The sequence below is a fragment of the Thermobia domestica genome, chromosome 10 (genome assembly GCF_964235325.1).
Source record: "Thermobia domestica chromosome 10, izTheDome1.hap1.1, whole genome shotgun sequence".
Classification (NCBI taxonomy): Eukaryota; Metazoa; Arthropoda; class Insecta; order Zygentoma; family Lepismatidae; genus Thermobia; species Thermobia domestica.
The window spans coordinates 270151872-270296050 of record NC_137463.1 but is presented as its reverse complement, the minus strand read 5'-3'; the positions used below and the strand labels follow the sequence as shown (position 1 = coordinate 270296050).

General features: G+C 37.8%; 1 protein-coding gene across 1 annotated transcript; it reads right to left on the bottom strand.

Annotated features, from left to right (window-relative positions):
• Positions 1 to 24101: 24101 nt before the first annotated feature.
• Positions 24102 to 119552, bottom strand: LOC145663229 (UPAR/Ly6 domain-containing protein bou-like). Its single transcript, XM_081729597.1, has 4 exons — positions 119299 to 119552; positions 55278 to 55430; positions 43950 to 44099; positions 24102 to 27492 (listed from the first exon to the last, which is right to left on the bottom strand). Exons 1-4 carry the CDS (start codon positions 119354 to 119356, stop codon positions 27275 to 27277), a joined length of 579 nt encoding a protein of 192 aa, XP_081585723.1. The 5' UTR covers positions 119357 to 119552; the 3' UTR covers positions 24102 to 27274.
• Between the last annotated feature and the right edge of the window lie 24627 nt (positions 119553 to 144179).

Genomic DNA, 144179 nt, shown 5'->3' with positions numbered 1-144179 from the left:
TCCTTCTGGTACTAGAGAACAAAATAGCAATTGTCTCTCCGCTTTTGCTTAATAATCGTCAGATTAAGAAGAAAGATCAGCACTCTCCCCATCTGACCTCTTTTGGACACATCAGGAAATAAATCTTCAATCATCCTGGTTGGTAACGCTCTCAAAGGAGCAAGCATAAAAAGAAAGTAAAGCTCGTCTCCTTCTGGTACTAGAGAACAAAATAGCAATTGTCTCTCCGCTTTTGGTTAATAATCGTCAGATTAAGAAGAAAGATGAGCACTCTCCCCATCTGACCTCTTTTGGACACATCAGGAAATAAATCTTCAATCATCCTGGTTGGTAACGCTTTCAAAGGAGCAAGCATAAAAAGAAAGTAAAGCTCGTCTCCTTCTGGTACTAGAGAACAAAATAGCAATTCTCTCTCCGCTTTTGGTTAATAATCGTCAGATTAAGAAGAAAGATGAGCACTCTCCCCATCTGACCTCTTTTGGACACATCAGGAAATAAATCTTCAATCATCCTGGTTGGTGACGCTTTCAAAGGAGCAAGCATAAAAAGAAAGTAAAGCTCGTCTCCTTCTGGTACTAGAGAACAAAATAGCAATTGTCTCTCCGCTTTTGGTTAATAATCGTCAGATTAAGAAGAAAGATGAGCACTCTCCCCATCTGACCTCTTTTGGACACATCAGGAAATAAATCTTCAATCATCCTGGTTGGTGACGCTTTCAAAGGAGCAAGCATAAAAAGAAAGTAAAGCTCGTCTCCTTCTGGTACTAGAGAACAAAATAGCAATTGTCTCTCCGCTTTTGGTTAATAATCGTCAGATTAAGAAGAAAGATGAGCACTCTCCCCATCTGACCTCTTTTGGACACATCAGGAAATAAATCTTCAATCATCCTGGTTGGTGACGCTTTCAAAGGAGCAAGCATAAAAAGAAAGTAAAGCTCGTCTCCTTCTGGTACTAGAGAACAAAATAGCAATTGTCTCTCCGCTTTTGGTTAATAATCGTCAAATTAAGAAGAAAGATGAGCACTCTCCCCATCTGACCTCTTTTGGACACATCAGGAAATAAATCTTCAATCATCCTGGTTGGTGACGCTTTCAAAGGAGCAAGCATAAAAAGAAAGTAAAGCTCGTCTCCTTCTGGTACTAGAGAACAAAATAGCAATTGTCTCTCCGCTTTTGGTTAATAATCGTCAGATTAAGAAGAAAGATGAGCACTCTCCCCATCTGACCTCTTTTGGACACATCAGGAAATAAATCTTCAATCATCCTGGTTGGTGACGCTTTCAAAGGAGCAAGCATAAAAAGAAAGTAAAGCTCGTCTCCTTGTGGTACTAGAGAACAATATAGCAATTGTCTCTCCGCTTTTGGTTAATAATCGTCAAATTAAGAAGAAAGATGAGCACTCTCCCCATCTGACCTCTTTTGGACACATCAGGAAATAAATCTTCAATCATCCTGGTTGGTGACGCTTTCAAAGGAGCAAGCATAAAAAGAAAGTAAAGCTCGTCTCCATCTGGTACTAGAGAACAAAATAGCAATTGTCTCTCCGCTTTTGGTTAATAATCGTCAGATTAAGAAGAAAGATGAGCACTCTCCCCATCTGACCTCTTTTGGACACATCAGGAAATAAATCTTCAATCATCCTGGTTGGTGACGCTTTCAAAGGAGCAAGCATAAAAAGAAAGTAAAGCTCGTCTCCTTCTGGTACTAGAGAACAAAATAGCAATTGTCTCTCCGCTTTTGGTTAATAATCGTCAGATTAAGAAGAAAGATGAGCACTCTCCCCATCTGACCTCTTTTGGACACATCAGGAAATAAATCTTCAATCATCCTGGTTGGTAACGCTTTCAAAGGAGCAAGCATAAAAAGAAAGTAAAGCTCGTCTCCTTCTGGTACTAGAGAACAAAATAGCAATTGTCTCTCCGCTTTTGGTTAATAATCGTCAGATTAAGAAGAAAGATGAGCACTCTCCCCATCTGACCTCTTTTGGACACATCAGGAAATAAATCTTCAATCATCCTGGTTGGTAACGCTTTCAAAGGAGCAAGCATAAAAAGAAAGTAAAGCTCGTCTCCTTCTGGTACTAGAGAACAAAATAGCAATTGTCTCTCCGCTTTTGGTTAATAATCGTCAGATTAAGAAGAAAGATGAGCACTCTCCCCATCTGACCTCTTTTGGACACATCAGGAAATAAATCTTCAATCATCCTGGTTGGTAACGCTTTCAAAGGAGCAAGCATAAAAAGAAAGTAAAGCTCGTCTCCTTCTGGTACTAGAGAACAAAATAGCAATTGTCTCTCCGCTTTTGGTTAATAATCGTCAGATTAAGAAGAAAGATGAGCACTCTCCCCATCTGACCTCTTTTGGACACATCAGGAAATAAATCTTCAATCATCCTGGTTGGTGACGCTTTCAAAGGAGCAAGCATAAAAAGAAAGTAAAGCTCGTCTCCTTCTGGTACTAGAGAACAAAATAGCAATTGTCTCTCCGCTTTTGGTTAATAATCGTCAGATTAAGAAGAAAGATGAGCACTCTCCCCATCTGACCTCTTTTGGACACATCAGGAAATAAATCTTCAATCATCCTGGTTGGTAACGCTTTCAAAGGAGCAAGCATAAAAAGAAAGTAAAGCTCGTCTCCTTCTGGTACTAGAGAACAAAATAGCAATTGTCTCTCCGCTTTTGGTTAATAATCGTCAGATTAAGAAGAAAGATGAGCACTCTCCCCATCTGACCTCTTTTGGACACATCAGGAAATAAATCTTCAATCATCCTGGTTGGTGACGCTTTCAAAGGAGCAAGCATAAAAAGAAAGTAAAGCTCGTCTCCATCTGGTACTAGAGAACAAAATAGCAATTGTCTCTCCGCTTTTGGTTAATAATCGTCAGATTAAGAAGAAAGATGAGCACTCTCCCCATCTGACCTCTTTTGGACACATCAGGAAATAAATCTTCAATCATCCTGGTTGGTGACGCTTTCAAAGGAGCAAGCATAAAAAGAAAGTAAAGCTCGTCTCCTTCTGGTACTAGAGAACAAAATAGCAATTGTCTCTCCGCTTTTGGTTAATAATCGTCAGATTAAGAAGAAAGATGAGCACTCTCCCCATCTGACCTCTTTTGGACACATCAGGAAATAAATCTTCAATCATCCTGGTTGGTAACGCTTTCAAAGGAGCAAGCATAAAAAGAAAGTAAAGCTCGTCTCCTTCTGGTACTAGAGAACAAAATAGCAATTGTCTCTCCGCTTTTGGTTAATAATCGTCAGATTAAGAAGAAAGATGAGCACTCTCCCCATCTGACCTCTTTTGGACACATCAGGAAATAAATCTTCAATCATCCTGGTTGGTAACGCTTTCAAAGGAGCAAGCATAAAAAGAAAGTAAAGCTCGTCTCCTTCTGGTACTAGAGAACAAAATAGCAATTGTCTCTCCGCTTTTGGTTAATAATCGTCAGATTAAGAAGAAAGATGAGCACTCTCCCCATCTGACCTCTTTTGGACACATCAGGAAATAAATCTTCAATCATCCTGGTTGGTAACGCTTTCAAAGGAGCAAGCATAAAAAGAAAGTAAAGCTCGTCTCCTTCTGGTACTAGAGAACAAAATAGCAATTGTCTCTCCGCTTTTGGTTAATAATCGTCAGATTAAGAAGAAAGATGAGCACTCTCCCCATCTGACCTCTTTTGGACACATCAGGAAATAAATCTTCAATCATCCTGGTTGGTGACGCTTTCAAAGGAGCAAGCATAAAAAGAAAGTAAAGCTCGTCTCCTTCTGGTACTAGAGAACAAAATAGCAATTGTCTCTCCGCTTTTGGTTAATAATCGTCAGATTAAGAAGAAAGATGAGCACTCTCCCCATCTGACCTCTTTTGGACACATCAGGAAATAAATCTTCAATCATCCTGGTTGGTAACGCTTTCAAAGGAGCAAGCATAAAAAGAAAGTAAAGCTCGTCTCCTTCTGGTACTAGAGAACAAAATAGCAATTGTCTCTCCGCTTTTGGTTAATAATCGTCAGATTAAGAAGAAAGATGAGCACTCTCCCCATCTGACCTCTTTTGGACACATCAGGAAATAAATCTTCAATCATCCTGGTTGGTGACGCTTTCAAAGGGGCAAGCATAAAAAGAAAGTAAAGCTCGTCTCCTTCTGGTACTAGAGAACAAAATAGCAATTGTCTCTCCGCTTTTGGTTAATAATCGTCAGATTAAGAAGAAAGATGAGCACTCTCCCCATCTGACCTCTTTTGGACACATCAGGAAATAAATCTTCAATCATCCTGGTTGGTGACGCTTTCAAAGGAGCAAGCATAAAAAGAAAGTAAAGCTCGTCTCCTTCTGGTACTAGAGAACAAAATAGCAATTGTCTCTCCGCTTTTGGTTAATAATCGTCAGATTAAGAAGAAAGATGAGCACTCTCCCCATCTGACCTCTTTTGGACACATCAGGAAGTAAATCTTCAATCATCCTGGTTGGTGACGCTTTCAAAGGAGCAAGCATAAAAAGAAAGTAAAGCTCGTCTCCTTCTGGTACTAGAGAACAAAATAGCAATTGTCTCTCCGCTTTTGGTTAATAATCGTCAGATTAAGAAGAAAGATGAGCACTCTCCCCATCTGACCTCTTTTGGACACATCAGGAAATAAATCTTCAATCATCCTGGTTGGTGACGCTTTCAAAGGAGCAAGCATAAAAAGAAAGTAAAGCTCGTCTCCTTCTGGTACTAGAGAACAAAATAGCAATTGTCTCTCCGCTTTTGGTTAATAATCGTCAGATTAAGAAGAAAGATGAGCACTCTCCCCATCTGACCTCTTTTGGACACATCAGGAAATAAATCTTCAATCATTCTGGTTGGTAACGCTTTCAAAGGAGCAAGCATAAAAAGAAAGTAAAGCTCGTCTCCTTCTGGTACTAGAGAACAAAATAGCAATTGTCTCTCCGCTTTTGGTTAATAATCGTCAGATTAAGAAGAAAGATGAGCACTCTCCCCATCTGACCTCTTTTGGACACATCAGGAAATAAATCTTCAATCATCCTGGTTGGTAACGCTTTCAAAGGAGCAAGCATAAAAAGAAAGTAAAGCTCGTCTCCTTCTGGTACTAGAGAACAAAATAGCAATTGTCTCTCCGCTTTTGGTTAATAATCGTCAGATTAAGAAGAAAGATGAGCACTCTCCCCATCTGACCTCTTTTGGACACATCAGGAAATAAATCTTCAATCATCCTGGTTGGTAACGCTTTCAAAGGAGCAAGCATAAAAAGAAAGTAAAGCTCGTCTCCTTCTGGTACTAGAGAACAAAATAGCAATTGTCTCTCCGCTTTTGGTTAATAATCGTCAGATTAAGAAGAAAGATGAGCACTCTCCCCATCTGACCTCTTTTGGACACATCAGGAAATAAATCTTCAATCATCCTGGTTGGTAACGCTTTCAAAGGAGCAAGCATAAAAAGAAAGTAAAGCTCGTCTCCTTCTGGTACTAGAGAACAAAATAGCAATTGTCTCTCCGCTTTTGGTTAATAATCGTCAGATTAAGAAGAAAGATGAGCACTCTCCCCATCTGACCTCTTTTGGACACATCAGGAAATAAATCTTCAATCATCCTGGTTGGTGACGCTTTCAAAGGAGCAAGCATAAAAAGAAAGTAAAGCTCGTCTCCTTCTGGTACTAGAGAACAAAATAGCAATTGTCTCTCCGCTTTTGGTTAATAATCGTCAGATTAAGAAGAAAGATGAGCACTCTCCCCATCTGACCTCTTTTGGACACATCAGGAAATAAATCTTCAATCATCCTGGTTGGTGACGCTTTCAAAGGAGCAAGCATAAAAAGAAAGTAAAGCTCGTCTCCTTCTGGTACTAGAGAACAAAATGGCAATTGTCTCTCCGCTTTTGGTTAATAATCGTCAGATTAAGAAGAAAGATGAGCACTCTCCCCATCTGACCTCTTTTGGACACATCAGGAAATAAATCTTCAATCATCCTGGTTGGTGACGCTTTCAAAGGAGCAAGCATAAAAAGAAAGTAAAGCTCGTCTCCTTCTGGTACTAGAGAACAAAATAGCAATTGTCTCTCCGCTTTTGGTTAATAATCGTCAAATTAAGAAGAAAGATGAGCACTCTCCCCATTTGACCTCTTTTGGACACATCAGGAAATAAATCTTCAATCATCCTGGTTGCTAACGCTTTCAAAGGAGCAAGCATAAAAAGAAAATAAAGCTCGTCTCCTTCTGGTACTAGAGAACAAAATAGCAATCGTCTCTCCGCTTTTGGTTAATAATCGTCAGATTAAGAAGAAAGATGAGCACTCTCCCCATCTGACCTCTTTTGGACACATCAGGAAATAAATCTTCAATCATCCTGGTTGGTGACGCTTTCAAAGGAGCAAGCATAAAAAGAAAGTAAAGCTCGTCTCCTTCTGGTACTAGAGAACAAAATAGCAATTGTCTCTCCGCTTTTGGTTAATAATCGTCAAATTAAGAAGAAAGATGAGCACTCTCCCCATTTGACCTCTTTTGGACACATCAGGAAATAAATCTTCAATCATCCTGGTTGGTGACGCTTTCAAAGGAGCAAGCATAAAAAGAAAGTAAAGCTCGTCTCCTTCTGGTACTAGAGAACAAAATAGCAATTGTCTCTCCGCTTTTGGTTAATAATCGTCAAATTAAGAAGAAAGATGAGCACTCTCCCCATCTGACCTCTTTTGGACACATCAGGAAATAAATCTTCAATCATCCTGGTTGGTGACGCTTTCAAAGGAGCAAGCATAAAAAGAAAGTAAAGCTCGTCTCCTTCTGGTACTAGAGAACAAAATAGCAATTGTCTCTCCGCTTTTGGTTAATAATCGTCAAATTAAGAAGAAAGATGAGCACTCTCCCCATTTGACCTCTTTTGGACACATCAGGAAATAAATCTTCAATCATCCTGGTTGGTGACGCTTTCAAAGGAGCAAGCATAAAAAGAAAGTAAAGCTCGTCTCCTTCTGGTACTAGAGAACAAAATAGCAATTGTCTCTCCGCTTTTGGTTAATAATCGTCAGATTAAGAAGAAAGGTGAGCACTCTCCCCATCTGACCTCTTTTGGACACATCAGGAAATAAATCTTCAATCATCCTGGTTGGTGACGCTTTCAAAGGAGCAAGCATAAAAAGAAAGTAAAGCTCGTCTCCTTCTGGTACTAGAGAACAAAATAGCAATTGTCTCTCCGCTTTTGGTTAATAATCGTCAGATTAAGAAGAAAGATGAGCACTCTCCCCATCTGACCTCTTTTGGACACATCAGGAAATAAATCTTCAATCATCCTGGTTGGTAACGCTTTCAAAGGAGCAAGCATAAAAAGAAAGTAAAGCTCGTCTCCTTCTGGTACTAGAGAACAAAATAGCAATTGTCTCTCCGCTTTTGGTTAATAATCGTCAGATTAAGAAGAAAGATGAGCACTCTCCCCATCTGACCTCTTTTGGACACATCAGGAAATAAATCTTCAATCATCCTGGTTGGTGACGCTTTCAAAGGAGCAAGCATAAAAAGAAAGTAAAGCTCGTCTCCTTCTGGTACTAGAGAACAAAATAGCAATTGTCTCTCCGCTTTTGGTTAATAATCGTCAGATTAAGAAGAAAGATGAGCACTCTCCCCATCTGACCTCTTTTGGACACATCAGGAAATAAATCTTCAATCATCCTGGTTGGTAACGCTTTCAAAGGAGCAAGCATAAAAAGAAAGTAAAGCTCGTCTCCTTCTGGTACTAGAGAACAAAATAGCAATTGTCTCTCCGCTTTTGGTTAATAATCGTAAGATAAAGAAGAAAGATGAGCACTCTCCCCATCTGACCTCTTTTGGACACATCAGGAAATAAATCTTCAATCATCCTGGTTGCTAACGCTTTCAAAGGAGCAAGCATAAAAAGAAAGTAAAGCTCGTCTCCTTCTGGTACTAGAGAACAAAATAGCAATTGTCTCTCCGCTTTTGGTTAATAATCGTCAGATTAAGAAGAAAGATGAGCACTCTCCCCATCTGACCTCTTTTGGACACATCAGGAAATAAATCTTCAATCATCCTGGTTGGTGACGCTTTCAAAGGAGCAAGCATAAAAAGAAAGTAAAGCTCGTCTCCTTCTGGTACTAGAGAACAAAATAGCAATTGTCTTTCCGCTTTTGGTTAATAATCGTCAAATTAAGAAGAAAGATGAGCACTCTCCCCATTTGACCTCTTTTGGACACATCAGGAAATAAATCTTCAATCATCCTGGTTGGTGACGCTTTCAAAGGAGCAAGCATAAAAAGAAAGTAAAGCTCGTCTCCTTCTGGTACTAGAGAACAAAATAGCAATTGTCTCTCCGCTTTTGGTTAATAATCGTCAGATTAAGAAGAAAGATGAGCACTCTCCCCATCTGACCTCTTTTGGACACATCAGGAAATAAATCTTCAATCATCCTGGTTGGTAACGCTTTCAAAGGAGCAAGCATAAAAAGAAAGTAAAGCTCGTCTCCTTCTGGTACTAGAGAACAAAATAGCAATTGTCTCTCCGCTTTTGGTTAATAATCGTCAGATTAAGAAGAAAGATCAGCACTCTCCCCATCTGACCTCTTTTGGACACATCAGGAAATAAATCTTCAATCATCCTGGTTGGTAACGCTTTCAAAGGAGCAAGCATAAAAAGAAAGTAAAGCTCGTCTCCTTCTGGTACTAGAGAACAAAATAGCAATTGTCTCTTCGCTTTTGGTTAATAATCGTCAGATTAAGAAGAAAGATGAGCACTCTCCCCATCTGACCTCTTTTGGACACATCAGGAAATAAATCTTCAATCATCCTGGTTGGTAACGCTTTCAAAGGAGCAAGCATAAAAAGAAAGTAAAGCTCGTCTCCTTCTGGTACTAGAGAACAAAATAGCAATTCTCTCTCCGCTTTTGGTTAATAATCGTCAGATTAAGAAGAAAGATGAGCACTCTCCCCATCTGACCTCTTTTGGACACATCAGGAAATAAATCTTCAATCATCCTGGTTGGTGACGCTTTCAAAGGAGCAAGCATAAAAAGAAAGTAAAGCTCGTCTCCTTCTGGTACTAGAGAACAAAATAGCAATTGTCTCTCCGCTTTTGGTTAATAATCGTCAGATTAAGAAGAAAGATGAGCACTCTCCCCATCTGACCTCTTTTGGACACATCAGGAAATAAATCTTCAATCATCCTGGTTGGTGACGCTTTCAAAGGAGCAAGCATAAAAAGAAAGTAAAGCTCGTCTCCATCTGGTACTAGAGAACAAAATAGCAATTGTCTCTCCGCTTTTGGTTAATAATCGTCAGATTAAGAAGAAAGATGAGCACTCTCCCCATCTGACCTCTTTTGGACACATCAGGAAATAAATCTTCAATCATCCTGGTTGGTGACGCTTTCAAAGGAGCAAGCATAAAAAGAAAGTAAAGCTCGTCTCCTTCTGGTACTAGAGAACAAAATAGCAATTGTCTCTCCGCTTTTGGTTAATAATCGTCAGATTAAGAAGAAAGATGAGCACTCTCCCCATCTGACCTCTTTTGGACACATCAGGAAATAAATCTTCAATCATCCTGGTTGGTAACGCTTTCAAAGGAGCAAGCATAAAAAGAAAGTAAAGCTCGTCTCCTTCTGGTACTAGAGAACAAAATAGCAATTGTCTCTCCGCTTTTGGTTAATAATCGTCAGATTAAGAAGAAAGATGAGCACTCTCCCCATCTGACCTCTTTTGGACACATCAGGAAATAAATCTTCAATCATCCTGGTTGGTAACGCTTTCAAAGGAGCAAGCATAAAAAGAAAGTAAAGCTCGTCTCCTTCTGGTACTAGAGAACAAAATAGCAATTGTCTCTCCGCTTTTGGTTAATAATCGTCAGATTAAGAAGAAAGATGAGCACTCTCCCCATCTGACCTCTTTTGGACACATCAGGAAATAAATCTTCAATCATCCTGGTTGGTAACGCTTTCAAAGGAGCAAGCATAAAAAGAAAGTAAAGCTCGTCTCCTTCTGGTACTAGAGAACAAAATAGCAATTGTCTCTCCGCTTTTGGTTAATAATCGTCAGATTAAGAAGAAAGATGAGCACTCTCCCCATCTGACCTCTTTTGGACACATCAGGAAATAAATCTTCAATCATCCTGGTTGGTGACGCTTTCAAAGGAGCAAGCATAAAAAGAAAGTAAAGCTCGTCTCCTTCTGGTACTAGAGAACAAAATAGCAATTGTCTCTCCGCTTTTGGTTAATAATCGTCAGATTAAGAAGAAAGATGAGCACTCTCCCCATCTGACCTCTTTTGGACACATCAGGAAATAAATCTTCAATCATCCTGGTTGGTAACGCTTTCAAAGGAGCAAGCATAAAAAGAAAGTAAAGCTCGTCTCCTTCTGGTACTAGAGAACAAAATAGCAATTGTCTCTCCGCTTTTGGTTAATAATCGTCAGATTAAGAAGAAAGATGAGCACTCTCCCCATCTGACCTCTTTTGGACACATCAGGAAATAAATCTTCAATCATCCTGGTTGGTAACGCTTTCAAAGGAGCAAGCATAAAAAGAAAGTAAAGCTCGTCTCCTTCTGGTACTAGAGAACAAAATAGCAATTGTCTCTCCGCTTTTGGTTAATAATCGTCAGATTAAGAAGAAAGATGAGCACTCTCCCCATCTGACCTCTTTTGGACACATCAGGAAATAAATCTTCAATCATCCTGGTTGGTGACGCTTTCAAAGGAGCAAGCATAAAAAGAAAGTAAAGCTCGTCTCCTTCTGGTACTAGAGAACAAAATAGCAATTGTCTCTCCGCTTTTGGTTAATAATCGTCAGATTAAGAAGAAAGATGAGCACTCTCCCCATCTGACCTCTTTTGGACACATCAGGAAATAAATCTTCAATCATCCTGGTTGGTGACGCTTTCAAAGGAGCAAGCATAAAAAGAAAGTAAAGCTCGTCTCCTTCTGGTACTAGAGAACAAAATAGCAATTGTCTCTCCGCTTTTGGTTAATAATCGTCAGATTAAGAAGAAAGATGAGCACTCTCCCCATCTGACCTCTTTTGGACACATCAGGAAATAAATCTTCAATCATCCTGGTTGGTAACGCTTTCAAAGGAGCAAGCATAAAAAGAAAGTAAAGCTCGTCTCCTTCTGGTACTAGAGAACAAAATAGCAATTGTCTCTCCGCTTTTGGTTAATAATCGTAAGATAAAGAAGAAAGATGAGCACTCTCCCCATCTGACCTCTTTTGGACACATCAGGAAATAAATCTTCAATCATCCTGGTTGCTAACGCTTTCAAAGGAGCAAGCATAAAAAGAAAGTAAAGCTCGTCTCCTTCTGGTACTAGAGAACAAAATAGCAATTGTCTCTCCGCTTTTGGTTAATAATCGTCAGATTAAGAAGAAAGATGAGCACTCTCCCCATCTGACCTCTTTTGGACACATCAGGAAATAAATCTTCAATCATCCTGGTTGGTGACGCTTTCAAAGGAGCAAGCATAAAAAGAAAGTAAAGCTCGTCTCCTTCTGGTACTAGAGAACAAAATAGCAATTGTCTCTCCGCTTTTGGTTAATAATCGTCAAATTAAGAAGAAAGATGAGCACTCTCCCCATTTGACCTCTTTTGGACACATCAGGAAATAAATCTTCAATCATCCTGGTTGGTGACGCTTTCAAAGGAGCAAGCATAAAAAGAAAGTAAAGCTCGTCTCCTTCTGGTACTAGAGAACAAAATAGCAATTGTCTCTCCGCTTTTGGTTAATAATCGTCAGATTAAGAAGAAAGATGAGCACTCTCCCCATCTGACCTCTTTTGGACACATCAGGAAATAAATCTTCAATCATCCTGGTTGGTAACGCTTTCAAAGGAGCAAGCATAAAAAGAAAGTAAAGCTCGTCTCCTTCTGGTACTAGAGAACAAAATAGCAATTGTCTCTCCGCTTTTGGTTAATAATCGTCAGATTAAGAAGAAAGATCAGCACTCTCCCCATCTGACCTCTTTTGGACACATCAGGAAATAAATCTTCAATCATCCTGGTTGGTAACGCTTTCAAAGGAGCAAGCATAAAAAGAAAGTAAAGCTCGTCTCCTTCTGGTACTAGAGAACAAAATAGCAATTGTCTCTCCGCTTTTGGTTAATAATCGTCAGATTAAGAAGAAAGATGAGCACTCTCCCCATCTGACCTCTTTTGGACACATCAGGAAATAAATCTTCAATCATCCTGGTTGGTAACGCTTTCAAAGGAGCAAGCATAAAAAGAAAGTAAAGCTCGTCTCCTTCTGGTACTAGAGAACAAAATAGCAATTCTCTCTCCGCTTTTGGTTAATAATCGTCAGATTAAGAAGAAAGATGAGCACTCTCCCCATCTGACCTCTTTTGGACACATCAGGAAATAAATCTTCAATCATCCTGGTTGGTGACGCTTTCAAAGGAGCAAGCATAAAAAGAAAGTAAAGCTCGTCTCCTTCTGGTACTAGAGAACAAAATAGCAATTGTCTCTCCGCTTTTGGTTAATAATCGTCAGATTAAGAAGAAAGATGAGCACTCTCCCCATCTGACCTCTTTTGGACACATCAGGAAATAAATCTTCAATCATCCTGGTTGGTGACGCTTTCAAAGGAGCAAGCATAAAAAGAAAGTAAAGCTCGTCTCCTTCTGGTACTAGAGAACAAAATAGCAATTGTCTCTCCGCTTTTGGTTAATAATCGTCAGATTAAGAAGAAAGATGAGCACTCTCCCCATCTGACCTCTTTTGGACACATCAGGAAATAAATCTTCAATCATCCTGGTTGGTGACGCTTTCAAAGGAGCAAGCATAAAAAGAAAATAAAGCTCGTCTCCTTCTGGTACTAGAGAACAAAATAGCAATTGTCTCTCCGCTTTTGGTTAATAATCGTCAAATTAAGAAGAAAGATGAGCACTCTCCCCATCTGACCTCTTTTGGACACATCAGGAAATAAATCTTCAATCATCCTGGTTGGTGACGCTTTCAAAGGAGCAAGCATAAAAAGAAAGTAAAGCTCGTCTCCTTCTGGTACTAGAGAACAAAATAGCAATTGTCTCTCCGCTTTTGGTTAATAATCGTCAGATTAAGAAGAAAGATGAGCACTCTCCCCATCTGACCTCTTTTGGACACATCAGGAAATAAATCTTCAATCATCCTGGTTGGTGACGCTTTCAAAGGAGCAAGCATAAAAAGAAAGTAAAGCTCGTCTCCTTGTGGTACTAGAGAACAATATAGCAATTGTCTCTCCGCTTTTGGTTAATAATCGTCAAATTAAGAAGAAAGATGAGCACTCTCCCCATCTGACCTCTTTTGGACACATCAGGAAATAAATCTTCAATCATCCTGGTTGGTGACGCTTTCAAAGGAGCAAGCATAAAAAGAAAGTAAAGCTCGTCTCCATCTGGTACTAGAGAACAAAATAGCAATTGTCTCTCCGCTTTTGGTTAATAATCGTCAGATTAAGAAGAAAGATGAGCACTCTCCCCATCTGACCTCTTTTGGACACATCAGGAAATAAATCTTCAATCATCCTGGTTGGTGACGCTTTCAAAGGAGCAAGCATAAAAAGAAAGTAAAGCTCGTCTCCTTCTGGTACTAGAGAACAAAATAGCAATTGTCTCTCCGCTTTTGGTTAATAATCGTCAGATTAAGAAGAAAGATGAGCACTCTCCCCATCTGACCTCTTTTGGACACATCAGGAAATAAATCTTCAATCATCCTGGTTGGTAACGCTTTCAAAGGAGCAAGCATAAAAAGAAAGTAAAGCTCGTCTCCTTCTGGTACTAGAGAACAAAATAGCAATTGTCTCTCCGCTTTTGGTTAATAATCGTCAGATTAAGAAGAAAGATGAACACTCTCCCCATCTGACCTCTTTTGGACACATCAGGAAATAAATCTTCAATCATCCTGGTTGGTAACGCTTTCAAAGGAGCAAGCATAAAAAGAAAGTAAAGCTCGTCTCCTTCTGGTACTAGAGAACAAAATAGCAATTGTCTCTCCGCTTTTGGTTAATAATCGTCAGATTAAGAAGAAAGATGAGCACTCTCCCCATCTGACCTCTTTTGGACACATCAGGAAATAAATCTTCAATCATCCTGGTTGGTAACGCTTTCAAAGGAGCAAGCATAAAAAGAAAGTAAAGCTCGTCTCCTTCTGGTACTAGAGAACAAAATAGCAATTGTCTCTCCGCTTTTGGTTAATAATCGTCAGATTAAGAAGAAAGATGAGCACTCTCCCCATCTGACCTCTTTTGGACACATCAGGAAATAAATCTTCAATCATCCTGGTTGGTGACGCTTTCAAAGGAGCAAGCATAAAAAGAAAGTAAAGCTCGTCTCCTTCTGGTACTAGAGAACAAAATAGCAATTGTCTCTCCGCTTTTGGTTAATAATCGTCAGATTAAGAAGAAAGATGAGCACTCTCCCCATCTGACCTCTTTTGGACACATCAGGAAATAAATCTTCAATCATCCTGGTTGGTAACGCTTTCAAAGGAGCAAGCATAAAAAGAAAGTAAAGCTCGTCTCCTTCTGGTACTAGAGAACAAAATAGCAATTGTCTCTCCGCTTTTGGTTAATAATCGTCAGATTAAGAAGAAAGATGAGCACTCTCCCCATCTGACCTCTTTTGGACACATCAGGAAATAAATCTTCAATCATCCTGGTTGGTAACGCTTTCAAAGGAGCAAGCATAAAAAGAAAGTAAAGCTCGTCTCCTTCTGGTACTAGAGAACAAAATAGCAATTGTCTCTCCGCTTTTGCTTAATAATCGTCAGATTAAGAAGAAAGATCAGCACTCTCCCCATCTGACCTCTTTTGGACACATCAGGAAATAAATCTTCAATCATCCTGGTTGGTAACGCTTTCAAAGGAGCAAGCATAAAAAGAAAGTAAAGCTCGTCTCCTTCTGGTACTAGAGAACAAAATAGCAATTGTCTCTCCGCTTTTGGTTAATAATCGTCAGATTAAGAAGAAAGATGAGCACTCTCCCCATCTGACCTCTTTTGGACACATCAGGAAATAAATCTTCAATCATCCTGGTTGGTGACGCTTTCAAAGGAGCAAGCATAAAAAGAAAGTAAAGCTCGTCTCCTTCTGGTACTAGAGAACAAAATAGCAATTGTCTCTCCGCTTTTGGTTAATAATCGTCAGATTAAGAAGAAAGATGAGCACTCTCCCCATCTGACCTCTTTTGGACACATCAGGAAATAAATCTTCAATCATCCTGGTTGGTGACGCTTTCAAAGGAGCAAGCATAAAAAGAAAGTAAAGCTCGTCTCCTTCTGGTACTAGAGAACAAAATAGCAATTGTCTCTCCGCTTTTGGTTAATAATCGTCAGATTAAGAAGAAAGATGAGCACTCTCCCCATCTGACCTCTTTTGGACACATCAGGAAATAAATCTTCAATCATCCTGGTTGGTGACGCTTTCAAAGGAGCGAGCATAAAACGAAAGTAATCAATACTTTTTACGAGTTTCTTTGTGAAAAATTCATAAGCACACACAAAGCCACCACGTCTCATCAAAAAGTAGTTTTCTTTTGCGCTCTTCAATAATAGTAATAATATGCAACATTTACTAACACAAAGTAGACACAGATCCCAGCTCGCGCTGTGTGGACTTTGTGGTAGACAAACACCGTGCTCGTGGGTTTTCTTGGGGTTCTCTCGTTTCCTCCCACTTTCTTCATTCCACCATTTCATTCATTTCTCATCTTCACCGTCTCCTTTGGCCTAAGAGGCATAACCGTGGGGTGTAAAACTTAAACATTATCACAAAGTAGATACAATAACGACTTTTGTACAACATGTTAGGTACTGGAAGGGTATCCAACATTACAACCTGTCAACGTTTGGGTTTAGTTTATCGCTGATCTCTCTATATTAATAACTAATAGCTTGTAATTATGGATCCCATATTTAAGGTATTTGTTCTGTCAGTTTATTAGCCTAACAAATACCTTAAATATGGAATCCATAATTACAAGCTATTAGTTATTGCTACAAAAGGAGTACAATGAAAATTTCAATTTAAAGACGGACAAAAAATATCAATCTAAATTTATATCTACATCATTTTTGTATATCCTGTGAATAGTTTGAGACATCGAATTGTTATGAATGGCACTATGATCTTTTTGTCTACTGAAGATGATATATGTAATTCAGTGTCATATTTATCTAAAGACTTTTTCGAAATACAGTCATTTAAAATAATAATAATAATAATAATTTCGATTACTTGCAACATTATTTCTACTTGTTCCAAATACTCGTACATTATGTAATGACCGTAGTATTAGAAAGGTTTTAAAGGTTCTTTGGCTGTGCATTACCTGGCCCGTGTCACTTTTGTTTTTACTGTTGTAGCACCCTCCAAAATTTGGTGGATTTTCGATGTATTAGTATATGATATTGTTTTCTCCTCAGTTTGCGATACTCCATGATAAGAGTGGTATTGTAAGTTTTTGTTTTACATGTAGATTTGATATATGTAATAACTTGACGTAGTGCCATTTGAAAAAATACAACTATATTCCGTTGACAGCACTCTTAATGCTACGAGGGTATCACATAACATATCGAATAACGTCCTCCTGCCGATGTTTGTATGGTACAATATTTCAGCACTTGTTGTCCATTACAGGTACGTAGCCAAGGGGGGAGGTCCGGACCCACCTTCGAAACCAGAAATGAAAACTTTAAGAAAGGATGAAATAAAAAGAAACGAGAAAAACAAGAATCAGTGTTAAAAATAAAAAGCTACAGCAAGCTTTTGGTTCCTCTTTCTTATGAGGAGATTTGTATTACTTGCAATATATGGTAGCGAATGAGCGGGATATCCTGGACAGGGCCGGATTTAGCATTTTGGCGCCCCTAGGCCCAATATTTTTTTCTGCCCCCTAGGCTGGTTAAAGTTACTTTCCTAAAAACCTTTATTAAAAAATTACAGCCAGTTCTCCCGTGTTTGAGATCAATGTTGTAACGAAGTTGATGCATAATGTTGAAAAATAGTTTAACTTTACCAACAATTATTTGTTCCAATGAACTTCAAAATCAGAATGCTTTATTAGCCTGATTTTATTTAATCAATTCAAAAAATATGTTAAGTTATGGCTATTTATTTTTATTTCTAGATATTTTTTTATTTTTTCTCTCGGCCGTGCGCCCATAGGCCCGGGCCTATTGGGAAATCCGGCCCTGATCCTGGAAAAGTCAGCGAATTTGAAATTCCTAGAAAAGTTACGGAATTTTCAGAATTTTTGCTACTAATCAGGGAAATTTCAAGCTTTCGAAAGCATAGTACCGTTTTGTAACAGTGTGGATACTTTTTATTATAATCTTTCGTCATAGATTCTCTGCAGTATGAAACATGTTATTTCAGAAACAGTTTTCTATTGCTCCTTTAACCTGTCATTTGGAACAGACAGTAGTTGACGGAATAATGAAAACAAAAAAGTTATGTGGAAAGAAAGTCCTGTTAACATTTGATTCAACAGAGAATGCAGATATTCTAAAATATTTCGCAAGACATTAAATATGTGCTTTTTATAGTAGTAGATATGTACTTTTTATAATAGTGGATAAGGTCATAATGAAAGGAAAATTGTTATATTTCGATGAACAAAGGAAGGGACGTAAATATTGTAAAACCTTTCTCAATACTTTATTTTATTCTTTTGATCCAGATTTCTTCATATAGTTTCTCATTGAAATACTTACTAACATATCCTCATTTTATTGTCCTAACAAACAAATATATGTTGCCCAGTAAAATGGTTTAGATTGATCGAGCCTCTCGTGTGATAACTACCGTATTTCATATCACGCCCCTCCCTCCCTATATGTTGTCAGTGAAATAGTTCAGAACGATCGAGCCCCTGACGTGATGACCATAGTATTTCATGTCACGGACTCCCCCCAATGGCTACGCGCTTACATTAGTTTAAAATTTATCAAAATAAACAGTTTTAACCTACCAGTAGTTTTGGAGTAATTCCCATTTTTTAATTTTTTAAATTTTTTTTTTAGTTGCCTACTTACAAGCAAGAACAGCAAATTGTGGAGAAAGCTACTCTACTCTTTCTACTAAATTGATAGGTTTCTAATAGCTGGTGAATGAAGTACTGCTATAAAAGAATAACATGTTCAAAATCACCTGAAAGTCAGACATGAATTGGTCATAAATCGCAAATCATTGTATTATTTCGTGGAAATACCTTCTCCTTTCTCAAAAATATTTAAATCTGCCATACTTAACCAAATTGTTGCTTTTCTTTCCAAGCACAACATTATTTCTACGTCGTAGCATGGATTTCAAAATAACAAATGAACAGCTACAGCAATATATAATTATATTGAACAGGTACGGGAAGCATTGGATAATGGGAAGAAGTGTCTAGGTATTTTCCTAGATTTGTCAAAGGCTTTTGATTTAGTAGCCCATAATATGCTAATTGAGAAAAGAAAAGCCTATGGCTTACGCGGAGTAGTAAATGACTGGTTAAAATCTCATCTGGAAAACCGGACTCAATCGGTCGAAATAATATACAAGGATAAAGAAACGTCATCCCCATGTCATTTCTTGTCACATTCCAACAGAGTTTTAAGCGGTGTTCCACAGGGCTCGGTTTTGGAACCTGTCCTTTTTCTGCTATACGTTAATGATCTTCCTAAGTACATTCACTCAGCGGAGTCAACCTTATATGCAGATGAAAATTATGATACACTGCAACAGGAAATAAATAACATAAACAATCAATTACAAAAATGGTTTCCTTTGCACGGCTTAAAAGTAAATACAGAAAAATCGGTGGATCTGAACTTTCACCATTTACGAAACAAACATACTCATGACATAAATGTATCAATCATGAATTCAGACTTAGAGTATGTAACTTCAACAAAATTCTTAGGTCTTCATATAAGTAACACCCTTACTTGGGATACCCACATAATGTCGTTAGCACAAAAACTTAATAATGTTTTCTATGCCTTGAAAGCTATTAAAAACATTTTGGATGTAAATAGCTGTAGAAGCATTTATTTTGGTATCTTTCAATCTTTGTTAATGTACGGCATTATCTGCTGGGGAAATGATTCAAGTATCTTTCAATCTTTGTTAATGTACGGCATCATCTTCTGGGGAAATGATTCAAGTATCTTTCAATCTTTGTTAATGTACGGCATCATCTTCTGGGGAAATGATTCAAGTATCTTTCAATCTTTGTTAATGTACGGCATCATCTTCTGGGGAAATGATTCAAGTATCTTTCAATCTTTGTTAATGTACGGCATCATCTTCTGGGCAAATGATTCAAGTATCTTTCAATCTTTGTTAATGTACGGCATCATCTTCTGGGGAAATGATTCAAGTATCTTTCAATCTTTGTTAATGTACGGCATCATCTTCTGGGGAAATGATTCAAGAAGTAAATTAATCTTCCGTATTCAAAGAAAAGTTATCAGGGTAGCCAATGCGAGAGTAAACAAACCATGTAAAAAAAATCTGTTTATAACACTACAAGTATTACCACTGCCATGTCTTTATGTGTTACAGTTATTAATTTTCACACGCCAAAATCTTAATAAATACATTCTTTGCCAATAAAGGAAACGTCAATAATACTAAATATAGGGAAAATCTCCACATTCAAAATCACCATACAGCATTATTTCAAAACGCTCCCATATACTTAAGTCCAACATTATATAACAACCCCCCTAAAGATATTCGTAACATTGAATCAATGAATGTATTTAAATCAGTTACAAAGAAGTATCTATTGGACAATTGTTTTCATTCAGTGCATGAATATCTATCTGCTAAATACAGCTTGTAGATTGTAGAGTGTAGTTTTGTTTCATATAACACCATAGCGTTATTGCTTTTTAGTATGCAATAACTATTTCTTTGTATCTATTTATTGACGTGTCTGATTCATACGTTTGTCTTCCTTCGAGCTTCATGTATGACTTATGGATGAAATTATTTTTTTTTTTTTTAAAAAAAACTTTATATCAAAGTGATTTTTATATACCGTAAAAGTTCAGACACTTGGCGTATAAATTGCTAATTACTACTTCATTTCATAAGCTATCCACAAAGGTTCAAATGTTGTCACGTTTCAAAAGAAAGAAAAATAATTTGTATTTAACAATTGATGTAGCGTTAATTTGAATTTCATTCGTAAATTTACTTGAACAAGAGAGTGTTCAGTATACAGAAACAAATGAAAATATTCAAATTTAATGAAGCAAATAATAATAATAATAATAATAATAATAATAATAATAATAATAATAATAATAATAATAATAATAATAATAATAAAAAGACTTACAAATTACAAATCTGAATTGCCCCCTTGGTTGCTTATGAAAGTACACAGTCGACACTTCAGCCACTGTCAGTCGCGAGAGAGCGTGCTTTGTGTCCTCTCTCTTAACTCTTCAATGGATGCTACCGGTTTCTTCATGTGATCCGAAACATAGAAATTATATGGCGTTAAACCGGATAATACGTATTTTTATAATCTGTTTGCACGGGTTATTTATAAACAGCGATTAACTTTAGATTATTGATCTGGAAAGATTCAATCTGCTTTCATTATTTTACTCTCTATGCCTGTTACTCTATTCACAAACATTAAAAGAAGCATGGAACTTTCTTCGCATGACAGCTGTGACCGACTAGTCAACAATATTGATTTATGATTTTTACTTTCTTTTAGGCAACATCCTCTAATGCTACTTTATAATCTGTAATAAAGCTATATTAGGCATACTGCATCCATCTTTTAACTCTACTCTCTCAACCAAATTATCATTTCGGCCGATTTTCGACGCTAACGGCTATGCAGTATACCTAGATGGATGCTTTAAATACACAGGAGTACAGCTGGACGGGCTGGGGGCCGCGGTGGCTCATGGTAGAACGTTCACTTCTGGTACATGGGATCCTTGGTTCGATCCCAGCTCGCACTTTGTGGTGGACAAACACCGTGTGGTTGGGTTTTCTCGGGGTTCTCCCATTTCCTCCCACTTTCTTCATACCACAATTTCATTCCATTTCTCATCGTCACTGTCTCCTTTAGCCTAGCCATCATAACCGTGGGACGTAAAACTTAAAGATTTCATTTCATTTTTTTCTGGACGGGTTGTCATACCCGATGGATAGAATCTGTTAATCCGCACGTGAAACTGGGAGGTACAGACATCACAAGCTAGGCCCAGACTGTGCGCATGTTCTTAGGACCTGACAGCAGGAGCAGAAGATGAGACTCCGGTACTTGTACCGAGGCCTTGGGTAGATACGGTTAGCTTACCCGTCCAAATATGGCCAAGATAACTTCCTGCAGAACCTGAATTTCTATTTATAGTCCAGTCAATAAAGGATAAAAAATGGATTTTGTCGGGACTAATTAGTAACAAGCTGAAACTTTGCCAGTTATTACATCATAAGGGGAGTATTTTCTGAAAAGTCCCCTACCCTCCCCCTCTTGCTTTTACCCCGCGACCCTAAACATGCAAATTTGCACACCTACATTGAAATGTCAATAACTCGATTATGCCAACTCGTATCGATATGATTTTTTGAAGTTAGCTTCCTCACATTACGTTCTTTAAATTATGTCATGTGTTTCTAGCTAAAGAAAGTCGTATATGGCGCTATTGAAAAAAAAATCTTAAAAAAGTAGATTTTTCAATATAATGTTCAACATTGTTATTATTACTAAAAACATGATGAGTCTGCAACAAAATGTTTCAAATAAAACTTTTAGCTTGTTTTATTAGCTTTAAAATGATATACGTATTAATAGGTTTATAGGAATAGGAACGATGTCCAGAGTTTTTACCAAATGACTGCAGGTGCAGAAAAGTCATCCTGCCGAGCCGGCTAGGTGCACGTCGTACCCCATCTTTGACACTGTATACCTTCATGCATCAGTTTCAGTGGGAGATTTATGAAGTTTGTATGTGCTAAGTGATTTTGTGCATTGGAAGTGAGAAGTACTTAATTAGTATCTAGTAGGTTCTTTTTCTGTAAGGTTTTTGGTTTATTATTTGAAATGTAGCCATATATTAGTATGCCTTTGTATTCTGATTTGTTATCTTTAACTAGAATGTAACATTCTGATTTTTGTTTACATGCTCATAATTAATTTAGGTTTTTATCTTTAAAAAAACTCTACGGACAAATTTATATATGAAATTCGGCACTGACAAGCAGGATTGAGAAATATTTTTCCCTTGTAACTATTCTAGATATTGCAATAAAACTTGGAGCACACATTACGTATGGATCATAGTATTTTGCAAGGTAGATTATATTCAGGTACCTGTAGCCAGGGTTGCTCCAAAGGGCACCAAATTTCAAAAAAGGGATTTTTGGAGGGAAAATTCTCTATTTTACCCCGAATTTCCCTTCCCGCGTACATGATCCAAACATGCGCATGATATCATTTGAAAGCATGTTTTATTTTGAAGAGAATGACGTATAACCTATGATACTTTGACGAATAGTACAGAAGTAGTAGCTATTTAACTGAAAGTCTACATTTTCCTCAAAAAATGCAAGTGTAAAAGGGTTAAGGCGGCTAGAGAGGAAAGCAAGAGGGACTGTTCAGAAAATACCCCTTATATTGTGGTCCAACGTTCCTGAAAAATTGAGCTTGTTATTAATTAGTCCCGACACAAAACCTTTATTGACTGGAATATTATTACTAACCTGTAACCTGTCTCTCTTTCTCAAGGTCTTTCTAATTCATTTCGTGACAAGAAAATCTGCTTGAAAATCCCAAAAGAATACGTTGTCCGATTTTACAAAGGGAGCATTCCGATTTGGTGAATTCAATTGCTGAAAATGATTGCTAGCACTGGATTCAGGACCAAAGGAAACAGAGAAAAAGAGGGTGTTTAGTGGCAGACCGTATACAGGGTGGGAGATAAATAAGTGAAAATGTGAAGATAGAACGTAGAAAATGTCTAGAAATGCCATGTTAATTTTGAAACGAGTAGATGGATTGAGGTCAAATGTTGGGTATGAGGAATGCACGTAGAGGTCCACTGAATAGGCGTAATATGAATCATGGGGGACAACTGAAAAGCAAGAAGAATATACGGGAAAGCGGTTAAGTGACATATGGCTCTTGACGCACACCATCTATTGAAATCAATAGTGGCCAATAGAGTTTGAGACATCTGTAACAGGAGGCGTTCCACGCTATGACAATGTATCAATACTGTCGTAAATATGACGCGAATGAGGAACTAGAGACCCTATAGTACGTTGCATGAGCACGTTGTATGCACGAGGGGTAGGAAAAGATAAAATCGAATCCTGGAACATCAACAACGTTTGTAACGTGTAACGGAATGAGGAGTAATTTCATTGGATGAATGCTAGCATGGTACCTTGCACAAAGACACATGCCATATTCGAAGTTCTGACATATTAATGACCTTCTCCAACAAAATGTGCCGGTATGTCAAAACCAGATACATACAATTGGCAGTTAAAACACTGTTCACATTACGCCTATTCAGTGGAGCTCTAAATGCATTCCTCATGTCCAACATTTGACCTCAATTCATCTACTCCTTTCAAACTTAACATGGCATTTCTAGACATTTTTTTTTATGTTCTATCTTCGCACTTTGCCCTAATTTATCTTCCACCCTGTATACGGTCTGCCAATTAACACCCTCTTTTTCTCTGTTTCTTTTGGTGCTGAATCCAGTGCTAGCAACCATTTTCAGCAATTGAATTGACCAAATCGGAATGCTCCCTTGTTAGTACATGCTCTTAAAAAGCAAATCTCCGAAGTTCTAACTTACGAACACAAAAATGTTCCTGGGAAACATTTAGTATTCGGAGGGGCACATTTTCACGCAGTACTATTCTATTTATTATTATAGAGGTATTATTTTGGTCTCCTCTCAGAGCGCCAGAGGGAAGGGGAGAGGCAATGTCTGGAAGAAACACTGCAATGACGATGTTGAAAAAAAAAAAAAAAACAGGATCCTAAGGAATTTACAAGACTCATGTGAATTAGAACTTGGTTAACAATTATCATGAAACGATGTTTCATATATTACCCATTAACTTCTAGTAATTTCCTATAAATATCAAATGAAAATGACTGAAAATTGATTCTCAAATTTCATTTATTTCTATGAAATGCATATTTATATTAATGGCACCAATACATTTTTATTTCCCTTACAAATGCCAACTATTCTAACAGTTACTAGGCCTTCGTTACATTAAAATAGTTATTTAAATTTTTCTGTAGTAATAACAGTAACACATTACAAAAGATATTGAGCTTCTGGAACTGCATATTTCTTCATTTTGCTGCTGAACTTACAAAACTTTAATTTCTATATTTAAAAAATAAATAAATGTTACTAAAATATTTACTTATTTGTAGCAATGGAACTTTTGACGATTTATATGCAATGATTTTAATTAGAAAAATACCAATTGTACTCTTTCGCAAATAACTACACGCGCCTGTTGATGTTACTCAAATTTCTAGTTTGTAAATTACATTTTTTTTTTTTTCCCACATGCTTAGCTAAAATGATCGAAGAGTTAAACGAAACAGAGGACATTAAGGTTCGGTCTTCCACAACAGGTGTCTTCATTTTTTTTTAATAGACATTTTGAATACATTCGATACGAAACACAAATATTATCAGCAAAAATGAACAGTTGGTGTGCTGCTGTATTAATAGCAATGAACCTTGTAAACTGTGTTGTGATTTAATGAGATCTTAACCTTCAGCTTTATCTACATCGATTCGATTTTAACATTCAACCAGTTATCCAAATAATTGTCCATTGCTCGAATAATAAATTATTACACACGCCGCTGAAAGCACAAACTTCGTCTACACCACTTGTTCAACTAAATATATTGCATACTGTGGCAATATCCACTCCCCCTTACAACATCAATACGATTGAAGTTAACACTTCAATTCATTAGAACAAAAATCTGGCATACATGATGGTGTCTCAGTGGCAGAGTGCTTACCTCTGGTGCAAGGAGTAGCTGGTTCCAATCGAGGTCTCGCCAAATAGACTCTATGGTAAGTAAACACCGTGTGCGCAGGTTTTGTCGGCGTTTTGTCGTTTCCTCCATTCCACGATTTCATTCCTGACCATAAACACTATTTCCTTTTGCCTCGGAGCATCTGCCAGGGTATTTCCAGAAGTCTCCGGCCCGACTCCGAAATATCGGAAATAAGCCAATCATGGCATACAGTGTGTCATCAATGGAATACGTAATGTATTCGTTGGAGTAATTCCTCTACGTTGAGCTTGCATACTGCACGCCAATGCTCCAGTTGACACGACTGTTATTGTCAAGGCTACAAGGTGGGTGATGAATCTCCTCCAAAGTAAAGTCTTTCAATGCAGCCTTGCCAACAATAGTCGTATGGACTCGTTCAAATGACTGCCTCCAACGACAGTTGAAACTCATATATTCTTCCTGCCATACTGTAGGGACTACGGTGGATCAGTGGTAGTGTCCACCTCTGATGCGTTGGGTTCCTGGTTCTATCACAGCACGCACCAAGTGGGTTTTGTGATAGACAAACACCGTGTACGAGTTTTCTTGCGGTTGTCCCATTGCCTCCCACTTTCTTCATTCCACCATTTTATTCATTTCTCATTATGTTTTTTTTATCCGTGCGACGTAAAACTGAAAGATTTCATTTTTTTCTGCCATACTGTATGTCATGAACGGCTTATTACCAGCGGGGCCATATTTTGGTGTCGAACCGCAAACGTTTGGAAATACCCTCGTAATGTACGATGTTAAAGTAAAAAGAGGAAGAAAGATATTTGCGATGTTATCCGAAGTTTGTTCTTTCGTTGACATGAGTTTCTTCTTCGATTCTTATAATGCACTCAACTATCAAGTTCAAACTCCCTTCTACTGAATTTATCGTTCCTCAAAGATGTTTATGCAACAAGAAAGTTTTCATGTAACAACCTCGTGATGCAAGAATGAATCAATAAATACCTTTAAAAAGTCATTGGGAAGACTAAGAAGAAAGTGAAAAAAAAAAACAATAAAACTACGACTATTTACCAACGGAATAAACCCGTCTACATTTACAGCTATTTGTATTATACCTATATACACAATCAATCATCTGGTACGTTGGGTCCTTAATATACATTAAGAAAATACGAAAATATTATTACAAAAACAAAGTAACAACATACAGTTTACAAAATACATCACCCCTCAATATGGAATTACTTATTATTGTAAAATCTACATAAATCACATTTTAAGCTAAACCTAGGGTACCTGGGATAAATAATCTTTGAAAGGTAAAAAACCTCTAAATGTAGATCTCGTAACAATTTGTGACACAAACAATGTAATATTACTGCTGAACATCATCCTACATTGAATTTTTATTTTCTCCAGTTTATTTGTACGCAGTTTAAATGCTATTCATTGCACAATTTAACAAATTTAAACAGGACGCTCGCTGTATCAAGTGCTTTTATTTATAAATATTTTACGGCAACTTCAGTGGTTCTGAAAATTGATTCTTATGTGTTTTTGACACACCATTGCACCATTGATATCCCATCTGATGCCTTAAAAGTTACACGCACGAAAATTATTACATTACGCTATACTTACATATAAGATTGTAATATTATCCAATTTTTTGTATGTATAATTGTGTATGTGATAGACGTAGTGTTACTCTGATTTGTACTTTTATTAAAAATAGGAGTCCATCTGTGACACATTACATTCACAGCTAGAACTAGATTCTTACTAATCTACTGGAGTTTATGTGAGCAAAAAATGTTTAAATATTATATATACACATTATAATCTGTGATGCTACGAGACATTAACAGGATAGGTCATAATAGATATTACTAATTTCACAAGAATAATTTATAAAAATGTTATTTTTAATGAAACCTATTATTTTCCTTCGTTCACAAATTCCAAGCATAAACAAATATTTAAAATTGTTTGCAGTCAGGAATTTGAAAAATTTGCTCACTGTCAATTTCAATAAATGTGTAGACAAAAACCCCTTACAAAACATTTACCATGAATGTTCATAACTATTACGAAGCGAATGTGATTGGGCAACGGACGTTGAGGATAGCTTCATGGTTGGAGCAGAATTCTACTGCGGAATGTGACCATCAAACATACAATAAAACGCTTCAAAGGAATGTTGTCCAACATTCTTCACTCTTCTCATTCACACACCTAACGAACACAAATAACACTATTCTACTGAGAACCGACAACAAATGAGATTCAACGTTGGTTGAGTCGGTGGTAAGCAAAGACAATGATGACTGGCACAACAAAGGAGATCAGTGGTAGAGGCGTCGCAGCGGCCGCCGGGTTGCAGCCGTCCGAGGAACAAGTGTAAACACACGAGCGGTACTCGAGCATATCACCCGGCTGCTGGATGTAATTGCAGTAAGTGCCCAGGTCCCTCGATGAACAAAAGCGCTTCGTTCCAAGCCCACCTGCAAAAGATATTAACGAATTACTTCATGTGTTAATTAACAGTTAAGTACTAACAGATGCTCATTGCATTGGCAATTTTCTTACAGCAACTACTTAATGATCTTCCTAATATATATTAAAGGAAAGAAAAAATCAAAAGAGATCGGCACTCAATAAAACTACCCAAAACTGCACCACTACAATCTTGAAATTTTAAAATTATATTTAAATAATTAAGGTACGGCAGGGCTAGCTCTACCGTTTGTGGCACATGTGTATTTGCATAGGCCGGCAAGTCAGTAAACGGGGGGGGGGGTCGCGGAAAAATTCTGGCATAATCATAATAACTTTATTGCATCCGTTCATCGTCATACAGCGAAATTGGACATGTCAGTTATACATATATGGCATACGTACATACATACGTACTATTATTACATATGGGCTTCTATAGATTCACTAATTTACTTATTATACATTTAATTTTACGTATACGAATTACTTTGCACATACTCTTCAACAGAGTAAAAGCATTGTTCTATCAAGTACATTCATGTCCAAAATGATTGTCGCATATCTATAACTGTCTTCTTCTAAGATTATAATTTGACAATGATATTGCAGGGTACTTTTAATACTGATACTATGTGTGTAATCGGGAAATGTATATTTGCGGTAAATTTCATAGGAAAAGAATTATAAATACGAAAATTAGAATGAGTAAAACAAAATATTGCTAAATGGACAACAAAGTTTTATTTTCGTTTTGTTGTTCTTATTTACTGCTCTTTTGACATGAAATTTGCCACATACATGTCTTTGCCAATTATACACATACTAACATTATAACAAATACCGGGCGAATTCTTTATCAAATTACATTCCTACAACAACATATTTATAGACATGCGACAATAATTTTGGACATGAGTGTACCTTTTAAGTTTAATTCTAAAGCTGTTTACAGAGACCTGATTTTTTTTAAAAACATGATAGAAATAGATTGTATAATAGAGTACCTTTGTGAGTAACTGATTTATTATATTATATTATATTATATTATATTGTATATATTATATTTGTTCTATGTGTATGCAAGTGAATGTCTTCTTGATTTCTTGTGTTGTATCCGTGAATGTCGTTGTTAACAATAAACTGAGTACTATGTTTTTCAAATTTATTAATATTTCGAACAAATACATTGAGGGAAGAGTCATTATTTCAAGTTCCTTAAAAACATTTCTGCAAGGAGAGTTCCATTCTACTCCTGCTAGTATCCGTACCACTTCCTTCTGTAGTCTAAAGAAGACAAGATGACAAAATTGAAATAAACTATACAAAATTGAAACTATTAAGAAAAATAATTTAAAATGAATATTTCTGCTTGGAACCTAAATTTGTGATTATGTTAGTTAATTTTAGTAATCTAACCCCACTGTTTGCGTATTACATTCGTAAGTCATGTTTACGAGACATTTTTTTAGTGGTTGCATCGCATGAACAACGCGCCGCGACAAATCAGGTCGGTTGTGAACTTCGTAGCTGCTTTTGCAATTCCATTTTTGATGTGACTTTTATACTTCAGTCAGGTTTAAAATAACATATTATTGGCGAAGGTGGTAATTCAAACTTAACTTCTAACAAACATATAGAGACTTTATCCGTTCTCACCGACGCTACAATTCTTCCTAATAGTTTAATATTATAATTATTATTATTCTATGAATTGTAATTTTTAATTAACACTACAAAAAGTATGATAGGATAACGTACTTAAAATCGTGGCTAAGATATATACATTTTTCTTGGGAAGAGGGATACCAAATGATACTATTTCACAGGGTGCGAAATTCTCTAGAGCCAGTCCTAAGGTAAAGAAAATAGTCTTTTTACATTTAGTAATGATAATGAACCCAACTGTAAGGATACGAAAATATATTTCTATTTCCACTGGAGTACCTGAACTTATATATTCCATGCTTTATTATGCTTTAGATCACAAAGGCTAACCTACATCTGACGTTTGGCTACAATGAGAGATTTGTTACACTTTTGAAGGTGTCACAGAACAGAAACGGTTTCATCAAGTTTTCTGTGATTCTGTTCTTCTCAAAGTTAGCCCTGATCATCTACAACCAGAAACAGCAATATTAATAGCTCTTAAAGATGGAGGATTGGAATTTCCTGATTTATTCACTTGGGATAGTTTCAGTGAAAAAGAACAATAGATGAAGACTCACGCTTGATGATTTAAGACTTCAAATGAACATGATAAAACACCTCCGAAAAAAAACGTGCAATTTACTGAAAATCATTTCAAGGGAGATTTGTTTTTAATGCTGGTAATATTTAACTGAATGGCAAAATGGCATTCAATGAAGGCTGTGCAAAGTGAAGGTAATTGGAAACTGGAACAGGAAACAAAGTAGATTTGTGGAGAAATGATCAAGTTGATTGAAATAATAAAAAGAAATTTTATAAAAACATACATCAAAATTGCTTCCAGATAATGCTTAGGACAAATTATATTATTTGCAGTACAAAGGTCACTAGATATATAAGTCCCTAAATCATCATCTAAATACCACCCAAAAAAAAAGTTGCCAATCGAAAAAAATGACTTTTTGATGCTATTTTGGAAGTCAAATTCCTAGATTTAGCGGCTTTTTACCCAAATCGGCAACGTTGTGTGAGTATAAAATTACAGAATCAAAAGTAAAATAATTTACTTTTTTTTTAATTTCGGAATAGAGTTCGCAGATTAAAATAAACTTGTGCTATTTCAACATAGCGAAAAGTGGCACTAGATGTATATAAGTATTCTCGAGGGGCTTTAACATGAAGTGTGTGAACCTTTAAAATGGCAGGATTTGTATCCCCCCTCCCCGGGACTGCTTTCATCTTAAGGAATGTGCTGTTGAAAGCTATCGTTTGCTACTGGAGGCGTATGGAGAGCTATTTGAAACAAATTGCAAAAACTGGTTTACACGATTCTAATGTAAGTGACAAAGAGCGTCCTGGTCAGCCGAAATAGTTTGAAGATGGAGAACTAGAGGCATTACTGGAGGAAGGTTCACCTCAGACGCTTAAAGAGTTGTCTGAAATACTAAATATCGATTCATCAACTATTTGCAAATGTTTAAAAGCAATGGGATTGACCTAGAAACTAGGAAACTGAGTACCACATGAATTAGCAGCAAAAGACGTTGCGAAACGTTTAACCATTTGTGAATTGCTGCTTCAAAAACGAAAACGGAAGTCGTTTTTGCATCAAAATACGACTGGCGATGAAAAGTGGGTTTATCACAACAATCCTAAGCGCAGAAAAATGATAAATGCGTCTCCATGAACATCAACGCCACAACATGATATTCACGGAAAGATTATAGTGTGCATTTCGGTGTAGTCTATTATGAGCTGCTGGAACCGGTTCAAACGGCTAATATTGAGCGCTACCAAACACATTATTGAATTGCAGTCACGCACTCAAAAGAAAAACAATCGTGAATGCGAAAAGAGATGACAAAAATTTTCTTCTACACGATATGCTAGACAACACATTACACAGCTACTGAAGGAAATCTTGTGGGCACTTTGATGTTGTCTTGCCTTATACGCCCGTCCTATTCACCAGATGTCGCTCCTTTAGATTAAAATTGGTTTCGGTCAATGCAGCATGGCTTTCTGAACAACAATCAAAACTTTTGACTTTTGAGTTTTTGTTGTAAAAAAAATAAAGTGAGAATTAATTCAAGAATGTCATTCATGAAAGGACAAAAAGGAGTTGAATTTGGCAATATATTTAAACTCGTATTAATCATTAAACACGGATAGAAGAGGAGAAAGGGATCAAAATGTGATTAAAGGAGAAAAACTCTCTCCCTCCTGGTAGTTCTCACCCTGAACTATAGCAACAAGCGACGACTGAAGTCTTTTCTCCCTGAAATCCCTCTTTCAAGAACGATCGATGCCCTTTCGCCTGACTTAATATTATAAACAACATTAAGATTAAACCATCCTCACGGTTTTCCAGCCAGCCAGTTTTTTCCTTCTTTTTTCTTCAGAAGAAAGACGGTGGAAGCACTGAATGCTCCATTGACCTTCAGAAGAATGTAAATACAGCGAAAGCTGAGTCCAGGACAAAAGCCAGAAAATGCAAATGAACCAGTTTCTGGAGGCTTCCTTCCACCTTATAGAATTCTTTACACTTTTTGTAAACAGCACAGCAAAACTTCGCTGACAAAGGCGCATATGACACTTATTTTCTAAAATAACTTTCATCCTCCCCTCCTGAAGTGGACGATCCCTTGTAGTTTACGCTTTCTCTAAGGTCAGCGTAGCCGTAGACTCAAATATCAAAGACACTTTGTTATGGGATAATGAATGAGATTTGCATTTCCTACATTAGTCTGTATATTTGGTTAGTACGCGTTTTCCACTTTATGCAAAGGCAACCATTAAGGGGCTAACGCCCTTTATTTGAGAGCTCTGTAATACACCTCATTTCATGAACAAAAGAATTACGAATGATCAATAGTCAAAAAGCTACACAGAACTTACTGTATCGTGGAGTTGACATTTAAATACAGTGAAACCTGTCTTTAGCGGAATCGAGCGGGACTTGCAAAAATTTCCGTTAAAGTCAGGTTTCCGCTTAGTGGAGGTAGGCTTTTCCTTTCTTTTTCTTTCTTTCTTTCTTTCTTTTTCTTTTCTTTTTTTTTTGTAAAAAAATACATGCTTATAAAGGGGCATACTGAGAAAATATACGTATATTGTTCGATTACAGTACTTCCTTCTTCTACGAATAAATACACAAAAAATTAAAATGAATACAAAATATACTATGCACACGTTTTCTTCATTTTTCTAATAGCCAAGCAGGGTCTTCTGTGTACATTGCTGCTTGGCTGCTTGACTTTCCGCATACACTTTAGCCTGAGAAATTATACTAAGTGAATCAGAGTCATTTCCGTAAGGCAATTTTTTGCAGTTCCTTTAAACTTCTGAGAGCATCTTGATATGTATTTATTCTACACTCTTCTTCGAACTCGGTATCGTATTCCTTTTCTTCCTCTATCTCGTTTTCTTCTTTCCGACATTCCGTATGATTCTTGATTAAGTTGCGGGGATTAAGGACAATTTGTGGGAGTGAATATGAGAAGTGGTTGGGGAAGGTCAACACTGTCCAGAAATATTTAACAAAAGAACGAACATTTTATCGCAGACAGTGTAATGTATATGTCTCACAGAACGTTTAACGCTGTAGTCCGGAACTCAGAATTTTCCGTTAAATGTTTATTTTTCTTTCCGTTGTCCGCGTTACACAGTTTCCGCTTAATGAAGGGACTTTTACACATTTTGTTCTCCAAAATTCATGGGACCGTGAAATATTTCCGTTTAAGGCAGTTTTCCGTTTAATAAAGGGTCCGTTGAAGACAGGTTTTACAGTACATTTGTTATACAGGGTACGTTCAGTAATACTGAATCAGTATCTTCAGGGACTACTTTGAAATAAAGTACTTAACGATAAAAATATAACGTGGTATATATAACCGCGTTAATTTTGTACATACACTCCATACGCGCAATACAGGGGCTTTTGAAACACCGTATAAAAGTGATCCATTGGAATGGTGTTCAGCACCACCGTCACATTTGCGTTGCTTTAAGCATTGTCAGTGTTGAGAGAATGAAGCAACATGCTGCAAGCAAATTGAGTTTTAAATACAGTAAAAACGGAGATACAATCGCCATGCTGACACGAAGTCCTACTGCAAGTACCACATAAATGGTAACACGTCTGGGTATTCCACGTACTCGTATGTGACGGACAGTACATAAGCATAGTATGAAATATAATGGCGTACAGATATTTAGTTTTCAAGTTATTGGCCATAGGAGTTGGATTTGAACTCCGTGAAATCAAGAAATTTCACTGAAACACGATTAATGCAAGTTAATACGATTTTGCTAAATTTGGAATGGTGACAGACTTCCATAAGCTTACTACGCAATGAAATATTAAGTTATGCAGATCTTTGGTACTGGAGCTATCTTCCATCAAAGTTGAAGTGTGGCTTACTGGGAGTCCAAACCCCAAGTTTGATAGCCAATGACTCAAGAACCAAATGCCTTACGCACATTGTTATTTCAGAAGCATATTAAGCTTCTTAAAGGTTCATCAACATTTCAAATGTAGCCAAGTGGAGACTTTTAGCTCCAGAGTTATTGGTCAGGCTAGAACTTAAAAAACTTGTTACGGGAAGTAATTACAGCTTATATTTATAATTAAGATCTGCTCAAAATCATTCAATAACGATTCTTTTACCACTATAGCCAAGGAGCGGACCCCTCCCCTTTCGGAACCAGAAATGTAAAAAATTAAGGAAGGATGAAACAATAAGAAACGAGAAAAAGAAGAATCAGCGTTAAAAATATAAAGCTACAGCAAGCGTTTGGTTACTTTTTCTTATGAGGAGCTTTGTGGGGAGAAACTGTGGGGGAGGGGGGTCAAGTTGAAAATTGATATTATTGTAACGGAGCGTTCCAAATTCCATCTAGCTCCATGCTAATCCTATGGACAACAAATGATAATCGAGAAACCGGTTCGATCAGATGGACTCTAAGAAGAACTTAAGAAACTCGGAATATTATATCTTTTTCAATACTTTTTTATATTCTTTTACTCGAGATTCTTTATTCTTTTATTGGAGAGATAGTTTATTATTGAAATACTTACTAGCATATTCTCATTTTATTGTCCTAACAAACCAATATACGTGTTGCCACTAAAATAGTTTAGATTGATCGAGCCCCTGGTGTGTAACCAGAGTATTTCATGTTATCCCCCCTAGCATTACGAAATCCTGGCTAAATGAACCAATATATGTTTACAGTAAAATAGTTCAGAATGATCGAGCACTGGCGTGATAACCGCAATATTTCGTCACGGACCCCCCTATTACGAAATCCTGGCTACGTGCCTGCTATAGGGAAACTTACTCGTTTCAATAGACTGGCATCCCGAAAAGAAATTCCTTAATATAAAGGATAAAACTATGAGGTTGTTTAAGAAGTATTCATCCTTTGGAGGTCAATATTGAAAATTCATTTGTTGATTTGGAAATAGCATTATGAAGCCATATATGCACCATTTTGTTCGATGTCCTTCCACCGTTTTCCCCAGCAACTCCATAATCCCGTCGCCAGTGAATTTCTGTGGTTTCTGGTGAAAAGGCCTGTTTCTTTACAGGCCTGTTTCGAAACCAACTTAACACATGCAGGAAAAACTGCAGTGAAAGGAAAGAATTACAGTCTAACAGTGTCAGATCCGGCAGATATACAGTAGATGCACTGAAACATCCCAAACAAGTTCTGTCAATTTTTTGACGGATCGTTAAAAACGTTTGGAGTCCGGTGTTGTCAGTGCGGTATATGACTCCCTTTCTGCTGATCAGTTTCGATTATTTCTTTTGAATTGCTAGAAGCACTCTCGCTATTTGTCGACACTACCAGTTGTTGGCTTTGCCACATATTGTGGAGTTTCGCCTCGCTTTCATCACGATTTTTTTCGCACATTGTTGTAACTTATGCACTTTTCGCATTTGTGATCAACCGCTTGAGAAATGGCTCTAATTCGTTACGTTTCAGTAGAGATTCGCAGACATAACTTCAATCGAGTAAATGTTTTTGAATAAGATTGCTTGCTAATAAACAACAACAATTTCGTTATGGGCCTGCGCAGCAATTGTGCCTTAATCGACATACAATTGTAAAATGTAGCGCAGTTTTGCGAAAGGTTCACATATCTTCACGGCAGGCTAGTATCCACGAGGGGCTAGGGGACCGGGCTCTCCCCCTAAATTTTCACTGCCTTCCCTAAGATTTTCATGGTAGACTTGCAAATGAACTATAATATGATTGGGTCGGGCCCCCTAACTTCCATCACCCCCCCCCCCCCCTACATTTTTAGACTGGCTACGGGCCTGCATCACGGCACACTTTTTGCACATTTACTACCTTCACTGTCAGGTATCAAATTACGTTAGGGACAATAGTGCCACCAGGTGAGATTTGGGACAATAACGCCACCTCGTGCGTAAAAGGCTCAATGCCTTTTAGACTACCTGACACGGCGTCAAAGAACAGACAAAACTATTACGAAAAATCATACTTGAACTTGAAATGGTGTTGATGAAGCATTCGCTGCTATGGCGAACTTCCAATCGAGTTAAGAAACAAGGTTCTCTCTGAACATGATCAACCAATGATAATTACCCAGACAAACACCTAAAACCACCAATCATAAGTGGATATTTCTGAAAGCCGTTTAAGCAACTTATTACAGAAATTAATCAATCATTATTCTCTTAAAGCACAGCTCTGAAGCTGTTGAACATCAAACGACCAGGAAATTATAAACATGACAATGATCCACGTATTTTGATCAATATCCAGAAGGAGAGAGAGAGAGAGAGATCTAATAATGTAATGTAGTCTCCATTTGCATTTGAATGAAGCGAACTATATTAAATGCATGTGCTACTAAATGAATTACTGGGGAAGCCGAGAAGTAATCATTTCTAAATAGCAAGGAAGTGACCGGGTCTATACACTCATTCTGCCTCGTTTCTAATTTCATTGGGAATATGGTCGGTTTGGGCCTTATGTTAACACCCGCCTCCTTTCTATTTCTACTGAGAATAAACATGGTTCGTTTAAAAAAAAAAAAGCTGTATGCCAATATCTTACATGGCCTCCAAACACTTTTTCTACCTTCTTTCCATTATTATCGAATTAAAGCCGCAAAAGTTGGGCACAATGGTTGTTTTAAAAGAATAGTATGTAATATGGTTCACATGAAAAAGGAGAAATCTCATTAGTATTCAACTCCTTCTGCCTAAATAGACAGCAGAAGTCTCTATATTAACATAAAATTGTTTTAACAGACTCTTATAGTGCTACAAACTCTTGCTCGCAAACTCCATGCAGAAGCCCCTTTATTCCTAAAGCTGTGGCCATTCCAGATCATTGAGAAACATATTTAAGAAGATTTTTGCTTATGTTACTGATTTCTGAAGCAACGTTCATTCGTTCACCCATCTTAAAATTTTCTAATAATTCCAGATAACAACTGAAACTAGACTGGTAGGCATATTCACTTTTCCCATTTTCACTGTCAATAACCGAAGAAAACATTCATATGCTTATAGTGATAAAACTACTGGTGCGTTGGGAGTCGTAACACATTATGTATTCACAAAATGAATGAATAAAGAAATAAGAGCAAACCTCTGTTCGTCTATCTTCTATGCTATTTCATTGAAAAAGAGACAAGTGAAACCACGACTAAGAAAATATTAATTTTCAATGAAAAGCAGCATAAATTTCCTCAGAAACACAACAGCTATAGTAAAACATACATCAATAACCATTTAGATCTAATATCTATCTCAAAAAATATACGTGTAAAGACAGGAGTTAACCCTGCCATAATAATTAAATGAACTTTCATAGCATTTGGTAGATGCATTCGAATTGTTCTTCTGAAAACAACAACAAGCATACGAAGACCACTCTGCAAAACTTACATCTCGTGCAATCATAATTATCAACGCAAGCGGCTGTGACACTTTGACACACGAAAACATAGTGCATTTGACGTGAGAACTCTTGCTTAGGGTTTACATTGTCTATTCTGGCGTAATTTTGAACTTCAATCACTTTTAAGATTCAAATGGACTGAGAGGCAGCAGGCAGCTACATATTTAACTCTTTTCGGACTGTCGGAACTTTTATGTCCCATTTTCTTTCCTCGTACATTATTTCTCCTGAATGCGTTATAATGTGGAAGCCTACCCGCCTGACGGGACTCCTGAGTAGTGCTCTCAAACGGGTCGGGTAAGTTCGGATCCGGTTACGAGTCGGGTCAATCAATTCAGGTCAACGGTCGGACCCGTTGATAGCAATAAAGGTGCCCTAGAAATAATATGTATTAGTATGGCTTTGAGATTGGTCAATATTGTCCCCATAATTTGTCATTTACGAAACAGGCTTAAGGGCGCAGCTAATGGCCCCGCTGACCTTGCCATGTGGGAGGGCCCACAGGCTCCGGGGCTGGAAGTATTCGTAACATAGGGACCCCTTGAAATTGTCGGCTCCAGGGCCTCAAAAGCCTTAATCCGCCCAGTGATTTATCTACACCCCTAACACCCCCAGCATCCCCTAAACTTTTTGAACACCGCCGAAAATAAATTCCTTACAGCCCCTAAATAGGGGGTGTGCAATACTGGAAAGATTCATTCCCGTTCTGCCTAAAGCCCTCCAGGACTTTGTAGAAAATATTTTAAATGATCTATCTTTAAGCAGAACAGGAATTCTCGTTCTGCCAAATCTTTGGAGACAGGAAATTCTATGCGAGGAGGACATTTTTAGGGAAATGCTGCACCGTAAAGCTTGACTCCTAGCGTGTTTTTATGCAGATTGGACCCCATGTATAAAATGGCAGTAGTAACGAGGGCGGGAACTAAATCCAAGCGGCCAAAATGCAAGGAAAATTCTGATGAGGACAAAATCACAGGAGTATATATTGGATGTACCAATGCATACGTTACATGATATTGTTTTCCTTCAATTGTCATATATTCTAAAATGTTATCTGTATTTTTTCAACCGAAATAACTTTGTCTTTCTTTTAAAATGCTGAAAACTCGTAACATGCGTAAAATGTTATAATAAAAGGGCAGATTAGCTTTAATTACTTTCACACACACACCCATATGAAAAGTTCTGGGTATTCCTATTTATTATATCTTTAATACATTTGAAATACGTTTAGTATGTTACAGTAAGACCATTCATTTTAATTACGAAAAGTAACTGTAATGCTATTTGATTCAGTTAGTAATGCTAATGAATTTAGTCTATTATTATTATTATTATTATTATTATTATTATTATTATTATTATTATTATTACTGCGGTAGTGATTTGATTTTCTCAGCACTAAATTATTCGCTGATTTTATATAACGCTGCAAATATCTTCTAGATAAATTAATCAAGAAAAAATAAAAGGTAATTCCCTACAGAATATGATATTTCAGTGCAATTAGTTCCTTATGATTCTATCAGACATCAACGCTGTTTTTAAATAGAAAAATCGGAATATTAACGCGATACAATTTTTGTTTATACTTTATTACACAGCAAAAATTATTTTAAAAAATTCTAAATACATTCCTTACTACAAAATCATGTTGTCTTCAGACTTCAAATTTTATTTTGACTTTGGAAGTTGATTGCCTGAATTTTAACCTTGAATATTTGGATGTGGAGTAAATAGAGAAGGTTAGCTGGGTAGAGAGGAAAACGAATTAGGAAATGCTGGGAAAATGCAAGAGACGAGAGCAATATTAGACGATATAAGGAAGCGAAAAAATGGATGGGTCACAAGTTTCGATCTTGCGAAGGGATTATATTCTGAGAGATGTAATAAAGGGGAGCGAGAGTGTGTAAGAAGGTTGCAATTGATAGATTGTAATAAGGAGGGTGGTACATTATGTTGGGTTGCGAAGAAGATATTAGCGGGAAATCTCAAAAAAGGAAGCTTCTTGCCTCGCTCACGGAAACTGGCCTCTCATTAATGGCAGAACATTGAGGAAGAGGATGAGGATAATACTACAAATAAAAAAGCCGAAACAACGGTTTATGCATACGAATTGGCCAGCGTTTTTTTTTTTTCCCTGGTGGCACCTTTGTAAGATTCTAGTTCTCTCAAACGGGTTAGGTTGTCAGGTCAAGTCACTCGGGTCAGCTCGGATCGGGTCTCTGGGATGGGGTCACGGGCCGGGTTGGGTCAGTCTTCAATCGACCCGTTGAGAGCACTACTCCTGAGTCTCCTTTCTCCTCAGCATTGTTGAGCAACAATACAAGCAAAATGTATTCTTATATAGTCTAATGTACCCTCAATTTACTGCCATACTAAAATTACTACCGTATTTACTACCATAATAAAATTATAGTAAGAAAAATTGATCTGTCGGAAGAGGGTTAAATACTGAATACGGGATTGCGAGCAGTTGAGCAAAGAAACCATTTGATTATTGTAATTTTAATCAAACTCCTCTCAAGTTGTGTGCTGAAGATTGTATTTCGTTGTCTGACACTCAATACCATTGCATCATATTGTCTTACCTGCATTTCTTAATTCATATTCCTGAATAACCATTAAAAATTAGCGACATTCCGTAAGCTGGTCTTAAAAATTCCCGATTAATATCAAAATTAATGTAACAAGGAGTTACAAATGGTATTACTTTACTGTCTGATAAACATAAACATCTTCTTTTTATTTTACTTTTCTTCGAATTATTAGTCAGTGACGTAATTTTTAGAGCAATTATAACTAATTATATAACTTCACGATATTTTAAATGTAATTTATTTAAATAAAATGTAACGTTATTGGTACTCAAATATATAAGTTCCTGTTTGCAAAATCATTCCATATATTAAAAAAATATAAATATAATAATTTAAATATAATAAATTAAAAGTTCATTCTGAATATCAACGCCACCATTTCCTAACTCGGTGGGTTTTCTGGAGTCTTCACAAAACAGGAGAAAAATAGCAGTAAACTACTTCTGCATGATTTCTTTGACTAATAAAAATTGCACCAAACGACTCTTTTTTTTCTCCATAAAAGCATTCAATTCTAATGAACAAAATAATCTTTGAAGTTGTTCCTTATCCAAAGTGTATTTTCGTTATATTATTATTCCACTAACACTATATGTGATAACACAATCTGAGATTTAACTAATTCATTTATTTAATATCCACATCTAAACACATGTAAATTAGATTAGTAATTCAGATATTACATCGTCTGATTGGGTACTTTCGTTTCCGCCATGATTGTTGGCTCAAAACATTGCGATCCTATTGGGCGGAGTGGGCAAAGTAGGGGTAGCAAAACTGTGACGTATGGCTTCAAGATTTTGTTGTAAGGGCAGATCCTCTATTTTATAAGATCCTTGATCTTTATATAGAATATATTTCTTCATCTTCTAACTAAAGCTCACAGATGAAAAGAACCCTAAAACAGGGAAAGCGGGGAAAGGTCAACGACACGGTAAAGTCCATTTTCGGTTTTTGAGGTGTGGTCTATACTTAAATGTCGTCTGCTACTCCGGGTAGTTATCTGTGTGCTATTCCGTGGTGAAATTCGAAACCCCCGTGCTAAAAGTGGGCGAGCCCATACATACGTCACACTACTTCTGCTAGGGTTCTTCTCGTCATCTGTGAGCTGTACATAAATTACGTGGCGCTTATATACGGGCATTTGTAGCCAACGGGCACTACTTATTGTTCTAAGTGATAAGTGGAGAACCCGTGTCTCTTTCAAGTAATTATTTTGTCTCAATAAAACCTCCTGCATTTTAAAAGCTAATAAAACAAAAAGTATTACAGATAAAAAAAAAAGTTGTATACTAAAAGGTATAAAATCGTATTGAAAACGATTTGTAATTATTTTGTTCTGATTTGAAATGAAATAGACGATACAATACAATTTGAAGACGACGTCTGAAGGCTATCATCACCCGACGTGAAAGGCTATTTTCGTGTTGCTTCTTCACTTGAATTACTCTTTTGAGGTCAAGAGTGTGCGGCCCATGTGAGTAAACCTTAGATTACAGCTAACCCAAAGAAAAAAAAATCATTTCGGGGAAATCTGGTGAATGAGGCGACCAAGCAACATCCGCACGTACCCGGGATACGTTTTCCAGGAAACAGCTCTCTTAGAACTGCCATAGATAACCCCAGCGATGTGCGCTGTAGTATCATTTTGTTGGATATATCAAGATTATTCAGTCCTAAGTTATAAAGCTGAATCCTTAAGAAGTTGTAAAGCAGCCAACGTAACGATGGAGCATCACTGTAACTATCACACGCTCCTCTTCAAAATAAATCAATAATATAGATCAATAATGCAACTTCTCTAAATTGCAGGAAAAACAGTTACTTTATCAGAGTGCAGTTATCTTTCGAGTTGGATTCGTGGCTTATGATCGGATCAATAGCGGAAATTTTGTTTGTTTACACAATACTTCAGCAGAAATGTGCTTCACCACTACACAAAAGAACAGCATCTTCTGAGCCAAAGGCTGAAAGTGCAGGTCTTCTTGTAAAATTCCTTCTTAAACTCTCCCTGAAAAGCCCAGCATTGATTGCATATTGAACATTGAGGCGGTATGCTTTCCTGCAGAACGTTCTGGAAACTGCAAAACAGACCGCCAGATTACTTTCGTCAACGCTGAACCCCGCTATTCGGAAGTTTCGACCCACTACAAGACAGTCTTCCGATCAGAAACAATCTCAAACTTTAAGTGAAAATCTCTTTGTACTGTAATTACAGAACTGATACTCTTGAAAAACACTTCGACTGCGTGCACGCGACGAGCTCGTGACCAAGCTATAATGATAACTGAAAATGACAAAAGGGCTATTGTCACTGTTGGCAAGTCGTGGGACTTTTTTTTTTTTTTTTAAGGTTAGGGCTTGAAAATTTTTTTTCCTTCCTGCTTTCCTCAATCTTCAGCTTCCTTCCTTAAAACCTCCCAATATTTTATTGTATTTTTCAAATTATCGATCAACTGTGTTTTTCTCCCTATTCCTTGGTTTCCTTCCATCTTTCTCTCTATGGGAGTACGAAGAAGACAATTTTTTCGCAAAATGTGTCCAATCCAGTTGGCCTTCCTACGAAGAATGTTGTCTAAAAGTGGCCTCTTCTCTCCTATCTGTTTGAAAATATTGGTATTATTAGTATTGAGTATTATTGACAATACTAATAATTAGTATTGTCAATTGTTGTGTCATTTCAACAATAGAACGGAGAAATTAAAAGTGTTTTCAAACCATTTTATATTTTTGAATAAACAAGTTCATATCTGCAATGCTATTCGTTTTATTAGGCTTTAAAATGTAAGACGTTTTATTGGGTGACGCTGTATGTGACAAGTGTGAAAGCCCAGCAATTGTATGCATGCAGTGACTTTAAATAAAGCTAACACTAAAGTGACACAAATGAGTGCATTTCAACCAAAAGTAGTCAGTAAGAGCTGCAGTGTATTTGAAGAATATTTGTGAATAATTTCCTTGGAAAGTCAAATCCAGTCTCTTTAACGTTCTAACGAAGCGTATTATTATTATTATTATTAAAATCGGTGATAATATTCCTAACCTCGAGCATTGTCATGAAGTACACCATTAACGTTGTTTCGTACCCGCGCCATTTTTGTTTTTAAATCCAATAATTTATTTGGATAAGCATTTTTGTCCTTTCTTCGAAATAAACTGGAATTTTAGTGAACTTGATTTTACTAATTTCTTCCTCAAATGTATTTAAAGGTCCCTTCGCTTTGTGAAAATTAAATACTGGAATCACGAGTTACGAAATTAATCCATTTTATAACGCTGTTCATAAAGTTTGTAAATTACTTTTTTCAATTAGATAAATGTAAATTCAATTAATCTGTGGTAGCCATAAAAATATGGTACTCCATGTATTTAATTAATTTATTTACGTTTTCATTTTTTTTTTTTTTTTTTTTTTTTACCACGATCACCTTAAGTTTGTATTGAGCAAATGAAATTTTCTTTTTCTATCGGCAATATGTTTAATGCTATTGGGCAAAGGAAGAGTGAAAAATCGAATGAAAATTTTTAGGGGTGCTAGAGCGCTGGAGTACCCACGTAGTTGGCGCATATGCTCCAACGAACGACGTACCTATACAGTTCAAACTGATAACTTATTTTTCAGCTAGATGGCACCAGGCCGGTAGCCAGCGCAAAAATGTAGGGGGGATGGGCGATCCAACCTTATTGTAGTTCATCACCATATAATTCTTCATTTGCAAGCCTAGCGTGAACATTTTAAGGGCCAACAAAAATTTAGGATGGCGGACCCCCTAGATACGGGCCTGGATAGCACCATATGCCACGAAAGACTTCTTACCAGGAGCGCAATATTCGTGTCAGACCGGAAGTTTTTGGAACTACCCTCGTAAATAGACTTGATGATCGAATCAGTAAAATCGCAAAAAAAAAAAAAAAAAAAAAAAAAAAAAAAAAAAAAAAAGAATTGTCCAATAAATGAATGCGCTAAGAAACATGCCATACCTAGTCAACAGCCTTAAATTTTGTTTAATTTTTCAACAGTTTTATGCTTTTATAGTTCGTACAACGAAGATGACATATTTTATGATTTTTTCCCCTTTATTTATCCTGAAAATGAATGAATCATGAATAAGTACGTAACAGACTAAGCCAACCAGCATTCCTTTCGCTACATCACTAAACAGCCATGCAAATGCATCTCAACAAACACCAACTGAAAGAAGCAGCCTCTAGTCTAAGGATAAAAAGCGAACTGAAAGAAACTAAGATCTATTAGCAGTGGAGTGAAGGGCTACCTCCATATAACTTAGTTGTTTTGATACAAAACTGAGCTTCGAACACATGATCACAGTCTTCAGGCCAGATGAGATCTGTTGAGCCATCCATTTCCTCTCCGCAAGCGACGTTATCTAGCGACGAGCACTGGAAACATTTTATACATGAGGCTGGAATGGAATTAACATGAAAAGAAAACAATCATTTTAAGGAAACTCACTTCTCACAAAACACACTCACTTGTCGCTACACTCTATTTCTGTCTAATTCAAAACTCAAGAGAAAGCATACAAAATTACTTATGTTTCTCTCACCCTCTATATACAGGGTGTATGAAAAGTGTGGGCCAATAGGCCAACTCCGTTATGGATAAAGATACGAAAAAATCAAAAAGAAAAAACAGAATCGTTGGAAACACGGTATTTTCAATCTATAATGGTATTTTTTTGTTTAAATTACATCAGCCGTTTGGGTTTCACCCTCGTAAGACGCCGTACTTTAATAAATAGAATGTATGTGTAATCCGAGTTTCAAACGGAAATAAGTCACATCCAGCCACTAAATTTTATAGACAGATAGAACTTGACCGGATCTAATACCGTACAAAGTATTTTTTTTTTTTTTTTTGACTTTCAACTCAAAGGAGATGGGGAGGGGGGTTAAGCTTTTAAAGTACGTATATGTAAAGAGAACTATTTCTATATTGCCTGTGAGACAGGCAGTCCACACGCAAGACTTTGCTCATCGTTATAATTTTACGCATTTCTTTCCTTTCAGAGATTTTACACATACATTATTCTTCCCGTGCAGAGAATGGATACTTGTACTAGTGATAAATTGTATATTAAACAGGTTTCAAATTAGGCTACCATTAAGGAGATCAACCTGTTCTTATCCACCTGACGCCCACGATCATCAGTCCAGATAGAGCCCCATACGGAATAGTATATTCATTGAAATTTCCAAGAGTCTAGTTAATTGTAAAGGTGAATCAAATCGGCCATCAGAAAGGCTTCAGTTCCAGGAATATATAATGAATACATGGTGACCGGGAGGGGAAGAAAGATCGCACCACAACTGCTTGTAATCGGGAGTTTGTGTTAATAGAGCGAAAGTCACACAGAGTGAAGAATTGAAATTCTAACGTTCTGATATGAGTTGTCAGGTGATATGGCTAATTGTAATGTATGGAAGAATTAGCTCTACAGTGAAAGAAATGACGGTAGATCAGTAACAGAGTGCTGTTTTCTATGAGGAAGGTCCCAGGTTGAATCCAGCATAATGTGATGGATGGCACTGTATCAATGGTACCTTTCATTTCAACATCACTTTGCCAACTATTCGATTTTATTTTGTTTGTAAATTCTGAGATGGATTGCGATATTTTAAACATTCTGTCTTCTCGTTTCGGAGAACAAGAGACAAAGTACATTTTCAATACGAGACGACACTAAAAGTATGGCAATTCTCGAAACTGCTCCTAGGCAACACATACAATGTAATAGAAGGAAATAAGTTCACTTCAAAATAAATAGGGTTTAAAAGATGTTTTAATAAAATATATTATAATGGTACTGCATTTCTTATATAACTTAACATCATTTGAATATATTTAGGTAATATCGTATTCTGAATAAATATTTACAGGCAATTACTTCTTGCATTAGAAAGAATTAATGAAGGCTCCTCGTATATCATTATATATTCTAATAGTTAAGGCTTAAAAGATTTTTTTTGAAAAATGAAATTAAATTTTTGAGTCTTGCCATTATGTCCTTTTAGGCAAAGAGGAGACGATGATGAGTAAAACAAGTGAATAATGATGGCAGAATTGGTGGAATGAGAATGTGGGAGTATCCGAGAAAACCCACGGACACGATGTTGTCCACCACAAACTTACATGGACGTGGATGGAACCAGGGACCCCAAAGATAAACGCTCTAGCACTGAACCACCGTACTCCCCCCTCCCTTAAAATATCTTTGTATACCGTGCTGATTGGTTAGAAAATACCTGATTACAAAAGAAAAATGTCTCAGTCTGTATATCATGCTAATTCCTACGCTAATAGATGTCGCTACTTGCGCTGGCTGCCAATTCATGTCGCTGCAACAGATCTACAGGAAATCTGTGGATTTGAACCTCTTGTGACGATCTATTTGCTACTTAAAAATGTATTGCTTCTATTTAATTATTTCATAATTGATAATCATGATAACTGATGATCTTCACATGGATGTGTCCTCTTATTTATATTATTATTATTATTATTATTATTATTATTATTATTATTATTATTATTATTATTATTATTATTATTATTATTTTACAACATGCGCCATGAGATGAGCATCCAAGGGGAGTTCGAGGTCTTAACCGCCCCTTTAAGCAACTTATTATGAAAAATGAATATTTACTATAGTAAGATGTCTATATTGAAGAAGCAGGCATGTCTTGAAAGAATATGACACTCAGTGCTTGAACCTTCCCCTCTCGACGAAATTCTGCATTCACCACTCACGGTTGTAACAGTGTTTACATTTAAACATTAATATTTGTATAACCGCATTCTTGGTTTTCTGACCAAACTTAAAAAGAAAAAAACATCATGAAGAAATAGAATAAGTTTACATAAAGGATCTAGGTGTTGATTAATCTAAATTCGAGAGTCATGTCGTACAAAGATTGTTATAACGAAGACTGTTTGAAAAAAAAAAAAAAAAAAAAAAACACTATCCTTGCATTTCAGCCTTAAAAAGAAAGCGTTATTTGTTTATTTTGTCTTAACATTGATGACTCTAAGGGCGAGGGAGCATTTTGTATTCAGATAACACAGTGACTGAAGGCTTCTCTCTAACGCAATTTGTTTCGTGTTGAAAGCTGGAATTGAAAAGTTAATACTCCGTAGATTATAGGCCTAACAGCTGATACTACATATTTGTAATTAAGCAAAGCTTCTTACAAGTCATAGAAGAAGACAAAAGACAGTACACAGACTACATTCTGTTAGGTACCTTACATATAGAATTCAAAAATATAAATAAACCATCTCTTAGAGCAGAATAAAAGTCCTCTGTCCCCTGTCCACTACAAACTTCTAGTAAGATAAAAGCATATGTGAATATGGAAAATATTTGTCTTTAGATTTGTGGAGAATGAAATGATTTAGTTTCATCTTAGCACTGTATTCCACGAACAGATCAGTATTCTGTATCCTAGCAATTATACCAACCCACTAATCTCAAATGTACAGCGAGTAGTATATCAGGCAAGGATAATATCCATTATTACTCACAGAGGAATACATGAGGAACCAATTTTCAAATATGCATATCTTGGGATCGACTGGATGAAACGAACTCTGACCCTGTACACGCTGTGTAAAATCGATGGTAATCGAAGTAGTCGTCTTGAGATTTTGTCTCCCCTAGATGAACAGATGTAGAGACTGAGTGATATGTAATTAAGAATTTTTAGCGTTAAAAAAGTTTGTCCTCGAAAATAATATGGATAAAAATTTCCTCTGAAACGTCATTTTCTTCAGTTCGATAGCATTGATCGAGGCCAGTAGTCACAACATTCAGATAAGGGTCGAGCTTTTTTCTAGGGGTCGGGGGTGTAGTTGAGTTCACCTTAGATTCATAGTTTCTAAGTACATGCTGTTATTACGAAATACGATTTTGCTTAATGAACAACGAAGAAACAAAAAGATTTGGAATTTATTGTAAGAGTTTAGTGTGACTTCAAAAATCTGCATCTCCATACTAATTAATTTGAAAATTAATTATAAAACGAATATTAACTCTATCAAGTGAATAAACTATAAAAGGTACATGCCTGTCTGCAGAAGATAAAACCATTTGGAACTTTGATGAGAAGAAAAAGCGAAATATGGAAGCAAACTGATTAGAATAACAACATCCTGCTTTCGACAAAACCTTGCATTTTTGAAAACAAGAAATGACTAAATCCATCCCTCCTTAAACGATGCAACGAATCCATATCAAATCAATGATAGACATCTCCATAATAATATAGTCTTCACTCGGAGGAATACTAAACTTTTAATTCCGCTCTAAAGAGGCCACGGTTGTGCAGTGGCGTTCTTGGTTCCATTCTCGGCCAACTTAGTTTATGGTGGACAACATCCTGCTCGTGGGTTTTCTCGGGGTTCTCCAATTTTCTCATTTCACAAATTCTTCCATTATCATTCATTTGCTTTAATAATCGTCCTCTTTAGCCTAACGGGCGTAAACGTGGGCGTTAAACTCAAAGATTTCATTTAATTTCAAATTCGGGGGGGGGGAGACTGAATGGCCAGTTTCTTTCCGCTGGAGTTAATAAACCGAATGTAGAATTAGTGGAAAAACAGCTTACGGCGGATGTGGATACTGGAATTAACGAATACTGTGTTACTTTGGTAATTAGTGAGTAAGGAGAAGATCCAAATATTGATAATTGAAACCTAAATACCCAATAAAAGAACCCTCTGGGTTTACAAGTATCCTGGTATTTAGCTCCTAAAGTAAATACCTACGTGTTTTACACCACTAGTAATACGTAATGAACAAAAGAAAATGAATGAGAAAATGAACTCTGCTAAAGACAGTAACAAGGATCACGCGAATAAATGAATAATACGGACAGACATAGTTAAACTCACCGCTGCCCGTGAAGATGTTAACAGATTGAATCCATTAATAAACCGCCAAATTACGTTCAGGAGTTGTCGTGTGATGTAACGGACGGACGTACTAACATTATATATATAATATATGCAGTATACATAAAATGAAGGTGACTATGTTTATGATTTAATAACTCTTGAACCACCCAACCGATCTCAATCAAATTTTCAACATAGATGAGGTTCGGGTCTTGAATGTTTTTTTATCATTTCACTTTGACGGCGCAACTTAGGGGAGGAAGGAGATATTTAAAAATCATCTAAAATGATCGATATTAGTGGGGTCGCTGAGATGTAACAAATCCGACACTGTTTAAACCCAAATTCAGCCCCATTAGTACTCCTAAGGGGGGATGGGGACATGAAAAAATAATTGAAAATGACCGATATGAGTGTCGAATTCATACTTTTCGGAGTCGCTGAGATGTAACACTTGTTTAAATCCAAAACGTATCCTTCCCGTGCGAGGAACGGGTATTATGCTATTAATGTTATAAGACCCACTTGCGTCATCATAATAACAAATGCAATTAGTTATCAGGTTAAGTTGGATTTCTATTTCATGAATTTGGAGGAAGAACTATTTTTCTTCGGTGTTAAAAATACTTAAAAAACTTCTGACGTCTTAAGTTTGTTTACCAGTTGGTTACGAAAAGGAAAATATGTAAATATGTGCGCATACCTAAACGTAAATGTTTTTGAAAGGAACAAAATGCCCTCGAAGTTTATGTGAGGAATTTACATAACATCTCACGGTTTATTACACTCTCCGTTTCCACTCTTTCAGTTCGAAGCAAAACGTCTTAAATTAAACAATTTCTCTTTAATGTAAATTTTCTCTTCTGAGAAAGTTATGGTTGCACAAAACATTGAAGGAAATTAATTTTCTAAATTGTTATAATATTTCCTTTTTATTGTGCGATAGATCTTCATCACAGAATGTCAGCAATTGTGGGAGCAACAATTAAAGGAGTTAGATTACACGCTCAGCTACAATCTTCTCTTTTACTTCCATCCCAAAGCATTCAATGTCAGTGTCCTCACCTCGTAGTGATGCATATTTTCATCTCTATTTTTATGTATATGGAGCAATAGAGATTGTTTGAACATTTCCTGTCGCCGGACTTTTGAGATTCCCAAAGTATATTCTGCTAACATAAGAATCGGAAGTATTAACGACCATGCGGCCGCGGTGACTCAGTCGTACAGCGTTCGCTTCTGGTACATGGGGTCCTTCGTTCGATCTCAGCTCGCACAAGTGAACCTCGTGGTAGACAAACAGTCTGCGTGAGTTTTCTCGGGGTTCTCGTTTCCTCCCCATTGTTCATTTCTCATCATCATCGTCTTATTTAGCCTAACCGGCATAACTGTGGGACGTAAAACTTAGATTTCATTTCATTTCATCTATTAGAATGACCATGTCCGTCTCGAGTTTCGAGCCGAGTCACTGTTTTGAGGTCGAGTTTGACAAATGGCTCGCTCGTTCAGCTCATTTTAACTCGCTTTGAAATCATGGCCTGTTTAGACTGGAAAGCAAAAGCCATGAGAAACGTAAGCAGTAGTGTGAAATACTTTTAGTGTTGCTAACGACAGGGGACACCACTTGCATCTCGTCTCGTCTTGATGACAAGACGACAGTAGATTTTTATAACGAGACCGCCTCAAGTATCGTGAACACCAATATAATATAGTTCTTACCATCAAGACTGAGACCTACACAGTTCATTTTTTGAGCCGAAGCAGAAGCCCAATTCAACTTGGGTAGTGATGCCAACCGGCTCAGCTCGATTCAACTGAGCGAACAGCTCGAGCCGGCTCGGGTAAGATGAGCCACCGACTCAGCTCAGGTGAGCCATTGGTTCGAGCCAGTTCCGTTGAAACGAGTCCATCGGCTCGATTCGACTCGGCTTAACTGAGCCAATGGCTCGAACCAGCTCGAGCCTTTGACGACCCTAAACCCGAGTCAAGTAGTTTTGAACATATTTGTCCGGCGACCTATAACTTTTAACAACTTTTGGCTCAAGCCCAAATGCTTGCTCCTCCAGTACTCAAACCCAGAACCTCGTGAACAATGAACGCTGTATTTGCCTCCTGAAGATTTCTTGACGACCGAGATCGGCAGTCAACTAGATTTTACTATTTAGACTGTTGGATTCCTGTAGTTCGGGAGTGTCACAATGTATATCAAAAAGCGTCACTTGTGTATTAAGTTTTGCAAGGAAGTTAGATAAAGGCATGCAATTCACAATACGACTTTTCCGCCTTGTCAGTATGAACCTCAGTCTGAATGGCAGACGCGTTGATTTCTTTCAACGAATATGCTAATACAATCCACTACAATTGGTTTACAGAAATCGTCTCTTACACACTTACAAAAAGATAATTGTCTAAAACTGTGAAACCATGAAGTTCAGTGTCAGCTCCACTGATTTATGGTGAATAAACACCATGTGTCGGGGTTTTCTTGGGGTTCTCCAGTTTCTTGCCGATTCTCTCAGCCTCGGTGAATAATCGTAGGTCGTTAAGCTAAAAATAAATAAATAAATCTTACTGTGAATAACTTCGTCCTGAAAAGTCCTTTTTATTCCTGTTTCATTTCGCCGATCTAGGCTCAATTCTGCCTAGTGCCTACCAGGAATTTACAAAACGAGGTATATGATGAAAGTTCACTCAACCATATACAATAGTTTGATCAAGCATTTTTAGTAAGATGCATCTATTCGTTTTCTATTACTTCTGCTTGTTAGAAACATGAAACGAACGCTCGAAAGAGAGAGTTTTGCTGGCATGGTCCATAACCCTCTATCGCCAAATTCAGGTCAAGCATACCTCAACCCTCATTATTTAACACAAATTGCCCACGCGGACCCCTCGATTATTCTAGATTTTTTCCAGATTCAATCGCTTACTAAGACAAAAGTGTAGCATCTAGATACGTCATTTTCACCCATAAGTCCCTGTTCAACGATTCTTTGATTTATGCAAATTGGAATTGTGAGCTGGTATTTTGCTCTGCATATTATACAAATAAAGATGAAGATAAGGTGAAACTCAGTTGTTGGTGTGGGTATATCCAACATATTACCTGGTTGTGGCATTAAGTTACACCGTAAACTTGCGTACGGAAAGAGTGAACATGGGACCGGCACAGAGCGTCATAACGGCGTGTATTCTGTACGAATTCAAACTGGGGTCAAACGCCGCTACAGCTCGAAGACGCATCACGTGCCGGAAAACCAACACATGTACAAAATGAAGATCTTCAGGCAGCAATTAAAAAAAATGAAATGAAATTTTTGAGTTTTACGTCCCACGCTTATGCCGGTTAGGCTAAAGGAGACGGTGATGATGAGTGATGAATGAAATGGTGGAATGAAGAAAGTGGGAGGAAACGGGAGAACCCCGAGAAAACCCACGCACACGGTGTTTGTCCACCACAAAGTTCACTTGGCGGGGGCTGGGATCGAACCCGGGACCCCAAGCACCAAAGGTGAACGCTCTACCACTGAGCCACCGCGGCCCCTAAGGCAGCAATTGAGGCGAACAATGACCAGACATGTGAGAAACTGGAACTACAATTCAGTGTGAGTGGAGAAACCATTCGGCAGCACCTCCTTCAACTTAATATAGGTCCCACGTGATCTTACTCCGGGCCAGAAGCAACGCAAGCAAACACTTGTGTTTCTTTGCTGCCTCGTCTGAGGAAAGAGTCGCTTCTGGACAGGGTGTTGAAATGTGATGAGACTTGGGTCCTGTACGAAGCTCCACGGCGCCGTCATCATTGGTTAGCACCTCATAAACCGGTTCCCAAACAGCCGAAACCAGCACTTTACCAGAAGCAGGTAATTCTGTGTGTTTGGTGGACTCCTCGCGACATCGTGCATCGGGAATTGCTTCCAGGTGGTCATAGCATCAATGCAACTGTGTACTATCCGCAGTTGAGTCGTGTTCAAGAATAACTCAAAACTCTGGATCCAACGCTTCTGAGTCGCAAAGAGGCCCTCCTGTTACACAACAACGCAAAGCCCCACGTGGCTAGGATGACCCAGGACACCATTCTACATCTTGGATGGGAAACACTATAGCATCCGCCGTACTCCCCGGACATTGCACCGTCCGATTATTACCTGTTCCGTTCCTTGGACAATCATCTTAGAGGAGGACGGCAGTTCAAATTCCTAGTAGAGATGGAAAATGCACTTGATACCTTCTTCGCTTCACAGCTCACCAAGTTCTACCGCGATGGAATCCAAATGGAAACACCTACAAAAATGCAACTTAACCACTTAATATGGTGTTGGACCACTCTCGTTCTTCTAACACATCTGATGCGACGTGGAATGGAGTCATAGAGGTTGTGAATGATGTGAAGTGGAATATACACTATTCCGCGTGCAGTCCATCACTCTGTTCGGTGAGAGATGAAGGCGCAAATATGTCTCTCCAAAAATGGGCCACAGATGTTCAATTATGATGAGGTTTGGGAATTGGAAGGGTAGGATCAGGGGATTCAAGTCCATCACGATGTTCCTCAAACCATGCAGCAGCTCCAGCTGTATTAACGGCCACATTGTCATCGTGGAATATTGTGGAAACAACATATAGGATGCACATGGTTCCCTAAAATGGCGACCCAATAAAGGGCAGTGGGGCGATCAGGACGAAAATCAGGAAATTGAAACTCCAGCATCAGAAAGCCGATGCCATATTTTACGGCTGGATGGAGATAGTGCTAATCGTATTCTTCATCAAGTGCCCGCCATACAAACACTCCCGTAGTTTGGAATAAGCTAAACCGTGACTCATCCGACCATATCGCAAGCTTCCAGTCATCAAGGGCATAAGTTGTATGTTCACGACACCAGTGGTATCGTGCTATAGCGTGACGCTTCCTTATCAGCGGTTTCGTCCGTCCAACCCATGCTGTATGTCCATGTCATGTAATTCCCGGAGGCGGTTTTCGAATTCCTTCGTTACTTGCGCCGCAGTAGCAACTGTTCTGACCAAATATTTGCTTTAATGTGCGGCGGAACCTATCACTGACGGTTTCCTTCAGATCACTGTTCCTACTCCCCGATGTTGTTTCACCGTGTTTTGTAGGCCATCATAACAGTTGCCATTTTCGTCACGCTCACTTCACACAACAGAGCGCCAACAACTTCCTTTCTTTGGAAAATAGGGACGTCGCTCGTGTTACACTATCAGGTTCTGCTCAGTTCAATGTACACTGCTCCTCATGTATTACTGAGTTTGCCTTAACATAGCACCAGCAACAGCCCGGCGTGCTATGGCTCTCTGCCCGTGGCCAACCCAAGGTGTTTCCATTAAATGAATAAGTATCTGCCAACTGTATCTGTGTTACTACGAAAATGGGGATTGTATGGTCAAAATACTCGTCCATCATTGCTTAATCAATTTCAGCAGGTTTCAGTCGGACATATCCAGCCATCTGTAAGTGTTTAAGACTAAAGTACAGCCAGACTCCTCAGCACGTTTCTGAAAAACCACGGTCATCAAGGAATTTCAAACTGAATTCATCTTTTGTACACTTCGAGGCAAACATGCTGATCGTTGTGTCACTTGTTGCATACACTGCTTCTAACCCAGTTATGAAAATCCAAATGAATAACAAATGGAACTTCATGAGAACTTTCAAATACCTTATTCCCAATATATTTTTACTTAACGTCTTTTTTTTTCTTTCTTTCTTGTTTTTGTTTTGGTGAACTCTTTGATCTATTAAGCATGCACCAAGGATTCAAACGCCCAATACCGTTAAGTTCAATAAGCGAAACAGTAACTATCAGATACGATTTATGTGTATATCGTTCTGCGATGATTTTCTTAAAATTTATCTTATTTTGATTAAACCTGCTGCTTTCTTTGGGATCTCCCAATCAGGTCAATTTACCACTAAAACTCGTCAAGGATAATTCTCCCCCCCCCCCTCAATATTAACGGTAACTTTCTTTAAACAAGATTAGTTATTCTCTCCAAGCTTTCGACTTGTATGGAAATTACCGGAAACTAGATATCTCTTAACATCAAGTAAAAGGCAACGCAAATAGTCCCAACTACCAGCCTCACTGTCAACTATCAGAAGCGTAACAGACTGGGATTATTTATAAGGGTACAATCTTCACGAAACGAGGCGAGTTTTCAGAAGGCTTTGGTGTCGATCAAGGATACCCCCCCCCCTCATTTAAGAAAACCTTTCGTTTATTCTATTGTGTTCCTCACCAACTAATTTCTCATCACCTTTGAGCTATCGGTTAGAATCTTTCGCTAGGCTATACTTCTCTTGGTTTTTCATCTCTGTCCGCGGAGCGAGATCCTCAGTAGGGAATAACCTGTGTAGGGGAAGGAGATTCTGAATGCCATTGCTTTAACAACAAGAAAATAAAGCAAACTTGTCTAAATTTTAAGTCAGACAGATGTGTATGGACTCCTGATGGAAGACACAAGTAGATGCATCTGTATTCACTGGACGAGGGATTCCACAAGGTATGAGAACGTCTCCTTACCAACACGTGATTGGATAATATTATGTACAGTAATGTAGGGCTAGACAATCGTTAATAGATGAACTGAGAATTGTCGCGTGAGTGCAGCGAGAAGTGAGTGTTTCGTGGAAGTGGAAAAGTGGAGGAGATTCACCTACCTTCAAATCGTCCCGTGTGTTTCACACAAAATTGTGCGCCCTCCACGTGGTCACATGGCTGAGGTGTAATATCCGAGCCCGCCAGAAACTCTGTACACGAGAAAGGATCTTCACTCCCTGTGCTCACGCATTGATAGCATGAGATCCCTGATACTACAAAAACAAACAAAACAGGATAAAACAATAACTAAAAAGTAACTTAGGAAAATAATAAAATATAAAAACACAAGAAAAGAAAAAAAAAGGACTTTAAAATAAAACACAAAGTAAATTGTTAACTAAATTGAGGTTCAGAGAAAAGAAAAGGATGCGTGCTATCTCCCTGGAAACAGTTTATCGTCATTAAAGGATTCTACTTGGCAACAAATCAATTACAACTTCGAAGGAGGCTGCTTGGTCAAGAGTTTTGCCATTGTTGTTTGTCGGTGAAATTCAATGAAATCCGGGAAAAATTGTTTCCGAAAATTTCTTAATAATCGATTGCTTTCCAGAATAGGCTAAGGCTACACTAATCTAATACAAGAGAATTATCATTCTGGGCCTTTATAACTGAAATATATTAAAAACAGAAGTATTTGACTGTGAATTGAACGACCAACTGTAAATACCTTTTAAAATATGTTAGCTCCATTAGCATGTTCCTTGCTTTATCACGAGTTCATGATCCGGTGAAGTCCGTTCATCACATATGTAACTAAATAACTAATCAACCAATGACGGGCCTTGATTTGGTTAAATGACTAACGTTCTTTCTTCTCAACAAAAAGCTTGACGACTCAATCCTCACTGACCCACATTGGTTCTCATTCTGTCTTTACCGAGGTGCGGCAAGTTTTGATTATCACATCTAGTACAAATTAGTTATAATACCAATCAACCAACCACAATTTATATATCCCCTCGTGCTGGTTCTTACACCTTCTATAGGAGGCACAGTGGGTCAGTGGTAGAGCGTTTACCTCTGGTGCGTGGGCTCCTTGGTTCTACTACCAGCTAAGGAAGTCTGTAGTAGACATCGTGTCCGTGAGCCACATAGACGAAGGGAGTTGTCGTTTTCATTAACGATGATCATATCATCTGTAAACAATACTGCATTTGAATCGTTATGAACGAAATTTGAAAATTCTCAATCCAGTGACACCCGGAAAAAGACAATTTTAGCTGAATGATTGGAATTTAACTTCCGTTCTCAGCACCGTAGTTATAAGCCAGGATTACATGAGTTAGGATTCGAAGCTTGTACTCGCTTCAAGGATCGAGCCTGGGGCTACTTGAACAGAAAGCACTTTCAAGATTTGGGATCTTTTAGAAAATGGCATTACTTTCAGTCTGAAGTGTGATTGTTAGATCCTCAAGAATCAGGTGGAGACAGAAAACTATTTGAAGAATGTTTTGTGTTATGCAGTGGTTTCATTTCTTATTTTCCTTTATACAAAAAACATTTAATCTGTGCAGCATATTAAAGGAGTATTATTATCTATACTTTTGTGGGCACATATAACGAGATTCCTTGGCCCGCTTACGTACCAAAGTACTGGTATACTATCAATCTACGTAGTATTACGACGATCATTAAAAATAAAATACCAATTTCCATCCTTAAAAAACAACTATATCAAGAGTTGTTGCTTTTTTTAAAAAAAAAAAAGAAAGAAAAAGCCATAGGAAGAATTTTAGTCAGAATGAACGTTAGTACTTTCCAAATGGCATTCACTCCTTTGCTCGGATGGGTTCACACACAGTCACTGATTATCATTGGTTAATGAATGATTATTTCGCAAATCGGGCTCTTCACGACCAGAGCCATACGAGCCCATGGCTATCCAGTTTTTTTTTTTTTCTTTCATTGCATATAAGTAGGCGCACTAGTTTTTCGCACTAAGAATTTGAAAATTTCGCGTTTCCTTTTTCACATTTCGCGTTTTGTCACACTTTCGAAATAAAGTTTTGCATTTTATAGTTCTTGTAAAAACTTGCCCAGTTCCCACCTGCCCACCTCAGCCTCCTAGATTTGATGACCCTAACAATGTTGGTAAACGGTATAAATTATGTAGTTTCTCATTATGAAGATTCCACCATTCCCGTTCCTCTTGGGTCCGAATATTCTTCTCAGGGTCTTGTTCTCAAATACTTTCAGTCTACGTTCTTCCCTCAGAGTAAGCGACCATGTTTCGCAATCATACAGAACAACAGGCATGATTATCGTTTTATATATTTTAAGCTTCAAATTCCTCGACAGAAAAGAAATTCATAAGTGATACATTTATATTCATAGCATTGTCACAGAAATAATACATTTAGGATCACCTATAGTTTTCCATTCAACTGGTGAAAGAAAAGTAATATTTGGTTTACAACTTCTAAAAAATAAATATATAAATAAAAACCAACTGCATTGGGGCAGCATTTGGCTACACTATAATATGTATGTGTTATGAAATTAAGACGTGTGTAAAATAAAGGTATAGTTCGTGGGCTGTAGAATGTCAATTTTCCGTTTTCTGACGACATTACGAATTTAGCACCAGGGGCGGATCCAGGACCGACTTCTGGGGGGGCGGTGCGTTGTCATACTGCTACTTTTAAGGGCTCTAAACTTTGGGATGGGTTTTATTTATATATATAAAATAAGAAAGTTTACTCTTCTGGAAGGGGGCGATTGCCCCGATCGCCCCCCCCCCTGGATCCGCCCCTGTTTAGCACGTCATAGAAAGCTCCACGTGGATGCATTCAAAGTCAACTGCTATTTTAAGCAATCTGTAAACTTACATAGTACGTAATTTATTTTTTCTAATACTTTTTCCTTACTTTATACTTTCACACCTGTTTATTATATACAAAAATGGTTTGTTTTCATTCTTTCTGTCCACGTAAAATCAGTACAATATTTTTCTTAATTTTCATTCTTCAGGTACATGTCAAACAGTAAAATAAATAAAAATATTTAACATTTTTTATTTGTGAGGAAAAATGTTGTACAAAAACTGTAACTTCCGACGAAAATTTGAACGCGCTTAGCAAATTGCTACTCAAACCTATAAAATTGGAAACGTGTATGCTTCTACGACAAAGCAATTAGTAGTCCCACAATGTTGTTTCTCTGGCTACTCTAGTGCTTGTTCTAATAACATTCAACGATTTAGTATGTATACCGTGCCTCACTAACCTCAAATGCATATCAATTTGTATATATTTGTTTTAAAAAGAATTAATACTTTTGGAATCGCATCCTACTAAGGTACTTAATGCAATTTGTTCCTATCCAAAAAGTCGTGTTAAAAAAAGTAACTAAAACCATATCGACCCAAAATCCGGATTATCCGAGAAGTAAAAAATCCGGATTCTAAAAGTAACATCAGTGAATTCCGATTGTTTGGCCATCTCTACTGTAGACACCAACTAATATTCCTTAATATATGCAACTCTGATTTCTTATGGTAGCGAACAACAAATCCGTCACACGTTGTGTTACATGATTTTGTTAACGTTTGAACTTTGAAACCATTACTCTTTCAACTGACGCCTTGACCAACTCGGCGCCAGGGTCATGTATTCCGTCGTCTTCTCCAGTTACTTGTGACTTTGCTTACAAAGGAATGAGAAACATTAGACAAGAATACGAGAAAAGTCCACCAACCAATCCTTCGATTTAAAACTGTAGACGTAACAATTTCATGATGAGAATTTCGTGTTAGAAGGGTCTGGCTTTTTCAGTAACAAACGAAACAGAGTGAGTCATTATGAATGGAGGGTCGGAGTTGGTCCGTTACCCACGGTGGGTCAGAGTGGGTCATGGTCGGTCGGTGTGAGACGGGTGGTGAGTTAGAGTGTGACAGTGGGTGGTGGGTTGCAGTGGGTCACGAAATGTTAACTTACGACCTACTGACCCACTTTAAAAAACTGATCCGTGTCTGACTAATATAATTTATTGCTCGCTATTCTACAAATCTTTTGTATTAGCAGGTTCACATTTGTTATTATCAGTCAAGTGGTTACGTGAATTTCTGTCTGAATGGTGACCAGGTAATACAAGTTGGGTTTTACTTGTTTATTTGAAGCAGTAGTACACCATATGAAACAGAAGCATTTTTCTTGCACCGTACAGTACAATCGACTGCAAAAAGAATATTTACATGGAACATCCTTTTTCCACAAGTATTTGAACTTACAGATTTTGAAAGTTCACGTTACGTCATTGGTCACGAATTTAGTCATTCGTGACCCAGAAGCACTCACTCTTGACCCACTACACCCAGTGTGACCCGAAGCAGGCACGTAGCCAGGGAGGTCCGGAACCCCCTTCGAGACCAGAAATGAAAAAACTTAAGGAAGGATTAAACAAAATGAAATGAGAAAAAGAAGGATCAACGTTAAAAATAAACTACAGGAAGCTTTTGGTTACTCTTTCTTATGAGGAAATTTGTATTATTTGCAATATATGGTGGCGAGGTAAGCGAGATATCCTGGAAGAGTCAGGGAATTTGAAATTCAAGAAAAGTGACTGAATTCTCAGAATTTCTGCTACTAGTCAGGAAGATTTTAAGCTTCCGAAAGTACAGTGCAATTATGTAACGGGTGGACATTTTTTATCATAATTTTCAGTCATCGCATCCTTGCAGTATCAAACATGTTATTTCAAGAAAAATTTTCTACTGCTCCTTTAATCTGTCCTTTGGAGCCGACAGTAGTTGGCAGAATATTAAAAACAAAAATTTGTGTGGAAAATTCTGTTACCATTTGATTCAACAGAGAAAGGAACGCAGATATTGTAAAATAGTTTACAAGATATTATTGAGTATGCTCTTTTTATAATAGTGAATATGTACTTTTAATAATAGTTAAGATCATAATGAAAGGAAAATTATTATATTTGAATGAACAGAGGAAGGACGTAAATATTGTAAAATCGTTTTCAATACGTTTTTTTATTATTATTATTTTACTCGAGATTTCTTCACAGTTTGTTATTAAAATACTTACCAACCAGGGACGTACGGAGGGGGGGGACACGGGGGTCCGGACCCCCCCGAAATTTCGACTTTTTAAAAATTTAGCCTAATTTTAGGGGCAATTTTAGCAATTTTAATATAAAATAGCTTCATATTTAGTTTGGACCCCCCCCCGAAATAAATTCCTGGGTACGTTACTGTTACCAACATATTCTCATTTTATGTCCTAACAAACCAACATATGTTGATAGTAAACTAGTTTAGATTGATCAAGCTCCTGGGCCTTAGAAATTTCATGTCACCCCCCCCCCCGTTACGAAATCCTGGCTAAACGAACCATTATATGTTTCAGTAAAGTAGTTTAGAATGATCGAGCCCCTGTGTGTCTCCTCCTTCACGAAATCCTGGCTACGTGCCTGCCCGAAGGCGATGGAACATCGTCATACTGATGTATAGTGTGTAGGAGCCTGCTAATGTAATTCTAACAACAATGTTCTCTCCTCTCTGTCTCTTTTCTCACTAAATCTATAGTTTTCTTTATCCGTTGTTATGTGCATCTGTGTGTATCAAAACAGACGTCAGTCTGTAGTTTTGTTTTTTCTAACTAGTGATATACTTTTTGATTTTTTTTTTCTAAAACCGAAAATGCAATATAACAAGGCCCAACTTACATCAACTTCGAAGTGAATGGTGAGTTGAAAACATTAAATACTTGAATGTGTCAGTTTAGTCATTTTCTCGCATTCTTTACCCCGCTACTAAGTTAGATGTATTCTTTCGCCAATTGGGTACATCCCCCTTCTCCTTTGATACATTTCGATTAATTTTAAAAAAATGTTTACCATAAATATGAAAAATCCTGTTGAGATGTTATAACTTATTAATTCTAAATGACGTTAGTAAGCTTGAGCACCTTCAGTTGTCCTTCCATTTCAATCTAAAATGCGCCTTCGGCAACTCGTAAGATGCTGTCAGTTACACGCACAGCTCAATTAATTCAATGGAAACTAAGAAACATTTTCGTGTATTTATTGGGGAAAGGGCTTTAAAGAGACTCCTCCACCCTTCCAGGTTCAACGAGATAACTGCATTCTTGTAAATAGAGACGAGAAAGTTTTCTTTAGACGAAAACGATATGAAAAATAAATTTTTAAATTGGAAAAGAGAGAAGACGAGAAATTTCTCTCCGTAGGAAACACTACTTCACTCATATCTTAGATCTCACTCAGAACACGTTTTGGTGTTAAGATAAATTGTTGTATAGAAGCTATAAATTAATAATGTTGTTCTATACCAATACAATGAAGAGCATATACCAACGATTAATAATACGCAATATATTTATTTATTTACAAACATAATTCCAGATACAGCTGAACGCCAATTTACACTGGAATATCTAACAAATCTAAGAGATGATATAATAATAATAATAATAATAAACATGAAGTAATAGCAAAAAAAAGGGTTGAGAATAGGTGACTCGAATTTATCCATTAAAATGACGACGTAGTGCAGTTATATGCAGTTTCAGAATTAAATAAGTTTACGGGTGTATGTGATATTTTATTGTATAATATATTAAGCCTGTAGAACAAAGAGATTGAAGTATTGACAGTCTAGCTCGTACTATATGAACATATGTGTTTCATGTTTGAATGAAATTCAGAAATACAATTCTGAGAGCAATATTTCAGATCTGAACTGGCCGTGTGTGAGTTTGTAGAGATATTTGAGATCACTGATTTTATGACGAGTGTCAGGTAGTTGAATATTTAGTGTTCGTAACAGTTCATGCTTTGTCATCGCACATGTGCGAAGTACTCTGAAACGTACTGGTACTATTACAAGGAAGAAGTTTAGAACTGAATTTAGCCAGGATAGGTTTGTAGGAGCTGCCATTAGCCAGATAGGTGAACAATATTCCAATCTAGGAGAAATTATTGTCTCGTAGAACGTTACTAAGGAACAGAGGTTCCGTATCTCTGTTAACGTGTACAAAAATTCTAGCAGACGCATCGATTCTTTAGTAATAGCATTTATATGTTCTGTAAAAGTTAGTTTTGTGTCAAATGTAACTCCAAGATCTTTATTACTATTGACTCTCGTAATACCATTTATGTTGTATGAGGTGTGTACAATATTTTTCTTTAGGGAAAATGTTATGGACCTACTCTTATCATGATTTACTTTTAAGAGTCATGTTTACACCAAGAGGAAAATTTATCTATGTCGTTTTGAAGTAGGTCGGGATCTTCTGTACTGTTGACTTCTATGAAGATTTTGCAGTCATCTGCAAATAACAAGATTCTGTTGGAGGTTGAATTGAAGCCATTAGCCAGGTCATCCATATACAATATGAATAAGAGTGGACCAAGTACACTGTCCTGTGCTACCCCGGATGTTACAGGCAGCGGCTTAGAAACTGATCCAGCCAAGACGACTCTCTGGGTGTGACCTTGTAGGTAGCTGGTCAATAAGGGTAAGACTGGCCCACGAATACCGAATCTATTAGAGATTTTGTAAATTAGATAAGGATGGTTAATTGAATCGAAGACTTTAGATAAATCGGAATAGTGCCAAGTTGTGCATTGTTGGAGATACTATTTATGGCATGACTACGCATATTTAAGTTACTAAGACAAGAGCTATAGGACACGAAACCATGTTGGGCTGTATTAATATAGGGAGAGGTAAAGGGTATTTCCTAGTAAGATAGTGAAATCGTCCCTTGATCCAAATTGAGTTGCTATTGATCCAAAAGGTTACCCTTGACCTAAAACTACCTCAACAAAGTTTTGACCTCCTGCCCCCTACCCTTACCGAATTATCGTATCATACATGCTCAAAATTGAATATTTTTTAAATCTTGGTGGAGGTGGTCGAAAATTTTAAAAGTTTCACAGATTGTAGATACTATTTAGATATAAATGTGCATTTTTTTTCAAAACCATCGTTGCATATTTTCTTCATTTTTTGAAAATTTCAGAAAATTGTAGATTTTTTTTTTTTTTTTTGAGGGGACACGTCGCAGATATTTTGGTTAAAAAATTTGTTATACCGTTAGATACAACATATATATTTTTTTCGGGGCCTGAAAGTGATGGCAACATTGTCAAAAAGAAATAAAACTGAAATCAAACGTGTTTTTTCCACAGTTTTCCCACCATTTTAGGGCCCTCATGGTGAGGGACCCTTCAAACAACCCTTTCCCAGAGTTCACAATTTTCCTTTCTCTTGCGTCCCTTCCGGTTCTGTCGTTCTTTGGGCGCTTTGATTGTGCCCATTTCGGAATAAACACACCAAATATATCTCCGTAACAGTGTTTCCACTTGTACCGACTCTTGCACAACAGTTACACACAGCTCGCGGTAGTAACACACAGTGGTCATTCACAGTGCGACCAGTGAAGCAAGCACTGACAGATACGAGGAGCCTTGTTACCTTATGCTCAGCATAACGTAACATGGCCCGGTGCTTTTGAGCACCTTGTATATTGGCAGGGAAATTTTAAAATTTATTTAGAATGTAAGAGAAACTTTTATTTTATAGTAGGAAAACCGTAGGTCAAAAATTTTGTGTAATTTTAGTAAAACAGATTGTTTTAATGGATATTATATGAATATTACATGATTATTAATTATATTTTGTATATTTCACGCATTTATCCAAGTATATATCATTATTTTAGACAAATAAGTGTATATTCCAGCTTTTTCAATGGTTTTCAGTTCATTTCTATTCATATTTCGGCATAGGGAATCTTCACAAGAAAGCCAAAAATTTTATTTCGTAAAATCTTCTTCAAAATTCCAAATTAAGAAAGTCAGCCATAATTTCTTCTTGGTGCATCTCTTTGTTTCGAAGTAAATTATTTGATTGGATAATCCACAATCACAGCTGCGGCTGAGATTTCGGTTTTCTTTGATCTTCACACAGAAGCCTATCATCCGATAGTTACGTCACGATTATCTTCCAATTAGGGATCATCTTCATGTAATTCTTTGTCTTACGGCGTCAGCCATTTCAGGAGACAGACGTGCAGTGTTTAGCGTCTGCAGAAATTGTGGAATAATTTGTGATTACATCAAACTGTGATAAATTCTTCGTTTTGGCGAATATTGGAAATTGTCAGTGGAGATAAACGTGCTGTGTTTGGTGTTTTCAACAAAGTTATTAATCCAGTAATATTCCAATTGTGAAGTGATTTCGTATTGCATAAGGGATACTAGCATGGAAGGTGTCTAGTGTTACGGAATGAGCTCCTTGGCAAATTTTGCGTTCTCGGTCAGTCAGAGAACATAGGAGAAGCCAGAGGAGACGGTGACGGAGAGGAAACAAGTCGTTGTGCAGGCATCGAGGAAGAAGAAGTCAAGCGACGCTCGATGGGTTTTTTCCGGATAGGTGCTGCAGAAGTTGGTGTCCTAAACTGTTTTGAGACCACAATTTAAGAGTTTCCCAGAAAACTCGAGTGGAGAAAGTCGTCAGGAAACTTTTTTTTTTATATATCAGTTCAGTCTCTGTTTAAGAAGCGGATTCAAGTAAGTAAGAACCAGTGAAAGTAAAACTCACTCCAGGTATTTGGCATCTTTAACATTTCCTTGGCTCGAGAGCAGATATGTGTGAATATATTTTCTGGTGTATGTGTAAAAATCCATAACATGAAGTATTAAGTTCGTAAAGTTTCCCTCAACGCCGCACGCATGCAGATTCGGGCAATGTGACATCGTGATTTCATTCGATGGGGGGAGAAAAGAAACTTGAATCTCAGCGCAGAGCGATTGTTGTAACCTCAAGAAAATGTGTGTACCACACACACATTTTTCCCCAGTGAAGAAAGATGTTTTAGATTCCCCAAAAATCTTGAAATTATTCATTTTCGGTAACACTGCTCGAAATTAAGTTTTATTTATTTTGGCATGTTTCTTTGGTTTTGGAACAAAATGATTCTAAACGTTGATTTTTGTAAATAAGTGTCAGATTCACGGCTACAGTTAAGTGCAAGGGTACATGAATTTTGCGTACCGGTAACTGGAAACTTTCGGCAATAGGCTAAACCTTCGTATATTTTAAATCTGATATCCATCAAGTTTAGAAATTGCAGTTTTTTTTAATAATTACTAGTAAATACCTTTTTTCTTCTTTTATTTTAAGAAACAAAATATATTCAGAGCGACACTAATGCAAGTAACCACTGCGTCTTCGGTATGTATGTGGTAGCGAAACAGAACAAAAGATAAATGCAAAATAAGGATGGTGCTTTATGAAATATATGTGTGATTTTTTTTATATATATATATATATATTCTTGTTTAGGTTAAGTTAGTGTAGTTAGAATAGGGATTTAGGTTTAAGTATGTCAATATGTAAGTGAATGTTTACCTGTGCTAGATTGTTTAGTGGGTCCGAGCTGTAAGAGAGGTCGCGAAGAGCGTAAATCCTCTACGCCGGCCACAGTCTCTACGCACAGAGAAGTGTAAGCACCAAAGAATATATAGACAAAAGTAAAAGTAGCTAACCACAACGGTAGGCAGTGAAGCATTATTTTCAGTAGTGTATTGTATTTCTATTGTGTCCTTTTATTTGTTTTGCGTGTCGATACAATGTCAATGTTCTGGAAGGCAAGAATATTAAATGAATATTAAAGAATATGAATATTTTTTGGGAATATGTGCAAAAGTAAAGAATGTTTCGGCTTTGAAAGATATAGAAATCGATCATATTTTCTTAGATGGGTATGTCAATTTAATGCACAGATTTTCCTGTTATCGAATATTTTGTCCAACACTATATTCATGAAAATTTTAAAGAATAAAACTTACTAGCCGTGAAACATCTTTCTTTTCGAATACAAAATCTAATTAGCTTGTAATTTTAAGAAGTGATAGAAATATGGAGTTGATGTTTGGTATGCATGCGAAGCATGATCAAAACAAAGAGCAGTGCGTACAGAATAAGTTTACTGGGGAAACGAAATAGCTGTGAAATTCAGGGAAGAGACTTTCCTTAGTGTGACCGAGTTGAAAACAACCGAATCTGTAGAAAATTTATCATTTTATCAGTTCTATCAAAATCTCAGTTCGGATTTTTTTTTTTTTTAAGTTACAAAATTCTGTTTCGAGGTTTTTTTTTAAGGATTCAGATAGGGCTTTCACAGACAACATTAAGATCTTCATTGTGCTCATTGCCAGCTCCACTAATAGGTCGGTGTCCTGTGTCTGTAGTCGTGGTTCACAACCTATTTCCGGATGGGATGTGGATGATGAACTGCAGGCCTGGATATCGGACTGTGAGTCGAGATGGAAGAGAGTTTGGAAGCTTTATATTTCGGGCCAGATTTGAGTTCTGTTTTCCGTAGATGATTGGCTTGGCGAGTGTATCAGTGACTGTTGATGACGAGCCCATACGGGCCCAGTAGGTTCGGTGTCACTAGTCAGTGATACATTCAACATAGCATGTAATCTCAAGGAAAGGGAACATCGTACAAAACACAAATAGTCAATTACAATAACAATTCAATTACATTCATTTTACTTTATTTATCTACATTACATACATTTTTTTTTAAAGTTAAAAGCCGACGCAAGGTGTGTGTAACTTTGTTGTGCAAGAATCGATTGAAGTGGAAGCACTATTACGGAGATATATTTGGTGTGTTTATTCCGAAATGGACATAATCGAAGCAGCCTAAGAATGACAGAACCGGAAGGGACGAAAGAGAAAGGAACATTTGAAATCTGGCAAAGGATTGTTTGAAGGGGCTCTCACTTCCAGGCCCCGAAAAAAAGTATGTTGTGCGTAAGAATGTAACAAACTTTCTAACCAAAAATCAGGATGTGTCCCCCCCATTTTTTTTTTTTTTTTTACAATTTTTTGAAAATTTCAACACGCAAAAAAGTAAAGAAAATACGCATCGATGGTTTTGGGGGGGAAAAATGCACATTTACATCTAGATAGTATCTACAATCTGTGAAACTTTCAAAATTTTTCGACCACCCCCACCAAAATAAAAAAAATCAATTTTGAGCATGTACGATACGATAATTCGGTAAGGGTAGGGGGTCAAAATTTTTTTTTAGGTAGTTTTACGTCAAGCGTAACCTTTTGGATCAACAGCGACCCAATTTGGATCAAGGGCCGATTTTACTGTCTTACTAGGAAAGACCCTTTAGAAGTCTGTCTTTGATAATTTTCTCGCAGACGATGGATATGTTTGAAAGATGCGAAATAGGTTACACAATACTTAGTACTTATTACACAATATACTCCAATAATAAAGATGGTTTTATCAAACTCTTCATCGACCTTCCGTGACGGGATTACTTCTACATTAAAATAAAAAAATCCAGGAATATATTTTGAACATAAATTTACGAAACGAGGCGAGATTTTTTTTTTTTTTTTTTTTAAAGAATCAAGACGAGACCGAGTTCTCTGAGATCGAAAGAACACTTATGAGAAGACAAAGCATTATGTCTAGTCTGGTAGCCGACACAACTTCTAGGCTTACCTCCATTCTCCAATTCAGGCAGGTCTCGTCGTCTCTCACAGAGAATCAGACAAAAGACTAAACACTCAAACCTATTGGACAAATATTGGTTTGTAACAGTAGCAATAGAAACCAGTGGGTCTTGGGGTCACGAAGGATCTAATTTCATTAATGAATTTGGTCATCGAATAGCAATCAAAACTGATAACCCCCGAGCTACTGCATTCCTCTTCCAACGTATCAGCATCGCCATCCAGCGCGGAAATGTGTCATCGATCTTAGGCACATTACCTCCTGGTAAAGAACTGGACGAGATTTTTCTTCTATAACACACAATAAGACGGAAGTAGAGGCATCCTAGGAGGTTGACAACTACTTTGACTACGTTCATAAAGAATGTTTTCAATCCAGTTTGGATAAATATAAATTCTTGGAAGTCATGGCTAATACCGGTAAATTTGGGAGTGGTAGCAACATTATCTACAGATTTTACTTTGTTGCTCAAAATCGTTAAAAGACCCGAAAGATATTGTTGTCAAGCTGTCCGATGTTTATTTTGGAACAAATATGATGGCTACAGATAATCTATGTATTCTTAGATGTGCTTATAAGGAAGAAATAATGTCCGTATTGTTATTGTAACAAATAAAATATTAATGCCAAATCTATAAATATAAATCCTCTTATAGGAAAATGTTTAAAACAGATCGACTTAGTATACAATGACCAACTAATTTAAACTACAAGAAATTTAATGTCATTCTCCTGACAATAAAAAACTAGCATTCCATCAATTGTATTTCGTACTTTTAACACTCATATCCGCGCAGGTGACCGGGATTTGATTCCCGGTGGGAGCTCATGTGGTTCGGATCCAACGTTAAGTTATAGGTCCACATGGCCTGGCTGCTGGAAGGGACGGTAGACTCAAACCCAACAATCTTAACGCTGACACATCACAACTTCAATATTCAAGTAAGTACTACGTTGTTTTATTTCTTCTTGGTTCTGGGAGGTTACAGGTCATACTGATATGGATCTCGTTGTTGAGATCTGGTGACCCGGAAGTAGCCGACGGAATATCAATTCTACAGCTTTTCATGTTGGATTAATGGTATTCAATACTCAAGGCGAATGTTCATTTGTTAGATTCCTGATCTAACGTTTCTTAAATAAGATTCTATTATTTAAATATTGGAAACGTAATTCCACATTATGCATTTTCTCATATTGAGAAATGCTGTGTCTAGGAACTATACAAAAAGATCCTCTTAAAAATACTGTTTGAGTTCAGCGGCATCTCTCGTTTCTACAGGAGAAGTTCCCTGGACTTAATTTCGACCACCGTGATAAGAAAAACATGTAACGTTCCTTTTCTGTGGTTCTCATACGCTTACACCTTTGATAGACCATGTAGTTATTTTTCAGTGTAATGTTGTGACACACACACTACAGGAGAGAAACAAGATGAAATATTTATTTTGAAAAAAAAAACGAGAGAAGAGAGTAGCATACTTGTTAACTGAATTGCAGCGTCATACATGTAACCCGATAACTATGACTTAATCGCCGAATGAATTAGAATAGCTAAAGATAAAGTGACAGCCAAATGGCATGGCAATAGCTACAAATGCTCTATTCTTCAACAATTCTTATAAATATATGTAAATAAAGCATTGTATTAGTTCATGACTTCCTGCAATTTGAGTATGTCAGGCATCAAGTCATTGTATACTAACCAACCACATAACTGTATTCTGTCTGTTATTTTTGAGTCAGATCATACGACGCTCAAACGTCGAGTCTTTCTTTGTAGCCAGCAGCTTTCTCCAAATGGCTTAACACTGTTTCGTGATGGATATTTAGGTCATTAGGGCGTGACTGCTTACATGCCATTTTTGCTCGACTCTTGCCAGAATATCAACCACTTTTGCTGTGACTGGTCGACCCTTCCGAGGAGTATTTTGGATATACAAATTTCCAGAACAAAAAATGACTCAACCATCTTTTGGCTGTTGCTTTTCACGACGTTTCTTACCCATAAATAGTACAAGTTTCTTCACAGACCTGTGCAGCATTTGCAGAAAGTTTATTCATCTTCACATACCTTACGTCTGATTCTAAGAATTCTACCATTTTTGACCATGTTCTAGCTTCAACTGTCAGCTGTAAAATGACGCTAGGCCTGACCCGCTGCGACTCATATAATCTCAAATCTAGAACACTAACGCCATTTCGTACACAAAAACCTCATACTTGATCCCTAATTTACGGATACACACACACACACACACACACATATATATATATATATATATATATATATATATATATATATATATATATATATATATATATGAATTCATGTGTATATATATAAAGAAAATACAGATGAAAGATCTAAAGGTATTTCAATAAAGGTATACATAAGTAACCAAAATGTGTAGATCATACCTTTGATATCCCTAATAATGTTAAAAAAACGTAATGCAAAGTATACGGTTCTAAGCACCTAATAGTCCATATTGCACAGGATTTGTACGAAAATACAGTGTGTTGAATCACAATTCCTAACAATATAGCTGTCTGATATGTAAGGCATCTAATAACGTAAAGAACACACAATGTTCACACTATCCTCGCTTATGCGCATACTCACCGTCAGTGACGCGCTTGTTGGCTTCGAACGTACCCGGCGCTACCGTCTGTGCCCACCAGTTTCACGCTGCCTGACTCGGTTACAAATCATTCCTGACTTCTAGTGAACACCTAGCACAAGTCAGTTTGTAATTTGCATCGTAGTTTGTATTGGATATGACCATACGCTGAATTTGTAACCATAACAGTTAAGCCCTGCTAAAGCGAATGTGCACCCAGGATACCCAAGACTGGACCTTCTGCCTCAAGAAATAATTCATAATGGACAAGGAATGCATTTCCTGATAAAAGAAATACATATTATATGAATTCATGTATGCATCCATAAACTGGAATAGTATGCAATTCTTTTTGTTAAACTACCTGATATGCAATGTCTAATACAAATTTTGACTTTATAACACACTCAGTGATATGGTCGATTTGATCTCAGAGCTGTGACTTTACATTTAAAACACGTACCGGTTGAGAAGAAGAAAACTACAACTCTCACGGTTGAGAAGAAGAAAACTACAACTCTCAATCTTAAGACATTAATTAACTTCAAAGATAAATTTAAAGATGAAACACAAAGTGCTAGCGCTGGTACTAGAAGTGTTGATTGAGTCTAATCTTCGAAACTGCCAGAATGAAAATGAACCATCATCGATAGATGTTGAAAACAGGAACCTAACGACCATGATTCACGACTGGGAGAACATCACGGAAGCCACAACAGAGGGGCTCAAACCTTGCACCATTACCTTCCACGAACACGAAATGCCTGAGTTGAAGTGCAACTACTCCACAGAGGAGATCTACTGCTGCTTAGACAATGGACTCCATTGTTGCACCTTCTCAGAGGTTGAAGGGGAAAGAATTTACAGAAGGGATTTATTAGTTGGGATCATAATTGGAATAATAGTCATCGTTGTTGGAACAGTCTTCGTTATTTATTGTGTACATGTGTGTCTTGAAAAGGTGAAAAATCTTCGACACAAAAACCAGGTAAGCATTACGTTTTCCTTGAAACAATCGTTTATCTAATATAAACAAAATGAAGAGTTTGTTTGTTTGTGTGTTTGTCTGTGTGCGGCCTGGAGATCAGACGAGTGGACCGTGAGTTACCAAATTTGAGTCATGGGTAGCTTGGTCTAAGCCCCAGACCAAGACGAAGTGTTTTTTTTTTTTTTTTTTTTTTTTAAATTTCGAATCAGGGGTGTGTCAGGGAGGCGTTCACCAGGACAGGTAAAAGTAGTAGAAAGTGACTGATATTAGTGTCGGATTCGTACTTTTCACAGTCGCTGAGATCAATGGTGAAACTCCGATCGCATTAACTTCCAAATTCACCCCATTTGACTGGACGCAGGGGATCACCGGGGGGATACCGAGACATGTAAAAATAATCCAAAATGACCGATATTAGTGCCAAATCCATAGTTTTCGCAGTCGCTGAGATGAATGGTGATATTCCCACAGGCGCTGACTTCCAAATACAGCCCCATGAAAAAAAAAAACGTATTTCAGCTAGTTATTCAATAAATAAGTCTTTCTGACATTGCATTTGTGTTATATTGAGAAACAAGAGAATTCAGTTGATCACAAAGAGTTAGGATCTAAACAAACATTATGGTACTACGGAGATAACTGAACTCATAGTTTTATGCCTAAATAAGTTAAAATTATATAGATCTATTTATAGAAACTAATGATAAAAGCCAGCAAATTTCCGATAAAAGAGACGTAAAAAATCCTACTTTTGAGAAAAACTGACAATACATCATCATCGTAGGTATTACTCGCAAGTCAGTTGCTACAACTGAGAAATTTCCATGCTCCAAGATCTTCCGCTAACCTCTTCGTCGTTACCTCTGGTTTGATTTTTCTGGTTTTATATCGTCCATTAATTACAGTCTCCTTCACCCCCTCCCTCTCTTTCTCCAATCATATCCTCTAGCACGTTACTCATGATATAGTTCCTTGTTAGCCAACGCCCCTCTCAAAGTTATTAACAGGTAAATTGAGTCAAATCCACATCTTTCCTCCTCAGAAAAGTGAGAGGAATCAACTGGACCGAATCGCCGGTAACTGCGATTTATTTATCAACTTTCTGGAACTTTCAAGTTCAGTTTCCCTTACGATGATTGAGTTTAACGTCCCACGATTATTCACAGAGGGTAAGGGAGATGGTGATAATGAGATGGATGAAAATTGTGGAATTATAAAAGTGGGAGGAAACGAAAGAAACCATCGTAAACCCGAGCGCTACAGGTGAATGTTGTACCCCTGAGCTAGTATGGCCCCCATTATTATTGGTAGTAGTTTAAAAGGTAGAACAGTTCTTAAGCATCGAACATATTAAGTACGGTGCAAGTTCATAATACAAGAGTCCAAATTTAGAAAATGTAGTGAAACGGAAAACTGCACAAATTTGGTAACAATGAATTATGCGAACCGTGACACGTTATTCTGTGTGTAACTTATCAAAAAGAAATTTCCCAGGAATAAGTAACTACAGTTGTTCGGAATTGTTAAGGTATGAGAATCTACAAAATTTTATTAAGTTCTGGAAAATGAATAGTTTTGATTTAACCCTGATTTACAGCCCTCTCTCTGATCATGCTAAACGTGGGTTACCAGTATCTTTCATCCTCTGTGTATCCCTCCCGAAGGAGGTTTTTTGAAGGTGAGAACAGTGATGCCAACCCATGGGGAAAATCCCATTTTGTGGGATTTTTTGACAATTTTTGAATAGGGATAAAGAGATTTTTCGTCAAAATTAGTAGCATATATGGAATTTTTCATATTATTTATTTCATCGACAGCAATGAAATTCTTTATGAGTGGGAAGTAGGCTAATGACACTTGAATAAACGCGGAATCAGTGCTAACTGTCAAATTTTGTTGTTGGAAAGAGCATATTAGCGTGAAAGTTATTTATACAGGAACTTATGATTGATTGATTGAAAGGGGTTTTATGGGCGCGTCGACAACGAGGTCTTTTGCACCCTTCACCGACAAGAAAAAGGAAGTACCCAAGAACATAAAAGCATAGTAGCACATATATAATAAAGTAAAAGCCAAGTCTGGAGTACGGAAAAGTTGTTCGGTCATTTATGAATTAAAATGTCATAGCATTCAAGAAATGTGCAAACTCGATACACAAACACAAGGACAGGTTAGTACACAACAGCATGTTAATCTTCTCTGCCGGGGCAGCTCGGCAAGAGGTGCACACACGTGGGGCAGCCCATAATTAGTAATGAATATGACAGTGCAGTAAAGAAGATAAAAGCAAGGAAATGCTATGACAAGCATAAAAACACCATGAAAAAACACAAACGGTAGATAAAAGCAGAAATAAATTAATTAAAAGAAATGTGAGAAACGCACTCACAAATCACGCAAGACGTGCAAAAGCTGCAAATAGGTGAAAACTCGCTGGATCATCTGGACATCGTCTCCAAGCAAGGTAGACAGATCAGCTGGTAAGCCAAGGCGAGCTCGCTCAGGAGCAAGAGGAACACATTCCACAAGAAGGTGGCGGATGGTTAGGAATGCACCACACTGGGTGCAGGAAGGCGGGTTCTGACGACGTAACAGGTAGCCATGGGTCAGATGGCTGTGCCCAATACGTAATCGTGCCAATCGTCGTTCCTCCAGTCTTGAAGGACGAGAACTCGTGGCCCAAACACCAAGTCGCGGCTTGATAGCATGCAGTTTATTCTGAAGGTGCTCATCCCAGTTTGTCTGCCAGCGCTGAAGAAGACGGTTGATTACAGGGCGAATATCAGAGCTGGGGAGCGGTGACGGATATTCAGGTCCTGTAAGGGCAGCTTCTTTGGCAACATGGTCAGCACGCTCGTTCCCTGGAATACCAGCATGGCCAGGCACCCAACAAAATTGGACATCGCAACCTGCAAGTCGTAAGGAATGGCAAGAGAGTAGAATTTGCTGAACTATAGGGTGCACAGTTGACACATCCGTGAGACTATGTAAAGCGCTGCTGGAGTCAGAACACGGGAGAACATGTCGGAGATGGCGTCGACGAATATAATGCAGAGTCTCCAGAATAGCAACCAATTCAGCAGTGAACACAGTGGAAGTAGGATGGAGCTTCAAGCCAGCGCTATGATCATCCGTGACGAAGGCACAGCCAACAGAATCTTCATGCTTCGAACCATCCGTGTAGAAGACAGCGTAGGTACGGTACGCATCCAGAAAAGAGAAGAACTCCTGACAAAATTGTTGATTGCTGGTAACAGATTTCTTAAATTGCGTTAGATGAAAGCTGACAACTGGTGGAAGAACTGTCCATGGAGGAATGGGCAGGAGGCCCAATGGATAGATGGCAGGGACATCAAGTCCAAGAGAAGCACCAAGGTCTATAGCACGAATGCCAAAAGGCCGGGTAGCAGTAGGTCGTGCTTGATATCTGTCATAGCGAGCACCAGCCTCAAGGGCAAAGGCCGAAAGGTGGTCAGGAACGGCATGGATATGAATGCAATAGCGCAGGAGCAGGCAGTCCCGACGGTGGGAAAGAGATGGTTCATGAGCCTCGACATAGAGACTAGGAATAGGGCTAGTTCGGAAAGCTCCAAGCGCCAAACGAAGGCCAAGATGATGAACAGAATCCAGATGACGTAGGATGGAAGGTCGAGCAGAACCATATGCAACACAGCCATAATCCAATTGGGAGCGGATGAGGCTACGATATAGACGCAACATCACCACATGGTCAGCACCCCACGAAAGATGGGACACCAGACGTAGTAAGTTCATGGAGCGGAGACAGCGGTACTTCAGGTCTCGAACGTGAACAGCCCAGGTAAGTCGTCGGTCAAACTCCAAGCCCAGAAAACGAACATGATCCACATAGGACAATCGAGAACAGCCAAGGAACAGCTCAGGATCATAGGCACAGTGGCGAAGGCGGCAAAAATGTACGCAGTGTGTTTTGGTGAGAGAAAAGCTGAAACCAGTAGTGGTAGACCATCGGTGAAGGCGGTTGAGCGCTAACTGCAACTGGCGAGTAACTGTACGGAGATCACGTGAGCGACAGTAGATAGTAAAGTCATCCACATAAAGCAGCCCATGAACAGAAGGGGAGAGCTGCGACATCACACTGTTCACTGAGACAGCAAACAATGTGACACTCAACACACTACCCTGTGGAACGCCATTCTCTTGGGGAAACGGAGCAGAAAGAGTAGCTCCAAGCTTGACTCTGAAAGAACGTTGTTGGAGAAAATTCTGGATGAAGAGAGCCAAGTGGCCACGTAAGCCCCAGAGATGGAGTTGCCTCAAAATGCCATATCGCCAAGCGGTGTCATAGGCCTTTTCAAGGTCAAAGAAGATGGCTATCAGATGTTCTTGATGACGAAATGCATCCTGAATAGCACTTTCAAGATGCGCCAAATGATCAGTAGTGGAACGGAAGCGCCGAAAGCCACACTGAAGATTGCAAATGAGGCTATGGTGTTCAAGAAACCAAACTAAGCGGGCATTGCTCATCTTCTCCAAAAGTTTACACAGACAGCTAGTCAAGGCGATCGGGCAGTAGCTTCCACTGGACGTGGCAGGTTTAACAGGCTTCAAAATAGGAATAATGTATGCTTCACGCCAGGCATCGGGGAAGGAGTCTTCAAGCCAGATGCGATTGTACAGGTCAAGAAGATGTTGCTTGCCATCGTCAGGCAGGTGCCGGAGCATAGCATAACAGATACCATCAGGACCAGGTGCCGTGTCCTTCGTAGAAGCCAAAACAGCAGCAAGTTCAGCAGTAGTAAAAGGCAGATTATAGGCTTCAGCGGTTGCAGAGCGGAACTGAAGTGGCATACGTTCAGTGCGTTGTTTATAAGTGAGGAATCCAGCTGAGTAGTGAGTAGAACTGGAGACATCCGCAAAATGACGACCTAATGCAGCAGCAATTCTGTCCTGATCAGTGACCATTACACCATCGATAATAAGGGATGGAACCGCAACGGAGGAAACATGTCCCTGTAGACGACGAATTTGCGACCAGACCGCTGTCATGGAGCTGCCAGCAGTAAGAGAAGAAACATAAGTGCGCCAGCTATGACGCTTAGCTTGCTTAATCAGATAGCGGGCTCGAGCACGAAGAAGACGAAATTGAGCCAAATTAGCAGCTGTAGGAGCACGATGAAAAGTACGGAGTGCTCGACGTCGGGCCAGAATAGCGTCACGAATCTCCTCAGACCACCAAGGAACGGTGCGTTTACACCGGGAACCAGCATAGATAGAAATAGAGTCGTGTGCAGCTGCCAGGATACTCTGCTGGAAGGCCTCACAATGACCATCAACAGTAAAACGTGGGTCTAAAGTGAAATGAAAAGTGGCGGAAAAATGATGCCAGTCTGCTCGACGTAGATTGTAGGCAGTGAACGGAGCAGAATGGATGAGCGGAAGACCATGCACAAGAATAGGAAAGTGGTCACTGCCACAGAGATCATCATGCACGCGCCAAGTAAGATGGGCACCAAGTTGAGGACTGCAAATGGAGAGGTCCAAATGAGAGTAGATACCAGTAGCAGTAGTAAAATGTGTGGGACTGCCATCATTGAGGAGCAATGAGTTAGTGTTGTTAAGGAAAGTGGAAATCTCTTGACCTCGCGGCTCAGTACGAGGAGAGCCCCACAGTGCATGGTAGGAGTTAAAGTCACCCACAAACAGAAATGGGGATGGAAGCTGTCGGGCAATCTGTTCAAGATCGACAGCAGTAAAGACGTCATGACGCGTAAGGTAGATACAACAAAAAGTAACAGGTTGTCTTAAGAAGACACGAACAGCTATAAGCTGGAAAGCACTATTCACATGAATGAGAGCAGAATGGTAAGCATCAGAGACCCCAATTGCTACACCACCTGCTGCACGACCTGCAGTAAGCTGATCATGACGACATACAGTGTAACCAGAGAGAACTGAGTTGCTAGTAGAGGTAAAATGCGTTTCCTGAAGACAGAATATGGTAGGATGAAACAATGTCAATAACTGCTTAATTCCTCGTAGTGAGTGGAATAGCCATTTAAATTCCATTGAAGAAGAGACATGTTCAACAAGCATCGAGAACAAGAAGCGAGGTACTGCGCTTGCCTTTTTCACGGCCTTCCACAAGGGTAAAATCATCGAGCTCCTCCTCCACCATATCATCCATAAGAGACTCGTCATCACTAGGTGGACTACGTGACGTATGCTTCTGTTTCTTCGCCCCAGGTGGGCTAGAAGCCTGGGTGCGTGAAGATTTCTTCGATGCCTTGGTAGAAGAAGCAGTGGAAGAGGGAGAGACAGCTTTGGAAGCTCGAGCCTGGAGCTGTTTTTTTCGTTCCTTCTTAGTGAGGGGTTTGGTAGGAGGCTGGCTGTTTGTCTGCTTCAAAAACTGGGTTATGGAGGGAGTAGGAGCAGACGAGATAGAGCCAGCTGCCGGAGCGGCAGGAGGCTGAGAAGCAGGAATGGGCTTAACAATTCGTGAAGGCGAACGATCGTTCAAGGGAAGCTTAGGCTGCGAAGCAGATGATGATCGGTGCTTCGTGCGGGATAGTCCTGGGTTCACAGAAGTAGTGGTACGGGACGCCTTGGAAGAGACTGGCGCACTGGGAACCTCAACGTCAGTTTGGGTAGCAGAATTGACTGTCTGGGTACCTTGGGATCTGCTGGTCTTTAGAAGCGAAGAGAAACTGGTGCCGAAGTTGACGTTTGGCTGTAGTCTTCGTTTAGACTCAGCGGCGGAGATCTTCTCGATTACCATCAATTCACGGATCTTCTTCTCAGCCATAAAAGTAGGACAGTCACGTGACCAAGCTGGGTGGTCACCTTTACAATTAGTGCACTTCGATGGGGCCACACATGGGGCCGGACCATGAGCTGCAGAACTACAATTGCCACAGATGGCAGAGGCATGGCAAGAAGGGGCTGAGTGGCCAAAATGTTGGCAGTTAAAGCACCGTAAGGGTAATGGTATGCACGGGCGGACCTTCAATCGGTGGTAAGCAACGTTCAAATGCGTTGGAAGGTCAGGTAAAGCGAAAGTAATGACATACGAATCCGTGGGCTGTATGGTACCATGTTTCTTCGTTGTAATGCGATGGACGTCTGTCACATGGCTATCCTTAAGTTCAGCACATATTTCCGCCTCTGGTAACTCTCGCAAATCGAAGCAAGTGATGACTCCTTTGCTAGTGTTTAGTTGTCGATGAGGCTCAACCAGAATAGGAACAGGTCCTAACTGCGTACTAGTGAGAAGTAATTGTGACTGTTTTTCTGTGGTCGTCTGAACAAGGAGCGTCCCATTCCGTAATTTTCGAATATGTCCAGGAGGAAACGTTCCTGTGGCAATGTGATGAAGTTGTCGATGAACTATGAACGGTGACAATTTACTTAATGCTCCAACGGTATCGCTTGATCTATCTTTAATAATTAAATACCTTGGTGCAAGACCAAGCTTTTCCTCTCTCTCTCTGTCCTGGGTGGGTGGTTGATGCGTAGCCATAACTATAGAAAGCCCAAAATCCTCTCAGCTTCCCCGTCATGGTTCGAAGCGGCCAACGAGGCTGGCAGGTCCTACCTGCATGACCCTTGTCAGCAAGCTAAGCTGTGACACCAAGTCAAAATGACAAGGAGGCAGAGCCACTTGCACCGCCGACTGATGGGTACTTTTGAGAGGACCCACGTCCCACCGTGTAAGGGGAGGAACCAATGGTTCATTGGAGATTCCCGCACCGCAGACTCCCAGCATTCCCTTTCAGGGCATCACTCCTTCCGGTCCTGCTGGGTGCGCATGCGCTGCACTCCTCCGTCCCACGGCCCCGGGTCCAGCGTCATCCAAGAAAATCCAATCAAAACCAGTCCATAGCAAGGTTGTCGTCTACAAAGAGCAGTCCTTATCCGAGGCTTTTATTTGTAACTACGCTCGATCGCAGATTTTAAATGCCGGGTGATCGGCCCGGCACAACCCCCAACCTGGAGGACCAGTGGTTGATTGCAGTTCCGAAGAACTGGGCGATGGGGGCGCAACATCCCGACGCCGCCTACAGGAACTTACGAATCTCACAAAACAAGCACCAAGGAATGTAAATTATACTTTGGATTAAAAAAAAAATTACGAATGGCAGGAAGTAAATTACCAGACGACAAAGCATATTTCTAAAACATTCTACACAAAATAACAAAATAGGTTTATCTAGTTTTACTACATTTAGTATGAGATTATGGCACAAAAGCGAGATGAAAACACTAAATTCTGATAACAAAATATACTTGTTTTTACCAACAGTATTCTCCTTTAATTAAGAAAAACACTTATTAGGAGTTTAGAAGAACGGAATTTACGAATAATTCCCTCAAATATTGAAGAAAGCAAGTGATGTACAGGAGATTCAATTTTCATATTTTATAAATCTTGAAAATTTTGTGATTAGTAGAGCGCGTGGGAAATTTAAAAGCAAAATGGGGATTTCTGGTTTTCGAGGTGGGATTTTATAAGGTTCCAGGTTGGCATTACTCAGCTAGAAACTACCCCCCTAAGTCATTGACCTGGGCGCCCGGGCGCCAAAAGTCAACTACGTTGTTCCAAACATCTGAATCGAATCTTCCTTCCCTAACGGAATATCAAGGAATCCCCCACTTTCTGTGCGGAATCCCTTGGGCAGCCACTACAAGATTCTGAATCATACATTTTTGGTTACGACAGGTTACAATTCTAAGACGATAACATGTTACATCAGCACAATGGCTAATGGTTTTCCACATATTTACCTCCAAACTTAATTTTCCCACGCTTCCGGGAAAAACTCTAAAATTAAGCTATCTTGAGGACATATTTACTCGGTAATTTCCTTGTTCTATGAGTAGATTTCTCTCTCCAGCATTTTAAATACTTCATCTAGAAACATACTCTAAAATTCTAAAAACGTAAAATAAATGTGTAATTTGTGTTATGTTTTCCAGGATGAAAGTGAAGAATCTGACACTGAAAAGGATCGAAAGCATGAAAAACGACATCCGCAAGTGGATGCCTCAAAACATGCTTGGGAGCACAAAGTTCGAAAGAGTAAGAAAAGATAACGTTAGGCCTGAACGAAGCTCAACTGGAGATATTAGAACCTTCGCCGTTTTCCATTTGGAAAACTATTTAACACAACATATGTCGTATACACTGCATTCGATGAAAATAACTCAAATATAACATTACGTTGTAATTACTTTTCTTATTACAGAAGTATTTATATTAAAAATATACAAAGAATCCTTTGTCTCCTTCATTACTATTAATTTACAGAGTACAGCAACATCCAGTTGGCATCTATTATTATTATTATTATTATTATTATTATTATTATTATTATTATTATTATTATTATTATTATTATTATTATTATTATTATTAGAGACTGGATGTTAAAGATAAAATAACGTTTTAAAATTTATATTGGGGGTTATAGTCTCAATTTAAGTCAATTTTATTTTGTATATTTCGCCCCTTCCTACCTAAGTAATTGCTTTAGTGCCTAATGTTGCCTATTGTATGTATTTTCTTCAAAATAAGACTTTATTGGGAAAAATATATAGTTTAGTGTTTCAAGAAAGGATTCTGCCTTTTCCGAGAAATAAGTGCTGTTTGTAGTAATAAGATGTCGTAAAACTTTGGACTGCTATGTGTACTGATTAAAGTGCTGTAAACCTGGATTGTTGTGTGTACTGATAAAGTGTATAAAATTTGGACTGTTATGTATAGTGATAAAGTGTTGTACAGAATGTATTTACCAAATACATATGGAATACATGTCAAGCTTCGTTTTTCTACATACAGTAAAAGAAGATATTAACAAACAGGTATTCTTTGAACATTATGTATGACTTGAATTTATTTTTTTAATTGTATCGAGTATTTATCTTCACTATTTCGAATTATTTTAGTGACTATTTTTTAAATTTTATTTATTTATTTATTTATTTATTTCATAAGGACAACACAACAGGCTTAATGCCCAGTTATAGTGTCGTATACAGAATTATTTAACATACACTATTATACATACACAAATATACGTTATCTAGTTATACATAAATTATTGCATGATAATTCTTTTGAACTTGTTCTCTGACATACTAAACACATCTATTACATGAAGTCTAATCATTTCATTATATGAAGCACACATTCTCCACAGAGCAGACTTATGTAATATTTTTGTTCTTGCTTTTCTACAATAGAATGTCCCAGCGTTTGCTGTTCTAGTCTTACCTGTTGGGACACGTAATAATACTTCTGAAACTAATTCTGGACAATCAATTTTACCATTTAATAATTTATGTAAGAACAACAAATCAAAAACACATCTCCTTTTTTCTAATGTTTGAAAATTAAAACTCCTTACCAAGTCTTCATAGGAGACATACTTTGGATAGAAACCGGTTTTCTTGTATGTAAGCATTTTTAAGAATTTAAATTGTATATTTTCTATTGTATCAGTGTATTTAATGACATTTGGTGTCCAAACAGTACAACACTATTCTAATTTTGACCTCACATATGAAAAATATAACCTTATAAATGTTGATTGTTTGCAGAAATCTTGTCCTATCCTATAAATTAAACCTAGGTTTCTATATGCACTACTCGTTATCGCGTCAATGTGTTGAGTAAAGGTTAATTTGCTATCAAATATAACTCCCAGATCTTTGATAGTATTTGGGATAGACAAGGAAGTGCCACTTATTGTATACGTAAAGTTAACTTGATTTTCTTTCCTCGTGAAAGATACAGATTTACATTTGGAAACATTCAGGACTAATTTATTCTTATCACACCACATTTGAATACTGTCTAGATCTTGTTGAAGTTTCACGCAGTCATCAATTGAACTTACTTTGGAGTACAATTTGAGATCGTCGGCAAAAAGAAGAATTTGAGAAGTTTTAATACATAGAGGAATATCATTAATAATAAGAAGAAACAACAGAGGACCTAGATTAGATCCTTGAGGGACTCCTGATAGAGTATTAAATTTTTCAGTAACAAATCCTTTGTATGAAACATATTGTTTTCGGTTATGCAAATATGATACAAGATACTCCATTGCTTGTTTCGAAAAGTTCAGAGATGGTACTTTCAGTAGCAAGACATTATGATCAACGACGTCAAATGCCTTGCTAAAATCAGTATAAACAACATCTACTTGACCGCCTCTATCTAATTCTGTTACTATAAAATTTGTTAAAATTGATGTTTGTCGAAGTAGACCTATTACGTAAGAAGCCGTGTTGATAAGTTCAAAGAACAGGTTTTACATGATTTAAAATTCGCGCATATAATATACTTTCAAGAATCTTTGCAAAGGGCGATAGAATAGCAATTGGGCTTAAATTTTCTATTTCTCTCTTTTTTCCAGATTTTGGTAATGGACAGACTAAACTTTCTTTCCATTTTTCTGGGAAAGTGTTTGTTCTAATAGAACGCGTTTTAGTGTCTATTTTCCAGGATTTTAATGCCCAAACATCTGGTCTCTAATTATTATAGATGACAAATTAAATAAAACATTTAGATTAAGGTTTGATAATATGACACAGAAGACAGACCATCAATGATAGTGCATTATGGGATATGAAGAGCCTGGCATAGGCCTAGACACTTATAATCGGAAATAGTTAACGTGTTTGACGAAAAAGTGAAGAACGTTGAACGCGTACCAGTGATGCCAACCCGAAAGAAAAATACAATTTTATGATATTTTTGGCATTAATTTCTCCGATAAAGGGAAGTTTTATAGAAATTGGCAGCTTACATGGGATTTTTCATACATTTACTTTATCGACGCCAACAAACTTCTCTTTGGGTACAAAGTAAACAAACAAGTCTTCATCAAACATGAAATCAGTGCTAATCGCCAAATTTTGTTACTGTAAAATGGATGCTAGGCATGGAAATGATTTATACAGTGACTTCAGAATGTCAAAAAAATAAAATAAATTAAATTAAAATAAAATGAACATCGTGGAACTTATTAAGGAGCCCCGTCACGGCGAAATTAAAATACCGCTAATTTTACAGTAATTGTACGATATCTTCAAATAGATAAAAGATAATCGAAAAGTGGAACAAAAGCTCGCTAGACAATATTATTTCACATGAGATACCGTTATCCCGACTCACTTATCTACTTTTGATTTCCAGCCATTTAGAAAATCGGCAATTGTTTCCGCGTTTCTAAATGGCTGCAAACGAAAAGCTACTAGGTGACTCGAGATAAGGGTACCTCATGCAAAATAATATTGTCTAGCGACCTCTTGTTTCACATTTCGATTATCTTTTTATCTATTTGAAGATATCACATAATTACTGTAAAATTAGCGGCATTTTAATTTCACAGTGATTAGGCCTCTTAACAAGTCTTCTATTAAAAGAAAAAAAAGAACAACTATCTTCCAAAACGTTCCACATGAAATTACTGTAGAATGAATCTTATGTTGTCTACTTTTGTTACGTTCCATCGAAGATTGCGACATAAATGTGTAAATGCAAATAATTTGGAACAACAAACTGTTCATGTACTTGTTTTCGTCAATGTTTTCGATTCTCTCTTAATTACTTTTCAAAACTGATTAACATAGAAGATCTGAATTCACTCAGAATTGAAGAACTTGAGTTACATACAGGAGCCTGACTTAACATACTTTATACATTTTGAAAATCTTATAGAGTGTAGGACAGCGCCGTAACTTAAATTTTTTCTGGTGGGGGGCGGGGCATGTATTAGTGGGCCCGTTTCATACATGACAAATTAATTAAGAGGACAATATTGACAAATCTCAAAGCCATACGAACAAATAATAGTATTTGTAGGGACCCTAATAGTAAGCATTTTTTACTGAGATGGGCCCACGACTCATTTTTGTTTTATTTACCTATTGTTTGCTGTTTTGTTTATGTCATGTTGTGAACCTGTTTGATGTTTCATTTATAATTTCATGTTCGTATCGTATATGGAGTAAGAAAATTTTGTAATGGGCTCCCCTCGGGGAGTTTTCTTGGGGGCAGTTGTTCCCTGCCCCCCACAAGTTACGGCCCTGGTGTAGGAAATTCAATTGCAAAATGGAAATTTCTACCTGTTGCGATGGGATTTTACAACGTGTCTGGTTGGCATCACTGACGCGTATTGCTCCGCCTCAGAAAGATCAGAATGAAATGCATCGGGGACAGGACGACTTGTAGAAGCAGCTAAGGAACGTCACAGTGCACGCCACGTGAAGGAGTTTGCTTTAAATTGCGTATATTTTCTCAACTAATATTAAAACCGGAAGTGGTAGTAGCTTTGTACCCGTTCCGGTTTGGGTAGAGAGATTAGAGTAGAGATGGAATAGCTATATTTTTGGGACGCTCAATTGAGTGTAGAGAGCTATCTATTGTTTTTACTCTATAGTGATCAATGGGGCCTCTGGCTCGATCCAATCTCGCGCCAAGTTAACTTTGTGGTAGACAAACACCGTGTGTGTTGGTTTCCTCGGGGTTCTCCTGTTTCCTCCCACTTTCTTCATTCCACCATTTCATTCATTTCTCATCATCACCGTCTCCTTTAGCCTAACCGGCATAACCGTGGGACGTAAAACTTAAAGATTTCGATTGCAGGGAATCACTTTTTGCTGTGTTTTGCTCTATAATGTCCAATGTTAAAACCGGAACCAATTAACACGTCCATCAAGAAAGTCGGTACGTAACTTGAGCCTCTATGTTGCAGGTGATGTATCAGACGGATAGACGGATTAAATACATAAACTTTTCGGTTAACTAAACTCGTTAATAATATTCCTAAATATACAGCTCGCTTAAATCGAAAGGAATGTATTGATTATTATTATCAGTGGGTTTCCAGATGTGAGGAGCCAACTCAGGCGCAAGCAACCGCGTATGCAGCGAATTTGAATGGCTGCCAAAATTAAAGGGAAGTATCCGCCACCGTTTTCGTTTCTGATTTTCTTTCACTTTTTCTTTTTTACTTGCAGCCTGAATATACGGACGGAGAAAGAATCCACGTGGCATCAACGGAGACTGGACAACCACTTCGACATTCAACAAAAAGAACAGCATTTACGAGCAGTGTTTTCTCCAGACATGCTTTTTGGGGGGCAATATTCCCCCCGGAGGAGACCAAAATAATACGTCTATAATATAATAATAAATAGAATAGAACCAGTAGTGCCTCCTGGAATACCAGGTGTACCCTCCAGAACACTGTTTCTGAAAGAACCACTGTTTACGAGGTGATTTGAATTTCTGCTTGTATCTACGACTGTTACCTGGCTGCTACATTTAGTTAATGGAACAATGTGAATATGAAACTTCAACAAGCAAAGGATTCAAAAACTTCGAATACAGCAGTTCATAAATTATTTTACTTTAAAAAGGAGAGGAGAACGTGTGCTTGATACACTATCATTCTATACCTGCACAGGAAACGAGTTCTAGGAAAACAGGTAACGACCAATGAAGGCTGTAAATGGAAGCATTTTTTTATGGTTCACCATGAAGAAGGGAACAAGGGTTTTTGCACCCAATTAGCAGTCTCCCTGTTCATCCTGTTGCAGAATGACACAATTATAAAGCATCTGACAACTGTTCGTCGCTTCTGGCCAGATTCCAGAGAAGCACCATCCCTCTATTTCAATACCCATTCCAGCATTCACATTTTCAGAGGAAAATTTTTGTGTTTTCACCCACACATCCGCTATGCATCAGTAAACCCACACAAGTACGTCGCCCGTAATTAATATAGTTTTAAGTGTACGGCTATTCGAGGATGCCTTTCCGATTAGTAACCCCCGCAGCGAACGCGATCTATCGAGGCTACTCGGTAATTTTACTTTCGCCAGAGTTATAAATCATACTGTCAGAAACTCAGGGTTTCGAAGTCTATTTGCCAGGTCCAGGCCTATAATAGCAGAGTTCCAATACTCTGCAGAAAGCATCTTCAAAGCAGCTGTTTCTTGCTAAAATCCTCTTGCCTAGCAACACGTCTTTGCTTTTTTTCCCTTCCTTTAGACATCTTTTAAACAGCAGGCGGTCTATTGTTCCGAAACGCACTAAATACGCTCAAGCCGACGTATTCTGCGCGTTTTTATTGATTTCGCGTTTGCAGCGCATTGTGATTAGCCATCCATATTTAAATATTTGGTCAGCGTATTCTAAGCGTACGCATGAGCAATAAAACCGCGTTGCGAACGCTTCGAATAGCGGCCCACTAAGGGTAGAGTATATACAAGTCACAAATAAATACTGGAAGGTCCTATCGATGACCTATGTATACCTGTTTTTCAGCTCAGCTTTCCTTCTGGATTTCTGGTTCTCTCCTACTTAAGAGTCTGCGGGTCCATGTCTCAGCCAATGGGATTATAATTTATTTGAAATTTAAAAGTGGATTGTAAGTGATGCTTATCTACTCCGAAAAATTATTTTACTTTATTTTTGTACCTACACTTATGACATGCAGGCTAAAGGAGACATGACTATGAGAAAAAACGAAATGACGGAATGAAGAAACGGAAGAAACCTGAGAAAACGACGCACATAGTATTTGTCCACCACAAAGCCCACTTTGAGCGAGCTGAGATCCAACAACGGACCCCACGCTCATCACTTAAAAAAAAAAAAAAAACTTCGTGACTTTATTTCCGTTTTGTTCAACTGTTCAAGATTACCTGACACCACAGAGACACATAAAGGACAATTAAACTTGCAAAGATTCTTGCACCGGAAATCGAACTCAGGACGATGTGGACGAAAGGCGCATGCGCTAGCCATTAGAGCAGCGGGGAGAGCGAACACGACTCAGCTACCATGGCCCCAATTGAAAGTATAGATTTATACCACAATGAAAGAAGTATTAGTGTATCAAGTGCATATTGCACTTCTACTAGGGATTTCCACTGCTGTTCTCTAAGGTGATTGTCCAAGGAATGGAACAGGTGATAATCGGACGGTGCAATGTCCGGGAAATATGGCAGATGTAATATGTTTCCCATCCAAGGCGTAGAATGGTGTCCCGGGTCATCCTAGCCACATGGGGCTTAGCGTTGTCTTGTAACAGGAGGACTTCTTTGCGATTCAGAAGTGCTGACTCCAAAGTTTTTAGTTTTTCTTGAACACGGCTCAACTGCTGACAGTACACAGTTGCATTGATGCTCTGACCAGCTGGTAGTAGTTCACGATACACGATGCCGCGAACAGTCCACCAAACACACAGGAGAACCTTCTTCTGGTGCAGTGCTGGTTTCAGCTGTTTTGGAACCGGTTCATGGAATGCTAACCAATGATGACGGCACCGTGGAGCTCCGTACAGGACCCACTTCTCATCACATGTCAACACCCTGTCCAGAAATTTCTTCTTCCTCAGATGAGACAGCAAAGAAACACAAGTGTCCGCTCGCGGTGCCTTCTAGCCCGGAGTCAAATCATGTGGGACCCATCGATCCAACTTATAGTGCTTCCCAAGTTGATGGAGGTGTTGCCGAATGATATTCCACTCACACATTGAATTGTAGTCTCAGTTCTTCATATGTCTGGCCACTGTTCGCCTCAATTGCTGCCTGAAGATCTTCATTTTGTACATGTGTTGGTCTTCCGGTACGTGGTGCTTTTTCGAGTATTTCGTCACCGTCCTTAAACTTCTTAAACCACCGTTGCACTGTCCGCGTAGTCACAACACCCTCAGTAAAGGCCTGGCATATCTTCCGCCCCGCTACAGCAACGTTTAATCCCAGTTTAAACTCGTAAAGCATATACGCCTTTATGACGCTCTGTGGAGGTCCCATGTTCACTCTGTCCTTACGCAAGTTCACGGTGTAACTGAACTGCCACAACCAGGAAATGTGTTGGATATACCAACAACTGACCTTCGCCTTATCTCCATAATCGCATTCAACTCACGGTGTGAAGGCCAATGGAACAGAGACCTCCACAAAAAGCGACAGAACGTTCTTGGTTACCTTTATAACAAACTAAAATTGTATCCGTCCACGATCTCCCCCATGAACTCCTTTTCTATTCCCCTACGAGTCACGACCGCCAGGTTGAGAAACTCTTCTCTGATACATTCACTAGAAAAGAATTCCAAGAATGTTTGTCTGAGAAGTAAGTGTAGAACGCTACTAAAAAAGGAAAACAAAAGGCAAATTACGTCTTCTGGTATGAATTTCAATGCGTCCTTTATATGAGATTAATTACCCGTTGCCCTCTGATCTCGCTTGAGATGTGACAGAGAAACCTCGAGTAAATATCAGCCTCTGCAAACACAACGATCTGCCGCCGGTGGCGAGATCAAAAGCGAAGCCAAACGAGTGAAGTTGACAGAGGCTTTGGAGACCAGGTTAAACGACTCCACACAAATAGAACTCTTGGATCCAAACTCTGGGGGGTAACGCGTATATATGCGCATCTACAAAGTTGCAAGGAAATTGTGAAAAAATTAATTCTGATCTGCGGTTTAAAAAGTCTTCTCAAATGCTTAGGTTCACTTCCCTATTGGGAAAATTATGAAGCAGTAATAACAAGTAAATACATGTAATGTAAGAATTATTGAAAGCAGACGTCGATGCTTGAGTTGAGTTGATTTTCAGTTTCTCGTCCCTTTTAGCAGCGAGGCTATATGAGATAGACCTACTGATTAACGTGGAATCCGAACCACATGAGCTCCTGCCGGGAATCTAACCCGGTTCTTCCACGCCAAAGGCGCGTACACTAACCTCTTAGCCACGATGGAACAGGACATGGATGCTATATAAGACAGGAGTTAATATGATACGCCAGGTAGGCATTTTGAAGACAGAAAACACTGCTAATGTATGAATCACTTATCACCACACCTACGGAACTACCAACTTGAAAGACGTGTGGAAACTGATAAGGAACTGTATTTTATCTGTGGACTATGTGTCTCAATTATAAGTAGTGCTTCACGAAACTGGCAGACGTCATTAACGCAAATAAACAAATAAATAAAATAAATAAATAAATAAATAAATGCTAGTCTCAATGCACACATATTGTACATTTTACTAATAATCTAGTTGTTACTCGCAAAAAATAGTATTACAATGTAGTTCTAATGGAAAAAAATGTGATTACTATGTTTAATGATTAAACACTATAATGGTAGTTACACTACTGTGTATTTAGCTTAAAGTTTCAACAGTAATTAGTATAAAAGTTGCTATGTTAGTATTTTTTCTATGTATTTATCATGTATTTGTATTTATATTCTGTACTTATCACATTAGAATGTTAGTGTATCTTGCTTCAAAGTTCAGTGTGTGGAATCACCAAACTACTGTCCACATTCACCATTCCAAATTTGCAAATCAAAGATTTTGCCATTTTTTATTTCTTAATATGCCATTCCAGGAAAACTATTTCAGCTGTACATGTATACCAACATATCATTAAATAATATGACGAAGTATTGGATATTTTTGTTTAGCGAGGTAGTGCTGAAAGCAGTGGCGGCGATTGGACGTTAAAAGTAGGGGGGCAAGACATGATCTGAATATTTGTATATCAATGTTAATATACAAATTTCCCTGGTTGAAACTATATACATTAATAGGCCATTTCAGAAAAGTGGGGGGGCAACTGCCCCCCTTTGCCCCCCCTAATCGCCGCCCATGCGCTGAAAGAATGAAACATCAGAACTGTCCGGATTCACCGAAACTTACCCTATATTTCGGGATAATGGAAACTGAGCAAAAATTTGATTAATAATTTCTGTGCATTTGAGTAAATTCGCGGATGCGAGAAAACGATATAACTTGGTCTTGACATAGTGGAAAGTTATTTGGAAGCTACTCAGGAACACTTGTCAGCATAATCTCAGCGAAATCAAACATCCATTGACAAGTGTTTGAAACGAAAAAAATGTTATATGGTATATAGCTTTGAAATATTTTTCGTAAACCTTATTTCTCCCGTGCGAATAACGGTCATTCTCCTAGTATTTTAAGACAGCAGATGTAGCATAGAATAAAAGGAATCAAACTTAAAAAGTTCAACATTTCCATATTTAGAATCACTATTACCCCCCCCCCCTCCCGTGGCTAAGCCGTTAGCGTACGCGCCTTTGGCGTGGGAGACCCGGGTTCGATTCCTGGTGGGAACTTAAGTGCTTCGGATCCCCCATTAATCAGTAGATTTCATCTCACATAGCCTCGCTACTGAAAGGGGCGTTAAACTCAAAATCAGTTCAACTCTCCGCAAAAAAAAAAAAAAAAAAAAAAAAAAAAAAAAAAAAAGTAGTCGATAAGGTGTGTAGCTGCCAATTGAAATGAAATGGAATCTTTCCGTTTAACAGTCTAGGATTATGCTCTAAGACTAATACAAAATTTACGTTTTCTTTTGTTTGTTTATTCATAAGTGAAAGGAGACAATAAAATGCAACTTACCACAATCATAGATAACGTTATTCTACAACAGAAAGTATGAACCTCGAGAATATTTAATGTCGCCATCTATAGAAATTACAGTGTTGAAAGAATAACAATTCCCCTAAAATCTAAGTTCAGGCAGCGACTAGAGGAACAACCTCAACTGTATTTTATTACATATCATATTATTTTGGTTTGCTGTGAACTACTTTTCAAATAACATTATTTTTAATTTTAATAACTGAATGTTAAGACTATTTTGTTTATTACAAACTAAATACAACTATTATTTAAAAAGTAGTTTACAGGAAACCAAAACAACATGATACGTAATCAAATGCCGTTGAAGTTGTTCCCCTAGTCGCTGCCTGAACTTAGATTTTAGGGGAATTGTTATTCTTTCAACACTGTAATTTCTATAGATGGCGACATTAAATATTCTCGAGGTTCATACTTTCTGTTGTAGAATAACGTTATCTATGGTTGTGGTAAGTTGCATTTTATTGTCTCCTTTCACTTATGAATAAACAAACAAAAGAAAACGTAAATTTTGTATTAGTCTTAGTAAGGCAGGCTCTTAAGGCAAGTGAACGATGATGGAAGAATTGGTGGAATGAAATTGTGGGAGGAAACGGGTGTACTCGAGAAAGAACCCACGGACACCACAAACTTACTTGGCTGCGGATCGAACCAAGGATCACAGGGATCGCAAGTAAGCGCTCTGCCACTGAGCCACAGTACCTGCCAATTGATGTCCCAGGTTCGATCCCGTATTCCTCTCGTTCCAGCGTGGCTGCTTCAAATTAGGTATCTGACGTGTGAGCAAGTAAAGCCAGCCACACCAGTCAAGAAAGTGAGAACCTTGTTTACCATATTGCAAGGGAGCCCTCGTAGCCCGTCAACTATTCCAGGAAAACGTCACACATTTTGAAACTTGAAGGCATCCAAGTATCCGAAATGGCGGCTGAGCACACCCACTCCATCTTTAAGGTCCCCACCTGTCATGAATTAAGGGGGACATCGCGAATTTTAAGAACATTTTCAGCCTCCCGAATTATACCCCAGAAGGATATGGCATAAACGGGACTCCAAAGTATCTAAAACACTTATAAAACATGTGAATGACACAACTAACGATACGGCCTATATTGCTTAACTTTTATCGTTAAAATCTCCCGTTAGCAGCAGTGAAATCACCGCCGATGATAATATTCTTCGTCTGCTCCGGTTCAATATTTCACGACTTCTGTTCAACTAATCCGTAACAAGCTAACGCTTCGCCTTTTTTTTTTTTTTTTTTTTTTTTTCATTCATGAATACAGATACATATATTTCCTTCTACTACTTTTAATAAATTACTCCATGTACACATTTGTGTCTGAGGAGTAGACGACCTCCACACGTTCGATAAATGTACCGGGTTTTAAGCTTACCAAAAGCTGGCAGCCCTATTACCATTCCATGTCATAAGACTCAGAGTTTCACGATTAACCAGCGACAACTCAATAACGATGGAAAAGAAATCCTAAAAATATGGAAGAGTTTGATACGTTTGAGAATCAAGAACGCATTAATTACTGTCACTGCTAAATGTTAGCAAAGTCCCACTGAGCTCTGTTTGTATTTGGTTCGTATGGGTATACGTAGATGGACAATACGGAATGAAAAAATCGGACTAGGGATACGATAGGAAGTGGGATCACCAACCATAAGTATATTAAACTAAAAACTTACGGCACCAAAGGCACTTCTTTCGATACCAAAATTGTTAGATGTTTGAGCTAATCTACACGCAAAGTCGTATTTAACATTTCTGCTGCTTCGGATCATAATAAATAAATAAATAAATAAATAAATAAATCGTCTCTTCTCAATGTTAGCAAATACCAGTGTACAAAGTTTGAGACAATAAAATTAATAATGAAAACAGCAGTGGGAAAAAAATTCTAAACAAATGAAAAAAAAAATCGTTTCAAATCCACTGGGGATGTATAATAAATTTCTGACGTTTCCAATGGAGTATGAAAACAGCTAGTCCGAGAAATTTGCCTCCCCAGGCCATCGCGTATTTCAATGATCCACGTTACGTACAAGCTGAAATGCCCGTTCTCATAGAAAAAACAAGTTTACGGAAAATATTTTAGAAGGATAGAAGATCACTTACGAAACAATTATGTTTCAGTTTTTCTTGTTTTAAGAAGTCGAAAGTAAAATGTTATATAGTTAAACATTGATTGTGCGATCCATCTTTATTATTATTATTATTATTATTATTATTATTATTATTATTATTATTATTATTATTATTATTATTATTATTATTATTGCTGCGCAGAATACATTCTTCCTTAAAAATATATATTATTCAAGCAAAGAAATCTGATCTATTTCTTTATGCAGTTGCAGCTACTGAAAATTACTGATAACAAAGTCGATTTAAAGTCAAGGAACTTTTGCAATATTTAAATACATTTACGTGAAAACTTTGTTGCGGAGAACGTCATGAAACACTAACTGATCATAATCAAATTGTCACGTTCCATGACCCACATCTCTCTCATCAGCTCCACACGAACGGTGTTATGCAAACCGCTCACATATGAAACCACAGCCTCTGGTTCCCCCTCGAACCCTCCGGAGGCTGTCGATGGGGATCACCGTAGTCAGCGTCGACGCTTGTAATGCAAATTACGATTGAAATGTCAACAGCATTTCGCTTCCGCATCACTTCCTCTGCACCTCACTCGCACGGAATGCCTGACAAGTGACTGGCGCCAGCGTCTTTAATATCTAAACAATAAGGACTTCCTACAGTCATATCCCGTTCGTGTCATAATATACATATATATGGCAGGGAAACTGATGCCTCAGTGTAGTATACCTGGTTCTTGATGGTCAGAGTCATAGGTTCAATCTCGGACGACGTATCTTTGCAGTGGACAAACATCGAGTCCAAGCTTCCTCTCTTCCTCATTCAAAAAAGTGGGAAGGCATCTTAGTTCAACTTCAAGCCTCCCTCTCATAAATCCTTTGTTCTGAAAGAGACGTTCAATCTTAGTCAACCACCTTGCAATTGCCATGTGTGTGTCTGAGGGAGGAGAGCGTCACACAAGTATTGGCAAAGCCTTCTTTACTCTGTTGTAGCAGCAGCTCTAAATGGAACTCACATCTGTTAAATTTACATTTTATTTCTACAAGCTAAGGGACAGAGACGGTAGCTTTCGAAGCAAAATGTAGGGGAATGAAGCCAATCGGCGAGGAAGGAGAGAGGGAGGAAAATATACAAGTGGTCCCTTTTTCGCAGTTAGGTGATACGTATTTCCAGTGAAGAGCGAATCATGTTTATTTAATAAAAGGAAAGGGAGGAATTTTTAATGAGATAGGCTCTATAATACATAATAAAAGAAAACACCAGCTAAACCTGCCCTGTCTAACACGACACATCATTCAAATATGCCCATTAATTTCCATCTTCTTTACTATATCTGTACACAAAAGGAGTGGATTGCTCTAGACTAGTGATCACCAAATCATCGATCGCGAGCTACTGAGCTACTAGTAGAAAATAAAGAAATGTACTTTTAAAAATGGCTGTTCTTTTAGTTTATAGCTCACAGTAGGATTTAAAAACGGAACGGTAGCTCAGAAGCTTCAAAAGGCTGGGGACCACTCTTTTTGACTAACATGACAGAATTTTAATGCATAGATATTGCAAATCTTAGAAAACTGATACATGATTGAAATGGAAATATTACTTTCTTATAAATCCATCTCTCAGTACGCCTCATTGCGACTCCACAGGCCTTTCAAATTACCAGCATGCAATGGGTTTTCTCATTCAGATTAAAACAACGCGCCTGCAATGTCCGTCAACCCGCTATACGTAGCTCTTCTACTGGTTGTCTAATGCAATATTCTCTACGTGCGCGTTAATGACCCCAGGAACCGTTAACGATTTCATGGCGTATTTATACTCTTTTCTTACTGTTGGTCGAAATCCATTATCCATTTTATAAATTATCAAAAGTTTTTTTTTCTTTTTTTAAATAATATTGGAGATTGTTCAAAGCTGGTTTTACGGATTTCTGATTCTTAGATGGCTTCGTTCAAGTCTTAAGTTCAGAAGTTCAGCCTTGTGCATGGCTGGATTTCGTTACGATGACAGGGGTGGGGGGCGCTTAGGAGAAGGGCGCTAGGCTCCAAAAGATTGAGAATAAACCGTCTTAACAAAAGAATACTAATCTTTGTAACGCCCTGGCAACAATGTTAATTCTATGGGCTCAAACCGACACCTAAAACATTGAACACAAAAATAACGGCATCTTTCCTGAAAATTTCAATGCGAACTGACACATCTACAGACATACAGTATTTGGAAACGAGAAGCGAAACCGGAATGTTTCTAGAATTTATCGTTTCCGAGATCTCACTGCCAAAAAGAATTGGGTATAAACATATAAATCTAACATTTTAATATCATAGATTATAGTGCACACTCGGGTTCGATTCCTGGCGGGAGCTCATTTGGTTCGGATCTCATGTTAAACTCTAGCTCCATGTCTCATATAGCCTCGCTGCTGAACGAGACGCTAAACCAACAAATCAAATCAAATCATATATTATAGTTAGCCACTTTAAACAGTATGTAGAGTGTGTATAGGTCCCACGTTACATATTTCCCTGCCTGTGTTGTCACGTTTTCTCTTCATTTGAAGGCTCTACATAATAATCTGGAAATTAAATAATAATAATAATAATAATAATAATAATAATAATAATAATAATAATAATAATAATAATAATAATAATGATAATAGTCACCGACATCATCAATAAACATGGAAATGTGTAGGCAATTACACTCTACAACAAATTTTAAATTTGCCTCATCGGAAATTGAAAACGGATTCAATAGTTTCTTTTTAGTTTCCTATCTAGTCACATGCTGAAGCTAATGGAGGATTCCCATTTTAGTGAACGGCTATTCGGCGCGTTAGCAAATTGCACTTAATATACGCTGACCATGTATTTAAATGTGGATGGCTAATCACAATGCGTTCCAAACGCAAAAGCAATAAAAACACGCAGAATACGTCAGCTCGAGCGTATTTGGTGCGTTTCTGAACAACAGACCCCCTGCTGTTTTGGAATCAGTTAAAGATGTCTAAACGAAGGAAAAAAGGAAAGACGTGTTGCTAGGCAAGGAGATTTTAGCAAGAAATAGGTGCTTGGAAGATGCTTTGTGCAGAGTATTGGAACTCAAAGAAAATTCACAAGAATACCAGGAAATTCCGAAAAATTAGCTAATCACATAAAAATCTGTGCAATACAATAGGGTTATTTCTCGTGATTCTCATGAATGAGAATAGGGATGTGGCAATAACGCCTGGAAACCCTGATTGACTCACATTATGATTTATAACTCTGGCGAAAGTAAAATTACTGAGTAGCCACCTTGGTCGCGTTCGATGCAGGGGATAACGCATCGGAAACGCATCTTCGAATAGCCATACACTTAATTGTCCGATAGAGAAACAAATGTGAAATGCTAAACGCTCCAAATATATTCCTCTGCAGGAGTTTTTCCTCTTTTCTGTTAAAAATCTCTAGGACCATGGTTAAAGCGATTTTTGCATTTAAGGGATTTCTGTAACAAAAGATAATGTGACAAAGACAAAAGTATCCAGTTACGTCTTGAGCGCAGGGACGAAGAATAAGAATCATAATCTCATTTTGTATCGTAGTCTTTCCCGCAGCTCCTCTTGTGGTGACGTCACAGTTGCTAGTCGTCATACGCATGATAGAGACAAAAACAGTTTCTTAGTGCCAAGTGCTGCGTTCCTCGCAAACACGATCAATAATTTCAAACAATATTCCTGTCCAATAAGAATTTACAGAGCCACACACACACACACACACACACCAAAAAAAAAAAAAAACGAAAACAATCTTTTATGAATAATGATTTCGTTTAATACAAAACAGCAACAGAAGAACAAAAAAGAAAACAGAAACAATGTTCAAATCGCTCTTCGTGAATGACAGTGTCGTCACCCAAAGTAGGTTTTAAACTGTTATGAAATTGTCTAACAATTGTTAATAATTGTAATTTGTATGTATTTAGCAACTAGATTTAAGCGGAATAAATAAAATTTCTTTAATTACGATTCACTTTTTACTTTTATCTGATTTATTTATTTATTTATTTATTATTACGTTTGTTTTCAGCTTACCTGTAAAACTCACATTTTAGACTTTTGATACTTTTATTCTAGGGCTACGATTTCTATTTGATTTGATTTTTCGTTTAGCGTCCCTTTCAGCAGCGAGGCTATATGAGAACAAACCTACAGCTTAACGTGATATCCGAGCCACATGAACTCCGACCGGATATCGAACTCGGATCTCCTACGCCATCGAAATGACTTCTGACGACCACATTCTGTAAACAGTAAAAAATGTCAAACGCAGAATAAGAGAGAAATAACTCTCAAATATGACCAAAAGGAAAAATAAAAGAATTTAAGAGAAAATATCCAGTTTTTTTATCGAGTCCTATTGTGTCTGAACTGAGTTCTAGAAGTTGCAGTATTACGATCAAGGCGAACTGCACCACTGTTTCCCTGAGATCGATGTCGTGTCAAATGACAGCACACATGACCCCTTCCCATTTAAAAATCCAAAGTTGGATCCAAGATGGCTGCCATGACAACCACGTCGTGCAATATGGTCCATTACCCACCCGAACATCGTATACCATGAACCGAATGTACACGACAAGCCGTTCGTGTGCTAGAGGAGTGTTAACCGACTTATGCCTTACTCTCTATTTTGTTTTCTCTGCATTTACTTCTAAACCCATGTCTCTGCAAGAGTTTAATGAATGTCTTTCTATTAGGAGTATCATCCTCTATTAAATTGAGTTGATTTTGAGTTTAGCGTCCTTATCAGCAGCGAGGCTATGAGACGGGACCTACTGATTAACGTGGAATCCGAAGCACATGAGCTCCCGAGGGAATCGAATCCTGGTCTCCCACGCAAAAGGCGCATACGCCTACCGCTTAGCCACGAAGGAGCTCATATTCCCTATTAAATTTGCATCATCAGCATACGCCATAACCTGGTGAATACCATTCAACTTTAGGCCCTGGCTGCTATCTTTGATTTTCGTTATAGAGTATTCCAGGACAAAGTTGAATAATAATGGCGACAACGCACCTCCTTGTTTTAGGATATACTTGACGTAAAAACTCATGGACAAAATTTTCCTACCCGGACTTTACTTTAAGATTCATTTAAACATACCTTAATTAATCTAATTAGCTTTTTCGGTATTCCAAATTCTGTAAGTACGTTGTACAATGTTTCTCTCATAACCGAGTCGTAAGCCTTTCTAAAATCAATAAAAAAAAAATTATGTAGCGGGGTATTGTATTCCCACTTCTTTTCGAGTATTTGTCGAATGGTAAATATTGGTCAAAGTTGATCAATTTCGTCTAAATCCGCACTGATAATCTCCAATAATTTCATCTGCGTATGGGGTCAATTTGGCTAATATAATGTTTGAAAGGATTTTATAGGATGTTGATACAATAGAAATGACTCAATAATTATTACATTCAGTTTTGTCGCCTTTCTTGTGAATTGGAACAATGATTCATTCTTTCCACTCTTGTGACAATTCCTCTTTGTTCCAGATAAGCAGAATGAGTTTGTGTTCCACATTTTTTCTCCTCAGCCGGAATTTGGTCTATATCCAGATTTGTGTTTCTTTAATTTCTTTATAGCGATTTTTACTTCTGTTTGCCCAGCTGTTTGAAATATACGATTCTGCTGTGTGCATTTCCCTTTCTTCATGAACATCAGTTTTTGGCTGCGTGTTTCCTCCACCCATTCAAAACGCTTTCTGTGTCAGTGAAAACTTAAAGGGTTCAAAACCTTTCTCAAATTCGTTGATGCCCTTATACATGTCTCGAATGTTTTTGTTTTTACTGATATCTTCAAGTTCATTAATTTTAACTTTTAAAAAATCACGTTTTTTTGTTTTTATTTATTTATTTATTTGCCATCAACACAACAGGCATAAGCCCAATTATAGTGTTGGTGTATTACATAATACATTTACAATAGTTTTCTTAAACATAGAGTTCATATTGCAGATGTCAATTTCTTTGTGTTTGATACATATTTTGTTATAAGTAGAACACATTCTTTAAATTGGTGATTTCAATAATACGTTGGTCCTTGCTTTTTTGCAATAAAACAGACCAGAGTTATTAGCACGAGCATTTAATGTTGATATGAGATCTGTACAATTAAATTCGTTTTGTACTATTTTATGGAGAAAAATCAAATCTGTCACATTTCGCCTTTGTTCAAGTGTAAGGATAAAGAAGTTGTCTATTAATGTTAGATAATTTTCATAATATGGATAGATTCCAGTTGTCTTGTACGTCAAGTATTTGATAAATTTAGATTGGACCTTTTCCAGTTGGTGTCTGTATTGCTGTTGTGATGGGTTCCAAATCACAGCAGCATATTCCAGTTTTGATCGCACATAGGCATAATACATTTTTGTTAGTGTAGTACTATTGTTAAATTCCTTTCCAATTCTAATTATGAACCCTAACATCTTGAAAGATTCGTTAACTATGTTCTCTATATGGTTATTAAATGTCAGTTTCGTATCAAATATAACTCCAAGATCTCTGACTGAATTTAATCTATTTAGTAAGATCTGATTCATTGAGTAATCAAACTCTATTTGACTTTTGTTTCTGGTAAACGATAAAATGTTACATTTGTTTATGTTTACATTAAGTTTGTTAAGAGAACACCAATTAGCAATATTTTCCATGTCACGTTGTAAATCGAGACAGTCATGGATGGTCTTTATCCTACCGTATATTTTGAGGTCATCAGCAAAAAGCAATTTGTTACTTAATAATATATGATCAGGGAGATCGTTAATGAATAAAAGGACAATAACGGACCTAGATTAGAGCCCTGGGGAATTCCAGAATATGCAATATATTCAGATGATTTATATTCCTTGTAGATAACAGTTTGTTTTCGATGATTTAAATATGATGAAAAGAACTTGATCAAGGGAGAAGAGAAATTATATTCGCCTAGCTTATGTAATAGTACCTTGTGATTGACTCTGTCAAATGCCTTTTCAAAATCTATATATATTACATCAACCTGACATCCTACATCTAACGAATTTGCTATAAAGTCTGTGATAAGTGCAAGGTTTGTTGTTGATTTGTGTGGGATAAAGCCATGTTGATATGGTGACATTACGGGTTGGATGTGGTCAATTATCCGTCGGTATAGGATTTGTTCAAATATCTTTGCAAAAGTAGGTAAAATTGATATAGGCCGGTAGTTATTTATTTCATGTTTATCATTGGTTTTTGGTATTGGGCAAACTATAGATGATTTCCATTTATCCAGAAAAACGCATGTTTTTAAAGCGAGATTCAATGCTTAGCGAATATGTAAACGCATCTATACAACCCTTTACGATATATGGAGGTATTCCATCAGGGCCAACAGCAGTTCTGGGCTTTAATTTTTTGATTGCCATTTCTACTTCAGATTGAGTGATTTCCTCAATGGTAAGTAACTCTAGTTTGTTACTTACATAAGTTAATAAATTGTTCGTAGGAATGTCAGTGAAGCCTGTATCTGGCACATATACTGACGAGAAATACTGTGCAAAAGCATTGGCTATTTCATCATTATGATAAAGTTCGCGTCCCTCATAATTTAATTTCCCCCCAAGAAGATGCTTAGTCTTATTTTTTATAAAATTCCACAATTCATTAGCATTGTTATTAATGTTATTTTCAGAATCTTGTATGAACGCTCTGTATGCTAGCTTAATTTCTTTCTTTATTTCCCTACGCAATTCATTGAATTTATTGAGATAATTTACTTCTTTATTACATTTGTATTTTTTATGATACCTTGCTTTAGTTTTGATTTTTTTGATAATTTCATTTGTAAACCAGCACGGATAAGCTGTTCTTGAGTTGGTTTTAACTGGCACGCACTTGTCAAATACACTATAAATAATATAATAGAGATTATCAACTAGGTCATTGGCGTTTTCATATTTCTTTAGGCAGTTTCAGTCAATAGATGAGAATTCAAGATACAACTCTAAGAAATTAGCTTTCCTAAAATTATATCCTGATATATTAGTTTTCTTTTTAATCTTCGCGGTCCCCTGCTGCATCACGTTTATTACTAAGGATGGATGGTGTACATCTTCTGGAATTAGTGGACAACATTCCCTACTGACTTCTATATTCGTTATATTAGACAGAACCAGATCTAATGTACGATTATTTTCGTTCGTCACATTATTTAATGATTCCAAATTATAATAAGACATAAATATTCTGGAAATTTCCCATCAGATGTGAACGTGATTTTGTGTAGATACATATATAATTCGGCACTAATGATTTTGTGCCCTTGAGCAAGTGTAATTGTTTTTAGAGAAAAAGTCACCAAATATCATAACAGGGAGTAGCTACAATAGCCAAATTCTTTTTCTCGCTTTTTGTTTTATCCTTTTATCTCATGCCATTTTAGAAGTGGATTTCCTACGTAAAATGCTCGGGATACCTATTATTAATCTACATTTATCTAGTATTGATCTACACAAAACACAATGTTCCAACTTTGTTATATCGACAAGACATATATACTTATAATACAAGATTGAGTAAACTAATTGATACACCTCGTAGATTATCCAAAGCTAAGGACAGTTATATTATTGCTGGTATAAAATTTATGAATATGTCACCAACTTATATGCAATATTTGCCTATTGAGAAATTTAAGGCTAAGGTGTATAAAGGTCTAGTGACTTTGCTTTCTTATAATGTTAATAATTTTTTTGAAGCGCAAAAATTTTGTCCACTGGTGATATCTTTGAATATGAAATTTATTGTAACATATATGTATCCATTGTAAAGTATGAAAGTTGCTAGTGTAATATCTTAAAGCATGCATGTATAATCCTTTGACGTTGTCCATTGCCTAATCATAGACTTATTGAGAGTGTCGGTTTATGCAGGGGACTCGAGGGGTCTGGTTTCAAACATTCAAACATTCTGAACACTTTAGCTTTCCGTGGAATTCTTGTTACCTGCTGAAATTATTTTTGTGAAATGGCATAAACACAGTTCAAAATAACCTTACACATGTTTGACGAAACAGTCTAATCAAAAGCTGACGTCACCAGTAAAGGCTCATAAAGAAAGTCTAATTGGTAAGAATTAAAATTTTATCACCATAAAGGGAAAGAAAATGATTAGCTAGTGTACCGAATGAGTTACTTACCTTATTTCAGTTTAGTTTGTAGCGACAAATATTAAAGGCCTATATTACAGATGTGACTTCCTGAAAAGCAATCATTGTATGTCATTGAGATTTTTCTGACCTAGGGGGGGGGGGATAAGCGTCGCGAAAAAAAACCAATAGCTCAAACATTTTAAGAATTTAGAAACTTAAAATCTGTTAAAACAAATGTGTCACTTACGTAACAAGCACGCGTTTCAATCAAGGTCATACCCTGAGGGGAAGGGGGGTAAGCAACACGTAAGTTTAAAAGAAGGCATTGATTGCGAGAACCATCGTCAGTAGAATTTGGAGGGCGCGGCAGGGACTTGGGGGGGGGTTGGATAAGCACCTCTGGTAACTAAAAATAACGTAAAGTGAATAATAATAAAAATACAATTGACAACCATAGTCTGCAAAATAATAATTAAAGCAAAAGAAAAATGAATATGTTTGTGGTTGAGTATTACTGAATAACTTAACATAAAGAAATTGTTTTTGGGAAGACGCCGTCACGCTGTGCTGCTCCAAAGAACGACCGTGACTCTTCTTCCTGACAAGGTCACGACATTTTTACAAGTCCTTCGTACTCTGAATACGCTATTTTCATTTCGTTTGAACATCAGCATTTCACTGGGTAAAGAACATACTTAGGAGAAATGTTGACACTTCTCGGAAATAAAATGCTGACTGCTACCTACAAATATTTATAGAAGAGCATAAGTGTTCTCTGACCTCTCCACTAGGGGAGGAGAGAGGAGTGAACTTGTACTGGTGAATCATTCTATAGATAAAATCAAGTCAGCAAGGTTTTCGTAGGACTGTAAAATATTACAGTTGCACTTTCCTCACTCCTCGCGGACGCCCTCGCGTAAGATCAGGAAATCAATGACAACTATTAGTATGTTAATGTAATTTGAATGTCAATTACGATGGAGCGGGATTTATTATGTTATGTATGAAAGGTTTACGCTCATGGAAGTGTTTCTGAAATCCTTTGTAGGATCCGTTGTTCTTTGGATGTTTGTGGACCCAACATCTTTTATATACTGTATGTTGTATTAATATTTGAATGCATTACGAAGGATGGGATTCCACCTTAAACTATAGGGATATGAGGTGCTGAAAAGCGACAGTAAACTTCAAAACACAACAACAATGTGGTTTCATAAGAATCGTCCAAGTACGCCATAGTGCTTTCATTCCTACCAAATAAATATGTTTACGGAATATGGAGATAGGTAAGTAAAGAATCAACAAGATGAAAAAAAAAAAAGTTTACAAACTCCGAAGTGCGGCGAAAAGAGTCAATTACTCTACTATGGAACATTGTTTCGATTCCGCAGAGCGTAAGTTCAATTCATTATCATCATAGATCTTCTGGCATTATTGGCAGATCACTTGCTGCAACTCACAAACTGCTATGCTCAACGGTCTTCCGCTAACCTCTTCGTCTTCAGTACGATTTCTCTGTTTAGATATCGTCCAATAATTGTAGTCTCCTTCGCCCTCTCCCTCTCTTTCCTGCCACTATACCCTCTAGCACGTCCCTCACGATACAGTTCCTTCTTAGCCAATGTCCCAACCGAACTAATTCGCTCCATTCTTCTCCACACGCAATTTTTCAAAGCTTCCAGTAGTTCAACATTATTTTTGCATAATGTCCATGTTTCTGACCCATACAATACAATAGCCCACACGAAGCATTTTATGAGGCTTTCATTAAAGAAAGAGCAACATCCATTTGCCAGGACTCACCAGATGGCTTGTGGCACTCATGCCTTTGGGCGGCTCCTCTCGACCTTAATGCTTGTTTTCTAGACCGAAGTTTGCTACATCTTTCTTTCAAGTTGCTCCCCAATAGAACTCATGACGCTGAATGAACACGGCAACACCAAATCCATCTGGTGAGTACGAACAGTCACCCATGTTTTTCCTCGGGCCAGGCCCGGCACTACTTGACTTTCTGTTGTCACGAAATGCGATATTCGAATGTGGCTAGGATATTTGCTGCATTCAGTAAAATACGCTAAACCTTTTTTAAATAGTCCAAATTATGAACAATAATAAACGAGGGTTAAGACTAGTGTTGTGAACACCTGGCGAAAAAACGGAAAATTTGGGTTTAAAAAAAAAGAGGTTTTTCCCGAGCTTGGAATAAACCGAAAAGTTTGAGAAAAACTGAAATTTTCGAATATTTTAATAGATTATGCTTTTAAAGTGAAAACTATTTTATATTTACTAGTTTACAGTTAAGATCATTGAGTAGTTATGTTTCTTGTATTAGAATAGAGAAATTTTGTGGCAGCAAATATATGTGCACCCTCATTCAACTCAAATTCAAACTCACCGTCATAGCAGTGGCGGATCCAGGGGGAGCGATCGCCCCGCCTCCCGAAGAAGAAAGGTTTTTTTTTTTTAATTTTACATAAAAATTAAACCCATCCCAGAGTTTGGAGCTCTTAAAAGTAGCTCTAAGTAGCAGTATTACAACCCACCGCTCCTTCCCCTCCCCCAGAAGTCCGTCCTGGACCTGCCCGAACATGATAGAATTGAGTTATAGCTACATAAGAAACTCGTTTAATTTTAGCTGGATTAATTAATATAGACTCACGCATTTAAATTATCTTAAGCAATCTTATGAGGTTCCCGCTTTATGGCAGAGAAGTGTTAAAATAAAGGGACCAAAATCATTTTAGTTAATATATTAAAATCATATATATCCACTAGCGGATCCAGAAGGATCGTTTGGGAGGGGCGGTTCGCTTTGTCGAAGATGAGCGTAGCTTCAAGGTGACCAGTATTTAATTTGCAAGAATGGGACTGATATGAATCCGGGGCTGCAAGAGGTTGGAAAAAAAAAAGATTCCCAGATTCAACTTTAAGACCCGATTTTTTTTTTTTTTTTAAATGGGAGTATTTTTTCTGTAGATTTAAATTAAATACGTACTTCCGTTTCGGAGACGTGACGGTGTCATGATTCACTTCACACACAGTCACCGCAACATATGAAATGCACTGTCTGGCACAGTACTTGCACAAAAGAAAATGCTGTATTGACGATATCATTCATTTTAACGAAAGAGTGTACAATTTGCTCTAATCATTTATATTTTGAGTAACTTGCGGGACAGCAGTTAGATAAATTAATACAAAATTAATCTATCTCTATAATTGTGTGGGGTCTACGAAATAGTATAATAAATTATAGTTATGCTTACAACAACAATAACATTACCTAGGTATATTATACTAGCCTTCGTCTAGGTGGGGCTCGCCCCAGATCCCAAATCTGGTCGACATATGGCCGTAGCAGATGTTCCTACGTGCTACTGTGGCACAATATTTCGCGTTCTTCCTTCTGCCTTTCATATAAAATTGGATTGACCTGAGACTGTGTCACGAAATTCAAACACCTCGTAAGGCATTTTAATGAATCAGCCCCACCTTTTTTCCTTCTCTTCTACGTTAAGTGAAAAAAAAAAACGTTTAAATAAATGTTGAATTATTTTAAATGAAAAATCAAAGTACCAACTTTCATGTTTCTAACCGCAAGGGATCCCGAGATATGGCATCTTATAATAATAATAATAATAATAATAATAATAATAATAATAATAATAATAATAATAAAAATAATAATAATAAAAATTAATAATAATAATAAAATTAATAATAATAATCCCACCCATTTTCTTCCCGGTGTCGTCCCACGTGCGACATTCCTACTTGCGACAGGAACTGTTAACTGTCCTATGAGCGACCGATTCGATCTGTTAACTGCTCTATGAGTCACCGATTCGTTCATACCAAGATAATAGAAGAAGATAAGGTTCCCTCTTCTTTAATTTCTTTCGAGCTAGTGTGATTTAGAACCAAACAAAATATACTATGAAAAATTTACGTTCCTAGACTCTCATTTCTTCCAGCCGTTTCACAATTATAATGAGCATTAATTGTAACAATTAACAATTTAAAAAAACCCTTAATGAGATACCTACAGGAAAAACTTCAGTCCCTTCCCTTACTTTACATACATTTACAAATAAACAACATGTGGACATAAACAATTTCTTGACAAACATCCTTAACAATTAATCAGATATAAAAATGAAACGATATCTTTAAGATTGAGTCCCACGGTTATGCCGATTAGGCTAAAGGAGACGGTGATCATGAGAAATGAATGAAATGGTGGAATGAAGAAAGTGGAAGCAAACGGGAGAAACCCGAGTAAAAGCGTCATTTAGGGAGGGACAAGATGAGGCAATTGCCCCCCCCCAAGAGTTTGAGGAATACATGTACTCCGTGAAAGTCTTATGTCGGTGGTGTTCTTGTCCCCCCTAAGCGAAGTCTGAAATGACGCCCCTGAACCCGAGAAAACCCACGAGCATGGTGTTTGTTCACCACAAAGTGCACACGCCGGGAGCTGGAATCGAACCAGGGACCCCATGCACTAGAAGTAAACGCTCTACAACTGAGTCACCGCGCCCACCTAACCAGATATAAACTTACAGTTCATTAGTCTTCCTTCTACTTTTAAAATTATTCTTGCTTAATAATAAATTTCAGACGTAACTTTACCCATACAGTCATAAATATAAAGCGTTCTTTAATAAGCATTGCATGCAAGCATTAATAACTTTTAAAGAATATTTTTCCTTAACTACCCCTCACACTTTATCCATGCTTGGGACTGGCAACGTATTGGTCATAGCGTTGGCGTGTTTAAAAGTTGCGGAAAGCAGGATTTGTCAGAATAAATAGTCTCTCTAATACACATACACATGAGCAACTGTCTCTGTCATGCTTAGGAATTTATACTGAGCAGTCCTCTGTCGAAAACACCTCTACATACACATATACCTTTCCTTGTCAAAATTATTAACTTATAGTAAGCAGTTTTTATCTATTTGGTCTAGCAATTAATTCGTGCGGGTGGACAAGAGATGGCGCAACGAACGGAGCGTCCCACAGTTCCGTGTATCCACACATGTGTTGCAAACCCCTGTCATCGCGTATCGTTCGTAGTATAGGGCAGTGGATTAAAGCGTCAACAACACCAGTTTGTAGTTAAGTGAACATGGCGCAATTTGTGCCTGATAAAGTGTTTTTGCGGGGTGTCCTGCTGCATTACTTTAACATGCAGAAAAGTGCGACTGAAAGTCATCGTATTTTGGTGGAAGTGTATGGTGACCATGCTCTAGCTGAGCGAACGTGTCAGAAGTGGTTTGCACGGTTTAGAAGTGGTGATTTCGGCTTGGCAGACCAAGAGCGAGCTGGACAGCCAAAAAAATTTCAAGACGAAGAATTGACAGCATTGCTCGAGCAGGATTCGTGTCAAACGCAGGAACAACTTGCAGCAGCATTAGGCGTTGATCAAACAACAGTCTCCAAACGCTTGAAAGCCATGGGAATGATTCAAAAGATGTCACATTGGGTTCCACATGAATTGAAAGACAGAGACGTTGAAAGACGAAAAACCATTTGCGAATTGCTGCTTCAACGACAGAGCAGAAAGGGGTTTCTGCATCGAATTATTACGGGTGATGAGAAGTGGATCCATTACGAGAACCCTAAACGAAAAAAGGCCTGGGTGAAACCAGGTGAACCAGGTCCATCACAACCAAAACGAGATATTCACTGTGCAAAGGTTATGCTGTGCATATGGTGGGATATGAAAGGTGTGGTGTACTATGAGCTGCTGCAACCGGGTGAAACTATGAATGGAGAACGTTATCGACGACAATTAATGCGTTTGAAGCAAGCTCTGGCCAGAACACGACCAGAATGGGAGAACAGACATGATAAACTTATTGTTCAACATGATAACGCTCGCCCACATGTCGCAAAACCGGTCAAAACCTATTTAGAAAATGTCGGATGGGAAGTTTTACCCCACCCGCCGTATTCACCAGACGTTGCTCCTTCAGACTACTACTTGTTCGATTGCATGAACAACGATTTGATTGGACAGCGGTTTACTTCTTCAGAAGATATCGAAACATGGGTCTCTGACTGGATCGCTTCCAAGGATGAGGACTTCTTTCGCCACGGAATCCGTACATTGCCTGACAGATGGGCGAAAGTGGTGGCTAGCGATGGACAATATTTTTCTTAAGGTATTTATGTATTTTGTGTTTGTACTACAGCTTCAATGTGTGCGTACCAACCGCACGAATTAATTCCTAGACCAAATAAAATATATCTTGAACGTACTGTACACTGTACAGTCAACTGCGCTCCCTATCACACTTAGAAAACTACGGTAGGTAGTCTTTGTCAAAATTATATGATATATACACACAGTTGTCTCAGTCACACTCATTAACATATGCTGACCAGTCCTGTCAAAATTATCACATACACACGGACAAAATATTACTGGAGCTTTTACACATACGCAAGTGACCGCAAACACTTCTTCACATCCAGTGTACGCTCGTATTCATCGAGAATGGAAGATATCCTATGGTCTAACAGTACATATGCCCTTTTCCTTCTTTTTCCCTCCAAATTTAGAACCCTCCTATCGTACAAAAGGTCGTTTTGCTGAGCTTCGTTCTTCAGAGCAGTTATTAGATGTAGGAGGCTCGGATGTGGTTTTCCTAGCAAAGCATTAAGCTTACGATTCCAGCCCTCCACTGCATTATTTGTTCTATGCCTCTTTCGATAACAGTTCCACATTTCAACGGTAATATGAGCATTCTCCAACCACGTATCAACAAAGTAGTCATAGAACTCCTGAAGCTTACCATTCATAGGGGAGCTTTCTTGAATAGAAAGCCAACCGTCATCAACATGTGCAGGTGGCAAATATGCCAAACCAGCACACATTCTTATGTGAAGTCTGACTTCAGCGTCTTCCTTGTACTCCCTTACCAATCCGATATCTTGCACTTTTCTCCAAATGCACTGATTAAAATGGTAATTACAACCATTGACATCCACTACCGGAAATACTGCCCTCAAACTTGACACAGCTCCTGCTTCGAAGTCCATTATCACGGATTTTGGTTTCCACAAGGGTATAGAAGTACACAAATGCTCAAACAATTTACTGTATGTTTCTTTCCTCCTATTGGGTAAAAGAGCATACACTACAGGGATGACATTGGTCTCCTGCAGCGTGCTACCTACATCTACATGAATCGTATAAATTTGTGAAAATAATTTGCAACAGCTTCTAAATGTTTCATCCATGAAAAACGTTGTTCCTATCGACATAGCCTCTCTTCCTCTCGTCTTTCGATTATCCCTGCCATGATCAAAGAGAAGGAAACTTGAACTGTCACTCATTTTAGTAATAGTTTCTGGAATATAAATATCCTGTACGTTCTTTGGATCTCCTGTTAAACCTTGTGTAGTTTGTCTCAAGCGATAAAGGGTACTTTTAACTGAAGAGAACAATGGAAGTTCAGTAACAAAATCATATCCACGACGGATCATGGGACCCATTTCTTCACGATATATTGTTGACACAGACTGAGTATCATCTCGAGCACGTTTTTTCATATTTGACACACTCTTTCGAACCTCAATTGCAGCAACATCCGTCTTACAAATGTGGCTTGATGCCCTTAACACTACACCATCTTTCTCTAAAATACGACCACCACATTTCTCCGTTTTTTTCTTTTAGGCATAAACAATTGATTGAATTGTCCTGGTTTATCCGATGAATGCGGTACTGATGACCACTGTAAATGGCAGACGGTTTTCCCCTCACAGTCTGCACAATTTCGATTTCCGCCATTTCTATTTCTATTTTTTTAAAGAAGAAAGAACTAGGTAAGAAGAAGGAAATAACAAATCTGGAAGTATTAATTATAAATATATATCAGTAGCAAGAATACTAATCACTGGCGCAAATCCTGGGGGTATGAGGGGGACATGTCCCCTCCAATCTTGGAACTTGGGGGACTATATCCCCAATAATCAGATTTGAAATATGTTTTTGGGGATGAAGATATGTGATGAATTGTGTCCGTTGAAACAAGGAAAGTGAGATGAAATTGATGTCCTCCCTGAATAAGCCTCAAATATAGAATTATTTTCAGCTTCATAAATGTTTTGAACATCACTTTTTAAAAAAGTCTAATCCCCCCCAATGTTGAAGACATATTTGCGCCCCTGATACTAATTATGTAATGTTTAGAATCCACGCTTTAGTTGTAACATTATATATATATATAAATCTTTCTGCTAGCGGGTATGTTTCTCACTTCTTAAGTCATCCCTATGCAATTGAAAATGCACTGACCTATCAGTAAATATTTGTCCCAGAATGGGTCAACCTCGTATAGGTAGGCCTAGGAACCCTACTTGTGATTGTGATAGTTTATAGTTTGAAACCTGTTGGCCTATATATGGCTGCAAGAATGGAAAATAAACGATTTCACAAAAAGTTTAACCCTGAACAAATTCCGAAGACCCTGATTCTAATATTTGTGTTTGTTCTGTCAAAAAATATTTTCAAAAATTCTCTCTTCCTTGTTCTACGAGTCCACAATAAATTATTCTTAAAGGAATGTTAATTTGTTCACTACCGAAACTTCAAAGGTCCCTGCAAAAAATCTCGCCCGCCCCCGCAAAAATTCTCCTCAGGGCTCTATAGGTCTATAAACAATTCCTTATATTTCTTTCTAACACTGACATTCGATGTCTACCAATGCGTTACACAATGAATATACCTAGTACAAGTAACTAATAACACAACATTACATTGCAGTATTACCACTTCTCGTAAAAAAATAAATAAAAAATCGCTCCACTTGAATTTAATACGTGAGAATGTTGTTATTACATTAACAATCTTTTATACGTTCTTCCTAATATTATACTTTTTAATTCATTTCTATAAGTACACTGACTATATCAAAAGAAAAACTAACTAAATAATTAGGGTAGCTCCACCTCTGTCTATGATTCTAATGTAATTAAAAATTGCATGTTAAAATGATACGGAACATACGTTTAGCTTGGATATATTTGTGGCATAAGAAATAAATCGAAAACAGGGTACTCACCACTTGAAGATATCAAAGAAATCTAAAAACACTTTATCCGAAGAAATTATTACACAAGTTCAAATCTCTCGCAGGACTCAACAGTTCACCCAGCTATACGGGATTCTGTCACATTGCTATACGACAAGCTTTTATGTATAAGTCAAAACAAGGGAGGAAAGCAAATTAAGCAATTAGTTTATGTTTTGGTAGCTTACAATAGGGAGGGAAGGTAATGTAAAGAGTTTGTTTACCTTTTGGATTGTTTAGAGTCAACTGCATTGTAATTGGTGGGCTTGGTTGGGAATAGCCAATCAGATAAAATTGATCTCAAAAGCTGTCTTTTATTGTTGAAATGTTATACTCATTTTATTCGTAGTCTTAGGAAGTCTAAAAAGTAGATAATTGGCGAAACTGTTACAGGTTTAAGCTTTCCAAAATAAAATATATTGCTTTGCTTAGTGAGTAATTAGATTTGAATTAAATTAAATACAGAAAGCAGAGCTTTTGAAAAAAGGGGATATTACAATTGGATTTTCAATAATTAATTACATAGGAACATACTTTTCATGGAAATATCCCTGTTGTCTCCTAGTTATTTGATATACTTTATGTCAAATCTAACTCAAAATTAACATAAGTTTTATTTGAACTCACAGTAAAGGGAAAATATATCTGACGAACAGTGTCACTGGCACGTAGATTTTTCATAGCAAAGTTGTTCGGACGCTAATAACGCCAGAGGCAAACATATTTTACGAGAGGGAATCATATCATCTTCCACCATCTCAATGTAAATGAATCGGTCGCTCATAGGACAGATAACAGTTCCTGTCGCTAATAGGACTGTCGCTTCTGGGAGTAATTCTTTCTTCCCTTCTAGGTAAAATATAAAAAATGCTGCTACACGTATTGAATTATTTTAAGTGGAAAGTCGATATACGAAATTTCATGTTTGTAACCTTCAAAGATTGTAAGATATTGATATCTTATTATAATATTTGCAATCGCCGCCACTTTTTCTTTCCATCTCTTTTTTCTTCGTTTTACTATAATATCAAAAAAAAAAAAAAAAAAAAAGTTGAAACGCGTGTCAAATTATTTTAAATGAGAAATCCAAATGCCAAATTTCAAGTCTCTAGTCGTAACGGATTCGATGAGATGGCCATCTTATTAATGTAATTTCCACCCTATACTTCCTTCCTTTCTTCGAATTTCAAAAAGAAAAATAAAATCCTTCCTTAGTAATACCCTACGTAACAAATCGTATATAGGAGTTTCTAGCTTAAGTGGTTTGGCCTGTACGAAGTTACTCACTCAGAATTTCGTCTTTTATGTATGAATTACAATAACAAACTTGTGCTTTTTCTCAAGAAAATATGAAATGCCATTTGAAGTCATAATAAATCCCTGGTCCCTTCCTAATGTTTCCGTGTTGAACCCCAAAAGTCACGGCTCTCTTTGTTGATCTAGTAGCTAGCGAACGTACTTTGATCTTTGATGCAAGGGGTTCTGTGGTTTGATTCCCGGTGAGTGAGCATCGAACGCACTACAGTGGTTCAGATCCAACTTTAAACTCTAGTCCTCGTTCTGTAAAGCATCGCTTTTGGCAAACGACGTAAATACATATTAAACAATCAACCAACTGAAAAGTCAGTTTCAGAGAGCTTTCCGGTAAGGAGCGCTGAAGATTCTATATTTCTCTTTATTCAAGGTAAAGGTACTTGAAGTTTCAGGACCCGAATTCCATTCCCATATCCTTTTTCTAGGACACAATTTTAAAATATACGTTTTTAGTTCAAAGAATGAACCCGTCTTACCCTCCTTTTTACAGCTGTTCGTCCAACGAATGAATCATATTCTCGCTCCTTTGGGGCTTATGGTGACCGCCCCAAGGAACTAGGGAGAAACGTATTCACAATTCAAATATGTCTGTATTAAGTACTATTAAGTACCACACATTTTGATTAGACTCTGCTACGCTTGTCACACATATTGGATCGGTCGGGAAACAGACCATGTTAGTATTTCCCAATGATAAATGCTGAAAGTTCAAAAAATCCTTTGGAGGGGGCGGTCGCCCCCTCCGCCCTCCCCGTGGATCCGCCAGTGTATATATCATACAGATATCTTTCTTGCCTGAGTAAATTTGAGCAGCGAGAAATATATATTAAAAGGTTGAATATGTGAAACTTCCGTTCGTTATTATTATAGACTTGCGGAATACTCGTACTTCGCACGGGGAGAATCCGTTTCATTTCGGCTATAAAGGACACCAAAACTGTCATCAATCAACTTAGGGACCCCAAAAACCATGAATCCGACACTAATATAAGTCATTTTCAATACGGTGTAAAATTTCCGTATGAACTCAATAGAAAAAAAATTTTGTTCGGAAATATTGGCAAAAACCGGAAAATATAATTTAGAAACTTTTTCTTTGCCTAATGCTAATCTTACTTGCTGTAACCTGTTTGTAACATATATACAATGTATTCCGCTACCAGGAAAAGTACTTAAAGCAACCGGTTTTAATTTTATCTTCTAGTTCTCTGATTTCTGTTCTGGTAAAATTTCTCTTCATTATTTGTATATGTTTCGAACAACGGCATACTCGTACTTCGCAAGGGGAGAATAAGTTTCAATTTGGGCATAATGGACACCAAAACTGTCACCAATCAACTTAAGGGCCTCAAAAATTATGAATTCGACACTAATATCGGTCATTTTCAATTAATTTTAAATGTCGCATCCCCCTTAGGAATACCAATGGAGGCTGAATTTGGATTTAAACGGCACTGTTGGTCTTAGCGACACCGAAAACTATGGATTCGAGATTAATATCGGCCATTTTCGATCATTTAGGTCTCTCTCTTCCCCCTTTCGCAAGTTACGGGGCTGAATTTGGATTTAAACGGCCGGAAATGTCACTGCTCATCTCAGCGACCCCAAAAAATATGGATTTGACACTAAGATCGGTCATTTTCAGTGATTTTTTTATATATCTCCCCGTCCTCCAAGTTGCGAGGCTTAATTTTAATTTAAACGGCATCGGAAGTGTGACTGTATCTCCCTCCCTCCGACCTTTAAGTTGCGGGCCTCAATTTGCATTTAAAGGGTATCGGAGGTGCCACTATTCATCTCAGCGATCCCGAAAACTATGGATTCGACGCTAATATCGGTCATTTTCTATATATATATCTCCCCCTCCTTTCCCCCAAGTTGCACCTTAAAGCGAACTGATAAAAACAATCCCAGGCCCGAACCTCATGTATGTTGAAATTTTTTTCGAGATCGGTCGAGTGGTTCAATCAGGGATGAATTCAGGGGGTAGCCCGGGGGGAACCTATCTCCCGAAAAAAATTCATTTCCCCCGGAGAAAGTCTCAAAATTCCAATCACAAAATGTAGAAATTACTTCACCCAAACTCCCCTCCCCTCGAGGAGTTCATATTCCCTCCCGGGTGAAAATGTCTGAATTCAACACTGGGTTCAGGAGTTACTAAGTTACATAATCATTTTCAACTTTAGATTGTCCCATTATAAAACAGGTATTTGTTTACATATAAGATTTGGTACAGTTCATATAAAAGTCTATATTAGAATATTAAATACCATGTTATATGTTATAGTGCACAAGTATTAGTGAAATTTACCTACTACTCTCTTTCATTTAGGAAGAAATTTGGTTAAAATTAAGAAAACTTCACCAGATCAAAGAGCATATTAAGAACTCAGTTTCATTTAAGAGCCCTATTTGTTGCAACAGAAAGCTTCATGATGGTAGACTTTTATGTAACTGTAAAAGCGCTGTAATTAATGTATTTTCACGAATAAAGGACTAAAAAGCACATAAAGGAAACAAAAAAATGAAATGAAATCTGAGTTTAACGTCCCACGATTATGCCGGTTAGGCTAAAGGAGACGGTGATGATGACTAATGAATGAAATGGTGGAATGAAGACAGTGGAAGGAAACGGGAGAATCCCGGGAAAACCCACGCACACGGTGATTGCCCAACACAAAGTTCACCTGGTGGGGGCTAGAATCGAACCCGGGACCTCAAGCACCAGAGGTGAATGGTCTAACACTGAGCCACCGCGGCCCCTGTGACCAGAATGAACTCGACGGTAATCCATGATTTACCATGTTGACTTGGTTTGTTGTTAACTAGCCTACTTTTTAAAAATAATATTTGTATTTACTTTGTGATAAAAAGAAAGTAATCTTTTAATAACTTCAAGTTGGCCACTTTAGACGTGCTTTGAAAAGAAGCTTTATTATTAACGAAGATTCACAACATACAAGAATAATGTATTATTAAACAATAATGTATTATGTTGTTAAACAAAAATAATAACGTAAAAATTAAAGGAAACTTATTGCAAAGTCATTTTTGTAGGCACGGCGGCTGAGTGGTAGAGCGATTCCCTCTGGTGTGTGGAGTTCCTGGTTCAATCTCCGGCCAAGAAGGCTTCTGGTGGATAATGTCCTGCCTAAGGATCCCACTTTCTCATTCCACCAACTATTCCAATTCATTCACTTGCCTGAATTATCCGTCTCCCTTCCCATAAAGAGCATAATCATGGGACGCTATTTCATTTCATTTTGCCAGTCCAACCATCAAACACAGTGCTCAGTGGTAGAGCGTTCACGTCCGGTGCTTGCAGTCACTGGCTCGATTCCAGCTCGCGCCGTGTGGACTTTGTGGTGGACAAACACCGTGCTCGTGGGTTTTCTCGGGGTTCTCCCGTTTCCTCCCACTTTCTTCATTCCACCATTTCATCATCACCGTCTCCTTTAGCCTAACGGCATAACCGTAAGACGTAAAACTTAAGCATTTCATTTCATTTTACAATCCCACAGTCAGCAGCAGGCCCGAAACCAACCGCAGAGGTTTGGGGAGCCCAGGAATATGTTAGGGAGGGGGGGAGCATGTCATTAAAATTCTCTTACAAATCTTTTATATATATATATATATTAATAAAAACATTTTGTACTGACATCTGGCGAGGCCACGAAAAATTAAGGGGTCATCCCCTCTCTGGTTGCGGACCCTGTCTGACCTCCAATTGCACTCTAGATATGTATTGCAAGGTAGTTCAAGAAATATAAAACTATTTTCAGTTAGGGGCGGACCAAGGGCCGGACAACTATCCGGGGCGCCAAACGAGCCTTAAAAAGTAAATTTTATAACGTGTTTTCTATGACTTTCTTGGTTTATATTCTTCTAAAGTAATGTCAATTACATCATATTTTTCCATTCCATCATGGAAGAAGAGAGTTTCATAGCACTAGGGAAGGCTGTATCGACAAACGGAGACATGTAGAAGGATGAGTGGAAGGGGAGTTGTTATTGTTTATAGTGGACCATACTGTTTGTAAACTTTTCCTATGCAATGAATATTATAGGATTTTATATATCTTACTCTTTCAAAGTGGTAGGGGAAGGGTGAACAGTATATACAGCACTTACTTTTGATTTCTTAAAAACGACACCGCCGCGCCAAACTATATTGACCTTTGCTGAAAGTAGTGTCTAGGAGATGTTATTGTTTCACTATGTACAGTTCTTGCCAAATCATTCATTTCGACAGTATTTGTGAAATAGGTAATAATTAAGAACAGCTACTTCTCATCTCCCGTGCACGAGGATACATCTTACTGTTGCACTACCTAAACACCCTAAGTACAAGGGCAAGAACTCAGTCTATTACCTACTTTTTAACATCCGAGATAGTCATTGAATAATTCCTGAAAGTATGGCGTTTCTCGTCCTTCCCTAAATGGGAAGCACGGCTCCTTAACTATAACCGTGAAATAGAACAGCTTGGATGCTGAAAACAATCGAACGGACGCTTTCACAGTTACCTAAATTGACTTTGATTGACTAAACTGGCTTACTTATCAAACTTACAAAAGTTACAGGATTTCTAATACATGTACTTGATAAAACCTGTTATTGAGCTTTAGTCTTGTAAGAGTATTCAGCTTTTGTACAAATTCATGAGATAACGTTTTATGAATACTTTGCACTTCGACTACTAGGACCTACATAAAAAGGACTGTTTATATTGCTGTGCGTGAAACACGTTCAATATACGTGAAAGGCATTTATTGGTATTTCACGTAATTGGAATAGATTGTTAGTCGGATACAGGCCGCTAGCCAGCTCGAAAATGTAGGGGAGGCTAAAGTTAGGGGGGGTGATCCAACCATACCATAGTTCATCACCATATTATAGTTCATTTCCAAGCCTACCGTGAAAATTTTAGGGGAGTCAGCAAAAAGTTAGGAGTGCCCGGCCCCCCTAGACCCTCTTGGATATGGGCCTGGTCGGATATATGTTAGAATGACTCGTCACCAGGGGCGGATCCAGGACGGACTTCTGGGGGGCGGTGGGCTGTAGTACTGCTACTTAGAGCTCCAAACTCTGGGATGGGTTTTATTTATATATAAAAGTTTTAAAAAAACTTTCCTCTTGCGGGGGGGGGGGGGAATCGCCCCGATCTCCACCCTGGATCCGCCGCTACTCCTAATGTTATTGATATAACAAAACAATTTACAATATAACAGTCACCATGTCACCATTAGAGTAGTATTCCGCCTTCGGTGCGAGCGGTCCCGGGTTCGCTTCCCGGTGGGATCACACGCTTTTATCAGGCCAGCCACCCTGAATGAGGTTTTCCTGGTCTTTCCTCATTCACACCAGGTACCTCACTTATAGGTTCCAGGCCGCTTCCTTCCTTCCTTCCCTTTCCACGGATTGTGTGCTCGCCGAGGGCCGAAAGCTCAGAAAATCTAAATCCTAATTCCTAGAGTAGTATTCAATAAATGCTGTTCGATATTGTTTTTGTTTACACATATCTGTACATAATTAATAATAATAATAATTATTATTATTATTATTATAAAACACAATGTAGTTGATACCATATGTATATTTTTAAGTACTAAATATACCTATAACATGCATTTGATTATTTTTTCTTTTTGAAAAATGGATTTAAAATATTAAAATCACTGTAATAAAATATAAAATATAGGCTTGGACTAGGGGGCGCCAAAAAGTCACTTTGCCCGGGTGAAAATTTTCCCTTGGTTCGCCCTGTTTACAGTACACAAAAACCGCTGCCCCCAAATTTCTCTGACTCTCCCCTCTTTCCTTCCCTTCAAGTAATTAAAGCAGGTGATTCACTGCAACAATGAATATGAAAGTTCAAAACCCACGGAAAGTGTTAGATTCGTATGGGCGGGGCACGTTTTGTCCATTCTTGTTTCGGAGTTTACATCCCTTCTCACTACAGAAGCTCATTTAAGGAAAAGGAAACGGGAACTGCAACCCCGAGTTGGGACAGGACTACCCTTGCTTCCTCTCCTTACAGTTACTATCCAAACGAAAATTGCAGAACTATGAACGGGCGAGCCAAATTCCAAAACATTGCTGTTGTTTGTTCAATTTTGGCGTCCTTTCTCATTACTAAAATTATAAGCCGCCGACTTACGGGTAGAATTCAGCTACTCTTTATGCGTTCACTTTCAAGGCTCTCCCACCGGGAATCGAATCGGAGCCCCGTGCATCAAACGCGCGGATATTAGGCAGTGATGCAGTAAGGAGGGCTGTAAGAATTTGGAACAAAGAAAACCGGGATTAAAAACGTACGCGAATAGCAATTACAATGATTAAAAACAATTACACTCAAAGAATTAGTAGGGACGAAGTATTTACTGCTTCTTAAAGGCAGTTTATTATTTGTAAAATTACTACAGGATATGAAGATGTTCGAATTGAATTGAAATGCGAGAAAAAGAATGTAAAAAATGAATGTTCAGTATAATGTCCATCCGGTGGTTACGCCCTGTAGTCTCAAAGAACTTAAGTATAGAAGCATAATAATGAGAGCTTCAGGAATGCAGGTGGACGCTAAATAACTGCGCAACCTGTCCCCCATATTCGACCACCACACAATACTTTCTTAGAACAGGTAGTTGAAGTTCCCAGTCTGTATCCACACGGTTTAAATGATACGCTTACAAAACATAACTTCTCTACTAAAACTCAGAATAACTTTCTCAAGAGTCAAGACCAAAGAGCATGAATACGCTCCGTTGTTTTGAAAAAAATAAATTATAAACAAGTAAAGCCTCTCTCACCTGGCCGCAGCAGCACGGCTAAAAGTCCCCAAACAACAAATTGTTTATTTGCTGGCATTGTTGGTTTGGAAATGGCACGGACCACAATCAGATGATTAAATATCTAACTGGACTCGCTATCCGTTACTCATAACTACCACACCTTAAGTTTCACCTTCCTTCGTCTTCTAATAACATCGCCGTTTCTACTGCAGCAACAACAAACTTCACGTATGCACCAACTTAGAATGACTCGCTAAGGCTACTTTCCACCAATCCCAGTGCAGCTTCCAAGTGTTGGCATTCCAGGTGGCGTTGCCAAGGGTAACACCAATCGCAGACCGCATTTCGCTCGTCGTTCAACCAATGGCGCGGGTCGTTTTGCTCTGTCTTGTTGCGTTTACGCCACGCGACTAGATTCACTTCGAAGTCGAGTTCCTTGTATAGATGGCAGCACAGAGCACATACCTGTACGATCTTATTGCTCAACTCAATGCTAAGGTGGCAGGTGTAAATTTTGTTTGTCAACTTCAAACTTTCAGCAGCGTCGCTAGGAATTCCATTTTGCGGGGAAGGAGGGGAGTACGGGTGGAAACATTATTAGGTTGTCAGTGTCACATTTTCAGTTCCTAGTACAGTGGCGGCTCTTAAGGAAGATCATTTGCTTAGCTTCCTGGAGGAGGATGAAGCTTTTCTCCCTTAGCTCGGAGCGATAAAATTTAATTTCTTATCGATGTGACTTTCTTCAAGAATGTCACTGGTTGTCTATCTATCTATTTATATCTATCTATCTTTCAAACTTTCAACATAGATGAGGTTCGGGCTTGGGATGGTTTTTATCGTTCCAACTAAATTTTTATGAAGGTGCAACTTCGGAAGGAAAAGAAAGAAGACAAAAATGACCGAAAATGACCGATATTAATGTCGAATCCATAGTTTCTGGAGTCGCTGAGATGAACAGTGATAATTCCGATGTCATTTAAATCCAAATTTAGCTCCCATTTGTACTCCTAAGGGTGACGATGACATGTAAAAATAATTCAAAATGACCGATATTAGTGTGAAATTGGTAGTTTTTGGAATCCTTATGTTGATTGACGATAGTTTCGGTGTCCTCTATGTCCAAAATGAAACGTGTTCCCGTGAGAAGTACGAGTATTCTGCTTATTATATATATATATATATATATATATATATATATATATATATATATATATATATATATATATAAAATTAATGACTCCATTAATGGTTTATAAGCCTACGACTAATAATGATAGGGAATTCGGGGTTTGAAAACACTATTAGGTCAATGATATTTCTCTTTAAACCATTAACGTCACTTAAAAAGACACAAAAACAAACATTTATGTGTCAGGCTTAGAGGTAGTTGTGCGTAAAGGAAGAGCCTGTCACTGTTAGGAAAACACAGGCAACAAAAAATAAAGTGTGCTTGTTGCTAGTGTACATAACAGTACGTAAATAACGAATTTCTTTCAACAAAATAAAGACTCAATTATTACTGACAGCGAAGGACATACTTTTTAAAATCATAAGAGTTCCATTTTCTTTCTTTCTTTCTTTGGTTTTTTCGAATATTCTACACAATGACGTATGCAAGAGGGGTTTGAGGGTTTAAACTCCCCTTAAGCAAGATATTTAGGGATGAGCACGAGCAAGTTCGAGTGAGTTTTCTTAGAAACTCGACTTGACTCGAAACAGACATCTTTGAGCTTGACTCGAAAAAATTCCTCCAACTCGACTCGAATTTGGGTCGAGTTTCGAGTCGACTCGAGCCAAATCGAGCCAAATCCTGTGTGTACTTTCAAGTACTGTCTTCAATTATTCTATAATCGTTATCAATGTTACTACTTCTACTACAACTTATTATTATTATTATTATTATTATTATTATTATTATTATTATTATTATTATAAGAAGAAGAAGAAGAAGAACACCGTGTATAAACATGAAACATAAGTGGTTTGCATCTGAATATTAAAAATTACATGACTTCCAACCTCGGTATTCGTAAAGTCTAGGAGGCAAGGACATCGTTCATCAGGTTCTGGGTTTGATGTCCGCGCTCGAGCCAAAATTGGTTAAAGTTAGGGATGGCCAAAATTTTCCGGAATCCGGATTCCGGAAATTTTGTTTTCCGGAATCGGAAAATTTACTTTCCGGAATTCGGAAAAATTCCGGATTTCGGAAAAATTCCGGATTTCGGAAAAATTCCGGAATTCGGAAAAATTCCGGAATTCAGAAAAATTCCGGATTTCGGAAAAAATCCGGAATTCGGAAAAATTCCGGAATTCGGAAAAATTCCGGATTTCGGAAAAATTCCGGAATTCGGAAAAATTCCGGATTTCGGAAAAAATCCGGAATTCGGAAAAATTCCGGAATCCAGAAAAATTCCGGAATTCGGAAAAATTCCGGATTTCGGAAAAATTCCGACATTCGGAAAAAATCCGGAATTTAGAAAAAAATCGGAATTTTTCCGAAATCCGGAATTTTTCCGATTTTACTTTCCGGATTCCGGAAAGTAAAAATTCTGGAATTGGCCATCCCTAGCTAGTAGCTGTTAAAACAGAAACACAATAATGAATATATATACTGTATTAGTTTCTTGTAGTTGGATATGTCTTTATCACTTACGTAGACAATTGCTACTGCAGTTATTTACTGTTTTATAAGGAAGGTCTTATTTTCACACACAAAAAAGTCGCCGGTATGTCTCAAACATTATCGCGTTCCCACCTGCAGCTGCTCCAAAGCACTGCAAACTACTTTAACCAGGCGAAAGGCAGTGGAGGAAAAGAAATCTCAACAAATATTCTAATAACATTCGCTTATTGTCAACATACCTACAGTGAGCGCAGAAAGTGTTCGTACACCGTGCATACTTTATATTGAAAACAGCTAGCATGAGAACGGGAGGTGGAAAATATATATATAACCAGAATTAAGACTACACATTCATACATTTTATTTCTATATACAACAGAAAGGCCAAACAAACACAATCACTTTTTGTTCAGAAGAAAAGAGAGAATTCCTTTTTTGTAAACGCAAAATGTCACCTTACACTTATGCGTGAATTAGTGCTTATAAAGTATATTACGTTATTTGATATTTTGTGGGATTACCCTGTGCGTTAATGATTGTCTGTAGTCTTCGTGGCATTGATTTCACCTATAGTAGTTCGTAGTTCTGTAGCTTCGGGACGGATTATGTCCCATTCTTCTTGAATAGCTTTTCTTAGGCCTTCTTTAGTAGAGACAGGGCCGGCGCGAGAGAGGGTCGAGCCGTGCCACCGCCCAGAGCGGCAAGTCTAATGGGCGGCAAAATTTGAAAAAGAAAAGAATACTATCAAAATATAATGCTTCGTAATAGGCTCACATGGAAAAATAAGATTGTATTAACCTGAGAATGTAATTGAACTTACTTTACTCACATTCAAGAAAATACTCTCTCAGGAAATTCAGAGCATTCCTCCTCGTTTTCAATTATCAAACTACTAGCCACAGGTATCTCGTTCAATATTTCCCTTGCAGCAGTGTAGATAGGATTTTGAGCTAGAGTGCATAAGATTATCACGGTGTCTTTTTATATTTTTTTCTATTCAATAATGTTCTAACGCTCCGCTCCAAGTATGCAAAAGGTACACTCCCACTTGAGACAGGCCGTTCTAGCCTGTAGCATCCAGGGGCGGATCCAGGACGGACTTCTGGGGGGGGCGGTGGGTTGTAATACTGCTACTTAGAGCTACTTTTAATACTGCTACTTAGAGCTACTTTTAATACTGCTACTTAGAGAGGAAACTTTTAAGAGCGTCAAAAAATAAACTATATATTTTATTTATATATAAAATAAAAAAGTTTCCTCTTCTGGGGGGGCGATCGCCCGATCGCCCCCCCTGGATCCGCCCCTGGTAGCATCTAGAGACATTTAGGTTCTAATAGCGAGTTTTTGACCAATTTACAAATTGTTCATTCCGAATATAGTAAATCGTACAGCGTATTATTTCTTGAGAAATGTCTCATTTTTTGTATAGCTAAAAAAAAGTTTATGACTTTTTTTTCTGCGTCAGTTCAACGTTAGGCCATACTAAAGGAACATATTAGTAGTCTCACTTTAAAATCATAATCCACCACAAGGTGGGAGAGCCGAATTGATGCTCTGACTCAGTTATCAAATATAGGAAGTTTATGATGCCTTACTTTAAATAAGTAATGACAATAGAACCGATAGAATGGTCGTCCACGATGCTATGTGTATAGCAAACCAGCTGAGTTACTTTTCTTTCCTTTACTCACTCGTTGTCTGATATGACTTTAAAGCATTGATTCTCATGTGTTGGATGCAGTAGGATTTCTTGAAAATATATCTGGGTACTTTGAGAGGAGCAGAAATTATGCAAAGTTTAAATCTTACTTAGTTGATACGATGGACTTGGCATCAGCATTAGATACGGGTGATCCACTGATACGTAATACAGTGCAAGCTCGAAGTCGAAAGAAGAGACAGTTTCAGTACGAGGCAGAGGATGAAGCTACTGAAAACAGCCACAAACAAGATACAAGATCGATTTTTATTACAAAGTTCTAGAAGTGATTGTGTTAGCTTTTAAGAGAAAGATTTGAGCAACTTAAACATCACAGCGAGTATTTCAATTTTCTTTGCGATATAAGTAATCGTAAAGATATAGCCTACCACCTGAACTTTTTGTCTGAAAAGTGTACTAAACTTACCATCATTTTAACACACGAAGAATTGAAAGATATTAACCCCAGTGATTTGAAAGACAAACTGAAAGTGTTATCCACTATAATTAAGCGTGTGAAAGTTCACAAAAAAAAAAAAAAAAAAAAAAAAAATACGAACATGACTTTGCTCCCAATGTTAGTATTCCACGTAGAATTTTGTTAATCTTGCCTGTAACAGTGGCAAGTGGAGAAAGAAGTTTTTGGAAACTTAAGTTTATTAGAAACTATCTACACTCTTCTATGTCTGAAACACGCTTGAGTGGTCTAGCGTCGATATCAATAGAACACAAATTGGCTAAAACATTGGACTACGTGATGTGATAAAGGAATTTGCTCATATCAAAGCAAGAAAAGTTTCTTTCAATTAAGGTATGTTAAATTTATGTATGTCTATTGTGTTTTAGTACATTATAAGGCTTAAGCTAATCACTTACATTTACCATAATTATCTGATTTACTGTATTATCTTCTTGCTCCATACTCTGTTGAAAACGCCTTTTGATATAAAATAAGCCTAAAAATTAAAATTCTTAGTCATGATTAAAGTATATTTTTAAAATTTTATTTTCTGTATGCGCTGCTCTATATTACAGATATACAGCGAAATCGAGCATACTGAATATTGTGTCTGTATAGAATCGTTTAAATATTACGTGAACATTTCAGAAAGTTAGTTCTTTTTTTTTTTTTTTTTTTTGTTTACTTTTCCATTTTATACATGTTTTTAAATCACACTTGAACGTTATCTGTCAAAATAAGGTTTGCGGATTAAAGGGGCGGCATGTGAAAGCACCGCCTAAGGCGGCAAAATTGCTAGCGCCGGCCCTGAGTAGAGAAGCTGTGCCTTCTGATTGTTGTCTCCAGAACAGACCATAGATGTTCTATGGGGTTCATATCTGGGGATTGGGGAGGTGTGCGAAGCTGTTTCAAGGTATTATAGAGTAGCCACAATCGAGTATTTTCCGCTGTATGTTTGGAGTCGTTGTCTTGCTGAACAATAAATTGTTTTCAAGAACCATCTTCTGAGCACTAGTATGGAGATTTTCCTTTAATATGTTAATATACACTTTGTGGATCATCACTCCATCGATAAGGTGGAGACGACCCACTCCTGAGGCACTCATACAACCCCAGACGAGCACGGACCCTCCTCCGTGTCTTACTTTAGGGACGAGATTTTGAGGATTCATCTCTGTATTCACCTTGCGCCATACAATACGCCTCCCATTGGACTCGATAAAATTAAATTTACTTTCGTCCGAAAATATGACCCTATTCCAGAAAGAAGCCTGATCCCTTATCTTTATACTCTTTTTCAAACTTTAGTCTCTTTATACGATTTGTCTTGTTCACCCAGAACATTTTCCTTGCTATCCGACCATGATACCTTGCAAATATTCCGCACTGTACTGGCTGATACTTTAACACCGCGTGTTTCCAGATCCGTTGCCAATTGCACAGCACTATTTTTTGGAACCTTTTTTCTTTCCCTAATAATGTAACGTTTATCTTGTTCACTCAACACTCTTGGTCTTCCAGTTTTTTTTTTTGTTTTTGTTTTTTTTTTTTTCGCACAGTGATAGAAACATTATACATCGCAATTATTGTTTGTACTGTTGAACGAGGCCTGTCTGCAAGGTTTGCTATCTTTCTCAAAGACTTACTCTTCTTATGCAATTTAATAATTACTTTTCTTGTCTCCTCATTTGTTTCTGTTCGGTTGCTTCCCACTTTGACAGCCCACCGTGCAGTTTTTTCACTTCTATTCACAACTAAACTCATTCTGTTACTCGTCATGCTATACAGAGGTGTATACCCAGGTGAATACTAGTGAACCCCAGTTGTGGTATCTTTGTTTCGTATTCGTACGTCAGGTGTACGATCACTTTTTGCGTCTACTCTATACACTTTCTACGGAATTTATTTACTTTCTGACCATTAAACTTGTCTTTGTGGTTCTTTATTGATATATTCATAAAGCTTAGTTTTCATTATTCATATTGTGCGTGTTATTACACTTCTTAAATTTTCTGTTTCTTTTTCGCAGGCATTCTCGTTTCAATAGCATAGGTGTACGAACACTTTCTGCGCTCACTGTATGTACAGTAAATACAAATTTATAATTTTTGACTTTACGAAGTGTACGATGTAATTGTTCAATAATTAACATAAGCAGGCATTCATTAATTTATATTAATATAATAATTAATAAAACTAATAAGCGGGTGATTGATGACTCAGTGGGTAGAGTTTTCATCTATGGTATTCTAACCCAGGACATGTGGGTTTTCGATGGCTAATTTTGTGTTCGAAAATTTTCCCGGTGGAAGGCCTACCTTTCTTATATTTGTTCCATCATCACTCATTAACGAATTTAGTTTATCAAAACTCTATAGCCATATATTCATTCTGTCCGTCAGTGAAGCAAACAGTCTCAAGAACTATCTGATGGATTACCAATCAATTTTGGCCATGATGTACAGAGTCAATAGTTAAGAATCGAGTTCCCTGATAAATGTAATATTCAAACCGGAAGCGGTACAAATCAACCATTTCCGGTTTTAACGTTAATCATTATATAGTAAATATGGTAATAGATAGCGAGAAGCGGTTTCCAGTAATCGACATATATAACATTCATGTAGATAGAATGTTACCCAGTTTGTGCATCTGCTGAAAATAATGAGCTTAGGTATTTAGAGAGCATTTTCCGCTTTAGAAAACGTGTGCTTGGTAAATAATGTAGAGAATTAGCTGAGTCAGGCATGTAGCTAGAATATGGTAATAGGAAGGGGGGGGTCTGTCACGAAATACTGTGGTTATTTACCAGGGGCTCAATCATTCTAAACTATTCTATTGGCAACATATATTGGTTCGTTTAGCCAAGATTTCTAATGGGGGGATGATATGAAATACTGTGGTTACACACCAGAGGCTCGATCAATCTAAATATTTTACTGACAACATACCCATATTGATTGGTTAGGACAATAAAATGAGGATATATTAGTAAGTATTTTAATAAGAAGCTATGAAGAAATCTCGAGTAAAAGAATATAAAAAAGTATTGAAAAAGATATAGTTTTCCGAGGTCATTCGAACGGTGTCGAGAATTTTGCGTCTGGGAAATTTGCGCCCTACCTCAAGAACAGGGAAAATTGCGCCTGCGATGTACCTCCACCGGGAAGTTGAGCTCTGCGAAATAAAAGAACCTATTGGAGCTTACGCATTTGCTCGGAGGGGCTGACATTACAGCATAAACAATCCTCCCCCACAACCATGCCATTTGTGATTTATTTTCATTGTGGCTATATAAGGGGAGAATAAACTTCAATATAAGCCAAAAGAACACAACGGATCAACGCAATCACTGCTTCTTCCAGAGATGATTTTGGGGGAACACTGGCCTCCCCAGAGCTCTCAGAGTGCCCCCTCGGAGGAGACCAAAATAATACGTCTATAATATAATAATAAATAGAATAGTACCAGCAGTGACCCCCCTCCGGAATTCTAAGTGTGCCCCCCGGAAATATTTTTTTCTGAAAGAACGACTGAACGCAATTGTGTGTTTAAAGTGTAATTCCAGCAAGTAAACACACTGTACATAGTTTTCTTGATAATATTACTGAACTGATTTTACATTCACTTTACATTTTCTTTTCTATATTTTGTGTCCTGAAAAGCCAAACAACTCGCAAGGATTGTGAACAGAGATATCTGGGTAGAGCCAAACAGCCTTTTGTAGATTAAATTATACTCTTTCATTATATTAATAATTATATATCAGTCATTTATACTTTTTTGTAAATTTTGTAGTATAATGAAAAATTGTATTTGTATGGATTGTCCTTTAGTGAACTAAAATTGTATTTTTTTCATTTGTTCGGAATAATATAACGGATGGAGTAACTCACTGAAACGATAATAGGCAAGCCTAGTTCAAGTGTGAGTGGAAGTTACTTTACACAATACAAAAATAAGTTGAATTGTAGGGCGCTAACATCCCAGTGCAAATATATAGCCGGCGCATTTTCCCCTCTTTTTGGGGTAGGGCGCAAACATCCCAGTGCAAATATATTGCGAGCGCATTTTTTCCTATTTTTGTGGTAGGGCGCAAATTTCCTGGGCGCAAAATTCTCTCATTCAAGGAAAATATAATGTCCGTGAAGTTGACAAGCCACTTATGTCAGACTCCATTTCGACTTTAAACGTCGCTAGTGCTACGTTAGTGTTCGATAGTGACGCAAATCGTTAGTACTTCACAGATAACGTGTGCTTTTAAATAATGGATATAGGTCTTCTAACTGCATGCCAACACGCCCACTTCTAAGAATCATCTCAAAAATGAGGTTAACCGTTAGAGCAAGTAAGTGCTCATTAGTGCCATTAACATTAATGCCTCCATCGTACGGCCCTTTGAGTAATGATAATAGCACGCTCTTTGCTAGTCTCAATGCGTCCCTATATTCTCGCGAACATTCTGACGTGCCTAAGTTAGTTACTTTTTTTTTTTTTTGCAACTATTGTTTATCTGTTATTGTTTATTGCTAGTCTGCAGAGTAGTCCTTACATTAATATGCCATTGTCCTTGATAATCATTGCGTATTTACAAGCAGTTTGTTATTACTGTTAGAAGATATCAAAAAACAACAGATAAAATCTACTACTTAACGGTTCACATTTTTCTTTTACAGTACATAAACGATTAATAATAATAATAATAATAATAATAATAATAATAATAATAATAATAATAATAATAATAATAATAATAATAATAATAAGACTATTCCAGCATAAAAGTTATCAATTGCATCCCACTGGCAACAAGCGACGCATATTTTAACTTCACAAAAATTAGTTTCTCACGATTTTCTGGAAAACTACGTATGATAACATCTTCATTATGTCAAGTTGTTTATTTCAGTGTGATATATGTCTTACCTCTGGACAATATCACAGTAAAACAAAAATTAAATATTAGAAGTACATCGTACTTTTGGACTACATCTCATTAACCATGGGAAGATTGAGTAGTGTATACTTTAGGATGTAAGTTTCAGCTTAACTTGCATCATACATTCTTAGGATTACAAAAAGGAAATTTGTTCGTTTGCGTTTGAACAAAATTCTTAGGATTACCAAAAGAAAAAATAATTTTTCCGAATTCCGGAATTTTTCCGAAATCCGGATTTTTCCGAATTCCGGAATTTTTCCGAATTCCGGATTTTTTCTAAATTCCGGATTTTTTCCGAAATCCGGAATTTTTCTAAATTCCGGAATTTTTCCGAATTCCGGAATTTTTCCGAATTCCGGATTTTTTCTAAATTCCGGAATTTTTCTAAATTCCGGAATTTTTCTAAATTCCGGATTTTTTCCGAAATCCGGAATTTTTCCGAAATCCGGAATTTTTCTAAATTCCGGAATTTTTCCGAATTCCGGAATTTTTCCGAAATCCGGAATTTTTCTAAATTCCGGAATTTTTCCGAATTCCGGATTTTTTCCGAAATCCGGAATTTTTCCGAATTCCGGAATTTTCCGATTTTACTTTCCGGATTCCGGAAAGTAAAAATTCCGGAATTGGCCATCCCTAGTTAAAGTTATAGAGTGCTGGCCAAACATGTTCAAAACTGCTCGATCCGGGTTTAGCCCGAGGGGCTCGGTTCACAGCTCATTCACTATTGAGCCGAACCAACAAGTAGGGATGCGTACGAGTCGAGACGTCTCGAATCTAGACTCGAATTCGAGACGAGATTCAAGTCGAGACACACTGTAAAATTCGAGATGAGGCGAGACAAATAAATTTTTGAGCCGAGACACGAGACGAGACGAGAATGCTCGTAAAAATCTTGATTCGACTCGAATGTCTCGAAAATCTTTGGATATTTTTAACACTATTTCGAAGAAACTAATCATTCACAAACAGTTATTTCCCTTGAAACCAATACCGTACCAACACTTATTATAAAGATAACCAAGAAAGTTTTGTCGCTTTTTGTGGAGGTTTGTGTTACATTGGCCCTCATACCGTGAGTTGAATGCGAATGGAGATAAGGCAAAGGTCAGTTGTTGGTGTGGGTATATCCAACATACTACCTGGTTGTGGCAGTTCAGTTACGCCGTGAACTTGCCTAAGGACAGATTGAACATGGGACATGCACAGAGCGTCATAAGGGCGTGTATGCTGTACAAGTTCAAACTGAGATCAAACGCCGCTGCAGCGGGGCGGAAGATAGGCCAGACCTTTGGTCAGTGGAGTGCAGTAGTGGTTTAAGAAGTTTAAGGGCTGTGACGAAACACTCGAAGACGCAACACGTGCCGGACGATCAACACATGTACAAAATGAAGATCTTCAGGCAGCAATTGAGGCGAACAGTGGTCAGACATATGGGGAACTGGAACTACAATTCAATGTGAGTGGAGAGCTCTTCCGTGGCTAAGCCGTTAGCGTACGCACCTTGAGCGTGGGAGGCCCGGGTTCGATTCCCGGCGGGAGTTCATGTGGTTCGGATTCCACGTTAATCAGTAGGTCCACGTCTCATATAGCCTTGCTGCTGAACGGGACGTTAAACTCAAAATCAACTCAACTCAACTCAGTGTGAGTGGAGAAACAATTCGGCAGCACGTCCTCAGCTGGGGAGACACTACAAATTGGGTCGATGGGTCCCACATGATTTGACTCCGGGCCAGAAGGCAACTCGAGGAGACACCTTTTCTGTCTCGTCTAAGGAAGGAACGGTTTCTGGAAAATGTGTTGACATGTGATGGAAAGTGGGTCCTGTACGAAGCTCCACGACACAGTCATGATTGGTTAGCATCTATGAACCGGTTCCAAAAGAGCCAAAACTAGCAGTGCACGAGGAGAAAGTCCTCCTGTGTGTTTGGTGGACTGCTCCCGACATCATGCATTGGGAACTGCTACCAACTGGTCAGAGTATCAATGCAGCAGTTGAGCCGTGTTCAACAAAAATTCGAAACTCTGGAGGCAGCACTTTTGAATCGCAAAGGGGTCCTCCTGTTGCAGGACAACGCTAAGCCCCGCGTGGCTAGGATCAGTGTTTCTTCCAACATGTTTTTTTTTGGGGGGCACTGCCCCCCGGAGCTCTCAGAGTGCCCTCCAGAGGAGACCAAAATAATACGTCTATAATATAGTAATAAATAGAATAGTACAAGCAGTGCTAACCAGAATACTAAGTGTGCCCCCCGAACATTTTTTCTGAAAGAACGACTGGGCTAGGAGACCCGGAACACCATTCTACGCCTTGGATGGGAAACTTTTTGCATCCGCCATACTCCTCGAACACTGCACCGTCCGATTATCACCTGTTCCATTCCTTGGACAATCACCTTAGAGGACGCCAGTTCAAATCCCTCGTAGAGATACTAAATTCACTTGATACCTTCTTCACTTCACGGTCCATCAAGTTCTACCGCGATGGAATCAATGGCCTTCCAGAACATTGGCAGGTCGTCGATGCTGATGGATACTATTTTTGATCTTCCAGGTACGTCTTAGGTGACATATCGATGCTCGAAGATGATGGGTGAAGAAGCGTCAGAACTTTCTTGGTTACCATTATACTTTGAAAAGGTACAGAATGCGTAAATCTTTCGCCAGCAAGCTTTAATTTTCATCTGATTTCAGTTAATTAAAACTAATAATTATGTCATGATATTTGATAGTACTTTAAATATACTAACAATACCTAAGTATCTATCCAGATATCTAATTTATATAAAACTGTTACGATAAAGTGAACTTCATAAATTGTCTAAGTGAGCAATTGACAGTCTATAGTATTTTAATATAATTATAGTTATAGCCTTTTTGGTCCCATGAACGCAATTGGCCTATATAATAACTTCCCAACTAATGTGGCTCATCCCAACCGATCCAGCTCAAGCCATCGACTAAATTGAGCCGAGCCGGCTCAACTTGTTCACTCAGTTGAACCGAGTCGAGCCGGTTGACATTATTACCTGGGTAGGGTTTTGCTTGGGCTCAAAAATTCGACCGTGCAGGTCTTAGCCTTGATGGTAAGAACTATAGTATATACTTATATTGGTGCTCACGATATTTCAGGCTGTCTCGTTACAAAAAATCTATTGTTGTTTCGTTATCGAGACGAGACGAGATGCGAGCAGTGTCCCTTCTAGTGAGCAACACTAAAAGTATTCCACATTACTGCTTACATTTCTCATAGCTTTCGCTTTCCAGTCTAATCAGGCCATGATTTTAAATCGAGTTAAAACGAGCTGAACGAGCGAGCCAACTATCAAACTCGACTCGAGAAAATTACCTTTGGCTCGATTCGAAACTCAACTGGAATTCGAGTCGAGTCGAGTTTTAGCTCGACTCGTGCCCATCCCTAAAGATATTACGGAAAACGGAACATTTACTATATTAAGATACACGGGCAGTATCCTAAAACTAAGTTAAAGGCGTTTGACAATAGTCAAGTTTTATGTTGTATATAAACCAATGGACATTTTGTGCTAGAGTCAATACTTTATTTTTGAACTTAGTAGTCAAAACGTTTGAGGTATTTGTGTAAGCGTTAATCGAGCTTCTCGATCCCACTTTCGTGAAATTTAGGGAGGTGACTAGTCTTGTAAAACAACTGGGTATTTATTTCAGCGAGTAAATATCCGGATATTTACCCAAAATGGGTATTTTAGCTTTCTAGTTATGCATAAATAGAGTTTATTTTTTTAAACAAAATAATTATCTTAAAAATTTACTTTGTGTATTTTGTATCATTTATTTTATTTTATTTTTTTTTTAATTTTTAGAACATATGTTTTATTCTTTACAGAAAATGTTTTTAAAAATACCTATTATATTTTATTCTTTCCTTTCACAAATGAAATATAATTCATCAGGCAAATCTTCGCGAGTCAATTTGTAACACTTTAAAAGGGAGGGGCCGTCGTGGGTCAGCGGTAGAGCGTTCACCTGTGGTGCATCGGGTCACGGGTTCAAATCCTGCTTCCGCTAAGTGAACTTTGTAGTGGGCAAATACCATGTGCGTTGGTTTCCTCGGGGTTCTCCCGTTTCCTCCCACTTTCTTCATTCCACCATTTGATTCATTTCTCATCTTCACCGTCTCCTTTAGCCTTGCTGACATAAACGTGGGACGCAAAACTCAAAAATTTCATTTTCATTTAGCGGGAGCTTATGTGGTTCGGATTCCACGTTAATCAGTAGGTCCACGTCTTATATAGCCTCGCTGCTGAACGGGACGTTAAACTCAATTCAACTCAACTCATTTTCATTTAAAAGGGATTTAATTGAGGAGATCGGTTCCCAGATGAATGAGACCCCACCCAAACTTACTTCTTTGTCTACATTTTCCCACTATTTAATGTTCTCCTGTTTTCGTAAGGTCTGAATGAAGCTATTCTGTCAGAATTAGGTAAGTTCTGAAATTTTGAGTGAACAGTGTTTTTCTTAGGCTCATTTAACTCGAAGCAATTAATTGTATAAATTACAGGTTTCAGAACATTTTTTTTTTTTTTAAATACACTACCAGAAGTCGCTGTCAAGAAGTACGAAGTTTGTTCGGAAAGTAAGTTCCGTTTGGTAATAAAAAAAGAAATCGACTACAGATAAAGATGTATTGCACAAAAATCAGTACACTTACACTCCTTTTCCACATACCTCCCGTAATTTTCCAGGCATTTTTCATAGCGTCATACAAGTTTATGTATTCCTGTGTCATACAGGACGCCGCCTGTGTTGTCAACCATGTGGTAGGATTAGAGATGCAAGGGATCGGAAAAAACCCGGCTTTTTTGGAAAAAAACTCGGTTTTTTCTGCTTCGCTTTTTTGCTTGGGAAATTTTGGGCTTTTTTCAAAATACTGCTTTAAATTGATAAAACAGACTTTGTATCGCTTCTCTATAACACAAAAAATCATTTAATTAGTGGTTGATGCTGATAATAATATAAAACATCGAAAATAAACTATGGATTTCGAAAAGATATTTCAAACAATTTTTCTTCAACATATTTACATTATGAATTCCACAGGATTAACCAATGTATATAATAAGAATTTTTAAACCTCCTATATACAAAAGTAAGCAGAGTTGGCAAGAACCATGGTTGTTTTTGATAATGCCAAAAACCCGTTTTTTGGGGGATGTTTAAACCAGGCTTTTTTGATTTAGATTTTTTGCTTTATGTATTTATATTACATATTCACATAAATAAGTTTGTTTCGCCTTGGTGTTATTATGCAACAGCGGGGTTATGCCGGAAGAATTCCCATAAGCTTAAAGAAGTTCGGTCAGTAAATTTCTTAAATTGAGAATCTCCCGCCCTAGCCATTGGGAAAATCCCGTCATTACTTGAAATGTAAGACAATAACGGGAAAATCCTGTTATTGCTTTGCATGTAAAATTTAAAGGTCAACGTACCATAATCAGTACGCTAAAACTGAGGTGTTAAATTACAAATTTAGTACGTAGATATCATTGAAACTCCAATCCAAGCTAATGTTGGAAGCTACGTAGGCAATCGATAAATTTTGCCAATTTCTATCAATATATTTAAGCAATCTTGGCTTCTTTATAAAACAGCAGGCATTTAGGCATGCAGAAATATACAATTTGGTTTGTTTCGTGTGTTTAGGCTTAACATCCTTACGAAATACCGAGGTTATCAAGGAGAAGACTTTCGCTTAAACTGACATCCGAACCGCTACTTGGGTTACGCATGAAAGAAGGTTTGTGGTTCGACCGAGAATTGAACATGGGACACCTTGATTAAAAGGTGAAAGGGAAACAAAACTATTGCAGGTGGTTTGATATCTGGAAACGTCACCATGAAGTTCACACGATTCGCATTTTTTATTCTTTTTATTTTTGTGGTTTAAACCAGTTATTAAAAAAAAAGTGGGGGTAAACCAGCCAACCCTAAAAGTAAAAACTTCTTTTAAAAGAATACACAAATAACTAGCAAAATAGCATGTAGTATTTTTACTTCAAAATATTCCATACCCTCTTTTTGAAACAAAATAAAATTAAAATAAAACATAAGAGAAATACTTAGATTTATATGATACACTTAAAGGCTGCACATCTAGAGCTTTTGGTTCTGTATATTCTTGAAATTCTACAGTTACGTTTTATAGAACCACCATCACAGTTTACCCAATCCTCAAGTTTTCTGAATTTTTAACAAGAGGGATTCAACATATCATTACGGAACTTCCTCCCCCCCCCCAAAAAAAAAGCACTACGAAATATATTTAAGTTAAGCTAAATACAACTGCACAACAAACATGACTGAGTGATTAGCTTTTGCGCTTCTATCGGGAAGTCCGGGATTCAACCAGCATTCGACCATTCTGACAAAGCTTTTCTTCATTCCATCTGTGAATGTAGAAATAGTGCGTGTACTGTGAGTTGGGCGACTTCCTTTCTTATTGTTTTTAAATCGTTATTATTACTAATTACCAGCAGTGACGGTTTTGCGAAGGTTAGAGGGGCGGTCTTTCGGACTGAAGCCCGTTCCCCAAAGTTACGGAATGTCTGCAACAAACGAAATATCTATTATTTATACCTTTACTCATAAACTTTAAGCTCCCGTCAAATAAAAATTACGAATGTTTAAAAAAAACTAAACATTAGTAAGAAAAACCCTTCCCAAAATACTTTTCTAAATCCGCCACTGATTCTCAGTATAAAATGATTTTTAAAGTTGTATCCGCAAGATTATTGCTAAACATGTAAACGAAACGAAATATTAGTTATGCCTGTACTCATAAACTTCAAGCACCTCCCAAAGAAAATTAGGACTTTTTAGGAAACGAAACAATCAGAAAAAACCCTCCTAAAGTACTTTTCTAAATCCGATACTGATTATTTGTATAAATCGGTATTCAAGGTTGTGTCCGGAAAATTATTGCTAAATCACTTCACAGCTACAGTATAACAGAAATGTGGAAGTACGGTTTGACGGATATATTGAAAAACGTACGCTTTGACGGGCAAGTTTAACTTTTGCGCTAGAAGCTAGAGTACTAAAAGCTCTTAGAAATGAAACATGGATGACAAACTAGAAAAGAAAAAAGATGTCGATAACTCAAAAGTTAAAATAAAGTTAAATAGCCTCTAAAATTATCCTCAAATACTACATTCTTCATGTTAGCTTTAATTTGTAAAACATGTGCTCCATCCATCTTGATGGTGAATTTCAGAGCGAAATATCACATTCAGGTCATGGAATTATTATCTAACTATAAAATATACTATAAGAAAGCTATTTAGATAGAAAAATCATGAAATTGAAAAAAGCCAAAATTTCCAAAATTCTCGCTTTTTTCCCAAAAAAGCCGGCTTTTTATGTGAAAAAAACCATCGATTCAAAAAAGCCGGCTTTTCTGCATCTCTAGGTAGGATGTTCTTTCAACTCTTCATCATTTTTGAAGCGCTTACCACCAAGGAAAGACTTCAGGTGCAGAAAGAGATGGAAGTCACTAGGAGCGATGTCGGGACTGACTGGAGGATGGCCAAAAACGTCCCAGCCAAAGCTTTCAAGGAGTTGTTTGATCACATTCGCAGTGTGTGGTCGGGCGTTGTCGTGAATGAAAACTACATCTTTTGAGAGCATTCCTCTGCGTTTGTTCTATATTGCATGGCGCAGTTTCTTAAGCGTCTCGCAATAAACATCTTTATTGACTGTTGCATCTCATGGTAAAAATTCAATCAGTAAAATGCCTCGTCTGTCCCAAAACACTGTGCACATGACTTTTCGGGTTGTCAAGATTTGCTCTGGCTTAACCTTTGTTGAGGGCGAAGTGTGACTCCACTCGATGGATTGCCGTTTCGTTTCAGGGGCGTCATAAGCAACTCAAGTTTCATCCCCCATGACTATCTGCGATAAAAAGTTCTCGTCATAATTATGATAACGTGTCAGAAAATCAAGTGCGCTGCCCATTCGTTGTTTTTTGTGTTCTTCAGTAACAAGTTTAGGCACTCAATGTGCGCAAAGTTTATCAAAACTCAGTTTTTCAGTAACAACCTCGTAAAGTACTGTTCGAAAAATTTGTGGATATTCAAAAATAAGAGCATTAGTCGTAAACCTCCGGTTGTTCTTAATCCTTTCTTCGACTGCACTCACCAGTTCATCAGAAAAAATAGATGGACGCCCACATCGTTCTTCGTCATGCAGTTAATCATGCCCTTCCTTAAATTGCCGGACCCATCTTTTCACAATCAGGAGTAAAAGTGAGGTGGAACGCGGGGAGCTCCGTCCCCCCACCTCCAACAAATATGAACGGCGTTTTGCCAGTTCCTAAAAAATACAATGGGCAAAGATAGGCAGGGGGACGGCGTGACGTCATTCTCAGATGCACTTTTACCCCTGTGCACCATAGAATCGCTCGTCGCATTCTCTCCGTAAACCGCGCAGATTTGTCAATGAATGTCACTTGGTTTTACATTCTTCACATTCAGAAATTGAATCACACATCTAATTTCACAAGCGGCGGGATTTTTTTAATCGACGCTGCCATCATAAACAATCACTACGAATGACACACAGCACAGAGCGATCTCAAAATGGCGTCATTTCATTCTGCTTGGATCAGAGTAACTAGTGCGCATGAGCGGAACTGAGATGGTAGCGCTGCCGTTGAGAAAAATCGAAACGGAACTTATTTTACGAACTTTCCTATCGTATTTGCTTTAGTTTCGAAGTTAGTGGTGAATCCTCATCAACCGAGCACCCAGAAATGTTTGCCGGGACAGATCCAAAGTATTTTTGAGTGGTCCATACAAAACCTCTATAGTATTGAACCTATCTTACTCTCCATCCGAAAATACAATAAGTAATATTGTTAACCATTGCCACCTACATTTTTGAAAAAAAAAAAAATTATAGAATTAGATTATTTTTATAAGAAATGAAAGGGTGGCGTAAATTCAAATCTTTAGCGTGCTTCAATCATTTTTCTGTTAAGAAAGGCTACAAATATTAGTCGAGCGGGGGAAGCGGGTCTGGGCCCGGTGAATTTCCCTGTGGCTGCTCCCCTCATCCTCACTCACAGCGAGCGTTTTATTGAACTCTGAAAAAAAAAAAAAAACTGTGCAAATAGTGTAAGGGTCTTTTCAGGTTGTTTTCCCAGGCGACTTTACCGCTTACAACTTTGTGGTGGGCAAACACCTTGTGTGTTCGTTTCCTAGGTGTTCTCATGTTTCCACACATTTTGTTCAGTATTCTCAGCATCACCGTCTCTTTAGGACCACACGGTATAAACGTCGGACGTAAAACTGAAACATTTCATTTTAGCGGTTGCAACCGTCTTCTTCTTTGCAATTTCTGTAAATAGTGCCTGTAAATGATTGCTATGATCTCTTGTTTTAACACCATACACCTCCCAGCAGTGGCGGATCTAGCTCAGGACCGGGGAGGCATAGGACCCCCCAGTGTTTTGAGTAAAAAAAAATAACTTACGCTATTATTTATATATTGTTGAAAGTGCACAGTAAATTCATGATATAGCATACCTATCATAGTATGGGTTCTGGCTCCCCTCCCCCGAGTTTTTATCTGATCTGCCACTGCCTCCCAGTAATCTCTTAATCAATGGATATCTTACAACGTGAGAAAAAGGTAATTGGAGGAGACAACGGTAGGATATTTGTATTCTACTACCTTGAACGCTGCTCTCGTGTTGGAACGCGTTGGCTTCTATGATTATTATAGACTTATAGCATACTATAGAACTATGGTCTGGTATGCATTTCAATGTAAAATATCTGTTGTGCCATAATAATAATAATAATAATAATAATAATAATAATAATAATAATAATAATTATTATTATTATTATTATTATTATTATATTATACATTTTATTGCAGAAACATCTGAGAACATCAGATGTATTTAGTGTTGCCACGAGACGAGACGAGACGAGACTTCAGGCTGTCTCGTCTCGTCTCGTGCAAAGCATGTCTCGTCTCGAAAAAATGTGCTCGTCCCGTCTCGTGTCTCGTCTCGAGAGGTTCTGTCCCGTCTCGTCTCGTCTCGCTTGTCTCGTTTTGTCTCGTCTTGTCTCGTAAAAAATATAGCAGCATACCATGGGAACGAAAGTAAAATGTAGCAGGCTGTACCATGCTAATCAAGATACAACTAAGTTACAAGTATTACCCAGAACACACAAGACAAGAAATGTCACGGTAGCTACACCGTGAAGCCTTCACCTTTGGTGTATGTGATAGTCGGTTCGATCTCTGTTAGTGCCATGTGAGCTTTGTGGTGGACAAACATTGAATGTGTTAGAGGACCGCGGTGGCTCAGTGGTAGAGCGTTCACCTCTGGTGCTTGGGGTCTTGGGTTCGGTCCCAGCCCCGCCAAGTGAACTTTGTGGTGGACAAACACCTTGTGCGTGGGTTTTCTCGGGGTTCTCCCGTTTCCTCTCACTTTCTTCATTCCACCATTTCATTCATTACTCATCATCACTGTCTCCTTTAGCCTAACCGGCATTACTGTGGGACGTAAAACTCAAAGATTTCATTTAATTTCATTTTTCGAATGTGTGTGTTTTCTCGAAGTTGCCTAGTATCGTACCATTTTCTTCATTCCACTAATTTTTCCATCATCATCCATTCGGCCAAAGTTGCCTAAAGGTCTTAAAAATGAATTCAAATAAGCTCACAAGGCAAGGACAAATAGTTTACAAGATAGTATATCGCTGCTGTTAGTTGTCTGAGGCTTCTCGACCCTGGCTTCCTTTTTTTTACATTCTGAAACATTGAAATTTGTTTCACCAGTTTCAATACACGAATATACAGTAAATTGCTCATAGGTACGTCGGAGATGAAGACACTAATGTCAAATAATGCTTACACGACAAGCAAAGTTCGATGTAAATGTGTCACCATCCCCGACACTATCGTATACTATAAGCACACTTGCTTTATAGTGTCTGTATATATATATAGTATGTATATATATGTATGTATGTATATATGTAGTATGTATAGTCTGTATATATATATATATATATATATATATATATATATATATATATATATATATATATATATATAGAGAGAGAGAGAGAGAGAGAGAGAGATGGATAGATATATAGATAATTAGAGAGATAGATATGTGTGTACACTTTGATTTCATATATTCCAGCTTTTAGGTTTCACAGTGTTAACCCATAACAATCCAAAAACTACTTTCCATTTTAGCATGTTTAGATTTGTTGCAATTATTTTTTTTTTAAAAAAAGCTCGGAACCAAATAATTTTATTGAGTAATCGAAAGTATTTGATTGAAATTTTATATGTTACTGCACAGTAAGCTCTACTTAAAGTGCCATAGTAATGGGAGCTGAACGACACATCGGACGAAAGAATGCTTGGGGCCAGTCCATGGTTCAAATCTGTTCCCATAACCGCGGGGTGTGTGCTATTATGTGGTGATTGCCCCGTTTGTGTAACAAACTCATGACAGTACACCCAGATTAGCTAGTGGCTAAAAAAAAGTTGATTTTTGAGTGGACATTTTGGATTAAAGTTTCTTATATTGTCGTGATCTATTCGCAATCATACAACGTACATCTTCATACCAAGCCGAGCGGTCTGCGGCGATAGGCCATGGCTTGAAGGCACCGGGTTGAGTTCTGGAAGGGTCATGTGTATGGATTTTAACAACATTTGTTTTTTCGTATTGTGTCAGAGGGGGAAATCGTACGGGATAAAAGGATTTCAGTCTGAAAAATTGGAGAGAATATCCTCCGCAGGATACTTTCATGGGAGTAAGGAATTAGTAAAAATATAGGATATACCTTTTATAGCAGGTTTAAAAATATGGTTTGGGTATCCTATTTCTTTTCTGTTAATTATGTTCTTCAATGTTCGAATTTTGATCATTCTCATGATATTTTCTGCTTTCAACGGAGTTCCATGAATATTATACCAAATGTTCTTTAAACTTATCAAGTTCGTGAGGTTTTATATGGCTGTAAGAAACAATTTCTGAAGATAATTCAGGTCCTAATGAATATTATTCACTAGGAAAGGGAAGTATTCCCCCCTCTCAACATGGAAGCAGAGGGCAATTTCGCACTCTGGTCAGATCAAACATTTCCGCGTAACAAAACGAAGGTCCCCCTGTAAAACCTCTTCACCTAAAGTGTTATTATTAGTATCATAAATTTGCTGAAAGCAAACAATTTGAAGGGTTCGTCAATAATATCTTTGCTTTCTTTGTCCTTCGCCCGCCTTCCAAACGAAGAGGTGAATTTTACAACATGACTGCTGTATAATAAGCGAGCGATTGGTAAAATGGTAAAAGTATGTTTTTATGTGTATTTGTGTGTGTGTGAGAGAGAGAGAGAAGACAAAATTTTAGTTGCAAGATGACATACTTCAATTGCCGTTTTCGGTTCATATAGCAAAACAAAAATACCGCCACCAGAGAATAAAGACAAGTACAGTGTTCTGTTCTCTTCCGCCATCTCAGCCAGAACTTTCAACTACAGCCCGTAATGAGTGTAGACCTTACCCAGTTTTCAAATTGAATAGATGGTGGTGGTAGTTCGGTTTCTTGACCTTGTAAAAATCTTCCTTGTCTTTGATTTTGTTTGTCATCATTCCAGCCAGAAATTTAAAAAAAATGAGATTTTCTCACATTACAGTAAGGGGAATTGGGGACGACATTAAGGACGATATTCCTGGAAGTTCATGTATCACGATTGTTTCATACAATAGACAGAGGACACTTTTTTATGAAGGCTTTTCAACATGTTTTCTCACAAAGGGGATTTTCCTTTTGCAGTGGCAGTTTCAATCTTGGCCATTCCCGCCAGCGTTTTCATTTTCGAGACACGAGACGAGACGAGACATTTCACGAGACGTCCCGTCTCGTCTCGTGTCTCGTCTCGTTTTCGAGACGGGACAAGTAGTCTGTCTCGTCTCGTGTCTCGTCTAAAAGGGTTCTGTCCCGTCTCGTGTCTCGTCTCGTTTACGAGACGAGACACGAGAAATGTCTCGTCTCGTGGCAACACTAGATGTATTAGTACAATCGTAAGAAATAAATAGTTGAAAGTTGAAAATTTTACTTTACATATGTAACCTACAATAATATAAACAAAGATTATTGTATGACTCACGAAAATATTTTAACTATCAATTTTGCGTTCGAAAAATTCAACACTATATACAGGCTCTAGGCTATATATCTCTCTCTCTAATTGTATAGATACAATTATTAATAAGTGATTTTTGAGCTTGCTTTTTAAAGGCCAGAAATGAAAGTTCTCTTAAAAATATAGGAAGAAAATTATAAAATTTAACCGACATATAGTAAAAAAAAAAATGTGTCTTACTATATTCACATCTCAATAATCCTAACCGGTTCCTGTTTCTAGTTTCATAAGTATGAGAATACCCTAATTCATTGAAAATATGATTATTTTCCTTGATGTAAAACAAACATTGATATATGAAAATTGCAGGAACTGTCATAATTCCTAATTTAACGAAGCTTGACCTACAATGTGCACGACTAGGGAGACCGAGTATCAATCTTACACATATCTTTTTTTATTGTCAATAGACTTTTGATGGAGGGCTGATGACCCCAAAGTATCGTCCCATAAATTAAATGACTATGAATGTGCATATTTAGAACTATGTCGCAAAGAGGCCAATGCCATGACTAACAACTTAAACAACTTTAGTCTATAAATATTAAAACATCGCAAAATACTAGCTTTTTGCGTGGGTAAATACACGGATAAAATACAATTTATTTGTAGTTTTGTACTCATTGGGTATTTATCCGACCTACATCTCTAGTATTGACTTTGAGCTAGCCTTGCTCCGTTGCTTTTATGTCTTGGTTACTATCTTCTAGGTTTATTTATGAAGCGCTCTCGTATGACTTTGACATTAGCCCATATCTAACTATGGCACAAGAACGATAATGCTTTGCCATACACAAATGACCTGTTCCCAGCTTTGAAAGAACATCTTAAAGCGCACAAAGAATGAAGTGACGAAGATGTCAAAACAGCGGAGCAGTTACGGCCTCACATTTTATGAAAGTGATATAGCCAAGCTGGGCTCGCGGTTAGACAAATGCGTGAATCGTCTTGGTGACTATGTTGAAAAATAAAATGTTGACTGTACCAGACAATGTCTATTGGTTTACGTAAAATAATACATGATTATTGCCAAATATGACTTGCAAACTTATTTTTCAGATGCCTCTTGTAATAAGGAAATTGCATTTGTCTTAAAAGGAAATTAAATTGATTGCTTAAACCCCTCTTTACGAGATTCTGCGCTCACCACTGACTCCACACGAGAATTCACTCTCAAGCGCGTAATTTTGATCAACTGGATGCAGTGTGCGAATTGAAAATTTTTCCCAGGGGGGGATGAATTTCACCCATATGCGCACCCAGTCCTCCCCCATATATATATATATATATATATATATATATATATATATATATATATATATATATATATATATATATATAAGGTGGGGGAATAAAAATATGGAATTTTAATTTTCGATTGGGGTAAAGTTATTCATAATTGGCTTATTATCAATTCTTTCTCGTCTTTTAAAACTCACGAAAATGCAACACCTGAATGCTCATGATTGTTTCTCAGACTGTAGGCTGTAGAACAGGACGAGGCAACCCACCGAATATCAAAACTACGACCATTTTTTTTTTTTTTTAATTCAAAATAGTTTCTCTGCAACAACTTCTAAACGCCGTTAATTCTTTGGACTTGCTGAGAAAAGGGTGTATAATGAATCCATAAAGGACTTAAGATGAAGAGAAGTTGATTGTTCGTTCATTACGTCATGAATGGCGAGCTCTAACTTGTGATTTAGGCAGTGTATTACAATTAAATTATAATTAAATCTGTTCTTGAGAATTGATGCAGCGCCCCTATAGTGTCCCTAAAGATTTGCTTCACCATCAGAAACAAAAGCAACTAACTGTTTAAATATTTCTTCAGAAAGTCCATGTCGCCCTAAGTACAAAATGATAGCATCTGCTATTGAACTACCTGTAAGAGAGGATAGTTCCAATATATCGAAGAAGTAATTGCATGCTTGCCCGTCAAACTGAGTACGAACATACAT

Bases quoted from the DNA above. Each gene is read 5' to 3' on its own strand.
- LOC145663229 (XM_081729597.1), bottom strand. From the start codon at position 119,356: ATGCCAGCAAATAAACAATTTGTTGTTTGGGGACTTTTAGCCGTGCTG. The intron at 55,431-119,298 runs GTGAGAGAGGCT...TTGTTTTTGTAG, and splicing joins AGCCGTGCTGCTGCGGCCAG to TATCAGGGATCTCATGCTAT. The intron at 44,100-55,277 runs GTAGGTGAATCT...ATTCCATTCCAG, and splicing joins ACACACGGGACGATTTGAAG to CCTCATGTATAAAATGTTTC.